At 42.1% G+C, this 103,817-nt stretch overlaps 2 protein-coding genes and 2 long non-coding RNA genes across 13 annotated transcripts; 2 read left to right on the top strand and 2 right to left on the bottom strand.

The window, feature by feature from the left end:
* Nucleotides 1-764: 764 nt before the first annotated feature.
* PCF11 (PCF11 cleavage and polyadenylation factor subunit) lies at nt 765-22,393 on the bottom strand. 3 transcript variants are annotated; one of them, XM_032678857.1, is made up of 17 exons: nt 21,926-22,393; nt 17,104-17,229; nt 14,644-14,832; nt 14,077-14,268; nt 11,840-12,948; nt 11,389-11,578; nt 10,680-11,313; nt 9,993-10,592; nt 9,115-9,911; nt 7,672-7,759; nt 6,872-6,991; nt 6,224-6,332; nt 4,860-5,043; nt 4,289-4,444; nt 3,080-3,172; nt 2,483-2,518; nt 765-1,892 (listed from the first exon to the last, which is right to left on the bottom strand). In XM_032678857.1, exons 1-17 carry the CDS (start codon nt 22,112-22,114, stop codon nt 1,683-1,685), a joined length of 5,022 nt encoding a protein of 1,673 aa, XP_032534748.1. In that variant the 5' UTR covers nt 22,115-22,393; the 3' UTR covers nt 765-1,682. The 3 variants fall into 3 exon arrangements, with proteins under 3 accessions (XP_032534748.1, XP_032534746.1, XP_032534747.1); XM_032678855.1 differs by having other exon boundaries at nt 9,115-10,592; XM_032678856.1 differs by having other exon boundaries at nt 6,224-6,329; nt 9,115-10,592.
* Nucleotides 22,394-22,426: 33 nt separating this feature from the next.
* LOC116782356 lies at nt 22,427-31,881 on the top strand. The gene is made up of 3 exons (XR_004355211.1): nt 22,427-22,764; nt 30,965-31,065; nt 31,499-31,881. It is a non-coding gene; the product is annotated as an uncharacterized LOC116782356 (long non-coding RNA).
* A 307-nt stretch (nt 31,882-32,188) lies between these two features.
* Nucleotides 32,189-49,994, bottom strand: LOC116782355. Of its 3 annotated transcripts, none has more exons than XR_004355209.1 (4): nt 41,138-49,994; nt 38,753-40,915; nt 33,894-34,095; nt 32,189-32,305 (listed from the first exon to the last, which is right to left on the bottom strand). It is a non-coding gene; the product is annotated as an uncharacterized LOC116782355 (long non-coding RNA). The 3 variants fall into 3 exon arrangements; XR_004355210.1 differs by lacking the exon at nt 38,753-40,915 and adding an exon at nt 36,129-36,212; XR_004355208.1 differs by lacking the exon at nt 38,753-40,915 and having other exon boundaries at nt 33,894-36,212.
* Nucleotides 49,995-50,663: 669 nt separating this feature from the next.
* RAB30 (RAB30, member RAS oncogene family) lies at nt 50,664-99,618 on the top strand. 6 transcript variants are annotated; one of them, XM_032678858.1, is made up of 7 exons: nt 50,760-51,252; nt 53,862-54,007; nt 54,469-54,505; nt 82,568-82,668; nt 84,072-84,155; nt 88,808-88,991; nt 91,080-99,618. In XM_032678858.1, the coding sequence occupies exons 4-7, from the start codon at nt 82,576-82,578 to the stop codon at nt 91,328-91,330; spliced, it is 612 nt and encodes a 203-aa protein (XP_032534749.1). In that variant the 5' UTR covers nt 50,760-51,252; nt 53,862-54,007; nt 54,469-54,505; nt 82,568-82,575; the 3' UTR covers nt 91,331-99,618. The 6 variants fall into 6 exon arrangements, with proteins under 6 accessions (XP_032534752.1, XP_032534749.1, XP_032534750.1 ...); XM_032678859.1 differs by lacking the exon at nt 54,469-54,505; XM_032678861.1 differs by lacking the exons at nt 53,862-54,007; nt 54,469-54,505 and having other exon boundaries at nt 50,664-51,252.
* The last annotated feature ends 4,199 nt before the right edge of the window (nt 99,619-103,817 follow it).

Raw genomic sequence — 103,817 nt, 5'->3', positions numbered from 1 at the left:
AGTTGTCATAAAGCCTCTTGCTGCAACGTATACATCTCTTTTTGTTTACTCTCTAGTAGACAGAATAATTTTTCCCTTTTTCTAACAGCCTTGTACATAAAGACATCACGTCTTTGCTCAGTCTCCTCCGAACTTCAATTGGTGTGACTGAGAAGTTTACAGTATTCCAGGACATAAAGCATCATTTCGGCCAGTGCGCCAGGCTACAACCCTGCTCCAGGAAGAACTTCCAACAAATAACACTGAGTAACTTCCCTGCAGCACAGCTAGCAGCCAGACACACCACCCTAAGGACTGACATAACCCTGATCTATCATGTACTTTTGTTCCTCTGGACTGTCTCTAATTGAATAGCACTTTTAAGGCTGGTATCTAGAACAGGGCACACTCACTACAACTACAACCTTAATACAAGAGCCAAAGTATTATTTACATCTTAAAAACTGCTTGAAGCCTGGGTGTGAACACGGGAAGAAGTTTTTGCAGCCAATAACATCACCTGCACTGCTGGTTATTTCTGCCTCCAAAGTAACCCTACTGCAAGAGTAACACACCAGGACTCGAGTAACACACTAGGACTTGTGACATTGCTCTCTTACTTTTAGTACTTCTGCCTTGCTCCCAGCAGCTTTAAAAATATGCACTATACACAGCAGAGTGAATGGAACAAATACATACTGTCCTAAAACACACACCTACGATTATTTCCAATCCCACAAATGTACCAGCCAATGGACCCATTATTGAAAAAAAGAGACTCACACTCAAATCTATGCTTAATTTTATTTATAACATTTAAGAAATATTAACATCTCAGGATATCTGGTTTACCATCTAAGTCCAGTCATAATAAGCAACAAAAAAGAAAACGTTAACCATGTTTCAAATGAGCATTCTTACATTCATTCCCCCCTGTAACGCAAAGAAAAGTGTTCAGCTTTCAGCTTTCTTAAATTTATGTGTTTGACTAATGGAAAAAAAAATCATTAAAAATGTCTTAACTACCAGGCATCCTGGTTTGTTAATTTTTTTTGTTGGCACTTGTGTTCACCACAATCAAGCACTCCAGTTGGTTTATTAAATTGTCCCTTTCTACTCAGAACTGTCTTTTTGTGACTTTTTAAAATTATTATTATTATTATTTTGATGACATTGTAATTGTTTTTTTAAACATCTGGATATGTAAGTTTGTTCAAATAAGTTTAAAAAGACAAGAAATCCAGGCTTGTCTGTCTGAGAAACTCCTTCCCTTGATAACCCACCTAATCAGATAACTGAAGGAAGAGACTTGCTTTCATTTTTTTGAATATTAAGCAAAAATTCATTTTAATTAATTTTAAACTGAAAAAAGTACAGAAACACACTCTTCATTTGATGGTGTGCATAAACATTACACTCCATATATAGCAAAAATATCTTTTATTTATAATTTACATTTCAACAAATGAAAATTTTACATTTTTACATATACCATTAAATTTTCACGCATCTACAGAACTTTCACACAATGACACCTGAAACTGTGCAGGCAGTAAGAAATTTCAAATACAAAAATGTATTTATTAACCAAACAGTACCTGAGGCCCTGCCTCAGTTGGACATTTTTATTCATATAAAAAGTATTTGTCTTCCAGAATTAATACAGCAGCTCTTCTGTAAAAAAAAATCATACCTCAGTTTATTTAAACAGATTCTTCAGGTTCTGTTTTTATATCTGTAGATGCAGGTGTGCTCTCTTCTGCACAGACAGGAGGGGTGTCATCAGGTTCTTCTTTAATTTTAGGTGAGTCACAGGACTCTTCTGTTTCTTGTTTAACAATGTTCAACATTATATTCAGTGGATTTTCTGAAGGAGTCTTGCTGGGAGATGGTGTGCAATCAAATGATGATGTCTGCAAAGTTAAAGTAGCATTAGCACATTAAAATGACAATTTTTAGCTTTTCATCCCTTTTGCCCTTTTTCAAAATGCAAACATGTTGATGGACAGGCACTCAAAAACCAAACTTCTGCTTTACTGAGTTCCTAAAAAACCAAATTTATATTTTGAATAGCATTGCTTTTTTTCCAATTCCTTTGAGAAGTTACCACCAAGCAGTGATGAAATGCTTAACACGTTACCATGAACTGTTCCCTTCTATGTGCCCTCAGGGCAACTGTAATTCCCAAAGCATTAAAAATATCACACACACCAACACCCAGCTACTTGATTTTTACAAATTCCTAAGATTACTCATGTTACTCAACAATAAATCCATCAAACCATGGCTTTGCTTTGTGGCACACAAGCTGTCATGGTACCTCACAAGCAAAAATGCATCTTAGCTAATTCTGTATTATAAACTTGCCGCACCCAAGGCCTCCAAGTCTTAGGCAAGAGAAATGGGCAGTACACTGAACACCTGTGCTCCCTGCAAAGTCAGAGATTAAGCAAACAAACTGAAAGCAAAATGCTTCAGAAAGTATGAAGAAGGATTCACTTACATTTTGATAATCTTCGTAACAAGACGGATGGTAAATCTGAAAAAAAATTGTTATATCTTTAAATACATAAAAATAAATTATAGCAGTACCAGTGGTAATGAACAGAACACTGTCAATTACACATTAACACACAATTCACCTAGAAAAACTATGGTCTGAGCAAGCCAAGTATGATGTCAAATATACCTGGGAAAAGATTCTGTGATGTTTATTTAGGAAAAGTTATCATACTGCCTGGTAAGTGCTGTGAATTAGAGAAGCCTGGTGAGTATTGGGAATTATTTGTGTACAGCTGCATACAGAAATAATTGAACCAATACCTATAACCATACATAAAGACATCCATCTTTCCTTTAGCTCTGCAGGATAAGGGAAGGCTAGTGAGCCCATACCAACACTACCAGGACTAGTGAGCCCATACCAGGACTTCAGGCACTTCTGAAGGCTGAGATACTTATGTACTTCAAAGCCAGGAAAACTATGAGGGGAATCCTTCAGAAGAAAAAGAGCATTTGACCCGCCTTTCTTTTTTTACCTGTATTTCTTTGGACTTTTTTTACTATAAATTAGTATCATATGTAAATAAGATCAGATTACCTTTTCATCTACTCTGATAGCATTCTTCAGGTGCCACTCTTCCTCTTCCTCATCCCAATACTGTTCAAATTGTTCCTGGCAAATTTCACAGCTCTGAAAAATTATTGGAATAGCAGAGATAAAATGAGGTTATTGCAATTTACTGAACATGTGGACTTCAAGAACCTAGTAAGAGTCAAATAAGGCTCTTTTTTAATTAAGATAAATACATTAAGATTAGAACATAATCTTTCCTCCACACTTTAAAGATCACTTTAGAAAACCTTAATTAAAAATTGAGTATGTTTTGCAGACAGAGGAACGATCACCATCTGGCCCCAAATACTCTTGTCACTTGAGAAAGGTAAGCTTTGCCCTTTTAGCCAGGAAGTCTGCAAAGCACTTTGTAACAATCTAATGCTGTGTTATTGTCATGTAAGACAATCCACTACAGAGATTTAATTCATTTTATTTACGGCATTATCTTCTCTCTTTCCCTTAATTCATTTTATTTACGGCATTATCTTCTCTCTTCCCCTTAACCTGCAACTCAAGTCAAAAAAGGCAGAACTTTTAGATGAAGTACTAACATTTTTAGTACTTCTTGAAAAATAATCAACTTGGAGAACAAAGCACAAAACGTACCTTTTAAAATTAAAACAAAGGCCTTCACGGCTTGAAAGCTAGTTTCTTAGAGACTCAGCATGTAAAACTGAATTGCAATTTTAACAGCATTTGTATGTGATTAGTACACCACTTCATCTACCAAAATAGAGCCAAAAAGCTCTACTGGTTACTTTATTATTGTGGTATTTCTTTCTCCTAATGCTCATCTTCTACCAAAGAAGGAACTTCCATGTAAAAGTATCAAAACTCCAGTAAACCCAGTAATTATTTGAATGATGAAGGACCATCAAAGGAAAAATCACTTGCTGTACTTATTCTTACCATAGAAACATTCAGCAAATTAACACGCTTTACCTGTTTCAGTTTTGCCAAAACCACAGAATGCCAATGGGTGTAGATTTATTTTTAACTACAGGTGATTTATAATACTATCTGCCCTCGGAAGCAACCATTACATACACAAATACATGACCTATGGAGTGGCAGCACAAAAGCCCAAGAACAAGATTTCAGTCTACATACAGTAAGAAGAATGCAGTACATCCCTTTGAAGAACCAGATGACTCTCGGTATCAGAACTGATAAAGGCAAGCTGAAACTTACCTCGACCGCTCCAGCTGGTCCAGCAGGGACACTCTGAAACTCCTTCTCTTTTGCAGCTTCTTGTGTCTTCAACACAACCTCTTCATGAGCTTTTTCAAAGAACTGGCTTTTAGCACGCTCCTCTAGATCTGCTATTTCTTCAAATTCAATCCAGTCCTAAGGAAAAAGTTTTCATTCACACTCAGACATCTCGAAGTATCATATTTAATCAATCTTATTTTGTTAAAACTGAAATGCTCCTAAACATGCGGCACTAGCACAGTGCACGCTTTCTAACAATGCTACACTTTAAAAAAGCTTTTTCCAAAAAATCCACTACCCTTTGAATTCCATTCCATTCTCAGTGGAATGAAAACAGTGCAATAAACAGCTTCAAACTGTTCACTGTTCATCATAAAACTGCCTTTTGTATTCTGACAGGGATTTGTGGACTACTTGAAGTATCTAAGACGTGATTGTTTACCATAGGCCAACTCCTGTGATGATGTAAATGTCAGCTGCAACCCTACACCACATACAAAGTAAAACATTACAGCCTGTAATTTATCAACAGGAATACTGCATTACTTACTGTTAAACTGTAGTACCATCTCCTGTGTGTAATTTTTCTGCTAACATCTTTTTCTGTCCTATTCTGGCGATAATGCCAATCCAAATGATCTGCATAAACATCTGTCTGTGACGTAGTGAATCTCATTCCACATGAGTAACACTGAATTCCAGTGTACAGTCGATTTATAACACTATCATAACGCCTACAAAAAAAGAGACAAAAAAGGGTCTTAACGTTTCTTTAAAAAGAGAAAGGTAAGAAGTTTCTCAGTAAGTTGCTTCGTCTACAACAGTAAGGAGAAAGCATGAATCTACTGCAAGGTTAAAGTACACAATATGACTACATTCTTCCTGAATTTCATAGCACCATCAACTTAAACATTCAAAAAACAAAACATGGGCTCATTAATGATTCAAGAGAAACACATTAGTGTTGTGTTTCATGCCTACTAGCTTTCCTAAGCTAATGGTGCATAAATAGTAATGCCTGCATTTGGTTCAGCTTTACAAGCTACCACAAAAGTGGTAAAATTAGAATCATAGAATGGTTTGGGTTGGAAGGGACCTAAAAGATCATCTAACTCCAAGCTCGCCCTGCCATGGGCATGCACACCTTCCACTAGACCAGACTGCTCAGGGCCCCAACCAACATAGCCTTAAACACTTCCAGGGATGAAGCAGCCACACTGCTTCTCTGGGCAATCTATTCCAGGATCTCACCACCCTCTCAGTAAAGAATTTCTTCCTAATATCTACTGTAAATCTGTTCTCCTTCAGCTTAAGGCCATTCCCCTTTGTCCTATCACTACATGCCCTTTTGAAAAGTCCCTCTCCAGCTTTTCTTGTAGCCCCCTTTAGGTACTGGAAGGCTGCAATAAGGTCTTCCCAGAGCCTTCTTTTCTCCAGGCTGAATAACCCCAACTCTCTCAAGCCTGTCTTCATAGCAGAGGTGCTCCAGCCCTTCTTATCATCTTGGTGGCCCTCCTCTGGGCTTGCTCACAATAGGTCCACGTCCTTATCCAGGGACCCCAGAGCTGGATGCAGCACTCCATGTGGGCTCTCACCAGAGCAGAGCAGAAGATGAGAATCCCCTCCCCTGACCTCCTTGTTACGCATCTTTAGATGCAGCCCAAGATATGGGCTTCAACACATGTAACCTGAAGTAACAACATGCACCTTTGTGTCAAGGTAAGTTTTCCCGTGTTAATTTTCCCTCTTTTTCCTTTTTTAATATTCTACAGGGCTGACATCAAACAATGCAGCCTAACACTGCTTAATCACAAAGTAACAGATAATCTTTTAAAAGCTTTCAACTGTCTTGATTAACTATCTAGATACTGCCAGGTTGTTATTCTTACTGTTAACTGATTCTACTATACGCACTGTCTAAGTTCTTCAACTACGAAGTTAGTGAGGTCTGGAACATTTTGATCTTCATTCTGATCATCTTCTTCTTCTTCAGCAGTTGGCTGGGCTGATGTTTCATTTGCTTCTAGAAAGCATAAAGATATTATTTTATCAAAACTTCTGTACATCATTAGAAAAAAATTATGTGCTCCAGAAAGTTATTTTTATTCAAATACTAATAAATACAATCTGACTATGTTAAAGCACAGGTGTGCAACAGCTAAATCAGTCATCTTCTAACATTATTTTAAAAAAGCATAGAAGAAACCAAGTCAGAGTTTCAATTTAGGAAAACAGTATTTCACCTCAGTCTTTGGCACTGAAATTCAGTTTTCAGAGACACAGAAATACTACAGAAGCTGAAAAGAACCTGATTATAATCAAGAACAAGTTACTAAGGCACAGCACCAAAGACAAAACTGACTGAAGTGTACAAATATATAGCTGAAGTGTACAAATTAAATAAGGTACTACATATTTACCCCATCACATGTATTAAATTCCTTCCCAAAAATAAAGTTCAGCTTAAAAAAACCCAGAGGAGTTTACAATATAATTTTGTATACTCAGATTTACACTTGAGCTGGATAAACTGAATAGTTAGAACATAATGAATCTACATACGTGCTGAAGTGGAATCAGTTTTTGATAATTTGAGGATCCCTGTTTTCAGCAGTTTAGCAAACAATTCATTGACATCAAGTTGTCCCAGATGGTTATCAGGATACGAATGAGGAAGGGCTCCTGGGGAAAAACACCAACGTTCAAGGAGGCAAAAGGTTAGCATCAGAAATTGACTTCACTGTTATCAGTGTATTTCACAACACAATTCTCCTGTTGCCATCATTTCTTCCATTTTTTTTTAATTCTTTATCAACTCCTTTTGCTTTATGTCTAGCATTTGGCTAATTTTTTCCCTTGCAACAGCTTCCTTTATAACCTGTTCTGAAGTGCTGTCTAAGCTGGTTATCCATACACAGATATCTACTGGCCAGTGTTTATTAAAATGCAATATTGTCCTCATTTTATGCTTAAATATTTCCCCAAAATCAATCCACTTCATCACCTAGTTTAACCATTTAGGACATTTTAGAAGCTTTTCATTACTAACCACACATACACTGGTAATGTTTGCACACCCCGGCAAATGCAGCCAGACCTACACAGACTGGTGCCTTCCAGAAAAATAGACCAAAAACGTGGGGGGGGGGGTTCCAGCAGAACTATATAGCAAAACTACATGGTTAATGAAAACTAACAAAAGCCTTCAGTGTTTGAGAGAAGTCCCTTAAGAGATGAAGGTACTACAGAAACCACACCTACAGCCACCAAGAGGAGGCTTTTCTTAGCCCACACAGACCTAACACAGCAGGACACCACCAAACAGAACAATCCAAGAGATATAAAGAATTATAATTACACACCTGCAGGATTCTGGACAAAACTTCCAGGATTTGGCAAATACTGTTGACCTTGGCCATAAGGTCCTGGTTGAGCAGACATGAGAGAAACCTGTGAAAGTAAACATGTAAGTATTCTTTGTACAATAATGCAATTATAAACTTACCTTTTACATTTTATTATTAACATCTACATGTTTCTCAATAATTTTACATATATTAAACTCCTTCAGGAGTGAACTGTGTCAGTTTGGTATTGAAAGGTCCACAAACTACTACATAATGTTTCCCACATTTTCATTTTCCACTAGGAAAATTTCAGAAACCCTCCTCATTTTGCCTAACATTGCAAAATCCCCACACACACCTTTTCTTCTACTTACTGAGCCTTCGATCACATTTTCAAAAAACAGCACTTCCTTTTAAATTGCTTTTCACCAAAACTCAAAGAAATTCAAGGAACCAGTAAATGTCTAATAACAAATGCCATGATTAATTCCCATCTAAGGACTGAACCAGCATCCACTAAAAACACACATCTTGAAAGCAAGATTTTTCAGCAAATGAGCTACAGTACACTTTAGATAGAAAAAGTTTTTATAACACACTTGTAATAAAAATGTTCGGGTTTTTTTTTTCCTAATCGTCTGTTTTCTCCACTTATGAACTGTTTAGAATTTTACCCCATTAAGAGTTCTGCAGGACATTATCTGCTTTTGTACAATCAATTAACTCTTCATGTTTAATTTTTATCCCCCAAATGAAAAAATACTCTTTAAAATCTCTAAACTACTGAAAAGAAATTACATCCTGTTCACCAATGTAAAGTATCATTTTCCCCTTTTGAAGAGAGCACTTCCAACAGGCAACAGCAAAGACAACTGAACTGATGAAGCAAACTGGTGCTGAGATAATTTTAAAAGACAACAATGAAGTTGAACAAAAATGTTCAACAATGCCTTTATCTCTCTCAATTCCCCCAAATTACAGGTATTTATTTAAAACTGGCTTGTCAACAGTACTAACAGCTGCAAAAAGACAACAGAATTATTTTGGTCCATTCTGATTTCACACCTCTTAGAAAAATTAATCAGGTATATTCACTAACATTATTTTTCATGGTTTATATAGAATTCATTTTTATTGAAGTCTAATGAAAACACCAAAGGCTTTCAATTACCTGGTTTTGTTTTCATGTCAAAATGAAATATGATAATTTCACTGTCATATTTTGAACTACAAAGTGATTGCAAACACCCATTATTTTGTTTAGTTCTTAAAAGAATATTCTTAAAACATAGCAATGCATGTCCTTCTTCAGTTATCTAATGACTTTTTTACCTTGATAATGGCTTCCAGCCTGCCAGCTCTTCAGAAAAATAATCAATTTTTAGAGGAAGAAAAACTGCTAATTGTCCACACAAAAGTACTTCTGCAAGCAAACTATTTAATGCAATCAATTCTTACCTGATTACTTCCCATTGGCATATTATTGAAATTTCCATATTGAGGACCTTGAAGACCTTTTTCATCAAAGTAATGTCCAGCTGCTCTCAGTGGGAAGTTCTGTGCTCCTGGGCCAGCTGGCCCATTGAAATTTGGTCCAGGTGAACCATCAAATATATCAGGTCTCTGGAACTGCATTCCATGAGTTGGTCCATTGTAGCCCTGGCCAGGATGTTCAACAAATGGACCACCTTGTCCATATGGTGACATTTCTAGTCTTGAGGCAGGATGGTTGGCTACATTTTCAAAACGTGCACCTTGAAGGCCAAGGGGCAAGTCAAATCTAGAGGCTGGCTGGTGAGGTCCATCAAATCTTTGAGGTATGGCTGTTTCAAATCTTGCTTGTGCCTGTTGACCAGGTCCCAATCTTGGACCAGGCTGTCCATGAATTCCATCAAATCTTTGTAGGAGAGACAGCTGTCCAGGCTGACCATCAAATCCAGCTGCATGACAGCCATCAAATCTCGGACCAGCCCGACCCAGAGGACCATCAAATCGAAGTCCACCAGCTCCCTGGTGTACCGGTCCATCAATCAACCTAGGACCTAGACCTGGCTGACCATGTGGTCCTTCCAATCTCAGCCCACCACCTGATGGCCCATGTGGCCCCTCAAATCTGAGCCCACCACCTGATGGTCCATGTGGCCCCATAGGCTGACCATGTGGACCCTCAAATCTGAGGCCACCTCCAGGTTGTCCATGGGGCCCCAATGGCTGTAAATGTGGCCCATCAAACCTGAGGCCACCCCCTGGTTGACCATGAGGCCCCAAGGGCTGACCATGGGGTCCCTCAAACCTGAGAGCACCCCCTGGCTGACCCCGAGGCCCCATAGGTTGACCATGAGGTCCCTCAAACCTGAGACCACCTGAAGGTTGACCACGGGGACCCTCAAACCTCAGACCAACTCCAGATCCTTCAAATCTAGGACCACCTACAGGCTGCCCTGCAGGCCCCTCGAACCGCAAAGGCCCAAGAGGTCCCTCAAACCTCAGTGGACCTCCTCCACCAACCTGTCCTGGGGGTCCTTCAAACCTCAGGGCCCCTGCCAGCTGCCCTGGTGGCCCATCAAATCTTAGGGCTCCAGCTCCTCCTGCTCCTGCCAGTGGTCCATCAAACTGAGATGCACCTGCCCCCACCAAAGGCCCCTCAAATCTCATAGCAGCCTGTCCAGGTGGCCCATCAATTCTGGAACTTGAACCAGCAGCGGGACCATCAACAAAAGGACTTCCTTGTCCATCTACTCCAACCCTTGCAGCAGCTGGTCTAGGTGAGCCATCAAAGAGAGGTCTGTCTTCCATTAGTGCACTTATCCTCTGCTTTGCTTCAATACCTCCAAATCTAGATCCTGGACTGTCTGGAAATGGTGCTTTCTCTGGATCTTCATACCTAGCTCTTTTGAAACGTTCACTGAATGGTGATCTTGGTTCCTCTCGAACACCTAAAATAACCCAGAACAAGTCAGATAGCCACACACTAAAATGTTGCCAATTACTTAACAAATACAAAATAAAGCAAAATCACATACCAGCTTGCCCAAGAAGTTGTCTTTCTTCACGATTATCAAACCTGCAGAGTGCATCTCCATCAATTTTCTGGAACTCTGTTGTGCCTTTCCCCTGTTGCCTGAGAGCATCTCTGAATTCATCCGATTCTGCCCAGCTGTCATAAGGATCGGAACCTCTTGCTCCTTTAGTAGCACGTTGTTCTTCAAGTCTTCGTCGACTCTCAAGTGGTGACAGGTTATCAGCAAAAGGCCTCGTAGTGCCACTTACAGGAGAGTGTCTCCTTGATCGTTCCGGAAATGGTTCTTTTCTGTCAAACTGTACTCCACGCTTGGCTTTTGCTTGCTCACATTCTATTCCAGAAAGCAATGCATCAGGTACATGATAATCCAAAATATCTTCAGGATCCAACAGATCAAGCCTTGACAGTGAATGCTGAACTTGTGTCCTTTTTAGTTTAGCTTTATGTTCATAATATGTTAATTCTGCATCTGATAGAAGAGGTTTCTTTTTCAAACCACATTTTTCCTCTGTAGGGCTATCCCAGACATTACATCTGTGCTTTCCTTCCTGATACTGGAACAGCTGTCGGATCTGATGAGCTACCATGAGGAACTCATCTTGTGTTATTTCACCGGATGTTAAGCGGTCATTGGCCTATAACATAAAGTTAAAGTTTAGACTTCCAAAACGAGAAGAAAAGAAAACCATACCTGGGATACTTCTACGTACCTTCTTAAGTAATTCTCTCTTGCTTGCAGATGTCAATTCTTTGGGAATCTGTAAATTGGCATCCACACTTAAACGGTGCTGCTGCTTTGGTGCTCGGGGTGATAAAATTCCTTTACCAGCAGGCCAGTTTTCCCTGTGTCTTTGGTGAGGGGATTTACCAAGTGCTTGGTGTTCATCATTCTGCTGTGAGCTGAAAGAAAGAACACAAAATACAGATTATGTCTTTATTCAGAACATAATTGTTACATTCCTACTAGAACTGATCATGGCAAAACATCACTATGGCCTCAGAATCTAAGTATGCATAATTTCCAGATTTCACTAGCAGAAACAAGTTAAACTTATCAGTTTTAACAATCTGAATACTGCCTTCCAAAGCCAACTATACTGAAGCCAACGGGAGAATTTCCACCGACTTCACACAGAAGTTGTTTAAAAGATAGTAACTTACTTTTTATTTTCTTCCCAACCAGATTTCCACCTCTTGCCTGATTTGGATCCTTGCCAGTTTTCTGCATTCTCCTTTGGATCTGGAGAAGCTTTTGTAGAATGCTGGGTGGCTGTTTCTTGGGGTCTTTCCTCTTGGGCTTTTTTCACTCTCCTTGGATCTCGCACCTCTTGTTTAACATTTCTCTTATTAGAACTTCTTTCATCTCTTGCTGCTTGTGTGCCTTCTTCAACATGAGACTGCTTAGTGCCTATCTGACGTATCTTGCCAATTTTAGGAGTTGATGAAGTAGGAGATAAACTCCTAAGTCTTCTTTTAGGTGATCTCCTCTCTCTTCTTTTTGGAGAATGCGTAGATGGTGACCGTGCCTTAGGGGAGCGTGATCGTGACCGTTTTCTACTACTTGATCTTCCCTGTTTTCCACCCTGTTTTTCTGACTCCTCTGTAGTTATGTCTTGTTTCTGAACTGCACCATTAATCACTTTATTTCTGCTCCCCACTGGTCTATGTTCACATATTTTATGCTCCTCTTTTTCCTTTTTCTCTGTACTTCTCCTCTTTTCTTTGACCTCCTCTTCTTTGCCCTCCGACTTATCTTGAAGATGTCTTTTCAGTCTTGGATCCCGCTTACTAATGTCAGACACTTTACTGCTTTCACATTCCTGGCTTTTACTGTCTTTAGTATCAGGTAGCTTATTTTTCAAAGGGGATGGTGACTTAGATTTTGCTTTAGACTGGTCAAGTTCTTTCTTCTGTGTTTTTTCACTTGCTCTCGATTTTTCTGACTTTGTAGAGTTCTGTTTTTCACCCTGTGTTGTTTTGTTTGCCTTAGTATCAGACTGGCTGGTCACATTCGGTGAAAATTCTTTCCTATGAGATTGATCTTTAGTATGTGAAGAATGTTGACCCATCCTATTAAGTCGAGGATCCCTGTTTACTATTTTGACATCATGAAGTGGAGGACTTGGGGATGGTTTGTTTTTTTCAGATTGCACAGCAGTCTGATGAGGCGGTTTAACTGTCATATGAGGTGTGGGAGACATATGTTGCTTGGAAGGTGCTGGAACTGAAGCTATAGTAGATGATCCCTGCTGAACACTAAGAGATACAGCCTGAAATAGGAAAAAATCCAGCATTAATATGCATGCCACAACTCCTACCCAGAGGTGCTCATATTCTGCCTCAAATACAAAACTGCAATAGCAATGTCTTCAAAGTTACGAGATCCAGCCATTTAACTGAAAATGACCCATTAACTGCTAATTAATGGATCATTATTATTCTGCATTAAATCACAGAGTCACAGAATATGCTGAGTTGAAAGGGACTCATCAGGATCCAACTCCTGGCTCTGCAAAGGAAACCCCAAGAATCACACCACGTGCCTCAGTGTTGTCCAAACGCTTCTCAAACTCAGACAGGCTTCGTGCTGTGACCACTTCCCTGTGGAGCCTGTTCCAGTGCTCAGGCACCCTTGGGTGAAAAACCTGTTCCCGATACCTAACTTAAAACTCCCCCAAGTTAGCTTCATGCCATTTCCTTGAGTCCTGTCACTGGTTGGGAGTGAAGATATCGCGCCAAAGAGAAACCATTAAAATAATGCAGTATCATTACAAAAGATCAAATTCAAATATAATGCAAGATCAGTACTACAAAAGCAATATTGCAAAATATGTAACTTAGGCACACATTCTAATTACAGCATTGGCTTTTCTATATAAACCACATGCTCTAGGCAACTCAGCTGCCAAGCATCCCTATTTTCAGACTTCTACACTTCAAACATGCTTTATTTTGGTATTGTCAACTGTCAGCACAGCAAGACTTTCAACTAAGAATTCTCTATACAGCAGCATCAACCAACCTGACCTAGTGAGGAAACTGACTTTATTTACAACAGGCTCTCTTGTTCTTTAAGAATAAATATATTTGAGAAAGCCAGGCTTGCTGTGAGACACAAGAAGAGGTGGAAGATGAGGACCACAGTCATCATTTTGAAGAAAAGTTAAAAACAAAATAAGAGGAATTTCACTTTTTTTTTTACCTGTAATTTTTAAGGGATTTAGGAAACAAAAACAGTTCAGGAACCCCAGATTTCCCTGCATTGCTCTTAGTAGTCCCAAAACAGCTACACCTGCCTAATATGAGGAAAAAACAATATGCTGTACTTACCAGTACAGCCAAGTGCTGTCCAAAAGAAACTGAGACCCAACTATGAAAGTTTCAACTATCCTACTCACCAACTGTGCTTTAGTCTGTTCCAGCTCCAGCTCTAGTTTTTTTTGCTGAAGTTCTAACAACTGCTTTTGCTTTGCAAGCAATTGCTGCCTGATCAGTTGCTCCTGTGTCAAATTCTTTTGTATTTCAGGAACAGCTGGAGGAGTAGAGGCACCAGAAGTGACAGCAGAGGTAGGTGCAGTAGATTCCTCTGGCTAAAAACAGAATTTAAAAAGTTACATTTAAAACCCTGATGGAATCAACTAAACCCATCTTCCTTCAGTGTTATGATCTGGGACTTAGTTTGCATAGCAGTTATAATTCGCGTTTTTTTTGCCCCACAACAATTTGCCTGCTGTGACAGGTGTACACCATTTAACATAAATTCATCAATGTTCCAAAACGTAGAATACAAAATTGTGAAATACAAAAATAAACCCTTCAAATATTCTGAATTCATAAATTTCTCTTACCTGTCTACAAAGGCCAGATACTTAATTCTTAATATACTAAACTGTCAAAAAGCAGTATACAAACAATGAAAACCACATGTATTACCATCTGTTCTTACAGCAGGCAGAAAAACTTACCGATTTATTTAAAAACTTAGGATTCACATGGATGCTAGAAGTATTCACATTTGGGGGCAGAGGTTTAATTGGCCAGGCAGGATCTAATGAGTTGACTCTGACATCAAGTGCATATAGTTTCTTCAAAGGAAAAATATCATCCCATGTGGAGCGTAATTTAAATAAACTTTTCCTAGTATTTTCATCCACCTAAAACAATAAAACAATTCTATGGCTTGTTAAGTTAATATAGAACAATTTCTTTAACTTTTCTGTAGAACTTAAGATTTCATTAATTTCCTATTTCTATCAACAGTTTGTCATTTTAACATATTGAACTTGCTACACAGAATTTATAATCAGTGCAGATCATACATTTCTACCAATGGGATCAGTAACAGACGCTCAAATGTGGAATTGTTGTTTCAAGGCCATTTGAAGGTTTTATTGTATTACCATTCTCTGAGAATTTTCTTTTCCATTAGCAAAATTCTCATTTTACTGGCCCAATTTCTGTGGAAAAAAAATACAGTAACAAAAATATTTAAAGGCAATAGCCTTTTGAGACATTACATTATTCAAGTGTTTGTGCTGAATGGAGTATGACAACGACAAACAAATCAAGAAAAAAACAAACTCTGAAGAGAAAAGGTGTTTTACTCAGTTGTTTAGTCACTGAAGGATTTTTTTTAATAAATGTAATAAAAGGGGTATTAGCTCAAATGAAGTTAATTATTATTTCAGTTCAACTGCAAAATTAGACCCATCTGTGAGTCACAGATGAAGCATACTTGTAGGACCAGAGGCCCATTTTATCTCTTCACAAATAACTAGGTTTGGATTATCTCATGACAGCTAATTGACAAATTTACAGTAAAGCAAAATTTAGTTAATCTCATAACTTGAGTAGTTCAATAAACAATAAATGAAAAACATTAGAGGACAAAATACATGCAGTTGTCCTAATGTCAAAATCCCAATTCAATCATTAAGTATTGCCTATGTAGATGATTTTTGCTGAAGTTTTATTCTTAAGATGTTACAGCAAGACGTAGAATAGTCTGGAAAGTTTGGAGATTCTTCTGGGGAAGAGCAGGAACTTCAATAAAAATAATTCATACTTAGCAACTGAAGTATGCCTGTATACAATTTTCAATAAGAGTACGAAGTTCACTGCAAAAAGGTGCAGAAATGACTGAGCACAAAGTTTCTGACTTTATGCAGCGTCTAAAGATACCTTAGTGACCATTTACTGATAAAACGAAATTTCTAACAATATCTGTGCTGCAATTCTACTTAAACCTTTTAACATGAACAACTAAGCTATTAGAAATGACTGCCACTTTACACATTCATTTAGTACACATTAAATAGCTCTAGTTAGCTTAATAGAGTGTTAACATATAAAACTCTGAAGATTAGTTATTATCCAGGGTGTCACTCAGCTGCAACGTTAAACGTAACTCAGGATAAGAGCATTCACAATTTAATACTGAAAAAACAAGTAAATCTACCTATCTGCTCTACACAAAGGAGTTTATATGTCTTCTACAGTCATGACAACAATCTATTCCTTACTTTATCATGCACTTTACATCTGAAAATCATATATAAAGCATACTGGGATCTCAGATCCTTGGTGATATGTAACAATAAATATGCAAAAGCTCCATTCATCTCACTCATACGAGATGCCACTTTCTTATAACACACAAGAAACCACAGAAGTCATCCCTTCTTTTCTGATCCAACTTAAACCCATTCAAGTCCAGCCTTTCAAAACTTGGACTTTGATTTTTCTCACAGAGGAATATGCACAATTACTTCACTGGGTTTAAAGATTAAGAGCCAAAATTAAAAGATATGGCAGCAGCTTTCAGTGTTGAATGAAATTAAAACACCTATGTATAATATAATATAGTCATGCATTCTAAGACCCTTTCCCTCCCACACTCCCAGCATTTTTTTCAGACGAATAAGAGAGAACCAGGTGTCAGTACTACTTCAGTTTAAGCACTCATCCTGCACAATGTGAATTATGTAAATCAGACAAATCTAACTATAGGAGAGAGAAGCTTTGAGAAATCCACAACAAACTGATTCTCAGTCTATTCCTGGCATAAAGACTATTAACTATCTTAAAAAAAATCCAACAATTCATAATTAATTGGTCTATACATTACAAAAAGTCCATCCAGGTAAGCAAGCGATAACCAAAATATTGCTAGTAAAATCTTGCCTGGATAGGAAAACTACAGATGTTTATAAACCAAATTAAGTAATACTTTGCATCTTTCAGCTAACGTGTAATTTACATGCTTGACAGCAAAAAGAAGCATTCATAGTATACAGCACTGAGATTTATAAAAACCAATCAAATTTAGTTTACCACCCAAGAAAACCCAAACCTGAAAGCATGTATTTATTTTACCAGGAACAAGTTTTGCTTAGAATACAGTACTTTTCTGAAAATGTATATACCTTTTCAAATACACAAATAAATGTTGCAACTAGGTTTTTAGTAAATGCAGTGAGATACTCTCTTCCCACATTCTTGACAATGGAATCCATTAGGTACATAACGGGGAGCTTCTCTGACGCAGGAGCCTGGAGTAATAAGAAGAAACTGAGAAGTTTAGTACAACAAAAACATATTTTAACCTTTTCAAATAAAGGGATTACCAATCCCAGAAATACACACCTCTCTTTCTGGTTGCCACTATAAACACCAAGGGATTTGGTGGGATTTTTTGTTTATACAAAAATTTAACCTGAAAAAGGGACACTCAGTTCAAAGTATAATGCAGTGGGTCTATCACAAAAAAAAAAAAAAAAGGAACACCTTAGGTCATTTTGTTTGCATAACAAAGCTTTGGAAAAAGGAAAAAAAATAGAGGAAAAAAGCAGCCCCCAAGACAGTATTGCCACTACTGTACCGAGTGTAACCTTCCACTTGAGAAAGTAACTAAGCAGGAAACCACTGCTAGCACTTCAAGGAACTTCTAAAAAATGGTTTATAATTAAAACCTCCTGGATGTGTTTTTCTGGATTTCAAAGAATACAAATTAGACTTCTGGCAAATAGCCCAAATTAGTGAACTTTTGTAGCTGTAGAGTATACGTAGAGCATCACAGCCTTTTCTTAAGCTACACGCAGAATAGGTTGCAACTATTTCACTGTAATCCAAATGGACAGAGCAAGGAGTCCCATTCTCTCTCGGTACTTGCAGGCGGTGACGGTTCAGATTTCCAGAATGCATGCAAAGATGCAGTCAGAACAGAGTTCAAAATCCAGGAAAAACTCAATCATGTAGTCGACCAGGTAAGTGCACAGACTAGCTCTGGAACTGCAATCACCATTTCCACAGACGGGAATCTTCCAACTCTGGACACATCTTTGTTACAAAAGGAGGCTCAGTTTTTGTTGCTGGGGTTTGGTTGGGGTTTTTTTAAATCCTTTTTCAAAACTCAAAGCAAGTTTGTGCGATAGAAGTGTGGTGACCCCGGACTGCTACAGCCACTTCTAATGTACAGAAAGCACTACTGGACCAATAAAGTGATTTTAATGCCTACCAGTGGCTTTCACAATGCAGAAGGCACAGCAAAGTTCCAGAAAACATCAGTAAGTACGCAGGTTTGCTGAAGAGGACAACATGGACGACAACACAAGCTGTGTGTGTTGACCATGATCCCCTTAGAAGAGCATCCACTTGTAATACTCTAAGTCCCATTCACCATCCAGTAAGGATAAAACCAGAACAGCTTCACATACTGCTCATTTTAAACAGGATAGGCTACTAGGTTAATTAACAACACCTTACTCTGCAGTCCCATTATCCAGACAATTGTGTAGAACAGCACTACTTTAGATTTAATTCCTTCCCTTTTGAGGTGGTTCACAGAAGGGTACCCACTCAACAAGATTTTACATGGGCAAATCACAGTGTTTCCTCACTCTTAAAGGTGTATTAATTTACCATAACCTGAAACTTATTATTGAAGAGGGCAGAACTCCTTGTTAATTGGGGGACAGAGGGGCGCACTGCCTTTGAGCAGATTGAAAAAAAGGTAGAAAGAGGTAGGTGGTGCATTTCATACATATAACAACAGAAAAATCAGCAAAGTTAGGTAAAACTAAGTGCAGCACATTGAAAGCCAATCTTACATTATGACATAATACTGATCTGTAAACAACCTAATATGCAAGTGTTAGAAAAAAAGGCATCGCTCTAGTCTCAGAAATCAAAGACTGTGGGTCTGGAGCTATTTAAAATGTCTGTGGAATACTGGTTTCTTCTTTGAAGTAGTCTGCACAATGGCACATTAAAAACACTACTCCAGTTCTGAATGCCTGCCTTTCTGAAAAAAATGACAGCAAACCATTTCTGACTTTTAGTCAGCTATGTTAGAGACACAAAGAGTTGTTTCAGAAGTACCTATGCCTGATGGCTACTCACACGGTATTTTATGTTCTTCCATTTCACCCATGTATAGGAGTAGCTCATAGTACTCAGCTAAGCTTCAAGTTTGAGATGCTGGGGAACCATTAGTAGCAAAAGCACTATAAAAAAGTTTAACTGCCCCTTTCATCCTACTTCAGACAGTTAAAAGCAATTATACACGGAAGCACCATAATCTACTAAGGAAGCCTACTTCAAACTATGGCGCAGATTTAAAAGCTTAGCAGTGTCCCCCGCTTCAAATGTAACCTATTCAGGCGTCAACATCATAAGAACTGTGACTTAAATATGGTTGGAATATTTAAGTCTTCTCTTCTGCAAATGTTTATTATGTCAAGGTATCTAGCATGTATTTCAACAGCCACAAAAGGGAATCCCAGACTGGAAAGCATTTTGTTTTCAGGAGGTCTATGCAATACCCTCTAACAAGACAGATCCCACAGGACACTAATCAAAAGGCAGGGAGGTGCCCCATAATCACCAGAACGAAGAAGAACGCTAACTCTGAGCTCATCAGCATAATATTAAAGACTTCATTATAAAACTCCCACTGTCCCTTCAAATAACGTAGGAAAGCTATTGTTGGAAATGTGTGGCTTTTTTTTATTAGTTTCCTAAAAGATTTCAAGTTTAAAATAATATCTGGCAATTGAACCCCGAGTCACAAGCTTGTGCAAAAATTTGTTTTAAAAAAAAAACAACTTTGTATACAAAATGGGTCTTGGAAACAAATTCTGCACTATACAGTGGTAAATAAAAAGACAAATACATATTTCACACTTTTTATTTACAAATTTTATAATACCAGTCACACATTTCAGAACCATTTATTTAATTGTAAAGCAGACCACTCAAGTTTTACACTAAACAAACTGTCTCCAGGCAACACTTTTTAAAAAGTGGCTTAGTAAAGGAGATCACTTTCCCAGAAACAACTAAAAACTTGCCTTGAATAAGCTACAGTCACAAACAGTAACTAGGCAAAACTAACCATTGATACAGGTTTTAAGACATCTTTTTAAAAACCCCCCACACTTCAGGGCAGGTTCTAAATCACCCAGAAATAAAAAAAAAAAATGACAGCATTGTTATTCACCACAAATCATTTCATACACATCCACTGCCCTTTAGGAGATATAATGGTGAGAGCTATTAGATTATGAGGTCACCTCCCCAAGGAATGGCAAAACTCAGCCACTGGCAGCATTTAAAACTAGACTGGAAGAGGTCTGTGGCATACTAAAAAGACATCCTGCATTGATAGAAAGATAGATTAAGTAACTTAGGAGATCCTTCCCTCCCCCATCATTAGGTAGTACAATTCTCACCATTATAAACCACGATTTAAAGCCAAAGGAAAAAAGCCTTTTAACACCTGAGACCAGAGGGAGCAAGGGAAACAACGAGGGAGGGGTGGCTGGCACCATGGGGGATTGAAAGAAAAACCCTTTTCTTACAAAATGCTCATTAGAAAGGTGCTGTAAACCCCTATCCATGTGTAGTGGCTGACTGATGTCAGCAACTGCCTGGGCTGGGCTCAGAGGGAGCCTCCTCTTTCCCTTTTTATATCATGTGCCTTTCAGACGCCATGTTAGGATCCTACAGGCTGCTGCAGTTTCTACAGTCAGGGACAATTTCTTCTTCCCCATCCTCAACCAATAAACTTCTCTAGCCAAAATATATTAAATATACACACAACACTAGCGTTACTCGGGGCACATATCATCTGAAAGCCAAAGAGATTATCCCAAGCCCCCAGAATTTTCTCTAATCAGTCAGAGCAAAACAACCCCACCACCACCACCACTTCTCTATCCGGAGAAGATGGCCCACAAACTTTTCTATACGATAAGGGTGCCCCCCACCCCCCAATTAATCTCTCACAGGGACCGCACTGGGTAAATGGCCTTAACTAATACTTAAAGATCACTATATTTAGCCCTTCAGAAACGGACAATTTGCGTTCTATAAACTTAATATTATTTCCCTTTAAACTACCACCCAAGAAAAACCCAACCCTCCACGAGACCTCCCGACTCAGGCCCTCTCTAATGATTGCAACATTCACCTACTGTCCAAATCGCCTAAATCCAAGGGTTTAGACACCAGATTCTGACACCGAATCCTGACTCCATATAGGGGGAAAACCCAGCTCCAAGGGCGCGGAGGTGCAGCTGCCCAGTCACTGCTGGGCCGCCATGTTGTGCCTGCTATTTACACGGGGCTCGCACCACGCTCCCCTCGCAGCTTCTCCTAGGATGAGTCCCAAACCCTTCCCTAATCCCAAAGGGTGGTGTGGGGGCTGCTCCCCTCCCTCGAGTCCCCTGCTCCCTATGCAATGGGGCAGTAGAAGCAGCAGCCTTAAGTTTAGCGATGGAATAAGGAGCCCTCCCCGCTCCCCGCCACCTCGCCCCGTACACCCTGATCCCAGTTGGGAGAGGCTTCCTTCTTCCGCCTGCTCCCCCCACGGCGACCCCTGCCTCCTGGACCCATCGGAGCCCCCGACACCCTCCAGCTCTGTCCAAATCCTCTCCCTACTCGCCCCCTCACTACCAGCACCCTCCCCGGCACTACCTTCAGAGCCCCCCTCGCCGCCTCAGCCCAGCCATACCCACCCCGTCGCCGGCCTCCTCACCCCGCCCGGCCTCCGCCCGAGCTTCTCCCTTTCTCTCTCGCTCCATTTCCCGGCCCTCGGGCCTTCTTGCCCACCCCTGGCTCCGCTGTGTCCCCCTGTCCTCCTCGCCCCCCTCTGCCGCTGATCTCCCCTAGGCCACCCTATCCCGCTGCCCCGGCCGGTCCCCCCAGCAGTATAGGTAGGAGTAGTAGTCGGTGGAATATAAAAACCTTGGCGATTTGCGCCTCGATCAGGGAGACGATGTCCTTGGCGAAGGGCACGTTCTCCTCGGCCAGGATGGTCAGCATGTTGATGTGCGGCTTGCTGTTGAACGTCAGGTCCTCCAGCGACGACTGGTAGTCGCGGCACGCGTCCTCCCGGGCCTCGCTGCTGCCAGCGCTGCTCTCCGGGGCCGACATGCTGCTCGGACCAGGACCCGACCCACCGACCGACAGCCCCCTCCCCGCGATTCCCCGCCGCCGAGCGATGCCGATGCCGCCCCCCCGCCGCTGCCGCCGCTGGGCTCCTCTACCGCATCCTCCGCGCCGCGACTCCCGCTGGTTGCGCTGCTGGTGCCGCCGCTCCTCCGGCCGCCGCCGGCTCAGTCTCGGCGCTCACAAAATGGCGGCGGCGGGCACGGCTCGCGAACCGCTTCCCGCAGCCGTTGCGTCATGTGAAATTGTGCTCGGGAGAGGGGCCAGGGCCTTGGAGGGCCCCTTTTGTTCGCCGGTCGCGCCCTGATTGGCTAACGCCCCGCCTGCGCGGCTCGCCATTGGCTCGCACGTCAGCACAGCGGTCTCCGATTGGCTGGCACCGCCCTTCCTCCCCGCTGACGGGCTCCTGCGCTCAGGTCCCGCTCTCGCACCCGCGTCCCGACTCGCCATTGGCGGCGTGTCTCGGCCCCGCCGCTCCCGTCCCGCCCTGCCTCTTCCTCCCGCCTTCCCGTGCCGCCCTCAGCGCTGCTTGGTGCTCCCGGCGCAGTCCCGCCTCCCTGGCCAGCACGGCCCCGCCCGCCGATGGCTCAGCCTCCATAACACTCTCCTCGCCGAAGCGGCCGCTTCCGGGGACAGTAGGTTTTGTTCGTTGAATGGAAGTGACAGGACTAGGAGTAGTGGCTGTGAACTAAAACACAAGGAGTTTTACGTCAACATGACGAGGAACTTTTTCAGTTGAGGTGGTAGAGCATTGGGCTGCCTATGGAGGTCGTGGAGTCTCCCTCTCTCCACGACATTCCAAACCCACCTGGACACTTTCTGTGTCACCTGCTCTAGGTGACCCTGCCTTGGCAGAGGTGTTGGACTAGATGATCTCCGGAGGTCTTTTCCAACCCGAACTATTGTGTGTTTCTGTAATCTGTTCGCCTCAGCAAGCGTCCCGGCCCTCCCTGTTTTTCTGATGCCCTTTCTGTCTTCCACCTTTTGAGTAGTCCCCCCTCGCACCGACTTTTTCGAGGTCTAAACAGAGCCAGGAGCCACAGGAGTGAGCTGCTAATAGGGGGGAGCTAGAGAGAAAAGTAACAAAACCTGCCCTTCCTTAGTCATGAGATTTGCCCAAAGGTCTCTCTTTTAAGTGAACTTGCTTGCAAAGCGTTTTCAGGTATAGCCATTCCTTCCTCCCCCCATTGCATATTCCTTAGTGACTGTGGGGAACTGTCAGCATTTGAAAGCAGGCAGTGGGTGAATGCTTCATTGAAATACACTGAAAAAACACATCGTGAGATTATGTTATAGTGTAAATTACATATTTATATGTGGATATACATATATATTCTGCAAATATAGTGGAAAGATAGCAAAACCGAAAACCTGACCAGCTTCTGGTAAAAGCTGCTGTTTGTCATTTTGTCCAGCTGCAAATATATTTTAGTTTCTGTCTTCATGTTTGTATTCCCTTTCTGAGAAACAGGGAAGGTGGGGACATGAAATGCAAAACCAGCTTTTATTTGCCTGTTGAATTGCATATTCATGTTTGTTCCTGTAAGCCTTGAAACACTGTACTTTGAACACACCACCTTTACAGTGTGTCACCACAAGATAAGAAAATAAAACTAAAGTTTCTGTGTCTGGCTGACCAAAGCTGGAACTGCAAGGCCTCTTCTCAGCATAAATATTAGCAGCTATTTGAAGACCCCCTGTCCATTAATAATATTAATTATATACTAGGAATCAAGCCATAATGTACATCCAGGTAATTTAGCAAAAACAGTACATACTGTTCTGCTCCTAGGGGAAAAACGTGGGGGCGGGGAAATGTTTCTCCTCCTCAAACCACTGTTTGTAAGTTAGAATGCTCGTTTGTACTAATTACAGGAGCAAAACCAACAATATAAGCAAAACTGCCTTGATGAAGATGTCATGTGGTCCAAGGCCACCCTCAAAATCAGATTTGCTGTTTACTGATCAGGAAAGGACTGATGTGATGCAAAACAGTTTGCTACCCTCCAGAACGCAGTCTTACTGAGACTGAGTACACCCAGTGTCCCTGAGCAGATCTAGTGTTTTAGTGTATTATTAGCTTGTCTTTACTAGTCTTCATGTGAAGCCAGTGGTACCTCAGCAAGGTCTACAGGTTGTTAGCAAGAAGTTGCCCGTGAGGTCTCCATGCTGATGAGTTGTGGGAATGCTCTGTGCTCTAAGCAATTTTTGAAACAACTCATTAGGAGTTGTACAGAAATGCCCATTGAGTCTATCCTTGGGCACTCTAATGAAAAGTTGTTTATTATTACAGGAGTTGTGTTATACCAGCAATGTGTGCAGAGTGTGAGTTTATCTATGCCTGCATAAGCATGCCTCATACATGTGTTCTTGAAACTACCTCCTACCAAAAGAAGAGCTTTGCTGAAAGCATCACTTAGAAATGCTTCTGGTACAGCTGTGTCCCATTGCTTCTTACAGCAGTTGACATAGCTGTCAGATAAAGTTTGGATATTTGGGTTTTGGTTTGTGGGTTGTTTTTTTTTTTAATAGATGCAGCTATGGGTTTTGCTGGTATAAAGCCCACTAAAAAGCATCCAGACTAGACTCACGTATAGCCCACATGACTTGAGTATCACCAGCAATTGGTAATTAAAAATGTTTTACTGAATAGTCATGAAATTATAGTACTATATAACAAAATATGCCAAGGAAAGATGCCTTTCAAGATTTTATTACATTCCAAAATATCTGTAGTTGAAAATACTCATACTTACTGTTTATGCTTGAGATTATTTTTCTTGGGAACTTTAATAAAATTACTTTAAGCTGCTTTATAGCTAGGCAAGGATAGAAAAAGAAAAGGATCTCTAGGCACCCAGAAATGTTCTTGCTGCTTTTCATTCTGGAAAAATAAAAAAAAAAACTAATTGAAAATGCATCTTTTTTGACATGTTAGGAAAAGGAAAACACAGACACTAAAGAAACAAACACAGTGTAGATTTTTAAATATTGGTTTAATGAGATGTAAATTACCCCTCTGTATATGAGCTGAAGTCCTTTGTTCTCCAGCCAAGATTCTCTTAAGGAAGTAGACAGTGTTTCTCGGTGGGCCTCCCAAGGGGTGGAAAGCTTTATACTCTCATCAAGCCTTCAAAGCAGCTCCACTGTCATCAGCCTCACACACTTCAGTAGCTGATTTGTAGAACAGCCTTAACTAGAAAGTTTGCCAAAATAGTTACAGTAGAAGACCTGGTAAACCCTCCTAGAGGCATGATCCAATTTAAATTGCTTTTCTAACTGTCTTTTGCTTATACCAGAACTGCAAAGGGTGTTTTGCCATTGAAACTACATCTGTGGATTTTTGCCAGCCAGCGTAGCTGTATTGATTGGTGAATGTTGTTACAGTCCTGGTATTGCTAAATCAGCAAAACTTTTAAAGATAAACCAAGCCTCCATCGTCTGCCAGCCAGATTATTCCTCGTCTAGGTTACACAGGTCTCACACAGCTTCCCTCACTTTTATTCACCTTTAGAGTTGTACCTTGGTGACCTCTGAACTAGTAACCACAAGCCTTTTATAACAGGATTATCTCCTGTTTAGAGCTAAGCACCTAGGTTGCTCTGAATGTGGAGAGCCTAGTTTTCTTCATAAGGTCAAAATGCAGGAAATGCTGGAATTGCAGATTTGTGGAAGCACAAAAAATTTCAGTTTATTTTTCCAGTGTCTGGTGGTGAATAGAGATGAATTGGAGATGCTTGATGAAGGAACCATCTACTAACATTTCAGTACTTAAAAAATTCTGGATATTGTAACTTTTCTAGTATAGATAGATAGGGTTTCACAACCTCAGAAATTCTCAAGGTGTGATAAATACATTTAGTAAAGGATCATTTGCTCAGTTGATAATTAGGAAAAATTCAAATACTGACATACTGAAAAATATGTTTAGTATGTCTAGACAAATGTACTAACCTATATTGCCCTTCAAAGCTTTGCAAGATGGTCCTGACATCTTGTAATCTCTGTAACATTTTCATTATGATGTGTTCATCTTTACAGTAAGGCTCAAACAGCAATGAGCCAAGATCAAAGGCTGAGAATAGATAGGAAAGGAACTGTTGAGTCTACACGTTCCTGCTTTGGTCAATCTACACTAAATACTGTGGGGGAAAATAAAAAAGGCAGTATCCTGGTTACAGGGGCCAGGACCAGTTTATCACTGTGTGGTTATAACCAAAACTATGTATTCTACACCCTCTATGTCATTTCTGATGGACTGTTAATAATGGATCATTTACAGCAGCTGCTCAGGGCACACCTGACACCTCAGCTTACAAACTGGGTGTTAAAGAATTCTGTGAGGAGTGTTTCTTTATTTTCACACCAATGACTCAGCTGTGATAACTCCCCTCCAGGGAGGCATTAGCACCTTCACACCCAGCCTGAGGGGGCAACTCTGCTTATGGGCCGCAAAGGACTGGCATAATAGGCAGCTGCAATGACCTAGTCTATCAAAGATTCCCAAATATCCCATGGCTCACAGAGTTAAATCACCCATTGTGAAACTCACAGTCCTGGAGGAGGTACTGGACATTCCCACCTGAACCCAACCAGATATAATCTTGGAGTTTTGGGAATTCCGGTACCACTTGTCGGATCCAGAGGAGGACCAGAACTTCAACAGGACTGCAACCATCATCCAGAGCAACAGGTTTTTCTTTCCTTTTACTTTGCACCCAGGGGAGCCATGTGGTGCTCAGCACAGGGGCTGACGAAGACTGTTCTGTTCTTGTCCCGGGGTGCTGGGTTATACATCTGTCTTTGTGGGTTAAAACCAGTTTCTCTGTATCACTGTATTTATTGTAATCTTTTGAGTAAATTGTAACTCTGACTTAAAATTTTTCTTGGGTTCATTTCTCCTGCTGGTTTACTTTTAAACCAGCACAGGCAGGTTTCAGAAACATTATGGATAGTATTATCAAACCTAGCATTTGGTATGTGGATATAGCACCCAAAGATGTGACAGTGAGCTTTTGTGAACCACATCCTTATTTATATTGATTCTAAATAGCTGGGTTACCAGTAAGAGCCTGACTGCGGCAGTGTCCTGGTTCTAAAGACTTGCTGAGTTCCTATGAAGACTTGTGTAATCTTTTGAAACCTTGTGTTGTCACAGCTAAATTGTTATGGGTACCTGGGTTGACATGCTACCAGCTCACCTTCTGAAATGACATCTTGGCGGGTCTTGGGAGACTGGAGGACTCAAAACCCAGATAATATTTTATTCTGGCACTTCTGTGTCATTCTCAGATACCCAGACAGATATTTATTACCATTCTCTTTTAGCTGTGACTGGATGACATTTTGCTGGGCAAGGTTCTGGGTTGCTACAGAAACTGTCCCTGCAGATCCATTCAATCAAGCAAGGCTCTAGTGACAAGACTCATGCTTTCAGCAGGAACATAAATAATTCACATTTTTACTGGCCAGCTCTCTGTGCCTTCCCTACAAGCAAGCTGGCAGCTCAAAGGAAAGCAGCTGTGATTAGTTAGAACTAATATCTAGAGAGTTAAAGGCATGTTAGAAAGTATATTATATTTTGGAAACATTTTGCTTCAGAGCCTATTTTTTTTTTTGAGAAGGGCAACACCAGCAAGACTGTCAACTGTTTTTCAGAGAGATAATGGAAAAGACTCTTCATTTAACTAAACCTGCTCCTATCACATCATATCACACTCCCCCAGTTATCCCTCAGTGCAGTACAGCAGCCAAAGAGGCAGCTGGCTTTCTTACTGATAAAGCACACAGTCACGTAACACCACAGAATTAACCTGGAAAGGATTCCCTGGTCTTTCAGATTTGTCTGGCTGTCCCTACCCACGGACAGCCATTGGCACAGATGCCACTGGGTAACCATAACAGTGAAGGACCTACAATGTTTAGGCTCTGTTTATGCAGGGTGCTGGAACTGCTCATTAAAATTTGGTGTGACTACTATAATACTTCTACATACAAATTCAAGAGGATTCCCTCCATGCAAGTTGTACACCCTTCTCACTCTTGACTTTTCCCACCTATGCAAACTATCCATCCATCCGGTATTTAATCCATCTCCTTCTCAACTATGCTTCTGCTGTTCAGTTCTGGGAGTTCAACTCTTCCTTCTGCAACAGCAACATCCCCTTTCACAACTATTTGCAATGAATATGGGATGAATGTCAACAAAAATAGGATGGATGTCAATAAGTATGGGATAAATGTCAATTAATATTGGAAGATGGCAGTCTGCAGCAGTGTTTGGATGAGCCAAGGTCTCATTCGCCTTTAGCAAGTGAATTGCCCAAGAATTTTGTGAGTAAATTCCATGTAATTAAATAATATTTAGGTTGTATTAGTGTTTAATGTGACTGCAGCTAGCCTACCCTCAGTCATGGACTGACCTTTTCTTTCTGTTATAGTGTGGCCTGACAAAACGTCCTTTAGCACTTACATGTGTACTGGTTTGGGCAGGGGTAGAGTTAATTTTCTTCACAGTGGCTGGTATGGGACTGTGTTTTGGATTTGTACTGGAAACAGTGCTGGTAACACAGGCATTGTTTCCTTGCTGCTGAGTAGTGCTTACAGAGTCAAGGCCTTTCCTGCTCCTCACCCCACCCCACCAGCAAGCGGGCTGGGGGTGCACAGGGAGGGGACACAGCCAGGACACCTGACTCCAACTGTCCCAAGGGATATTCCAGACCATATGGTGTCATGCTCAGCATATGGAGCTGAGAGAAGAAGGAAGGTAGGAGGGGATGTTTGGAGTGACGGCATTTGTCTTCCCAAGTCACCCTTATGCGTGATAGAGCCCTGCTCTCCTGGGAATGGCTGAACACCTGCCTGCTCATGGGAAGTGGGGAATGAATTCCTTGTTTCTATTTGCTTGCATGCACAGCTTTTACTTTACCTATTAAACTGTCTGTATTCCAACCCATGAGTTTTCTCACTTTTACCCTCCAGATTACCACTGGGGTAGGAACGTAAGAGAGGGGCTGCGTGGGGCTTAGTTGCCTTCTGGGGCTGAACCACAACAACATGTCACGTGTCTTTCTTTAGTGGTCACCTGCATGTGTTGGAGATTGTAGATGCCAGATCATTGTGCTGGGAGCTGCCACCTGAATTAACAGCCCCTCCTGCCTTTCCTTTTCTCATCACAGCTCTTTGTGGCTGCAGGACATTCTGGAGTTTTTGATGCTTCTGTGCATTGCATCCACTTACTAAATGTTTTGAAGTTGGTGTGGGAGAATGTATCTACTTTTCCTAGGTCCCTTTTTAGAAATACTTCTAGCCTGCCAGTTCTTTGGAATAAACTATAAAGAGACAGGAAAGCTCTAGACTTCTGGTTGTGGTTTCCGCTCCAAATAATGACAGCAAATGGATCCACATCAGAGTAAAGACCTAATCCAAGCGTATCCATGCAACTGATATTTCTGCCACAGGCAACAGTTGCAAAGCATGACAGGTGGTGGAAGGTGTGTTCTGATCCTTTTGGGAAAACCAACTACTCACCAGCTCTTTCTCAGCTGGTATCTGTGTGCCCAATCATTCACGACTTTGTGCTGCTCTCCATTGCATTTCAGTCCTCAAAATGTTGCTCTGCTTGTCAAGTTTATTTTGAATTTTAATCCCATCCTCCATTATAACCGCAATCTTCCCAGTTTTGCACTATCAGCAAATTTCACACATGTATTTTCTATTTCACCATGTGCATTGCTAGAATAACTTTGAAAAAAACTAGGATAAAAACATGTAGCCACCTTTCTGTGGTGAAAATATATGAAACCAGATTTGCGTTGACCCTGTAGGGGTTTTAGCTAGTTTGTTTATGAAAATGCACCACAAGACAAAAATTTCACTTTAGTCCACATATCTAATTATATCTACAGCTTTTTGGTTATGAGTCTTGTTAGCCTATCATAGAAAGAAATTTGATTGCGATTTCTACCAGATACATTTTCTACCTGATGCATTCATGGTAGCTGCTACTCATTTCCTTGTTGTTTTCCAAATGCTTACAAATAACCTTTTATCTGCTCCAAATTGAAGGAACTGAAGATGACTGGCCTTTATTTTGTTAGTTACAAAGACCAAACCCTTCAAATTCTACTTCTTATTGATGATATTAGAGTAACACACCTTAAATGAATCCACTAGAAATGCTGGAATCGATTTGCATAATGAATTTATAGCCTGCACTACTGCATGCTCACAGTGCATGCAGACCTGACTAGCAGAGAAGCATCTGATCTTTGCACTACCACTGTAAAAATCAATTGGGGGGGGGGGGGGCTGGAAAGGGAATGTAAACACCAAGCTCTGAAGAAGAGCAGTTCCCTGATGTCTTCATGGAAGCAGACCTGAGATGGGTACCTGCACGTGCACATTGCTCTGTTCTGATAGTGAATCACTGATAAATATTTTCTGAGGAGAGTTACACAACCAGTTTTGCACCCCTGTAGAAGTTGCAGCTGCTTGGCTTATGGGACTGTTATGTGAGACAAAAGCCCTACTGAAGTAGACATTTTCAGTGCTTTTTTTCCTCTCCAAGAATCTGCTTACCCGTACAATGATTTCTATTGGTTTGATAAGATTTTTTTCAGATAAATTGATGTTGCCAATTGCTAATGTCTTTGTTACCTATCATGGGGAATAAAAACATAACAAAGAAATTTAAATATTGGAAAAAATATATAAGATATTTTAAGAAATATACATTTGTTTGGGGTTTTTCTTTTTTGTTTGTTTGTGTTTGTGGTTGTTTTGTTTGTTTGTGTTTGGGGTTTTTTTGTTTGTTTTTTTTTTTTTAATTAAAAGCAAAGCTCAGATTCTCTTTCATCAGAAGAACCCTATCCATCAGAAAACGCATGGTTTGGCAGTGAGGTGTAAAGTAGTTTTCCCCCAAGTCAGTAGATAAGGTAAGAGGTGTCTTTCTTTCTAGCTCTTAGTTTAGATTAGAAGGAAGCTTGTGAACTGAATTTGGTTACTGCTCTTTGGGGCATTTTTCTGGGAAGAAATATTGTGATTCTTGGCTAAAAATCTCCTCTCATTGCCTGAAAGTGTCAAATTTTGGGGTTCAGCCTACACTACTAGCCCAACAACAGCTTAGTATTGTGGTGAAAAATCTTTCTGTCTGTATTGTATTGCAAAAGGTTTCCAGCATTTCTCTTGAGAAGAGCAAATGGTCTCAGGATGGTGTTTTAACTCTCCCTTAACACAGCTGTGGTTCCAGCAACATTAACACTCATGGGACCCTGAGTAGCAGGCAAAACAGACACTCTCTCTCACTCCCATGCTGGGTGGGTTGCACTGCTATGCATCTCCCTACCAACACATCTCTTCCTTCTCTAGGTTTCAGCGTGGACAAGAAAACCCAGGCATGGATCAGAAAACAAATTATTCTTGCAGTGACCTGAGTTTGTATGTTCATGAAATAACATTGTTGCTACCTCAACTGCAGAAGCACTTCCAAGAAACCCTTCTCTCCTTATCCCACCCTGTACAGCTGTCCTATATGAAATAATATAAAAAAAATGTTAAACCTCAGTGGGCTGGACTCTGCTGCTCGAGTAACCACACAGAGGGTGGGGGGACTGCAGCATTATCAGCACATTACCCCTTGTTATCCAGAATAGGCTATTCCCTGATTCTTCAAACAGGATTTTCCTGTTACTGTGTGTGGGCTGGGAGGTTTAACTACATTCTGCCTCTTCCTACTGCTATGATTATTATTGTCTCCTAGAAATCTTTACGGATATTGAGCAAGGAGGCATAAACCTGATCAGGGGAGTAGTATCAGTGCTTGGCAAACCCAATCTTTCTAAGGGACAGCTGTCATCCTCACAAGATGCCAAGTGAGCAACAACCCCCCTCAACCCTTTACATTAAGGAACAGTTTTTGACTTAAGCCTATTTTGTATCTTATAAGAAGATTAAAAGAATTAAAGAGAAACCAAGTGACCTTTTCAGTCCATTTAATATTAAGTATATGACACACAGCTTCATCTTATACAAGGCCAGAATAAGTAGAAGGACATAATGGTTATACATTGTTATGCTGCTCTTGGGGACTTCCAAGCTGGAATGCCCTGCCTGCATCCATCTCCAGAGGATATCCAAGGCTTCACAGTTGCATACACATGCTTTTAGCTACAGTTCCTGGAAAAAAAATCCTATTTTTGTTATAGCAGAGTAATTACTTCAGTATACTGAAGAGGAAAGCTCTCTTGGCTGTGCTGCAAAAGTTTTGAGGAGGTGGGAAGTGGCTGACGGTGGGTGGGAAGGGCCACATAAAGCCATGGCACCCCTGCAGACCCTGCCCAAGGGGTCCTGCACAAGGTCCTCATGAATCAGCACTTCTTTCATCGATGGTCTGAGTAGACCCTGCTCATCAGTCACATCAGTACAATAGTGGCACACTGGTGTGGGAGACATGGAAGGGACAGAGAATGTGGCCTTGAAAGAGGTACCCTACAGCAGATCTGTGCCTGACAGCCTGTTCCCCAAGCTGGAAGACAAAGTGATATGAGCATGATGACTTCTTCCGTACTGGTGGTGCCTAAAGCCCTTGCCTTTCCCTCAGTAAATGCCAATCTTTTTGAGGACTCCATAGACACTACCGTAAAACAACTCACTGGCTGACCTAAATGGGAATGATTACAGAAGTATTCAGAATGTTCTTTTCCACAACCATCATAAAAGTCCTAGGCTAATACCCAAGTGCTTTTACAATCCATTTGCCTGAGTTCCTAGTAGGAAAATAGCTCCAACTACAGTTTATCTGCATAGTATAGGAACATATAGCTGCCTAATATCCCTGTCTGCTTGCAGCACTGTGTTAGTTCAAAATGTACATACAGTAAATATTGTCGATCATAAACAATCCATAATGAACTAACAAACTGTTCTCTGGTATATTGGGATATACTGTGAGAATCATTTGGAGATGTGCCAAGTAAGATAGAATTGGGACATGTTACTGGCCTGGTCACAGCCCGTTCTTGCTTTGAGCTGGCTTTATATATGACAATACCATGTTTGGGTATCTTGACATAATTTTAAACATAGACAAAGAGTAAAAGTCACGTATTTCTGTGTCTAATGCTTTGAAATTCAATGCTGTGAAAGGAGAGAGAATCTAGCCCCATAATAAAACTGACCCATGATAATCCAAATATATATATATATATCCTTTGTATTTTATATGATTTAGGTTGCAATTTCGGTTAAGTCAATAAATTTGCAGGTTTAAATTATCCAGTCACCAACTAAATACAGCAGATAAGCAGAATATATATGTATTGATGAGCTGGTAAGCTGCAGCAGAACTCAGAAGCAAGCAGGCACATTAATAGGTTGCTCAAATAAAATCTTTTTAGATTCTCTCTATCTGCATTTTCTTCCTGATAGCAGAAATTCTGGCTTCTTCTTTTGCCTTTTCCCCCTCGCTGCTTCCATCACAGGTACAAGGAAGTATAAAGGTATCTATTTGTTTCACCCATATTATGTGAACCACTGCAAAATGCATGCACTAGCTCATGAACAGGTAGAGAAGCAGCAAATATGCTTTGTTGAAGCTCTGCATCTGTTAGAAAAGGCTCCATGCTGCAAATTGTGCAAAGATACAAGCATTTAAAAATGTGAAAATCACAGTGACTAATTAGCCCAACAGATTAGCTCTGCTGAGGTGCTTTAGAGTCCTTCTCCTTTGTCTTGGCCTTTTATTGCTCCTTACCTCTGTACTCACCTTCTGTAAATGTGAATGATCAGAAGAACAACTTGATGCTTCCAGGTCAAAGTTTAGCAATGGGTTTACATTCAGATCTCTATGTTCTGCAATTTGCTTTTGTCTTGTAAACATGCAAATCAGTGCACTAAGCATAAGGCAGGGGAACAGCAGCGTCTTCAGCAATTAACTAAGGAATTCACATTATAATCCTGCAAGACACCTAAAGGCAGGCACATCCTCATTTCAGAGGTAATAAACATTTATAATTATATTAACAGCTGAGTCAGCAGATCTTTGAGGTGGACTTACTTCCAGTTTTCACTCGAAACAATTGTTGCAAAACACAAAGCTCTTAACTTCAGAAATCAGATTTTGTTAAACGTAAAGGAATACTTAAAACAAACAAAAACCACCAAAAACCCCCCAGCTATAGAGAACACTTCAAGTTAGGCAGAACAGAAAGTTTCTAAATTAACTCCTTGCAGGGCAGGTTCTTTCTTTCAAATGCTTCTCTCTGTCCCATCCTATCTTTAAGATGTTTCACCCAACTCATGATGCTTAACTGCACCAAAGAAAAGTATGTTGCACCCTTTCCAAGGGTCCAGCCATGGCTGCAGCATCTTCAAGACAGAGGCAGCATCTTCCCTGGCACCAAAACAACACCCTGTATGTTTTATTATAAACCATGTTCCAGGGGACAGAATAGATAGTAAACATGAAGAGAGCAAGTACTACCCCTGCAAGTTGCAGGAGGCCCTATGGCTGCAGCTGCTTTGCCCTGCAGCAGCTGGTTGGATGCTCTGTAATTGCTTTCTTTGTCCTGTTTCAAACCTGCTGTGTATCTAGGTAGATGTTCATTAGAGGTGAATATATTTGGCAATTTTATGTCTTGTGTTGACTTACGCAGGTAAACGAAGGCATGCTAGCAATTCCATAGCACATAAGCATATTTGTAATCTATAAACAGCTACGTTCTCAGTATTGGAAGATAAGTATCTATTGTGGTCACTTTATTGGGGATGCTAGAGCCTGTGTAATGTACGGGGTGTAGGCAGTCACTTTGGAGATAGATGCAAGAGGCTGGTGATTTCACCCCAGAGCTGTATGCCCTCACAGACTGTGACCCAGGTTGTGGTCTGATGAAGTAAATACATCTTGTGTCCCATGTGTGGGTTGCATAAGAAGGGTGAATGCACACACATGAATCTCCCAAAGCACATTTGCCTAATGTACTTAAAATTTCACCAGACTGATTAAAAACAAAGCAATGATCTATATTTTATATGATTTAGGCTCCATTTTCAGTTAAATCAATAAATTAGCAGATTCGGATTATCTGGTCACAAAGTTACCACAGCAGATAACCAGATCACATAATGAAAAAAGTAATTTTTTTTAAGCTTATCTTGGAATGAAATGAAGGCCTAGTTTTCTTATAACCTGAAAAACCCAGCTACTGTTTAGCTAATGTTTCATTGACACAGTTAACATGTCACTGGAGGACTCTGTCATTACTGGGCATAGGTGGCTGTGGAATATTAAGTGTATATTTTGGTCTTTGGCCAGTTAAATGATCCAAGCAAACAAGAACTGTACCCACGCTCAGTTCAACAAATGCAGTTAAACAAATGCTTGTGTGATATCTTTAAATCTCCACGTTAGTACATGTTTTATGTTGTTCTTTGCCATCTCTATGCAGTTACACAGAGTATTTTGAAGATTTAACATGTAGACAGATGATGGTTGAATCATCTCCAACAGCAATTTTCAAATAGCACTGGCTTTTTCACTGAGGAATGTAGCAGTGGCAGAGTGCTTTCGTTTTTAAAAACTGTAAAAGACAGTTCACTCTCCTCCTCTCTGACCATGGCTTAATGATACAATAAATCCAATACTAGGGCCCTTAGTATCAGACCATAACCCGCTACCCAAGGTCTAGATCAACTTTCACTCATGCTGTCAGTTAAAATTTCTTTAAAATTTTGCTAATTTCTTATTGACACACTTAATGTGATTACAACTACCGCTCTCTGTGTGTCATTGTTACTTTATGTCAGATCAGATATCAGCTACCAGCTGTTATAAAACTCATATGAACTCCAATAATAAGAATGATGGAAACAGCTTCACACATGCACTGGACGCACTAAAATTAAGACATGCTTTCACTGAGAAAAAGTTAAAACATAAGTGGTTCAAGCAGCTGTTTAATTTGTTAGGCTTTTTCTCCTTAAAGTCACTCTGGGATTTTACCAAATTAGGTGTTCTTTCATAAGGGTGCAAGGCAGAGTGTGTAAGGGTCTTGGTTGAGAAAACAGCCCTGGCTCCTGGCTGACACTGCAAATGCAAGAACCTCTATCAGTATGAATTTTGCTTTACAGAAATAATTAAAATAATTAAAATTTCTTCAGCACAGTATCTCCGTACATGCCTTCTTTTCTTGTCAATCACTGTCATGTTCTCAACATTTTTAAAGCACTCTGTATTTTTACTGTGGATGAACAGAAAAGTAATAAGAGCTCACAGTTCATCTTGTTAGCTTTTGACCTGAAAAACACAAGACTGTTTGGCATTTTATGAGAGGACATTCCAATAATAGTTAACAGTTTTCTTGTACCAGTTCTCAGGGGGATTTTAAAAAGCCTCCCATGTTCTCCTCTATGTGTGAGTGAATATTGAGGCTTGGGAAGATGTGGTGTGCTGTCAGTTTTGGTTGTAGTGTTTCAGGGAAGAGCGAGGAGAAGAACGGAGAGAGAAGTGGTATCATTGCTGCTTTAAGTTAGTACATGGACTCCTGGCTACTTGTGTTCAGTTAGATTTCTGAAAGATACAACTGCTCTGTGCACTGCCTCACATCTCTGTTGCAAAGTTTGATTTTTGTGTATTAAAAAATGGCATTTTTCAATGACTGAAGTTTTGCCCTATTGACTTGCCTTGGGAGACTGACATGTCTTTCCCCATGACCACAGAGCGGGGTAGTATTTTCCTGTGCTGTACAGCTGTTTAATTACCTAGGTAGCCTCATCTCCTCGGATGGTAAGATTGACAGAGAGATAGACAACAGGTTAGCAAAGGCATATAGTGCTTTCGGAAAGCTTCATAAAAGAGTTTGGTGAAATAAACACCTGAAGAAAAGTACAAAGATCAGTGTTTACAGAGCCATTGTGCTGTCCACTCTCTTATATGGATCTGAATCATGGGTCATTTACCGCCACCACCTGCGACTCCTAGAACGCTTCCATCAACGCTGCCTTTGTACAATCCTAAACATCCACTGATCAGATTATGTGACCAATACATCTGTTCTAGAACAAGCAGCAGTCACAAGTATTGAGGCCATGTTGCTGAGAACACAGCTGTGCTGGGCAGGGCACGTCTCGAGGATGAAGGATCACCGCCTCCCTAAGATCTTGTCCCATGGTGAACTTGCCACCGGCTGCCGCAAGAGAGGAGCCCCGAAGAGAAGATACAAGGACTCCCTGAAACAACATCTCAGCCTTGGCCATATTGATCATCATAACTGGTCTACTCTGGCCTCCAATTGGGAGGCCTGGAGACACACCATCTATAACGCTGCTGATGCTTTTGAGAAAGCACACAGGATCACTCTCAAGGAGAAAAGACAACGCAAAAAGAATCGTGCCTTGCGGAATATACCACCTAAGGAGTCTTTCTGCTGTGCCCTTTGCAACTGGACGTGTCTATCTCATATTGGCCTTTTTAGCCACCAACGCGCTTGCAACAAACCTGGGTAGAGCCCTTCCCAAATCTTCGTTTGCGAAGCCCAGCCACGATGACAGAATGTACTTCTTCCCTTTGTCATAGAAGCTGCAGGATGTGTTGATTCAGTAGAAGAACAGACCCTGTAGTAACTGCAAAGACTTCAAATCCTTACAGTCACAGCTGGTTTTAGTGCTTGTCTTAGCTGAATTCAATAGAATGACTGGAGTTGCAATAGCATGTGCAAAGTTGTTCTGCCTTTAGTAAATCGCTTTCCCTTGGCTTCCCACAACATGAAACATCTTCTCAGCATTGCTGCAAGGCAGAGACAAGACACATACAGGAAAGAGTAGAGCTTGTTTTGCTGATAAGAATCCGCTTTTTGAAACAGAAGTAGACCCTCCTCTGAGCATGCGTTCTCTTCAAACATGTCACAACGTCCTTGTTTCTAAAGTCCGTCCTGTCAATTCCTTCCTTGTTGATTTTGGCAGAAAGTTCAGACAAATCAAGTAACTGGTGACTCTCTGCTCTAAGAAAGTAAGATCTCACTGGGAAAGCTGAGCATATCCATTAAAATGTTCCACAAGAAAATTCATCATGTTGCATCTGTATTTTCCTTGTCAAATACTGTGAAAAATTCTGTGCCTTGATGAAGCAACTGTCAGTTGTCAATATCTAAAGTCATTGCATTTCAAATCTTTTACCCCACCAATGTAATTTGGCTTGTTCAATGTTCTTTTCTCCTTCTTTATAGGATAATAGCCAAATTGAGTTGGTTCTAGGAAGGCACGATGGCTACTCACATACACACTATGCCTGAGTTCACGCCATATCAGCTGTGTCCAGGGACAGGCAAGACCAATAAGTAACTTACGACACTGTCCAAGAGATGAACAGGAATGTCTCAATGGCAGAAAGGAATTAACAACATAGTGCTGCAGTCCCCAGCTATTTGGCAGGACACCCAGCACACTGCACAGCCACTAGAAATGCAGCTCTTCAGCCAAGATATTATGTTTTCAGAGTCAAACTAAATTAACCCCCTGTGAATTAGGACCATCCAGCCTGCTTTACCTAAGCCCCTACTATATGCTGTAGAAAAAGGATAAAATACCCAACTGTGCAAACCTGATGAAAGATCTTATGTTTTCACTTACTCTATTTCATCCCTTGAAGGGCCAGGTGTCATATTGCTGAGATTTCACTGGCATTAGGGGCTCTCTCCAAAAGACAGGGAAATATAATCTGGTGGAACACTGCAGTATGTACTTTCCATCTGCATCCAGAACTTCTTGGCCTCTGGACTCATTACTCTATGGAAGGAGAGTTAGGTGCATATGGGAAATGCAATTAATCCCTAAAATCAAGAATTCATTATTTCAACCCAAACTACACACAGGTAATTTTTTAGCAATTTCTTATAATTCAAATCAGCGGTGATGTGGATCAAACCTTTTTCCTAGGAAAGTGCAATAATTCATCCAAAGCTGGTAAAACTGGGACTAGTTCAAGTAAAAACTGCTGTCTGGTATCATCAATCCAAATCTCAAGGGCCAGGTCGCAAACAACAAAGAGCTTGTACAGGGAAGGGTAAAAGGTTAGAGATGACTCAATATTGCACTGCATCATTGCAAACAGGAAGAGGCTATTTCATAAACCATGGGTCATTTCCATAAGTTGAAAGCCTATCTGTATACAAACAGGTCGTTACAGCGAGGAATCACAAGATTTTCCATGTTTTTAACCTTAAGCAGAGCACAAGTACTGGGCACATTAAATCCTGCAAAAGGCTCTCTACAGTCTGTTGTAGACTGGAAACTTCTGGAAGAGCCACAGAGTATGATGGTGTCATGCATACGCCCTTGTGTTTGCAATAACCTTCTCTTATCCTCCTGAACCTTTTCCTCTAATCCCTTAATAATTGTTGAGGCATTTCTCTGTCTTTAAATACCTCAAACACATTTCTTGCATGTGGCTTTGGAAACAGGTTCATAAAGCTTAATCCCTGCAGATGAGGAAGATGTGAATCCTAGTCATGTTTGGTATTGCCTGTGTTTTGTGGAAGGGAAAACAAGATGTTATCTGCAGTTTGTAGCCACTGGGAAGATGCCTCTTTGATCTTTTGCTTGAGTTGGTCACTAGGTTGCTCTATTTCTGCAAACAGAGAGGAATTTTACCTACTCTAGGAAATACTAAGGCCTCATCTGCGCTATACTTCTGCAATAGTTCAAAAGATTGCTGGTACTCACTTTTTTTTTTTTTAATTAAAGACCTTTAGATAGGAATTCCATTTTGAAAATAGTTTCCAAGTGGTAAATAAATGGAAATCAAGGACAGAAATTGCTGAATTTTTGTTCAAACCTTTTAAAACTACTTAAAAATGTGTAGGAAAATTCTCAACAGAACATCTAATTCAGAATATAAATCACTATATATTAGAACATGATACATTTTTCATCATCACTTACTACTACCTTTTATTATGTACAGCTTCCCAACAGGTCTCCAGTCAACGACAGTCTGAACTACTTGTACATGTGCAATTGGTCCCATGGGGGAATTCTACTGATTTCAGAAAAGTTAATGACTATCTACTACTTACATGGCTTTAACTGTCACACTTTATTCCCTTGGATGTGAAATCAGATCCATAAAATCTATTAAGTGTGTACAGACCTTCAAAGATGAGGCAGAGTATTACCCAATGGTAGTAGCAGCAGCCTGCAGGCACAGTGGGTGAGATGTACCTCAGCTAGATGTGTAGGTCAGATGTCAATGTTGAGCTATCCTAACCTCTGCTCCCTCTGTAGTCAACAGAAAGGAAAAGACATCTCAAGAGACAAATTTGCCTTCCTGCAACACTGGCGCAAGAATTGAGCCCATTCCTATATAAGTTACTCCCATAATTAACTATCTAGTCAATAACTGTCGCGCGAAGTGTGACTCCACATGATAATAATACAGGCACAAATACTGTTTGGGATCAGGCTTCTGCTGGCTTGTGTTCTGTAAACTTAAGACTCTTGAATTAGCATAAGAGGTGTTGAAATCAACCTTGATATGTGTGCAGTCCTCTCTGCAGAGTGCAAGGAAAGCCCACACTGAGACCAGGCACCTGCTGGGTGTCTGAAGTTCAGCGAGATGACTTCCATTCACTGTTAGTGGCTTATGTTTCAATCCCTAATAAATGCTAGAACACCAACAACTTATTCAATTATTTATTTCAAGTACTTTGGTCCTAGGCTAAAGTAGTTCTAAACCATCACCAACATTATTTCAAACCTGTCTTCCTAAATTTAGTTATTTTTGGTTATTCTCACCTGGAAGAATGATGCCAGAGGAAAAAAAAAAACAAACAAAAACAACAGAAAAAAAATGAGAAAAATCTTTTCTAGATTCTTCTTACAATTACTAAAGATGAAGTATTAAGAAACAAAGGAAGCAGTAAGGTCATCATGCTCAATATTCAGCCTATACAGTGTTTAAACATTAAAGCAATACATAAACAGTCTTAAAACCACCCTCTGCTGGCGGAGACTCACCAGTACAGTGGGCCAGCAGCTACAGCTGCCTCTCCAGTGTCAGAACCAGCAGAGATCCGCATCTCTGACGTGCATTTTGCAGCACCACGTAGTATTTGGCTACACTGAAGACTTCAGAGGTGTGACCCGACTGGTGGGGAGCTGGGGAGATAGAAGGCCGAGGGACACCCTCTCTGTGCCCATTAGTGTTATAGGTTCTGCCATTCCCTCAGTCCTCTCACAGCTGCATCCAGCCCAGGTTCCAGCTCACAGCCATGGCCTACGAGTGTCTGCCACAGGGGAGAAGATTGCTAACACAGTCCACGTTCTCCTTGCTGCTCTGTAGATAAAACTGGTGAGCTAAGAAACCACAAACCCTGCCTGAATACTGACTTGTGTAACCACCGGCATGCACTCACTTTACCTAAAATCAGGGCTCCTTTTATGATTTTTAGTGTCTTCTAAATAACTAACACAAAGCCACCTTTTATTTTGGCCTCAGAAATGTGAACCTATCTGATGATGTCACAAATGGGCTATATGAAAATGGCTCAGTAGTTTAAGCTGTCTCAGGAAGTTACATTTATCTACAGATGGCTTCCAATATAATCTTTCTATGATTATGAATGTATTAAAATTAGGAGAACCCTACAGAGGCACTTTGATTCTTCTCATTAAAATGTGTCAGCTAGTTTTCCAAGGGATAATAGTTTTTAGACAGAACACTGTAGAAGTAACACGTAAGAAGGGCTGGGTTTGCTCAGCCTTCTGATGGCTTTTTGCATTATTGTATTTTAGCTGTGACAGGTTGGTTTCCAGCAATACACTGGGTCTGCACTTACAGGGCATGTGCAAAATGTCACTTGTGTCTTTGCAGTATTTGAGGCAATTGGCTGTAAAGATCTGTTTTTCCTCAGGTGTCATCAGTTTAGCAAATGGAAAGTGCTACTTTGAAATTTTAAAATGCAAAGGTTAAAAATATGAAACTCAGCACAGGAAAAGCACTTTTTGTCTACTTTTAAAGTGTTATTAATCTATCCCCTCTCCCTCCCCACACCGCCCCAAGATTCAAGAAGGAAAGCAGGGCTCTTTCCTCCAAGCTTTCTTTTTTCTTCTTAATAATGATGGGATGCAATAGCTGGAATTCTGCAGCCATCAGAACTACCACCTTCACACAGTTAACAAATGATAATTATCCTAGGGCTTCTGACACACTAAATACTGAGTGTGATGTACTATGTGTGGGTGACAAGGAGATAGAAAAAGAGAAAAAAAAGGAAGCATGGAAAACCTGTGTGTTGGCACACACCTAGATAGAAACAAAATGATGACAAAAACCAAATCCCATTTGTCAATGGTGGACATGAACAAAATAATGCTTTGCTTTTCCTGCTATGTGACTGACTGCAGAGCAGTAAATTCAGGGAAGACTGGAGTAGCCATCCCTTTGCATTGCACAGAGGTGAACGTTACCTGGAGACTGCACACATAAAGCACTACCATAGCAGAGGGAAAGCTCAGGGAGCACATTTCCTTTGGGAGGAATAAGATTGGTACATCAACAGTACCCAAGAGTGGTACTCATACCACAGAATGAAGCAGGCATCTTCCAAACCTAGTATCTTCCAAACCCAGCATCTTGGCTGACATGATTTGTACCTAAACTTACCTTCAGATAATGGAGAACTGCCTATAGCAAAGGGCTGGGATACCCGAGATACCATCAAACCTGTGCAAATGAAGCTGCAACACCACTCAGAATGAATGGCAGCAATGTTATCCATCCCAGAGAGCCACAACACTCAAGTGTTGACAGAAACTTGTGAGAGACCCCACACATACCTGGTTCCCTAGCCAAGCATGTCAATACTCCTGACAAGGTTAATCCACAACCAAACAACCTTCTCAAGGATGAGAGCTTAAAAGACAGATGTGATTGGATATTTTAATAAAATAATTAACACAAACTGTATTTGTTGGGGACCAGATATTCACGTTTGATTTGCGCTCAAGAGGGAACAGCTTCTCTATCCCAGGAGTCTGTCAGCAAGACAAAACTACACTACTTTTCCATGATTCTCCCAACTGACTCATTTATATTTTATGAAGTGTTAAATTATGAATTATTATACAATAATGTATACAAATGTATTTAAATATATATCTTTTGTATACATATATGCACATATTTCCAGGTATGTATATATAAATGTATTTACACTACAAAAATACTTATAAATTACTGTATAAATGTATTATTTATAATGAAAAGAAAATCCATTTATTTTCACTGGGCCTACTAAAACTCCAATTCATCACCTCCTTTTTTCCAGGACGCAGCACTGGGACAGCAGTTGCTCCAGTCACAATCTACCCTGGAGGTCAGAGGAGCTTTCAATGGGCAGGAATTTGAAAGAGGCCAAATGGACCTCAGTGATATGAACTAGTAAAGCTCATCCCTGCCATTCCTCCCTGGTGAGACACAGTATCCACTTGGCTGTGCAACACCCTCTTGCCAATTCACCCGAGGATTGCACCTGCCTATACTTTGCATGTTTCTCTACAAAGGTTAACAACAGCAACAATCTAACTCGGGGGATGCAACTGCTGTTTTAGCTGACATCCGCTGAAGCAGAGCATGTTCAGCAAAGCCGCTGCTCATCACTCTGAAACAGCTGCCACCACATTGTCCTCACCAAAGAGCAACATTCACCATTATCACAGTGGAGCAGTAAATCATATTAGCATAGCAAAAGTTTATGGCAGAGCAGCCAATTTCATTGGTAGCAGGAGGAAACTCAGATTAGCTTTTCATCTATTATACGTGGAACATTTTAATACCTAATTCTCTCTTTTGCAGGCCTACTCTGCCATTAAAATTATATTTGGCTATGTGTGCAGGGGTAACATACAACTCCCCAAATGTAAGAATTAGTTGCATAAGAGGAAAATATATTTGCAGTCTTGGTAAGGAAAAAAAACCCCAAACTTAAAACTGTTCCACATCTTACTCCAGCTCTCTGTTCATGCTGGGATTCATCTCAACTACACTGAGCTATCACTAGTCCTGCTTACAGAAGTGAATTCAAGAAGCAGGAGACTTGTGCAAACCTGACCTATGCAGACTGCAGTCAAGACATGAACGTTAGCTACTCACTAGCAGTCCACTAAATTATATCCTTAGGACTTTGTATGTAAATAACAAAATAGAGCAAGTGAAACCATGTGAGCAGAAACTTGCCCCGGAACTGTGATACTCACTGTGGTAGTCAGTTTTTCAGGAAGAGGCACTTGGAAAAGAAATAGCAAAAAAAAGCCCCAAAAATAATGAGGTGGTAGAAAAGAGTCAGGTGGTGATAATGTACAGAAAAGCTAAAAGTCTGGGTGAAGAGACCAAGGAAAAGAGCAAACCCAGGGAATTCTGGTATAGATACTATCAAATGCTGCTGTCCCAGAAGTTGTGTGCTTTTTCACAGCGCAGCATTAACTTACCCAAAGGAAATGGTTTGTGTGCACTAAGGAGCGCTCTGACTGCAATACTGTTGTTTAAGTACTCACCTGCCCAAGCTAGTATTTTAAGCTGAATCATACAGGAAGCAACACAAAATTTTGCACCACTGCACCCAAATAGCTGGAGAACCTGAGAACACTTGCATGCATAATGAGAGACTCCAGCCTATCAATTTAGTTGTAGGATTTTCTAAGAAAATAAATAATGGTGCATCATTTGACTTAAACTATGGTTGCTAAAATTAAATTTTAACCTCTGGTTATGGCTTTCACTCTCCCTGTGTTCACTTTTCACCCACACCTCACAAAAACAGGGACAAAGAACAGCATTGGAGGCTTGCCATAACTAAAGGCTCATTTTGCTCTCGTCACAGGCATCATCATTTCCTAAAATGTATTCTTTCCACAAAGATATTTTTAGTGAGCTTTTCATTTCAGTAGAACTTATGTGACCCTTAAAAAAATCCTCTGCTGCCCCTCGCCCCCCCTTTTTATTATTTTGAAAGTATTAAGAGCTAGTACCATGGTCAAAGATTTGTCAGCTCATGGACTGCTCACCTGGCACAGACACACACATCAGCTGAGCAGTATCAGTTACCAACTCAGGTTTACCCCTACACAACAAAAACAGATCTTTCCATGATCAGTGGCAACTGAGTGAGGTCCATCCCAAGCACTATCTCAGCCGGATACCTCCACCTGCTTTATGCAATACAGGGCTTGATCAAGCTCTGTGCTGCAGAGGGCAGTGCAAACACAAAGTACATCTAAACACGCAGCCTGAGTGTTTCTTGTTCCACATGGAAGCACTCGTGCATCTTAAAGCTACAACAGTGTGAGCCAAAAGATTTATGCTCAGCTCTGGAGCCCGTCTGAGTAATCTTCTGTGCAAGTCTTCAGCAACTCGTGGGTGTGGAAGGCGTATCTTCACGGCAGTGCTGCCATGAGCCAGCTGGCTTTGCAGGAGTGAGGTGGACTAAGAAAAGCTATTGTTCCAGGAAATACTATTATGTGACAAAACCTGAAGCTTTGGGGGTGCTTCTGAACTGGTTAGTGGCACACATGCTCGTAAGAGAAAAGTGGTCTGCTTACAGCCCTATGGTCTTCAGTGGTCATATCACACCATCCCACCTTAAGAGATATATCCATGTGTAGCTGAGACAGCCGCAGAACATTTTGAGTCTCCTTGTGTTTAGCAAGTTTTCCCCAATGTTAGTGTGCCTTCTGAAGAGGGAACTTCCCACAACTGGAGCCCTGGAGTCTCTTGTACTCAAACTACCTGCAGTTTTTAAGTGTCCTAACGCTTTGAAGTCCTGCATATTGTGATGACCATCTCCAGTATCTACAATAAAATCAATTTTATTGTAGAGAGCAGTATTAGCTCTCTTTTCAACTCAAGATAGAAGTTGTGGAAAAAACCACATTCTTCTCTCTAGTGAGTTCTTTCAGATACCAGATCTTATGAACCCAGGGACTTGCAGTAGCCTGCACACCCTTTCCTGTTGTGTAACTGCTATTGAACTGCTGCCACATTTTGGTTGAAGAACATGTTCATGCTAACTGAAAAGGTTCTTGACTGCTCTTAGAGCACTCTTCTTGTGCTGAAAGACACACACACAAAAAAAAGTTACACTTCATAATTAGTCACTAGAATTATTTCCAGAGCAGCTTTACAGACTCCTTTTGCTATGCAGGAATACTAGGCTCTTCCAGATACTGGTTTAACAGCTTCCTCCCCACAATTTCATTGAAAACATTTAAAAAAGGCACAGAAGTCTTCCACTCTCTCCTGTTTTTCCAAGCTTTCCCTGTCAAAGAACCAAGACAACACAATGTATTCTTCTGTGCTATGACTAATATACTTGGAAACAGTAACATGATATAGAAATACTTACCTATTCTACCCAGCTAAATTCACCCTCTCACCTTTCTCTTTGCAGCTCCATAACTTTTTGGGAAACAGCTCCATGGGAGACAATTGCAACCAACCAGCCAAGCAACCAAACTTCATTGCAGCTTCTTCATCCTCCATCATCTGAGCAGTAACTTTGATGTGAAAGAGTTAACACCCTTCCACCAGAGGCTTTGAAATAAGCAGCTGGGACTGTAGACAACCAAGTTTTACAGCTGGGATAGTTAAGAAAATTGGATTTTAAAACACAACTCACATTCCAAGAGTAGCATAGAAGTACTCTTGTAAGGTATCAATAATCCTTACAAACTATATTCCACTAATGCTAATGTGCATACCAGGAATTATGTTAGGCCTGACAGTGAGTTTGCAAGAACCAAGACAACCCCTGACAGTTCTCTGTGCTGCGCTGCCATGGATGCTGACACTGTGGCATTATAACACCGGACACCTTAAAAATTACGTAATAATCTATTTGTACACTTCATCTCAAAATCTGCGTATCTCATGCAGACTGCAGAGCTGGCTTAGTACAGTATCCAGTGACTGCTCAATTTACAGCATCCAAATCCTCGACATTTTCATTTAGAGGAAACTTGTCAGAAGGAAAGCTGAGACACAAAGACAGGTTTCTACATATGAACTTAAATTAAACTTTGATTACGCAATTTCTTCTTTAAGTCATCACATATTCCTATTATCCTTATCTTCCTCAGATCTCCTGCAGGATCTTCCAACTCTTTCTCCAGGCCTTCAGGAAACTGGGTGGTTGCTTACCTGAGTCCACAGTGACAAAAATCACTTCAGATAATCCATAGTTTTTGCAGTGTCAGCATAGTAGTTCAAGTACAGACAAACACATCAGCTTCATAGGCTGAGGACCAGACACACACCAGAGTAAGTTTCCACTAACAGCATTAAAGTAGAGCATACCTTTGTGTTTAAGAAAAGCCAAAGGCAGGCTTTCAATTCTATCATCACCTTGCATATTATCATATGAAACGCCAAGAAAATGCTTATTTCTGCAATAGGACTGTAAGCTTCTTGTGGATCTTGCAACTAAGATCTGTTCGGTCAGGAGAGACTTGTGCATTAGCGCTTTCAGGTGGACATGCTATCCGAGTTTGACACACAGAAAACAGGTTTTGTCATTAACAGTTCTAACAAGTTGTCACCGATGAGTAAAATCCATACACTGACAAGTATCAGACACCCCCAAACTGACTGAAGTGAACTACACACACACAGAGAAAACAGTGTTTTACTTGTCTCTTGTATCAGGCATTCACTTGGGTAGTTTCTGAAGTCATTTCCTTTTTCCTACATTTTGATATGCTATAGCAACTCTCTGCTGAGACATCAGGGCTTCTACAGATAAAGAAATAAGGTATAAACAATGGTAAAAACAATGAAGAAAAACTATCTGCAAAGTGAGGTGCACTGCAACTTTCTCAGAGCAGCAGCACTGACTCCAGTGGGATGGGGAGGGAGAGAGGGAAACCACTGCAGGTAAAACCAATTGTTTCTAAACCAGTTTAAGTAACAAAACATACTGTCATTAGACCAGCAGATCATCCTGGATGCAGATTTCACATACACTTCTGCTGCCAGTTATAGAAAAGACAGTCGAGTCTACCCTAGAATTCCACTGCAATACTTACCATCAGTACCAGGAATCAGCTGCACAGATAAAACATAGGGCTAAAGTCTACTGTGGAACACTGTTGTAACTGTGAAGTCATCATGCCACTGCCCCTTTATTTCACCCACAGTTCACCTAATCTAAAGGTATCTGCAAAGAGAAGAAAAAGAAGTAGAAAAGAAATAAAAAGGGCTGTACTTGTAATCCAGAATTCTTCAGATGTATGGAACTATTAATGAAAGGTACAGCAGCAAGAGAGCATTCCACCCTCTCTTTTTCTTTACTTGTGAATATGGCAAAATGGGACAACCTGGACATGAGGAGAAGCACTTACAGGACACTAGACTTTTTACAGGATGGCAAGCAACTGGTTCTGATTCTTTAGCTGAAGAGAGCTGCATATAAAGCCACAGAAGAATGGTACACATTGCTGTAATACCAGCAGATTTTGAAAGGCTGCAATGTTCAGGTGAAGCAAATGCATCACAGAACATCTCATGACATCCTCCCTCCCGCCCTCGAGTGTCTCCTGGGGCAAACACACTATCTATGTAGTTATTGTGAGGCAATATCCTGAGCAAATACATCCTACTTACCTCCGAGAGGAACCAAAGTACAAAATAAACCCCACAGCCCCATTTGTCCTGAGCTGTACCACTACTGGACTTTAGCTAACACATCAAGCAAGCCTGTAAAACTCTTCACAACTCCTTTCAATTGAGTACCTTCTTGAGATAATAAAGTGCTTTATTTCACAGGAATCACTTGTAGCTAGAAAGGGTATTATTTCACAAGCCATGCAATACCTTGAGCATCCTCCCTTCGAGTTTACATTAAAAGTCTTCTATACATTGTTTCAGGGAACTTCAGTCCCCTTAAGCCTAAGGGAGCTTTGATTACTCTCTCTTTTGGTGAGCAGATCATTTCCCAATCCCCAACACAAAAGCCTAGCAAAAGCAGGGATGACGTTCAGTACAATAAAGTCTAAAACCTGCTGGTCAAAATTCTAGCCTACCTCCTAGATGCCAGCCAGAAGTATGCTGAAACTAAGACAGCACCCAGTCATCTGGCTAAGCCACACCAACACCAGACAGCAAGCACACCTAAGATAATGGGCAAGCAAGTTAGGTGAACTGCTGAGATGCTTTACATCTCATCCATTCTCTCAGCTTTTTCAAGGCTGATATATGACTCTATGGACACAGAGTCATAGGTTGGGTTGGAAGGGACCTTAAAGACCACCTAGTTGCAACCCCCCTGCCGTGGGCAGCGACACCTTCCACTAGACTAGGTTGCTCAGAGCCCCATCCAGCCTGGCTTTGGGATGAGGCAGCCACAACTTCACCAGGCAGCCTGTTTCTATGCATCACCATCCTTGAAAAAAAATGTCTTCCTTATATCTAATCTAATCCTACCCTTTTCCAGACATACTGAGGGCAGCTGCCTCTAGGAGGAAACAAAGCTCCTCCTGCTGGTCACGCTAAGCCCTACGTCTATGACAACCAAACACCACTAGTGCAATTATCAGACAGAAGCTACAACCCTGAAAAAAAGCCTCAAAACAGCCAACGCAGCCTGTCACCTGGTATGCGACAAGGGCATGACCCAGCCTGCTCCCTTTTGACGGCCTCTCCCACCAAGGCCAGCGCTACTCTTTAATCCCCAGCCCGTACTTGGTCCCACAGCTAAGTGCCGCGGCTGCTACAGCCCCGCACGGACCCCTCTCCCCGGACAGCTCAAGAGGCACAGCCCCAAGAGTCACCGGAGCCGCCCCGGCTCCTGCACCACACAGAGCAACCTCCCCCTACCCGCCCAGCACCGCCCCCGGCCGTGACCCGCAGCAGCCTCACCACGACCCCCGCCCGCTCCCGCCGCACACCCACCGCAGCCCGCCCGGCACAGGGCCCGCTACCGGGGCGTACGGGCCTCGCCGAGTCCCGGGACAGACCCCCTAACCCCGCCCCTCTCCCACCTTGGAGAGAGGCGCTGCGCCACCCAGAACCGGCGGGCACGGAGAGACACCCAGCCATGTCCTTCAGGGCCCGCCACCGCGCCCCTCCAGCCACTCCTCAGCCTCAACCTCAGCCTCCCCTTCTTCCTCACCCCCTCGCACACAAACTCTTGCTTACCCCTCAAACCAAGACCTAGCTCCCACCCTCCGCCCTTTTCCGACATCTTAACCCGGCTCCCCGGCCGCTCCTCCCGAGCCAAAAGTGTCCCACGCCACCAACATGGCGGCCGCCACATCCTCCTTCCCCACCCCTCCCACTCCCCACCGCGGCCGCGCGGCACGGGGCCTGCCGGGAAATCGAGTCCTCACCCTGTATGCGGCCGCGCTATGGATCCTCCAGATAAACTACAGACCCCAGAAACCCCCGCGCCCCGAGGGCGCCAGCCAATGGCTAGGCGGCATGTCGGCCGGTGGCCCCGCCCCGGCGGGCTCTGGGGTGATGTCATTGCCCAGCGGGGCCGCGGGGGCGCGCCGCGCGCCGCCGCTCATTGTGCTCCGCTGGTGCCGCCTCCGCTGGACACGGCGGGGAGGACCTGCTCCCGCTACATTCCCGACCGGGGCCGCCCTGCTCTTACTCCTGCACCGCCCGGGGCGCGCTGCCCTGCTCTTGCACCGCCCGGAGGGGGCTGCCCTGCACAGCACCGTGGGCGGCCCTGCCCTTATCCCCGGAGAGGGCTGATTTGAGCCGAGCCCCGCTGCTCCTCTCCCGGGGATCCTGGCCCGAGGGTGGCTCGGCATCATCCCGAGGGGCTGGCGCTGCTCGGGGAGTGAGCACCCATTCCCGAGGGGGACTGCCTTGCGCCTAAGCCCGCTGCGCCCATCCCGGAGAGCTGCCCTGCGCCGGGTGGGTGGCTAGCACCTATCCCAGAGGGAGCGGGCTGCCGTGCGCCCATCCCCGGGGTCAGCACCTACCACGGGAGTGCGGGGACTGCAGCGCGCCCAGCTCCGCTATCCCCGCCGCGGGGCGGCCCCGGGCTGCCGCTTCTCCCGTCGCCGGTGACCGGCTCCTGGCTCCCACCTCGTTTCATGTTTGTGGATAGGGAGGAAAAATCCCAAACCAGGTTAGTTCTGCGCTCCTCTTCTCTTTTTTGTGTGTGTTTTTCCTTCTCCTTTTACCCCTTCCCTGCCAGGCCCCTGTCTCCCTATGCGCTTCCTCGCACTGTGTGTTCCCCAGCGGGGAGCAGCGCTGCCGAGCGGGGCTGCACTGTCTGTCCCTGGCTCTGCTGGTAAAGGAGGAACGGGGGAGAAGGAAGGGGAAGGACCCCTAGCCCCCTAAATAGGGTCATCCATGGGAGATGAGTGCCCCTCGCCGCCTTTCGGGCCCGGTGGCAGCCCCCGGGAAACTCCCGCAACTCAATGCTCCAGGCACCCCGAAGCTGCGCGGTCCCGAACCGGGGGCACCGGCGGGGAGCCCTGTCTTATTTGTCTCCTGCACTGGATAACAGCGGAAAATAAGATAGATTTTGAATTGCTATCGCTAAGTCCTGCTAAGTATGAGAAACCCGGGGCTCCTGGGGATAAAATAAGTACGGGGTGCATTTTGGGATGGTTTTGGGGGCCCTGCTGTCGTGTGGCTTTAGTGTTTTGACACCTCTATGCCTCCCCTCTTTCAGGGAAATGGGGGAGATTTGAATCCAACTGGCTCTCAATCCTGGCTGTTTGCAATTGGCCCAGCTTTCTTTTCCAAGTCACATAATGAGTTTGTGTCTTAAAAATTGTCGATTGGACAGCCTGATGGTATATCTCAACTTCCAAACTACTAGTCTGACCTTTTTCACTTTTATCGTATATACAAGAAATGCCTGTATTTTAAACTTTGTAAAGAGTCTGTGGTCCAACAGAGCTTTGTTTTACTGTACCTTTTTGGTTTTTTTCCCTTTTTTGTTTCTGAGGTGCAGTTCAGATCTTTACTTGAACATTGCGAAGATATTAGAGTAATATACTGGATATTTTTTTGTTAATACGTAACATCAGAAGGTTTTATCCCCTTTTATTGCTACATTACTCCTGCAGTTGCTAGTGGACCCCAGATATCCCATTTTGCAGTGGTGGCAGGGAAATGTATGCACACAGAGGGGTCCTGCTGGCCTCAAATCTGTCAGTGTTTCTCAGTGCCCTTTAAAGTTAATCCACCCCAAAGCCCACTTGGAGGCTGTTCTAAGAGTAGGAAGAGAGTGTGCAGCTGAGCTGATATTTTTAATTCCCCCCCCCCACCACTGCATATTTGCTTCTGCGCTTCTCTTGTGTAACTGGCACTATGTGTCCTCTGGCAGGGCTCTCCCTGGAATCGCAGTGCTGGGGAGAGGGTGACATGAGTGCAGTGGGGACAATGAAACTCCCTGTTTGATTTGCTTGAAGTGTTTGTAAACACTGAGGCAGTGTTGGGGTGTCCGTATGCAATGGATGGCATTTTACAGCTTTCCCTCCTTAAGTGAGATAAACATGCTGCATCCACATCTCCTTGCATTTATTTTAACTGTGTTTTTTCTTTCCTTCCTCTTTATTATTGACTCAGAGGGAAAGAACAACAGCGCATGCAGGCGTTGCCTTTGGTTGGTCTTTTTTAAACATTTTTATTTCCTGGAATGGTGTTTTCCTCTTTATTTTACAAGAGAGGGAACAGATAATCTAATAGAGGGTTTCCCATCTTGGCTGTAAAAGGAGCAGTTTTATAGCAGTGATTTTGTTAGCCTGGGATAGAAGGCACTGGATATGAAGCGATAATTTGAAAGTGTAGACTGGGAATTGTTCTGGGAAATACTGATACAGAAATTGATGAGAACAAGCAAGGAACCCATGGCCAGGAATTTTGTATTTAAGTAATACAGTCTTATATTCTGTTTTCATCTTTCCATGTGTATGTATCTTTACAAATATGTATTGCTATTTATGCTCATTTGGGGTGTTTTTTTCAAAAATTATTACATTTGTTGGATTTAGAAAGATTTGTGACAATGTGTGCTAGCATTTTAAAGTTCTATTATACTATAACACGAGGTGGATTAAAAATGTACCTCAGAAATCTACACTATTATTCAGGTGAAACTTTGCCTTGCAGCAACTGAAATATAGCACATAAAAAGAGACCAAAAGCTGAAAATCACTCCGTAGATAAATGATTGCTGTGAAAAAGTAGAGATGAGCTAAGGGGCCCTTTTCTTGTCCTGCAAAGACCTAAATGCAATGAACGTGTTACTGTGATTCAAGAAATCCTCAAGATGCCAGTTACTGAAATTGAAGAAAATATCCCAGAAAGACAGCACTAAATATTTCCTCAAGTCTTTTACTCTTTCCCTAATTTCTTACTAGTGTCCAGTTTCTGAAGGGAGATTCAGGGCAAGGTGGTCTCATGGTCATACTCTGTAGAGTTTTCTTATATTTTAGTCCTGTTCTTAATGAAACTGAGTATGATGCCAATGATTGACTTCTTAGTAAAGCCAGAAGTTACATCTTTGCAAATTGGTTTTATCGGCATCATATATTTGCCATGTACTGCATTAAATTGCCCAAAACTGTTGCAGAAAGAGATTTAAGCTGCCCTGGGATGTTGGGTGTCACCCAACCTGATGTACAGAGAGACCCAAAGACTGATGAGATGAGGGGAACTGGGAAGAGCCAGAGCTGGGCCAGACTTGCTGACTTTTAAGCTTAATTTTCTTCTTTGCTCCAGAGGTGAGCTATGAGAGGACAGTGATTTCTGTAGCCTGGAGTTGGGATCTGGCAAGGCAGCTGAAGTTCCTGAAGCAAGAGGTGGATGGCTGAAGGTGGCTCTTCGGCGAGGAACTGAACAGTCCCAAACAGGCATGGGGAGGGAAGGTGAGAATGGGGCAGTGGGAGAAGGGTGTCTGCAAGCAAACGACCTCTGTTTGTCACTTTACTGTGAGAGAGCTTTCCTCTGTTGGCAGATCTATGCTGTGTGCTTCCTGTCTTCCCAGCCCCAGCTACAGGTGGTAGGTATTGCTCACTGCTTGAGCTGCGGTGTTGTGGCTCTCTGATTGAAGCTGTAGAGAGCTCTTGGTTTCATCTCTGGAGCTGCTCTTGTTTTGTCCTCAGTGGGATGGCCAAGCTGGCATCCATCAACTGGCAAATTGAGGTGCTTGCTCGAAGTTTTGTGGTGTGTCCCAGATGGGTGTATCTGCAGCTGATTTTTTGTGGGAGTGATAGATTTGTTGGCATTTTCTTATGGTTACATAAAATGTAGTCAACAAAGAGATTATAGTACCTGGGAACTAGATCAATTCCTTTTCTAATTTTAAAGCATATTATCTTTTTTTTAGGACAGGATCAGCAGTTTGAGTGCAAGCCTTGTTCTTGGTGAGTACAGAAGGAGGAGTGGTGAATGTGCTAGGAGCTAATTCATGCATATTGTCAAATAACCACCCAGGCAGTGTGAAAATTCAAGAGATTCATTGCAACTATGTGGCTGGCATGACAGGAGTGTGGAAAGTAGCACAGGATGGGCATACCTTGCAGTGACAAAGCTGTTTAGCTTGTATGGATGTTTGTCAAACTTTGTAACAGAAGATTTAGGAGACAGTAAAATCATCACCTGTATTATGAATAGGTTTCTGACACCAAAAACATCAGCTCGGTTGGAGAGACCTTGGGGCAGAGATGCTCAGCAACAGCCCTGCTTTGGCTGGAGGACAGATGAGATGACCTAAGGCAGTGTTTTGATTGACTCTCTAGTTTCTGCGATTTCATTTTGCAGCAAATGAATCACTCTGCTCCCCCCCAGAGTGATTCTGTCACTAACTAACTAAATTCTCATTTTAGTTTTAATGGCTCTCTTAGAGTAGGAAAGAAGTGATCTGTCATGTTTGCCATGTAATTCTGGTTGGTCTGTGCATAAACTGTGAATTTAAAGGGGGGGGGCAGGGTGAGGTGAGTCAAATATTCCTCAGGTGCTAATATGTTGAAATAATTAGGGCAGAACAAGGATAAACTTGTCCCTTAAAGTCATTGTCAGGATTTAAACAGAGTCAAGACCACATTGAAGTCTGTTACTATTACAGTAGTTTTATAACTAATCTGTGCTATTAAACATTGTCCCTGCATAAGGTATTAGTGAGATTTGTGTTATAATGTCATTTGATTTCACCTTGCATAGATAAAAATAATTAGGGAGCTTTGTTGCTTTGAGCCGAGGATAGATATTTAGGTTGTGAACAGCTTGAGACTCAATTGCTATTTGTCATCTCGCCTCGCCTGGAGTAACTAACTGCCTCTTGCTACACTGCAGAGGTGTGCACTCTTCCCTAATATACTTAAGGCAAAATTTAAACCTATTTAAACTAACCTAGCTATTAGTTTCCTGAGATAATTAGGGAATACTTGTACAAACAGAGGAGAAAATCTTCAGTAAAGTCTAACGGAAATCTACTTCTGTCCTTTTAAACATCACAGGATATCTTGTTTATATTCTTTCCTTTTAGCAGAAATGCTTTCTTTTAGGTTCTGCTGAACTACACGTTAACTGTAACCTTTAAGTATCTGAATAGTGTTTTCCTTTAGACCTTGAAAAGAGTAATGAGAAAAGGAAAGAGAGAAGAGGAAGTGGAGGAAAAGCTATGCTGGCATGAAAAAAGATGAGCTTGCACATGGTTTCTCAAAAGCGTGTATCCTGCAGGCTGAATTTAAAGGGAAAAAACAAAAAAGGTGTTAGAGATGCCAAAGTGTACAGAAGTCAAGCAATGCTTGGGTTACTCTGTCCTACTAAAGATGCTGTCCATGGAGGGAGGGACTTCATGCAGGGCCCTGGCAGCCCAACCCACTGCTGCACTGTTCTGCTTCTCCTCTGCAACGAAGGTACTGAAAATCTGCTTTTTTTGATTAAGCAAAAAACCAGTTACTCAAAGGACAGCGTGTGTGCATTTAAAGTGGGAGTATTTCTTCATATAAATCCAGGCTGTTGTTTGCAAAAGAGAATTGTCAAGGAACTACCATCCTGTAGGCTGGTGCTGAGCCTTGATGCCAGTTTGTTGGAAACAGTGCAGAAAATTAATCTGTGTATGAGAGTCTCGCATCCCACAGTAGCAATCATTTGCATGTGCTTTCTGGAGTATTTTGGACAGAACCCCTCACACTCAAAAATAGGAGCTTTCATTGCTTTGGCAGGGGGGATCACCCCCTTACTGGGCTGTGGAAGGATGGGATCCCTCTCCAGAGTAATCAAGTAGTTAGGATATTTTTAGTTGAAAGGAACCTAAAAAGATCATCTTGTCCAACTATGTCTTGAATATTTACAGGCTTGAGCTATTGCCTGCCTCTCTAAGAAGTCTGCTGCAGTGTTTTACCACTCTCTTGGTAAAGAAATGCTTCCTTCTGTTCAGTCTGAATCTCCTTTGGTGCAGCTTTGAACCATTCCCACATGTCCTATCACTGAATCCCAGGATAAAGAGATCAGCACCTCCCTCTCCACTTCCTCTCCTCAGGATGCTGCAAGGAACAATGAGTTCACCCCTTTTCTTCAAACCAGACAAATCCAAAACCTTAGCTGCTCCTCACAGGGCCTGTCTTCCAGCCCTGACAAAGATGTATGGGGTTATATGGAATGTCTCACTACTCAGTGGGATGTTGCCACTGAGATAGCACCAGCTCAAGGGAAACTGCTGATGTCCTTATTCCCACCCACCTTCTCCCTTCTTGTTTCCCGTCTGCCTAAGCCTCTCCTTGCTCCAGTGCAACCACTCCACCTCCCCTTCCTCCTCTGTTCTTCTTCTGTCTAGTGATGTTCAGCAGTAACCTTTAAGAGCTTGAATAGCCCCAGACTACAAATGAATCTGAGAAATGAGTATAAAGGGAGACTTAGCTGAAGAAGATATGATGCCAATAGGAAACAGGTTATTAAAGATACTGAGTAGAATAATGTATCTGGTTAGTAGATCACCCCACCTATGCTCGCTCTTCCCTGAGACAGATGAAACTTAAGGCACAGGAACTTGTCAAACCCTCCTGTCTTTTCAGTGGTCATTCTTTTGCTATAAATACCCATTCATCCATAAACACAAAAGTGACGGGAGATCTAGAAAAATCTATCCTCCAGAAAAATCCCAGATCTGCGTTCAGAATGTAGATCATGAGTTGAGACATCCATTCAGATTTACGGCCAATCAAAGAACAACTGAAAGGGATTGCCAGGGTTAGAAAAGAGATTTGGAGTTTGCTATGTTGCAAAGAGTACTTTCAGTAATGAAAAGCTGACTTGAAAAATTATCATTAGCACTTCTCTGTGATTTAAATTTCATTGCCTGAACTCAGAGAAATGGAGGATAGGTCAGTCAAGGCTTTTTATCTAACAAGGTTCTAAAGGAAGCCAGATTCATGTCTAATTAGTGAGAAGTTCTTCATGGTGCCATCTCTTAAGCTTCTAGGGGCTAACATGTGGTGTTTTCATGACAGTCGTGGTTACAGCATGGGAATATTTACCTAAAATAACACCCTTAATTAAAAACATGGTAACACAACCTTGTATAACCTGAATTATTGACCTCAAGAAATCCCGTAAAGGGTGTTCATGCTCTGTGGTCCTGTTGCTTTCTGATGGTGGAAGAAGTTTTAAATTCTATCTTCTCCAACATTGGAAATTCAAGCTTTATTATAATGGTTACTGAACTTGATTAACTGAGAGAGGGGACAACTGCCAATTGAAAAAATAATCATTTTTTAATTGTTCTTTCTTTATAGCTATTTATACAAATACCTGAAAAGCAAATGGAGGCTTGAAAAAGCTATTCTGGCTCATTTGGTCTCCCTGCTAGTCCTCTGGAGACATCAGATTATTCCATCCTGAGACAAGTAATCTTTAGATGTGAGAATCAGGTAACCTGAAATTGCTCTGGGGCTGTCAGTTCATTTTTGCATATGGGGAAGAAGATTAAGAGAAGTAACATTAGCCTTTTTATTCTTGCATCTCCCTCAAAGTTCATGGTGCAGTGTGTCCTGTGGAGAAAAGGTATTAACTCGGATAAACCTACAGTAATGAGTTTAATTAAACCCCAGCAAAGATTGAAGAAATCTCTAGCTCTCACAAAAGGGTAAGGGCATATTTTGGATTTCTATATGTCTCTTGGCTGCTGAGGACCTTGAAATGGCTGATTTCAGGATCAGGTTCTGCATGTGGTTGACTGCAGATGTAGAGGTAACTTCAGCCTGTGTGATGATAGGTTTGGGCTCTGCTCTTCTCTGTAATCCTGCTTTCTGTGGCATAATTACAGAAAGTGCTTTCACTCTGAAGGAAATGTTTTAACATAGTTTGCAACTAATTCCGTGTTTTCGATCTAAAATACAGTCAAGTGCAGCGAGTGTCTGCAGCATTGCAATTACTCCAGCCTTTTGAGCAAGAGGTGTTCTCCTGTCTGTAGCCACCAGAAGATAGAAGACTGTAGCACTCTCTAATTTCTCACATATCTGAAAATATAAAAATCCTCACAGTAGATATTTGCTCTTGAGAACATTAGATAGTTGTGGGGGGATCCTTGAACAATGTTGGCTCTATTAAAAAAAAAAATTGTGTAAAGACTGTATCCATGTACCAGCAGCTTGAAACTGCAGAAACAGAGTTGGTGCCTGATTTCTCTATTGCATTTATCCTTGTTCTGAACAATTTGTTCCTTCTAAAAAGGGAACTGTGCACATTTTCTTCAACTCAGCAGTATTCACATTTCTAAAATGTGGTAGTAGCATTTTGCTTGAATTGATGTGTTTGTGTGCACATAGAAGATCCCAAATAAATGCAGGTTTCTGTTAACTCTTTACTTTCAGCAGGCAAATGGGAAATCTGAAGTTCAGCTTTTAACTCCATGTTGACAGATTCCTGCTCGATCTGTTTAGGAGAGGGAGGCATGAGTGTGTGACACTGCTGGAAACTGGTTTGTGGGATCTGTAGGAATGAAGTCTCCTCTTGTGTTGTGACCTGCTGTTGGTATGCTCTGAATATCTCATGTAGGGATATAGTGTATGTTCAAACAAAGAAACGAAGTGTCTTTTAGCAGTCACTAACCCCAAATTCTGCAGTATTTTGCTTCCCCCTCCCCCCTGAATTGGAAAACAAACTTAAATATATCCATATTGTTATCCTGAGGTACTTCTCAGTATTTCTATTATGTTTGTAAATCATTTTTGCTAATGTAGAGTGTTTCCCTCTACTAGGAAATCTTTCTTTCAAGTAGCACTTCTGTTTCCACAGTTCTGCAGGAAACCTGTGTCTTGGTGCACTTGCAGATGACTGTGCAGGTCACTGGTCTCTATGTATCACTAGGAAACACTGACATAATGGTCTTCAAAAGTATGGCCTGTGAGAAATGTCTGCTGGGTCACGTTGGACATCGCTGTGCTGGAGATACTTGAGATTTCTCTGTCCTGTGCCATTATACATGGTTATTATGGACCATTCCTAAGCTTTCTACTGCAGATGTGAATGTAATATGGGTGATCTTTAAAGCTCCTTCTCAAGCTGATGCATGGCCAGAGATGTGTGCTTCCATCATTAGTAACTTCACACTGGTCATTGTGAATGTTCAGACTTTTGTCAAGGGCCATCTCACTTATATCAGGGTTGTCGCTAATCTGTTGTGCCTCTGGGTTGGAAAACTGCTTAGATAAGTCAGTCTTAAAATTAATTTTTTTGCTAGGTTAACTTTTTGGGATAGTGCCCCTAGGCTGATTCAATGTGGGTGGTTAGCTGGTATTTAATAATAATAAATAAAGGCATCTTTAAAACAAATCCACTGTAGTTAGAAATTCACAACTGAAGAAATTCAAAATAAATTGAGTATTGATTTGCACAATGAAATAACCAAAGAAGACATTCATTGTGGGCTGAGGCTAATTCTGTTAGAATAAAGGAAGCTTATTCTGTAATAAATGCTAAATCAAGTATCCCATTAAAATCTGCAGTTTTACAAAAGCTGTTGCCACAGGAAGGAAGACCCTAGTGTGAATTATTGTTTTATTGCAGCTGTCAGTCATTGCAGCGTGAACATATTGCACCAGTTTGTAAAGTAGCCACTAGTAACCAGGTCATCCTGCTTAAATGTCAAACTTCTTGCTGGCAAATGTGTGAAACTACATAAAAACTCTTTCCATATTGTTAGCACATCTTTCACAGTATTTCTCATTTTGCTTGATGACATCAGTTCTTGAAGATACAGAGGAAGGTTTTAAAAATATCTCCTGGGCAATGCTGGGTGATGCTTAGCTAATGAATTTATTGATGTTTGTCTGATATTCTGGAGGGTTAGTCCACTTCCTCTGATGCAGTTTTTGAGTCATCACTCTCTTTATAACTGTTCCTGTATTTTATGTATAGATTGGATTTCATTATCCTTGATAAAGTCTTTGAGATAGAACTTCTGTTAGTCCCTACTTTCTCCAGTGAGAATCTGCAGTTCTCTGCAGTCTGTAGGTGTTACTGTAATGTGAGTAACCAGTGCTGTAACTTGGGTAGGAATAGCCATTAGTGATTTTGGGGAATGACAGTCTCCTTAATTTCACTGCAAATCCATCTATATAATTTGCAATTTCGTCTAGAATTACATATTTTGTATTTTGAAGGCAAGACAACTGAATTCTGCATCTGTTTTGTGTTTACAGGCAAACCCTTTCTAAACTTTGTTTCTTGGTTGCCTCCATCTGTAAAATGGAGATAACCTCAGAGGGATGCCTTGAATATTCATCAGTGATTTATTGTATGCTACTGAAGAGAAGTGTTACCAGCAATGCTAATGAAGTTTATTACTCAGCCCCTCTGCTGCACATTGATTGATATTTCAAAGATCTGCAGTCTCCACAGTGAATGCTAGCAAATTCTTAACTGGACTTATCTTGTAGATGACACTAATAACTTCGATTTACATGAGGCTCTTCCTTTGGAAGAACTCCAAAGAATTTTATAAATTGTAATGCAAGCCATAGTGTAAATATTACCTTAGCAGCCACCAGCTATCAGGGAGTTGCTGTGTGATGGATATTGCAGTGCAGCTGGCAGCTGAACGTGAGAGGATAGCAAGGAAGAAAAGCAGTTCTGCAAGTGGTGGAGGTGACACAGGGAGGGAAATAAGAAAACAAACAGACACTACCTGAATTGTGATGTTTGGTTTTTTGTTGGTTTTTTTTTTTTCTTAACCATTGATGTGATTGATTCTTATAGATCAAGTGACGCTCTTGTGAAACATGGCATTTTTGTTGTAGTCTCATGGTGTTGTGATATTGGTTCAATTCCAGTCAAGCAGAAAGAGCTGTGCTCGCAACAGGGTGTTTTTTCTTGCAGAGCTTGTTTGTTTCTGGATGTCTTAATTCAAATGCTGGGATGCAACAGTGTGATTTCAGTGGTTCCTCAGGCTGGTATAGCTGGCTGTGTAATGTCTTCCTCTAATGGAGGCAAGAGGCGCAGTTGCTTGGAGTTTGCCCTGTACATCAAAAAGACTGGAAGGCATACCCTAGATAACTTACTCTGAAGCTGAAGTCCCATTAACCCTAAATTCTCTCAGAAAGTGTAAATAGCTTTGCAAAGATGTTGGCTTAGAATTTGTTCTGTTTGGTTGGGTTTGTTCACTGAATGGTGGAGCCTTGGCTTCTACCCTGAATCATAGGCACCTAAGTTGCATTGTCTAAATAACATTGTTGTTATTTTAGGTCCCAGACACCATCACTGGAGGGAGATGGCAGATTCAGAAGTGCTCAGAGATGTTTGTCTCAGATGTTTGGTAGGGAAGCCAGACCTTGTATAAGACTAACTTGGACATTTTGGTGAATCCCTCAAAGGTAGGTAAGACAAATCAGTGCCACTGGGTACAGTGTAATCTACCAGAGCAGTTAGTGCTTTAATAGGCTAGACACAGGTGTCAGGGTGTCAGATCACTTAGTAATAAAGAGAATCATCAGTTTTTGTGTCCCATGGAGGAGCATCTGTTTTGGAAAGGTTTTGAGCACTTTCAACTCTGATTGCTGAGTGCTGAATCTTCAAGGGCTCAGAAGCACTAGACAGAGAGGTTCAGAAACTGGATAATGTAAAATACATAGTTACAATTGGAAGCTATGATAGGAATATCTGGATAAGAAATGCATGGCTGCTAAGTGTGCTCTTGGTTGATGGGCAGCACTGTCCTGAAGAACCCGCCAGTTGCAGCCAAATAAAAAATGTCAAGGGCAGAGGTCAGCCCACTCAGAGGTCAGTGACCATGTGGATTCTGATTTTGGGCTCATCGCAGCTGCCTGGTGATCAAAAGAATTGTAGAAATTTTGTTGTCTTTGTAATTTTGCTGAAACACTGTTTCCTTTGGTAACTTTTGAGCCTGTTGGTCAGGCTAGATGATTGCAAAAGCTTGTTTTCCTAAGAAAACAGAGTTAAAGTGTGTATAATGTTTTAAGGGGCAGGGAGCTTGTTGAATTCAGATGCTTGTTTGGCAATGCTCATCCAACGCTTGCCTGGCATGGAGAAGAGGTTTCACTGCATCATCTTTAGGCTTGGTCTGGGCAAATGAGTATTTCTGTTTGTAGCACCTAATGGAGACCTCAGCAGTCAATAGGGCACAGTTTGTGGCTTGGCTTCCTGCCTGGCTGTGTGCTCACACTAATCTTACAATAAAAACAAAATGCAAAGTGTAATTATAGCCTGGTGGATGAATTTATATTTTTGGTATGTTCTGTTGCTGGGAGTATTTTAAAGCCTCTGTGTCCGTGATTCTGGTCTTTCTAGATATTTAGAACCCTGTCAGCTCTGTATTTTGCTAGGCCATACCATCCATTAAATATATCTATTGATAACAGTCAATGAGTGCATTAATGTTCAATTCAGTACATTTTTCAGGTTTAGGATCCCACTCATCCATATTGTTGTAATCGATTCCTCCTAGAAATACTGTGGTAATTAGAGGAGAGACTGATTTGCAAGCATTACTGTGACATGTGTAACCAACCTGTCTTGTTTTGAGCCTTTCATTACCTTTACTTATGACTACAATTGTATGCCATCTCAAGGAGAAGTATGAACTTTTCATTTGCATGTTAATGACACTTTGTCTGGGAAGGTGTTACAGGGATTCAAGCAGTGCTATGCAGAAAAAATGTGTCCAGTAAGTAAACAATTTTGACTGTTAGTGGTTCAGACATTGCTAATAATAAAGGTCTTTTTTTTCTTCTGATGTAGCAAATGCAACCTTTCAAACGGGCAAGGCAATCGGTATGATTTAGGAAGAGAATTGTTACAGATAACTGCTTCCTGTAATCAGCATCTGTCTCCTCCTAGAAAGGAAGGAAGGGCTTGTAACTTGTGTGCCTTTTTAAAGGCGGGATGTGTTAATTGAGTCTTAATATGTGTTGTGATACATAGAGATACATTGAAAAAAGCTGTACCCTGAAACGCGCTGGATTTCTCATGTGCAAGAGCTGTATGTTGCTGGGAGTGTGGGCTGTTCTTAGGAGCTGAAAGATTGATGTACTGGTTATTTTGTGAAGCTTGTTTGGCATTTGAGGGATTTGTGCAAAGCTCTGACATTTCACTCTCAAACTTCTAGTTTTAGAAAGGAACATTTGTGATTTCAGCCTAACCTTGAAGTGGGTCCCAGTGTGCCTTAGTGTGTGATTGAGGTCGTTTGTCCTCTTGCTCTGAGTGGCTATTTTGGCTGTTCCTGGGAAAGTGAAAAAGACTCCATCACACTTCTGCTTTTGCACAGGAAGGGCTCCCTCCGAACAGTCACAAAAATCCTTGTAAATATTAAAAATACGTTCTGTGTCACACTTATAATCCTTCTTCATAATTCCCTACTGTTCTACTGTTTACAAGAAACCTGAGCCACATGCTTTCATCTCACCGTCAGCTCTCAGTCTGATGGATCCAGGAGGAATTGCCATTCTCTGTAGATCAGACCTGGAGGAAGATGAGTGGCATGGGCATAACAGCCTAACATTTCCATTTAGGACAGTAGGATAAGCCTCAGGAGAAGAGACCTGCTGCTTTAAATTAAGAGCGGCCATTCAAGCAAGATTCATTCTGCCTTGTGTCACTGTGTCTTGCTGCAGCATTCCGTAGCCCATCCTCGTATCCTGAATAACTGTGCAATGGCAAAAGAGTTTCTACCTAGTAGAGCTCAGCACTTTCTGGTGAGTGACAACAGGTTACGGTCACTAACAGGCAGGGAAATTTTTGAGTGGGCGGAGGCTTAGTGGGTGTTTGTTGGGAGATCTGACCAGGTATGAGGAAGAGCATGGTTGACAGGCTTGCTTTTGCATTAAGGATGATTAGTGGGATGTAGCCTAGTCTGTAAGATGAGTGTGAAAAGGAACGACAAGGAGTTGGGGAGCCATAGAAAGAGAAAAAGTGGGAAACCTTGAAGATACAAATGGGGAAAATTGGGAGAATTGTGCTTTAACAGTATTTTTTTTTTTTTGAATGCGAATGCCAATGATCCAGGTTGAGGTCTGTTGAGGCTAGAGAGGGACAACTGCAATAACTGAGATGTGAGAGGATGCTGGACTTTTTTAGAAAGCTTCACCGCTGTACTTCCTCAGGAAATAATTCTCTCGCCAACTGAGATTAAACCAGTTCTTTGCATGAATGACCTGTGTGAACAGCAAAGGTGTCAGTTGGCCAAGCTTTGGTTGGGAAGGGAAGGGCGGTTCTGTGAGCCAAGGGAGGAGAGGGTTTAAGAGGAGGTGGATGATGTCTGTTTTAAGCTAGAAATCTGAAATCTTCTTAGATGAGTATCAGCTACCTGATATCTGCATCGACCAGTTCAGTTGCTGCATGTTAAATGCAGAATGTTAAATTAGGGTAGAAGACATTTCTATTGGAGTCTGGGAGTGGAGCTGGCACTAAGGCATTAATGGATAAGGGAGAATTTGGGCAGTTGCAGAGCAGTGGATGCGGCCTGTCTGCATGGGGAAATGGTTGTGTCATCATGGGTGACTTCTCCTCCAGCACCTTAGGAGAGAGTGGGAAGAGAAGCTAGAAGAAAAGATTATATTCTGTTTTGGTAGCTCTAGCTTTTATACAAAACTTATTAATTAAAAGGGGAAATTTCCTGAATACAGCCCAAAAATAGTTCCCAGAGAAAAATACCAACCCTATTACACCTTTGATGTAGTTAAGTCAGAATAACAGAATATTCTGAGTCAGAAGGGACCCACAAGGATCACTGAGCCCAACTCTTAAGTGAAAGGCCTGCATGGGGATCAAACCCACAACCTTGATGTTATTAGCACCATGCTCTAACCGAGATAATCTCAGCGCTTTCTTGGCAGACAAAGACAAAAATGTATATGGCATGATACCAGAGCAGAGGAAGTGGATATTGAGACTGCAGAATTATAAGATAATCATCAATGATAGTAAAGAAAAGCAGAGCAGAGTTTGGGATATCAGTGGAAAAGAGGCTGAAGAGATGAAATAGTCCAACAAAGAGAGTTTAAGGCTTAGGTCTGGTTTCCATGGGGGCTACTCCCAAATTTCTATCCTTGGGCAAGTCACTTGTCTGTTACTTTTCCCTGACTTGCTTGTGTGTATAGAGTGCTCAGAGATGGACAATAATGCTTAGTAAGTGATTTTTCTTAGCATAGAGTACTGTGTGGCCATCAGCCTGCCTTGAATTTAAGTGTTATCATGGTATAGACTTGAAGTTACTCTTAATAATGAAGAAAGGGGGGAAATGTACATACTGTTTATGCACAGCTTACTCTCCCTTTAAAATTTAAAGGATGTACATGTGGGCATGCATGTGGTGGAAAGTGTGCAATAGTTACATGTTGAGTGAAGCCTTTGAGTTGTAACTCCACTCTTTAAAAAATGCCAAAGGCTGCTTTCAGTGTGACAGACCAAAAAAAATTGTAATATATTCTGTCAAAGCACAACTCGTTTATATTGTTGGAGTCCATACAACCTTCTGTACAACCTGGTATAAAGAAAACTTGTATTGTGCACACTGAGGTACCAACAAGTAGCAAATAACAAAAGGGAGAAGAACAGTCTAAAAAGTGCGCAAAGCAGAGGTGCCACACATACAGAGTCTGTAACCTCTGGTGCTTTTAAATAACCAGCTGATGTTTGAGTTAGTTTTACATTTGAAGTGTTGGTTGTTGTAAAAGCATGATGAAGGACTAATTTAATTTCATTTTATATTACGTATTTAATCATGGCTTCCTAATTCCTACATGCTTATCACAACCAGGTTCTGGATCTGTCCAAGTGTGCATTTGTGTTGAGGGTGAAGGGGATGATGTTTGTGACCATGCGCAGACCTTATTTTGCTGGCTTTGGGACAGAGATGAGAGGACACAGACCTGCTCCAAAGAGCATGTGCTATCTTCACTGACTGCTTAAGTGTAATAAATGTACAAAAAAATGCAATCGTGGTGCTTTCCATGTGACCCTCATCTGCAACTATTGTACCTGGGAAGTCTCGCTTGGTGCTTGCTCAGTCTAGTGGGAGAGGGGAAGAGGGGTTATTAGTTGCTAAGAAAAGAAACTCAAATCAATTTAAGTGAGCACTTGGAGGTGCCAGCTGTAACCCCAGGCAGTATGTGAGGCTACTGCAGAGCAGCAGCAATAGAGCCTTGAACCAAAGCATCAGATTAGTGAGCCCACAGTGAAAACTTTTATTTCTCCACTGGAGGTGAAGTTCTTCACTCCAAAGGCTTTTTTGGACGTGGAGCACTTTTCTGTGCCACAAGCCAAACTACATTTCTATGCCAAAACAATACTTAAAACCTGTCCACTTGCATTTCACCACAAATAGGATACTTGACCTTTAATACCTAATGTTTCCCTGATTGCCTTGGGTTCTTTTACGCTTTTGACAGTGAACGAAAAGTCTATTTGTGACTTACAAATGCATGTTCTGTTACAGATGGATGTGTTAGCTGGGCTGTAGTGACTGTTGTTCAGGCTGGCACTGGGATTTGCACTGAAACCTGATTTGTGCTCAGGGTTTGAATTCAGATTCCCAGATCCAATGCATAGTCTTGCCAGGATATGCATCTCCTTTGCAAATTTAAAAATGAAGGATTTTCTAACTTTTGGCAGAGACAACCCCACAGCTTTTGAGTTTATCTCTGTAGGTAGCTGTAGGTGTCAGTCCAGCGTTAGGGATTGTTTTTTTTGCTGTGCTGCACAGGGATGCTCCTCTCCAGAGTGTGGCTGGCTGGACTCATGCCTTCGTGCTCCAGCAGCATCTGCCCAGACATCCCAGATTCATGCCATATCCTTCTGTTCTTCCTGTTTTCCCTGCCTTTTCAGTCTATAAATTTTATTTCTTCTTTTTATAATCTTAACCTGAAATTGCCTCACAGTTTCTTTAAACCATCTTTTTTTTTCCTTTTAAACCTAGATCTTTACAGCTATTATTTGTTTCCTTTCACCATCACCTCTAGAAATCCGTAGTACTGCCAGCTAAGCAAATACCTCAGTCCAGATGAAGGCAGTTTACAAGCCTTGTTACCCTGCCTGCATTCTTTACCATCACAGCAGCTTCTCTTTTGCTTTTGATCGTCCATGTATCCAGTTGTTCAAGTTGTCTCAGTTTAAGTTGTTCTGCACGTGACTGTTGCAGAGACACTGAGGTGCTTATGCTACAAGAGAGCAGCAGTGCACATTAAGAGTGAAGTTTTCCACTGGAAAGAAGCTAAATATGTTGGAGAACAGAGGAGTTTGAAAAGGTGGTTCAAAGCTGGAATTCACGTGTTCTTGCTTGAGTTAGCTGACTGCAATAACATTGTGCAAGTCGTTGCAAACCCTGTGTTTTCAGAGAGAAAACAAGTGACTTTTTATAAATCTGCTTTTAAAGTTAAGAGTTAAGATAATGCTTCTGCACAAGTTCCTTGCACAGAGCTTTGCAGGATGGGTGGATCTGGGCTTGCAGTGCCACTTCAGGGCAATGCTGATGACTGTTAGGTAGGAAAGAACAAAATCTCAAGTACCACGTAAGACCTGTCCTGCAAGCTATCAAAAGCAGAGCCAAAAATCTTATATTCTGACTTCTGGTCTTGGTCTTTACCTATTTTCTCTGCTAAGAGGATAAATATGCAGACACACACACAAAAATCTGTTCTGTTCTCTGATCTATGGTACAGTCCTGGATATCCAATCTGAAGTCACATGTAGTATAGAAATACATTTAGAAAGGACTGGAAATAAATGTAGAACTTCTACGGAACTCTTGTCTTTGCTTTAGATGGACTCCATTAAACATGACATCTCTTTATATCTAATGACAATTAGCTGTGCACTTATGTTGTTTGTATGTTGCTTTATACTTGATGGGAGTGTGCTGTGCTGGGGGGCAGCAAGGCTGCGCTTGCGCATGGTGGAATAAATGGGAAACTGAAACATGAAGAGGGAATTCTGTATTTTACTAAATGAAAATGCCTTGAGTTTTGAATTACAAGTTATGTTTTTGGGTAGTCAGTTCATTTTGTAAAAAAAAAAAAAACCAAATGGTGTCGGTCCAAATAGTTTTGTGCAAAATTGGGAAAATGCAAGGAATGAACAAATGTGAGATCTGCCTTACCCCAATAAGCGCAGTCTGTCTGGCTCATACCATCTCCTTTGACAAACTCTATCCTAAAGAAAAATATTTAAGTATATATGTATTTAGGAAGCTGGTAATGCAGTCTTTTTTTGTGACTGAAACACTTTCTTCCAGGATTGTGTGTCAGGATCTTAAACATGTGAGTGTAGCCAGCTGGCGTTAGCCTTGGGACTAAGTCTCCTAGTTGGGATGAAAAATATCTTCTCTGTCATATCCCTTCGACTTAAAGCAGTAAAACTGTGTGGTGTCCAACAGTACCAGCCCACTCTGCTGTAATACCTAAAGATAATTATTCTTGCTTGGTTTTCGTTTTCTATCTGTTTTCCTTCCTCTCTCAGCATGCCTTTTATTCGCCTTTGGCTTGTGCTTTTTCCCTTGCCCATCCCTCCCCACATCCACCCATGTGTGCAGCAATCCAGAAACTTTAGGCTCTAAACCGAGCCAGCAACCATTGCATGGAGGGGATGCTGCAGGATCAGCATGCTGAGGGGGTACTCTGACAGGAGTCCTCCATGGAAAAGTCCTGTTTTCTGCATAGTTGGCTTACTGCCTGGGTGAAAGAGCAGAGTTCCTTTGTAACATGGGTTGTGATTGCATTTCCAGTAACTTCAGCAACCTCAATGTTTCATCTTTGCGTTGTGGGTAAGGGTTAATGTGTGAAGCTTGTGACACAATTCACAGTGTTGCAGCTGAAAAGTTATTGTGGAAATTTGTTTCTCTCGTGCTCGATACACAGTGACCTCCTTTTGGTATGTGCAGGCTGTAAATGAGAAAGTGGGTGTCTCACCTACTGTCCTGCAGGGACAGCCTGACCAGGGAGGATGATGATGAATCTCCTTCCTTCTGCCTCATATCCAAAAGATAAAGGATCCAAACTAGTTATCCATGTGTTATCCCATTGCCTTTAGTTAATTTGCTTGGGCATCCCTGATTGTGGGTCAGTTTTGTGGGTGAAGTTTGGGGAGGAGCATGGTTCAGTTTGCTGTCACAGTGAAGGCTCTGCAGTGCAAGTGGACTGAGGCCAGGGACTTTGGTAGGATGTGGCCCTTGGTGTATGTACACAGCCAGTGTTGGAGTGCAGTGGTGCAGTTTGATACATAGCTGCTTTTTGGGGGAAGTAAGGAAAGGAGCTTGTAGCTTTCATTACAGAAGGGGCTGCTTTCCAGCCAGCCACACATCTGAGATTGTGCAACTTCTGATCTCCCCCATGGAATCATGGTGGATGGGGGTGCCAGAAAAAACCTACCCCACAGAGGAACATCGCTTGCAACATTGTGCAATAAACATTATTCCTTAGGGTCCTGTTGCTCCTTCTAGACAAACAGTCTGGCATTGAAGCCCAGGAGTGGAGAGAGATTTGCAGGAGGGGAAGGGCTGGAGACAAACCAACAAACTAAGACCTAGTGGTGAAATGAGTGATGTAACTGTGCTGTGTGGATATCCTCAACTTCCCAGATTTTTAGCATGCATCCAAAACCAAAAGGCAGTGTGGCTGGAAAGAGCAGCCTCTCTGGGGACCTGTTGTTGAAGTTACAGCCAAATAAATCTCCCACCTATATTTAGAAAATCTACTGTAACAAATGTGTGATGCTGGTCATTCAGGCAAGTTGCTTTGGATTGCCTGGGTTGGAGTGAACACAGTGGTGTCTTTGCTGCTTTTACCTGTCTGACAGATTAAAACTCACCCAAATATCCATGGATTTGGCTTGCTTTGAGAACACATGAAAAAAACAGGCATTGTTGGACATGAGGCAAGAAATGGCACAATGATGCTGAGTGTGGGAGCAGGGGAGGGGACTCATGCTGCTGCCAGGTTCTCCTGGCCATGCTGTGCCAGCAGCCTCCCCTGGGAGCTGGTGGCAGAGCTGTCACGGAACTGAGACCCCCCTCGTGGCTAGTTCAGGCTCTCTTTGGCAGGCAAGAAGTCACCACATGTAAGAGCACATGATTCTCATTACCCACGCCTGAATGTCTGCTGGGACTGAATTGCCTCGATCTCCAAGAGTTGCTCAGTAAGAAACAGCAAACATTTTTCCTGGGAAGGAGCAGCTGTTTATATATAGTGTGCTGTGGGTTCATGAGTGATTATTAGGAAAACATTCCTTTCTAGTCATAAAAAGGGCATTTTTGTTGTCTCCTTTCCTCTAAAACACACAAGTTGGAGAGTCAGGGATTTTCGTTTGCCATGACAACCGATGAAACCGCCAAGCCATGTGATATCTTTGTCCTTCCCGTGATTAAATCTTTTCTTTAAATTTTTTTAAGGCCATGTTGCTGACAGAGTTGGGAAACATCAGGTGTTATTTGCTTTTCTCATGTAACTACTCAGGATTTAATTTGCATGTTTACTTGGGAGCTGTAGAGAGCTGGGAGACATTGATAATTCCATGATTTATGGTAAGGACAGTATCCTAGTTCAGAATTGCTGTACTGTAGTGATGTCTTTGCCCCCCCCACTCCCTCCCTCTTTGAGCCAGTGCTATTGCTGAGAGGTCCTGTCTCCCACAGGACAAAAACTATCGTGGGACCCATCAGTGCTGCTGAACAGTGAAGTTCAGAGCCTTGGAGATGTTGGTTTACAATAACCAATTTATTGACCCAATAAATCTTTTCCTGTTCTTATGCCAGGGCAAGGTTTTGCAAAGGCAGAAAGTGTGATGTCTGTGACTCTTGGCCTGGTCCTTGTGAGGGTTTCCCTTGGTTGCAGGTCTGAGCACTTCACACTAACCAAGAACTGGTGCATGGTGTTGCTGTCAGCAAAGCTTGAGTGCTAGCATTTATTCTCTTTTAAAAATTGCTATCTTCTGCTCAGGAATTTCCCCAGGGTGCCAAATAAAGATTGAACATAAAAAAACCCCCACAAACCCAAACTCAAAGCCCAACCTCAAAAGCTGCTCTGTTGCTAAGGAATAAAAATAGATGGTCACAAACACAGTGCTGACATGCCAAGTCGTGCCCCCATGACCATGCAGCTTTGAGTGTGAAGGTTCTTGTCCCAGTGACAGCACTGCTCAGGCTGCACACATCATGTTGGCATCAGTGTCTATGAAGACTGGCTACTGTTTGTTTTAAGTAAACAAGAAGAAATAACTTTCTGCTTCCTAGTCTTACTCCCCAAGAGGTCAAAACTTCAGTAGGCTGCTGCCAGGAGATCAGTAGTAGTACAGGAATATCTCTGTATCCCTATCTGCTATTATCTATAATACAGGAATGTCCATACAGGAAAAGCCCTGAGAAATTGTGTTTGTGATGGGAACATATATTTGAGCGAAAGCACCATGCTTCAGGAGGTCCTGGGCTGTGTCACAGAGTTGTTGATCATTGACAATATCAAAAGGGTAAATATTGGTGCTGCATAAGCTGTGGTTGTGCCTTCACCTTCCCTCCAAATGCAAATCTCTCTCTGCAGATCTCTGCAGTAATATATTAACCCATATGGCAGAAGATGGGGAGTAGCTGAGGTGGGAGTGGAGGTGTGCAGAGGTGAAGACATGATTTATCTGTACTAGGGAGCTGCTGTGACCAATGCTGTCTTTTAATGGGTGTGTGTGTGCATGCACATGCAGTACTTGGTTTTGTGGGGACCTTCCTGCTTAGTCCTCAATGTACCATTTCCTTCATCAGTTCTAACCAATAAATCTCAAAGACATTTTTGGAACACATTTTTTTAAAATTATTTTTTCAGATTTTCAACTATTAGGTAAGCTGTCTGAGTAATGTCCCTGCACTGGTAGGAGACTTAGGGCACAAAGCTTCCACTAAGTGCTGGTTTTTTGTGTTTCAGGATTTGTTTCAGTGCCAAATTTAACCCATGCAGTGCCTTGAATTGCAGCTGGGCCAAAGCTGAGATGAGGTTTTCTAACAGCAGATAGCTGCCCTAGAACAGTAACTGTACTTTTGCCATGGTTTAGGACAAATAAAAAGTACCATAACCACCTGAAACTATAAGGGGAACTGAAAATAGACTACTCATTAGCATGTGAGCTAAAATTTAACCAGAATATGAATACTGTTACTTACTTTCTGAAGAGACTTGTGATATCCTTCTGAAGATCTTACTCAGGAGCCATGATATGAAATTACTGTTGAAGAGATACTAAAGATAGTAAACGTACTTCCAAACAAAATTACAGTCTGTGACCAGGGCTGTAAAAATCTAATTCTGCTGTCCCACCCTCAAATTTTTTTCACATCTGGATTGAGTCCCTCCTGCAGCTGGTGGGGTGCAGGCAGGGCTGGGAACCTTCCCATTGGAGGCATCAGCTTAAACCAGCCCTAAAGCTATGCCCAAGTCTCTATTGTTTCTACTTTCTTCCCTCTCTGAACAATTTGTTTTTTGTGAAACATCTGCTGCTCTGGCAGATACCCACAGTTAAAGCTGTACTGCAGTGTTTCTTTGCAGAAATGCAAAGAATATTTGCTGTGAGCTCAGCCACTTGCCAGATGGGGTGGTTGATCCCAGCTGAGAGGTTTCCATTAGATGAGGCCATTTTTAGAGGGGAAAGCTTCTTACGTAGTACAATGCTTGTGCTGGTGGTGGAGTTTCATTAGGAAGCTGAAGCATATATGCTCGGGTGCATCAGCATGAATGTTACAGGTGAAATGTGCTTCCCGTCTGGAAATAGGAGGTGATAAATTGGGGAGCACTGGGGCAATAATCAGCTTAGAACCCATTAGCCCAAACTTGATTTTAGTGGCAGACAAAGTCCTCTAATTTGGGATTCTAAGCTCGTCTTTGGAGCGAATGGGGATCCGGTAGATGAGCTTCCCTGAACCTCAAGCTGTGGGGTGCCAAGCACAGCCCTGATCTCAGATGCCTGAAAGTAAGGTTAGATGAGGTTTAATTACTTATTACTTCTACTAGGTTTGATAGAGAAGTGATGTAAATCCCAGTAAATCACAAGCTTAAGCAGAAATAAAGAGGTGGAAATAATGGCTTATTTTTTTCAATTAAAAAGCATTCTTAGGAAACAAAACCTTATTAGTTTTGTTTTAATTTTGTTCACACCACAGTCTGACACAATCAAAACAAACTGGTCAACAGTAGTAAGACATGTCACTGTAGTTAGAAGTTGAGAAAACTTTCTTGGATATATTTCTATAACCCAGACTAACGTATTCGTATTTTACAGTACATTTTTGGTTCTTATGTCATTCGTTAGTGGCATAGTTACACTTGTGCTGCTTCTGCATTTGCAACCTCATCTGAGTCATGATGTTCTTGTAAATACTTTATTGAAATTTTTTAGTTATGATAGCTTGTCTTGTATATTTTCAAAAATGGTGGAGTCAAACTGTCTAATCTTGCAAGTGTTTTAGCAGAGCCCTATCACCCAGTGTTAAAACTTCTCCATGTATGGCCATGATGCCAGCCCAGCAAACTAATGAAATGAGAGAGTTCTTTGCGTTTTACCCACTTGACATGCACAAACCTTTCTTCTAGTTTGAGGATGAATTGTTTCGCCACCAGCTTTGCCTCCTTGCAAGATGGGCAACCTGCACTTCACTGCATACTGTCCCCACAAACCTTGCTCAGCTCGTGGGAGACACCTGGGGTTCAGCCTGATCCTGCACCTGGTTTCTAAAACCAGAAATTCTCACCTAAGTTCCTGATGGGTTTAGTGGGTTGAGTCTTGGTGTGGGAGCTTTATTTCCCATTGTAGAGAGCTGGACTTAGGCAGCTTTCCTGGCTGTTCCATACAAGATGTGTTTCAGTTATCATTTGGCTGTAGTTTAAAAAAATAATTTTGTTGGGATTTTTTTTCCCCCTTTGGGAAGAGGCTGTTATTTTTGAGTGGATAAAACAGCATTTTTGGCTGGATTTCTGGCAATGCAGTTTTCCACACTTGGAAGTCAGCCTGTCTGCTGTGCTGGCTGAGTCTGTAACTGCTTCAACACACAAAAATGTGTTGCTGCAGAGCATACAGCTTGGTGGTCCCATGATGTGCTAAAACGCAGCCAAGACCCATGGAGTGTTGTTTTGAGCATGCAGTATTGTGTCTCCATCTCCAGGCATGTCTTAAAAGATGTTTATAAAAGCATGTGTTAAGGTTGCATGAACTTTTTTTGCAGTCAAAAACCCGAGTTCTGACAATAAATGGAGTGTGAGGCTGTTCTTATGCTTGGAACTAGTTTTCTGATGATGGTGTGTACTCTGGGTGTGCTGGTGTGTGGGTTGGTCAGACACTGTTGAGGCATCGTGGCTGTGCATGTCAGCAGTTTTTTTTAATCCTAAAGAAATTTAATTTTCTATTTGTCATTTTGCAAATAGTGTGTCTGTATCATTATTCCTAAGTAACACAGAAATCTGATTAGTTTGTTCAAGGAGAATCATCATTGATTAACAGTTGAATCCTCAGATGTATTTGAGGAAATATAACTTGCTGTGTGTATGTGATATTTAGCACTTTCATAGACAATCCCAACACAGAAATGCATAAATTTCACTGAGTCTCCCTTCCCTCTAAGAGGTGGGAAAATTAGATGAGAATGCTGGACCAGGCAAGCTGTGACTTGGCTGGTCTCTCATGAAGAGCTTTTGGTGGCACTGAGATCCTCAAGGATGTGTCCAACCTAAACACCACCCATCCTTCCACCATACAACCAAAAAGGATTAATGATGTGTATTAATGCTGCTCTTGACACCAGTTTTAATGTCGCACCTAGCTGAGAGCATAGATCCCTTGTGCTTGTGGTTTTTCTACCAGCAGCACAGAGACATGGGTGATCCAGGCTTTCTTGGGAATTAAGTCTCTTAATTTTTCTAATGTGAATGGAAGTGAAATTAAACATTGTGGAGATGAGGAGTGAGGAAGACAGGCAAAGAAGCAGAAGGAAATCCAGGCTGCTTGTTTGTAGAGGGCATGAGCTGGGCTTCTGCTTGCCAAGTGCAGGAGCCTGCTTGAGTTGGCAGATGCTTTGGAAATGAAAATATTTTATCCTGAGTTATGTAATGCAGCAGCATGTCCAGACCTGAATTCCCTGCAATTTTCTGGCCTGTGAGGAATAATTCTCTGCTTGAAATACTAGCCTTAGCTTTGAATTTTGTGGTTCATATGGCATGTGTGATCAATGTAATATCTGTATACATAACTGCTGCTGTTTGAACTTGAGATGTTTAAGTAAATTTATTTTAGTTTATAACTGAAGAACAGAAAATACTTGTTTATTAAGAACTATATTAATACATCAAAACCTGCCCTGACCTACTGGTTAGTTTCAACAGGTGGAAGAGGCTGCAGATCCTTTTCGGTGTCTAATTGAAGCAGTAGGTTGTGAGAGGGATTTCAGTGGGATAGAGCTGAGATGCAAATTATTGACATTCCTGGCTTGATATAGTTTCAGTCTTTATTCCTAAATGTGGAGAAACCTTTGCAGTTCAGGATAGTTTGCTTTTTTCTTCTTGTTTATTATCCAGCTCTTCACTGGGGAAAAAAGTAGTTGGATGCCTGAACCCAGAGAGTCATGGTGAATGAAGTTGCATCCAGCTGGCAGCTGGTCCCAACTGGTGTTCCCCAGACCTCAGTTTTGGGGCCAATCCTGTTTAATATCTTTGTCAATGATCAGGAGAGGGGAGCAAGGGCACCCTCAGTTTGCAGATGACACCAAATTGGTTGAGTGTTGATCTGCTGGAGGGTAGGAGGGCTCTGCAGAGGGATCTGGGTGGACTGGATCAATGGGTGAGGCCAGTGGTGTGAGGCCTAACAAGGCAAAGTTCTGGGTTCTGCGCTTGAGTCACAACAACCCCAGGCAGTGCTACAGGCTGGTGGAAGAGTGGCTGGAAAGCTGCCCAGGAAAAAGGACCTGAGGGTATTGATTGACAGTGGCTGACCACGATCCAACAGTGTGCCCAGGTGGCCAAGAAGGCCAGTGGCATCCTGGCCTGTGTCAGCGATAGTGTGGCCAGCAGGACCAGGGCAGTCATTGTTCCTCTGTACTCGGCACTGGTGAGGCTGCACCTCAAATCCTGTATTCAGTTCTGGACCCCTCACTACAAGAGAGACGTTGAGGTGCTGGAGCAAGTCCAGAGAAGGGCAACAGAGCTGGTGAAGGGTCTGGAGCACAAGTCTGATGAGGAACAGCTGAGGGAGCTGGGGGGGGTTAGCCTGGAGAAGACAAGGCTCAGGAGAGACTTTCTCACTCTTTACAACTACTTGGAAGGAGGCTGTAGTCAGGTGGGGGTCTATCTCCTCTCCCACATAGGAAGTGTTAAGACAAGTGGAAACATGCCCCTGGGCAAGATTTAGGCTGGATTTTAGGAGAAAATTCTGCACTACAAGGGTAGTCAAGCACTAGAACAGGCTGCCCAGGGAAGTGATTAAGTCACCATCCCTACACATTAAAACATGTGTGCTTAGTGGCATGGTTTAGTTGTGAACTTGGCCATGCTGGGTTTACAGTTGGACTCAATGCTCTGATTTGACCTGTTCTGTTTAGGGGATATTGGTCCCTTAACTATGGCTTGTAATCAGCATTTGCCTACAAAGTCTTCTAATAGTTTTTCAGGCTACAGGAAATGAGACTATTGGGGAGAGAGGGTGATGCCATGATACACAATGCACTCCCAGTTCCAGTTGTAACCTGGCTCTGCAGAGATGTGAACTGTTCCTCCTCTAACTGCTGCACGTCTAACTCAGGAGTTCTTCCTGCACTCAGAAGAGGACTGAGATACCATGGAGGTTTAGAAACACCAGCTTATTTCTGTTTTGTTCTCCTAAAATGAAGGTGTCAAAACATTCTTTTAAACATTAAAGGTTTTTAACTTCAGATGAGGGCTGTCCACAGTGTTTCCTGAGCATGCATTATCTTGTGATCTTTGGAGAGGTTAAAAGACAAGCAGAGGTTGGCATATCTTGCAGCTGACTGAGAAAAGTTTGTTCTTTTGAAGTATTCCACTCTAGCTCTGGCTTCATAAGCAAAAACAATTGGAGTAAAATCATCATTATAGACTGTACTCTGATTATGCCTAGAGGTGGAAATCTTCCTTGAGCAAAGGAGTCAAGAGAGAAGTGCTAGAGATTTCTTTATTAGCTGAAAACCTCACTAATACTTGGTGGTTGTTTGTGCAAACACTGGTACTGATGTAAAAGATGATGGGGGACAGGCAGAGTAGTGATTTCATCCACATGAAGGAGAATTTGATCACTCCAAAGTCATTCACGCCTCAAGGTAGTATTTGAACCTTTGCATTGTAATTCTGCCACTTAGCTGGTAGCCAAAGAGGCTGAGCAAGATATGGTCAAAGCAGGTCAGGGGTGAAGAGGGACTCTGTGACCATCCAAACCAATGGGTAAAAAAACACTGCAAAAAGAAAATCCTTAGTTCAGATGATAAACACTGCCAAGTAAATGAAAATGGATCAGGCAGAATTAAGAGGTAAATGGAGCAAATGTGTAGAGGACATCACATAAGGGAATAAGCAGAAACATACCTGGATATCTCATTCCCTGAAGCATATATTTACTGTGGATAAACTCCTTGCATTGCAGTGTATGGTGAACATAAAAAGCAGGAGGGAGTGTGTCTTTCTCCTCCCTCAAATGTACTGCTGTCCCACATTTACATACAGTGAAGAGCCCACAGCAGGGTGAAACAGGACTAAGTCCTGCTAACCAGGCTATGGGAGAGTTTCTAGCAAGAAACACGGGGAGAAGTGGGAGGGACTGGTGTGCATTTACCTTTGCAGCAGTGCTTGCTGCATGGGGAAAGCAGCTCATGACTTCTGCATTCCTTTTTCAGGTGTCTCCATGGGAGCTGGAGCTTGCTTGGACAGGGAGAAGAAGAGGTGAAAGCCCCTGTCCCCTGTGCTTTTAGTTTGGGTGTATCACACCAGTCTTTTCATTGAATTGGAATTAATAACTGAAAAATACCAAGAGCATTTATTGCACTGTCTTGCCCAAATGAAGAAACATTGAGATGCTGGAGCACATCCTGAGAAGGGCAGTGGAGCTGGTGAAGGATTTGGAGTACAAGTCCTATGAGGAGCAGCTGAGGGAGCTGGGGGTGTTTAGCCTGGAGAAAAGGAAGCTCAGGGGGGACCTTCTTGCTCTCCACAGCTACCCAAAAGGAAGTAGTAGCAAAGTGGAGGTCAGTCTCTTTTCCCAAATAACAAGTGATAGAATGAGAGGAAGCATCCTTAAATTGTGTCAGGGGAGATTTATATTGGGCATTAGGAAAAATTTCTTAACTAAAAGGGAAGTGGTAGAGTCACCATCCCCTGGAAGTGTTAAGAACATGTCACTTAGGGAAATGGTTTAGTGGTGGACCTGGTAGTGCTGGACTGTATCTTAGAGGTCTTGTCCAACCTTAATGATTCTATGAAAGCCAGCTAAGTCTAAAACAGCTAAGTCCTGCTGTCCTTCAACTGCATTCCCAGTGATGGACCACTTCTCCGGGTGGTCTCCCTGCCTCGATTTACCCCTCCTGGCCTCTTGTTCTGCTCAGAGTGACTGTGTGTGGGGTCATGTGAGGAAGTGGAGCAGAGCAACAACACAAATTAAATAAAATCCTGCAAAACTGATTCCCACGAAGTCAGTTGGGAACAACCCATGGAGGCAGTTGGGTTGTGAGCTGCATAAACTGCCTCTGGGAAAAACAGCTACAAAACCAAATTTTCTACCCTGCTACCAGTCTCAGGCTCTACTCCTGCTTCATCTCATGATAGGGCATGTCTCTGTGCTGTAGCCAGCCCTGTTTATGACTTAAATTAATGTGGTGAGGGGTGGCTGAGGCATGGACTGGCATCCTATCCCCTGCCTTCTTGTCTCTGCCAGAGGGTGGGAAAGGCAGCTACATCCTAAACACTTTAAACCACCACAGGGATGTGAGGCAGAGCACTGTGCCTGTGAACACAAGAAGAGAGAAGATGGTGGGAGGGAAAAACCCACACCAAAAAAACCCAAGGAAAAAAAACCCAAAAACAAATAGCAAAGTTGTGCAAGTTGTGCTCCATGTATTATAATTTTTTTAAGCATATAATTCAGTGTGCTGTATTGCTGAGATGCACATTCCCGAGCGGGGCAGAGGTTGAGACACATCTTGTCTGGGGACAGGGAGGGTAGCATGAGCAGAGTCAGCAGCAAAGGTCACTTGGCTGAGAGGCTCGGGTGCAGGAGGAGAGGATTGCATAATGTAACTGATGCAATGTTTGTGTCCAGCACTGACAGCGTGCTGGGGTAGCATGTGTGCACTTAGAGGGAGAAACACCAGTTTGGGTAATAGGGTGGTGGTGGTCAACTTCACCTGCCCAAATCACTTCTCGCTCTTCCTTGCTGCTTCCTTTGCTTTCTCTCTTCCCATGCCCCCATTTCTTGTATCTCTTCCGTTCTGACATTTAATCTCATCCTTGCATGGTTTGTTTTATGGTCTTGGTTCACTTTTCAGTTCCCATTTGGGGTCATTATCACATATGATTAGTCCTAGAGCCTAATGAAGGGGATCAGACATAACTCTAGTGTATTTCTGAGCCATTTAGCATTTCTGAGCTCAAAGATCTGCAGAGGAAGTTTATTTTTAAGCTTCCTAAGAAGATAAATTTTAATTTTGGATTGTTTAGGGTACAAGTAATCGAAGTGAGATCTTTCTGTGGGGAGCATACCCTCTGGGGTATGAAGAATCCCAGGAATAATTATGCAGTGCTGAGTGAGTATCGTTAGTCTTGAAATAGATTTTAGTGGATGATCACATTTTTCTTCATGTTTGCTAGTGTGAAAGCTTGAAACCTTATATTAATATTTTAACCTTCATTGTAAGAGCACTGTCAACATGTTTTTAATACTGCTGTTTTTATCCAGTCCCACTCTGGGAAAGAAAATCATGGAGATATGAAGCAATTACACAAAATAAGAGCCCCAGAAAATAAAAAGGGCACCTTTGAGGTTGTTCTTTAAGGTTCCACTCTTTCACTGTGCTAAGAGATACTAAGGAGCTGCAAGGTCTTGCATGTTAGAGCATCCTCAGGACGCCTCCGGTAGCTGTTGTTTGGTGGCACTTTGATGGCCCAGGCGAAGTGACATGTCTGTGTAGTGACTCAGTGTGTTCCTGCTAACCATCTGCTGATGTGATGCAGCTCATTAGTCACTAATTGGCATGGTTACCCTTTTTTTAGGCTGTTGGAATGGTCAAGGGCCACACAGATGTGAAGCAGCTGAATCAGTCTTCCACCTCTTTTGCCCCCAGGTCCACTGTCCATCAGACTCTTGGTGGTGCTTGGAGAGCTGTTGCCATGCACTCTGCCAGGCAGATCCAGACTGACTCAGTTCTATCTTGTGTTCTCTGGCTGTTTGACTATAAGCCTATCACAACTGTTTGGTGGTACCAGGGTATGTAGCTGGAGCCTTCTGGTGTGTGGCAGTGAACCCTCCAGAGGAAGGACCTTTGGAGGCAGTGGGAGAGGGCACTCTGACTTTGGGCTGAGCATGAAAAGCTGTTTTCACCCAGGCTGCATTTGCTCCCTTCGTCAGCTCTGTAAAGATCCTCTAAGCAATCTGTGGCTTTACTAAGGATAGCACTTTCATAATACATTTTTTTTCTCCATTCCCCACCTACCTGCTTTATCCTTCTCCCGTACTTACCATCTTTGGCTCTATCTCCTCATTCATTACCTGATCTATAGGTATTGGTGTGTTAGGTACTGATGCTTAGGTTTTGTTCTATCTGGTATCTGAACTGATGGCTTGTAAATCTATCTCTTCACTCAAGTCTTTTATGCCATTACCCCAGACCAGTCTTGAGGACAAGTCTTTGCCACATATAATACCTGGATCCTCCTGAACATAATGGAGTTTGGACACTGCCCTTCTGCTCCCTTGTCTCTGGGTTTTTGTCTGCCTAAAATCTCCAACTGAATCTATTCTGGCTGTTGTTGCTTTTCTTGAAGGTTACAGACCCCTTTTCTGGTCATAGTGTTGGCAGCACCCTCAAATGCACTAGAGATGGAGGTGTGCATGCTCATTCCTCATGACTTGCTCAGTTGCAGCAAACTACATTTGTCTGTTTGGTCCTCCCCACACTCTGAGTGGCCTAAGGAAGCCCTGTATAGAGGTCTTCCATGTAGGCAATCCTGCCCATCTCCTGTGATTTGCCAAAATCATCCTGCTAAGAAGATTTGACTTGTGGGGGGTGGGGGTATGCTAGATACACCACAAGCTCCTCTCTGTTCGATTCCCATTTGAGCAATCTATCCTCACAAAACTCAGAAAATTATCATACTAGTAATATTGCTATTAGCATCTATTATTCCTTCTTTTTAAAAATGTCTTTTAATGTTTTCAGCTAAACTGTTACCTCAGTCCCCACTACAGTTTCAGCATATGAGCTCTTTCTGTCTTTAAGGTAAACACTGCTGCATTTGTTTTAAAATTAAGTTCCCCATCTGTTCTGCACCAGCCCTGCTCTGTGTGTATCCAGTGCCCTCTCAGAGGAGCTCATGTGAGGTTTTTGGGTATTGCCCTCACAGAAATAAATTACATGATCTCCTTGGACAATGTGACAAAGTCCACACTGTCCTTTGGAGCTGATGTAGTTAAAATCAAAACAAACCTTTGGGGACATCTAGGAATCAATGTCTCAGGTTTGTGAAGAACTGCTTCGAAAGCTGAAAACCAGCATCTCTAATTTGTGGGCAGCCGGGTGAGAGCACATGAGAACTGAAATATGGCCAAAGTTTCACAGCAACTGATTTTTGACTACGTGGATGCCCCGGCTCAGAGTGGGAAGTGTTCTTCTCCCTTATCTCAGGAGCCACGTGTGTGCCAGGAGACCTTTGAATGTTTGGAGTAATAAAGTTCAGCGGGGATAAAAGGTCATGTCCCCTCTGGTTTCATTCACATAGTATTGTGCTTTCTCTCTCTCGCAGCTGCGTAAATGAGTATGGAAGATTATGATTTCCTCTTCAAAATTGTTTTAATTGGCAACGCCGGTGTGGGGAAGACCTGCCTAGTCCGTCGCTTCACTCAGGTAAGTAAAGTTGGCTACCTCTTGGATGTGAGACTTTGAGATGGGGGATAGGGACAGCACTGGAATGGAGCACGGAGCCTGTGACTGTACGCTAAGGGCTCTGCCAGCATTACAGCTCCAAAGTATTTTGGTTTTCACACTCCTGGTGCAGGTATCACCTATAGTGACACATTGGCACAAGCAGCACATTTTTATCTAATGTTGCACTTGGCCCTGTTCTGGATTTTGCGTTGGAGAAAGCTCATTCCTCTGTGAAGGTGGAAATTCCCCTCTGAAAGCCACTGGGATAACTCCTATTTTGGTGGTGGTCTGGGCTGGTTATAAGGATCAGCACATCTCCTGGTCTCTTTCCCATCTTTTGCTGCACAAAGCTCTCTCTGTTATTTGTCATTAATAGATAAATAATCTGGGTCCTGAGCTGTCAGTCCAATGTCTTCTGGACCTTTTTTTGTGGCAGAATAACAGGGAAAGGACCATGCTTCTGTGATCTGGGGCAAGAGAAGGCTTTGCATGATGCACTTAAAACATTGTGGAGTTTTGGTTGCACTCTTGACTAGATATTGTCAGCAATTTTCTTCTTCACTGTTAATTTCAGTTTTAAAGCCATGGTGATGTTAGAAAGTCTCCAAAAACATGTGACAGCCAGTGGTAATAAAGCTAGTCAACTCCAAAAGGTTAACAGCAAGAATGTCTGGCCCCTTCTGCAAAAGCTGCTGTAGGGAAGGGATGTGCCACAAAATCAACATGACTTGGTAGACCAGAAATCAAAAAGCTATTGGTTTGTTTTTGTTTGTTGTTGCTCCTTTCTGATTGTGCTGCAATCAAATACCACAAGCATCAGTCTGTCCCTTGCCATTGTTGTAGCACCAGTGATGGCTGGCTCTGTGCTTCACTTCTGAAGTGCTGTGCAGAAATGTGACCCCGTTGCTGAGAGCTGCCAGAAATGGGGTGTGGTGGTGGGAAAAGGAAAGGCACAAGGCTGCAGAAGCAAAAGGTATTGTCCAAGCCCACGCAGATGCTCACACCTCTTTCAATGCATTGGGAAGTACAATGGAAAGTCCTCACCCTTCCCCTGCCTCTTCCAACTGCACAGAAGTAGAAGGGCTTTCCCCCTCTCTTTTTTCCCTATATGTGTCCTCCTTTTCTTTTCCTGTTTCCCTACCTCTGAACTCAATGACTTGTTACACAACTAGAGATGCATACACAGGGAGAAAACAGTAGGGTTGAATTATGGCAGCCTTCGTGCTGGGGAAATGTCACACTCTAAATGTGACAGAAATAAGTGTCCAGGGAAGGGGACAAGGGATGAATAGTTTTGAAGATGAAACAGAGAGGATTAGTACCCAGTGAGAGTTTTGTCTTGCTACAGATATATGCTTAATAAAACTCTTGTTTTCTTCCAGGGGCTTTTCCCACCAGGGCAAGGAGCCACGATTGGGGTTGACTTTATGATTAAAACTGTGGAGATAAACGGTGAAAAAGTAAAGGTAGGAGCCTTGATGATTTTAAGTGTAAGTTCATGTCTCAGTACCATAGCTGAGGTTTCTTGCTGCAGCCCTCCCACTGCTGGGAGGCACTTGGCGAAGTGCAGGGCTGTCTGCCATGACTTGGGCAATCAGGGTCTAAAAATCTGTATGCTCCTCTCCACAATTACCATCAGGATTGCAACAGATTCCCCTACTGCAAGGGAGGAAATGGAACAGGGAGATTTCGCAAAACTCTGTTCTTGCTTAGGAGATGGTAGGATTCTGCCTGGCTGGGGTTGAGGAAGCACAAAGTGTTTCAGTGCAGCCTCGGCTCACAGCGTTTCTGGTAAGCAGAAATCTCTTGTACTCCCTGGGATGTGCTTGATGAAAGTCTTCTCCTGTGAGCTCCCAAGACAGCCATTGGGTAGAGCAGGCTTCTGGACTTGTTGAGTTCTGCACAACAAAGGCTCATCTTCCACTTCTGCCAAGTTACAGATTTGGGAGAAGCAGAGATGACCACAGTACTAGTGTTTGAGCCAACAGATTTAACTGCAAAGGGCACAGGTCTCCATATTATTGTCTTTCACCCTCTAAAACAGGGTGATTGCAACCAAACCTCTGCTGGGAAACTGTCCTTGTTCTGTGCTAACTCCCAAACTGAGCCTGAGCATCACTTGGCAGAGACCTACTTTGCCTGGGCCAAGGCAGACTGGGGACCAAACTCATGCTTTAATGGGATCTATGGTTGGGTTCCAGAGCCCAGAGATGTTGGCTGGTGCCACTTTGTTCATTAGTAGAGGTTTCACTACAGCTACTCTGGTGTCTAAGAGATGAGAGAAGAGTATGGTTATCTGAGCCTCTAATGTCAAGATGTCCAGGGTCCCTGAGCCGCTCCTGGATTTACTCTGCCAGCATGAAATTCAGGGGTGCATGAAATTCCGGTGGTGGGATGGAAGCAGTGGATTTGGGCAGACTTTCAGCCCTGGGCTTTTTTTAGCCTGTATTTCACCACAGAGGTTTTTTTTAAGAAGAACATTGTGTGGTGTGTTCCAAAGTTCAGGACAGATTTTAAAAGCCATGATCATGTCAGCAGCCTGCCACCCTGCTGCATGAGGAGCTGTGCAAACCAATGGCAAGTGATGGTGCTTGACCAGGAGACCTTCCTGCCTGAGCAGGTGGAGGACAAGAGGTATAAATACCTTCACCTGCTAAAGACTGAGTTAATATTCAGCACATGGCTGTGCAAGTGGGACAGAGCAGCAGGCAGAGGCACAGAGTGGATGACGTGTAGCCCCTGTGGTGTTAGTGCTCAGCCCAGCTCAGTGCTCATTAGTGGGCAGTAGCAACGTTGGCCAGGACATGGATGCTGTTTGTCCAAGCTCCTCAGACTGCAGAGATGCTTCTTTTAGCCAAAATAGGCTTCAGTGAAGCAGCGCAGAGGATCTGAGCTGGTAAATGGCTTAATCACTGCCCTGGAGGTGGAATTCATTTTTTCCCATTATATATCTGGCTTAAACCAGAAGCCTCAAGATTGTCCTGGTCGCTGGAGGGAGAAGAGCAATCCTGGGGAAGATGAATCGCATCCACCTCAGACACCTCTCCTTTTCAAGCATCTGGTTCTCTGTCAAGTACTGATAGAGCCTTAAGAACATCCACTTATATCTGAAGTCTGGCTTTTGTATAGATAAACTCACCCTAAGGATTTGTCTGTTTCACTTGTTGCTCCTGTGATACAATCCTGTTTTAAGACTAACTTGGGCTGACGGTGCAAACTCCTTAAGTGAATATTGGGAGCAGTCATGCCAGCATGGACTGTCTCAGGGCAAGGATGGTTATGGGGTGCTCTACAAGCTAAATGAGAAGTCCCTGCTGCTCTGCAAATGTGTGATGAATGCACAAGTGTCCCTCCAAGCAACTGCCTGAATCACCCCGAGGCAGGATTGTGTGTCACAGAGCCTTAGTAAGTGGTAGCTGACATACCAGCTGTGTTTCACATAGCAAATGAGTTCTTAAAGTCCCTCTCCTGACACCACCAATGCAGTAGATTGGAGTTGCTGGAGCTCAGCCTCGGTGACTAAGCTTTGGAGGGCTAAGCTTTAGTAGGATATTTGGGTATTTGAATGAGCCTTCTGGAGCCTGAAAGGCAAACAGATCTCTTTCAGGGGGTGATATTGTAGCCGAAACTTTTTGAGTAAGCAGTGCTTGTGAGAATAAACATTTAATGAGCAGGAAAAGCAGGAATGAGTCAGAGCAAAGAGCAATAAAAATGACATCTTGGTCAAACAAGACACTGCTCTGACTGTTAGATCATTTAGCAGTGCCTGAACCATGACTGCCTCTGTACTGGGCAGCCTTTCCTGCACATCTGCTGGGATCCAGAGCTGTTTACCAAAAAAGTTTTTAGTCTTGAAAATAGAATAGAGATTTCTGGGGAAAAGTACTTTTCAACTTTCAAAACTGTCATTAGAAAGTCAGTGAAGAGGGACTTGCTGGTATGAAAGCTGTATGCAAGCTCTTTCAGATATGAGCAGCTACTAGAGCTCACTGGCCAATAAGCTGAGAGAGCACTGTGCAGTTGAGGGGGATTTTTATCTGGCTTTTTCTAATAAACCCCAAAATTATGTGCAACACTGGTACCAAGAGGGTCCACAAATTTGAACCAGCAGTTACTGTGCTGGTCAGAGCTAAGCATCATTAGTGCTACATGGACCTGTGTCTCATTATACTTGGTGGAAAGCTAAGTGTGTGTGCAAACATTGGGAGAGCGGGAAGCTCCAAGAAAATAAACGTCTAGATTTTCCACAGGCTGAATCAGACACAGTCCTTTGGTTATTTTGAAAAAAAAAAAAAAAAAGTAAAATGGTTGCTATGAAATATTTTATTTGGCAGAAATAACCAATGAGGGGAAGTGTGAGATGTGCATTTTGTGTGCAGGAAGAGTTTTTCAGTGGCTGTAAGATCAGGGGCACCCAGCTCAGAGAGACTCATAACTGCAGCCAGTGAGAAACCCTCTCCCCAGCACAATCCCCTTCTGTTTTCAATGTCTGTTAGATTAAAGCAGTGGAAGAACATATGCACAGCAAGTTTTTATGTTCTCAATAAATGCAGAACCTATATAAGCTGGAGTTAACCAGTAGACAGTCAGTAAATGTTTTTCCTGGGTAACAGCTGAGGAAGAACAGAATTATCTGTATCTTTCCATATGCCAGAGTTTGGAGGCTGGTTTGTTTTAACGAGGACTCATTTATTATCTGATTTTCACGTTCAAGTAATTTCATTTATGGTTTTGTGTATCACTTTACAGGTGCCAGGTTCAGCCATCTAAATACAACTATGCCAAGAGATTAAAGCACAAAGGTGCCCAGGGGCTGTGAGCCAGCCACAAATTACTTTCTCTGCAAAAAATGTATTTTTTTCAAAATCATACCCCATGTCTGAAAGCTGCTACTGGGAGCTCTCATTTCAAACTAACATATTTATGATGAGTGGCTGATGTGGCTTGACTTTGGAACTGGGCAAGAATAAGATTTTCTCTGTTACAGGCTGCTGAATATATGGAAAAACTCTGAAACACCTTTTTCTTCCCAAAGTACACAGGATTTTGGCTGGAAATCATCCTTTCACATATTTGCTTCCAGAAAGAGGTGCTTTAAAAAAAGAAAAGCTGAAAAGAAATACTCTTTTATCTTGAAATGTGTTAATTTTGGATGTTTGTTCTTAGACTTCCTTTTTGAAGGATTAAGGTTTTGATGGCCCACCAAAAACTATCACATGGTCAAAATATAAAACCAGTATAAGTTTAGTTTATATGGGGAACTGTATGTTGTCTTCCTGGATCCAGAGGGTTTGGCAAACACTCATGACTTCTTTGATGGTGGTGAGACATGGGAACAGGCTACCCAGAGAAGTCATGGATGCCTGACCCCTGGCAGTGTTCAAGGCCAGGTTGGATGGGGCTTTGAGCAACCTGGTCTAGTGGAAGGTGTCCCTGCCCATGGCAGGGGGGTTGGAACTAGGTGGTTTTTAAGGTGCTTTTGAACCCAAAGCATTCTGTGATTCTATGATATAGTTAAGGCCATGTCAACCAACTCTACATGTTAGGAAGGCAAACTATGAGATGGCTGGAGTTGTAGAGAGGAAGTACATTAGAATCCCTAGATCAGCCTTCAGAGCCTTCAGCTGAGCTCCTTGTTCGTTCCTTTGCTTTCCACTCATCAGTGCATCATCTCAGAGTAACTGTAACTAGCTTTGGGAGCTAGAAGAGAGGCATTCTTATTTGTTCTTGGGAATGAGTGCTGCTGTTGTTGAACTTCAGGGGCAGGAGAAGTGACTCTCCCTCGAGCACTTGCGTTGTAACTCCAGGCCAGCAGCTCTGTCCGCAGTAGAGGGAGATGCTGGAAGTCACATGAAAGCACTGAGACCGGCAGCTTCCAGGGGCCGTTGACCGCAGTGCCAGCTGACTTTGTGCCTTGCATTTCAATCCACAAGTGCAAGAATCGAAACAAATAATGCTGGGGGAAGGGAAGCCAAAGGGAGAAGAGCTAAGTGCTTTCCTAGCATTGCTTTACTCTGGAGGGTCTTTTTTTTCTTAGGTCAAAACAGCGCTGCCATCAAATAAAAAAGTTCAATAACTTTTTTTTTCCTTTTACCACCCTTCCTTGTTATGTCAAAAGCTGCAGATCTGGGACACAGCAGGACAGGAGCGATTCCGATCCATCACGCAGAGTTACTATCGCAGTGCTAACGCGTTGATCTTGACCTACGACATCACCTGTGAGGAATCCTTCCGGTGCCTCCCCGAGTGGCTGCGGGAGATTGAGCAGTATGCCAGCAATAAGGTCATAACGGTGCTAGTGGGTAAGTGACAATCATCCCTCACGGGGTGCTGTGAGGAGGGGGTAAGCTGTGAGTATCGAGGGGCAGATGGAGGTGTTAGCAGGAGGAAAACATGACATCTGTGTGAACTGCTGGTGCAGGATGCTTGAACTGGTCCGGTGGATCTTGTTGCCAACCAGTTGTAACTGTAGGTGGGCACAGGGTCCAGCTGGTGCCTTAAACCCAGTGCTTGAACCATTCCTTCTGCAAATAACCCCAAGACAATGATAATGGTGTTAAAGATGCTATGGCCACCTTTGAAGTGTGGTCCTGTTTCAGGCCTAAGGCTATTGCATGCAGAGGGGGATGCTTTCCACCCCATGGTCCCATAAAGGACCATGGGATGGGGCAGCTACCAACTGAGCTAAGAATAGAGCAGTTCTCCTTGTGACTTCAAGCTACAAATATGTGAGGATCTGCTCAAGCTGGTGATGACTGCAGGTTGCTGTACCCCATAGGAATGGGACAACCAGTCTTGTCTTAAATGGTCAGGATCTGGGAACCACATCAGGATGGGATGGTTGCGTGGGTCGTAGCATTCATAGGTGGGGCAGAGCTGGAAAACTGGATAATTTTGCATGGATTTTAGGGAAACCAAAAATAAATAACTGAATGTAATATTAATCTGTAGAGCTTCAACTCAAGACAAAACAGACCTCAGGCCATCTGTCTGCTATAAGCAAGGGGAAGGTTATTTTGCCTATCCATGCTTTTCCATACTCTGCTTTCAGCATTTGATAGTCTGGATTTGGCTTTTAAGAGTCCAAGAATATATAAAGAACAATGGAAAAATAACTTGGGGAAAGCCAAAAAGTTTCATGCTGCAGTGTTGATATCACCTTTAATAGTTTGTTGTCTAAACGAAAAAGTCTAGGTAATTGTAAAGACTGTTTAACGTGTATTTGAAAAAAAACAATTCTTTTGAGTTTTACATGTCCCAATGGTATTTCAAGTGAGCTGTTCATAGAGCTTCCATACAAGAAACTCCTACTCCTTGAGTATGGCCTGGGTACAAATGGGCAGAAATAATTATTACATGACTAACAAATGTACACATTAATTTTTTAGTGAATATTAAGTTAATTGCCAGCATCTACAGCACAACATATAAAACATATTTTAGTCATAATTGACATGTTGAAGATGGTGACACCCCCAAATGATGGATGGTAATCTGTTTAGAAAGGTAACTTCATTGAATGTAGTGGGTCTAAGAAACTGCATTCTTGGGAAAGAAGGCTATCTCAGAGGAGAGGAGGGCAATGAGACAGGGCTTGCTAGTGGTAACACCATCTCTTCCTCCCACTAGTTCTCACAAAATTGCTGGTAGGAGTGAGGCCAGGAGATGTTTCCTCCTGAACCTACTGAGTCTGTGGACACAGCTGCCTGTTATTGCAGGTCCTGGTCTGTTATCTTCGTTGTAAGATTAATTCATGGTAGAAACATCATGTTTGAAGTGAAGTGACCAGTAATAGTGTATAATCATATCAGATACTTGCTCGAGGCTGTAATCAACTCTCTGCTCAACTGATCTCTCTGAAGCAGAGGGTTGGTTTCTCGCCTCACCTCACTCTGTAAGTGCCCCCCAATCCTGTCCCTCTTCCAGCCTCTACAGCCAAATCCTATATGGGAATATTGAAATAGGAAAGCTGTCTTCCATGCCAGGCTTTTTTTAAAAGCTTGTAACATGATAAATATCACATTTAGTGTCTCATATGCTATAATTGACATTTTAAGTGCTCCTCAGAGCAAGGATAGGAGAATTTTCAATAGATATTAAAATGGAAATCCTTTAATGTTAGTTGATAGCAGCAAACAGATGCACTGGTGCTAAATTAGAGCTAACTGACTTGAATGTTCACAAGGCATATTTTATTAAATGCCCTGATATTAAATGAACTTGAGTGTATTGGGGAATCTGTTATTTGGAGGGGAGAGCAAGCGCTAAGAGTTACATATCAAAACCACTTTACATACAACTACAAACTCTTGTTTATTCCTTTTAAACCTCAGTTTGTCTTGGTTTTGAAGTCAAACTAATTCCTTTTCTAAAATATTTTATCAATACAGGTAATAAGATTGATTTAGCTGATAAGAGGGAAGTCTCCCAGCAAAGAGCTGCAGAGTTTTCCGAAGCACAGGACATGTACTATCTGGAAACGTCAGCAAAAGAGTCGGATAATGTGGAAAAACTCTTCCTGGACTTGGCCTGCCGGTTGATCAGCGAGGCACGACAGAACACCCTTGTGAACAATGTCTCATCCCCCCTACCAGGAGAGGGGAAAAGTATCAGCTACTTGACTTGCTGTAATTTTAATTAAAGAGCTGACATGTGGGCCATGGGCCAAGAGGATTTTTTTTTTTTGGTGGGATTTATCTGCTTGAAAGAATTCCTGCCAATCTGACCCATGTGACTTACCCTGAGTCAGGTTGCAGTCCTGGAAACATGGCAGGCTGATGGCTCCAACTACATGGCAAGGTAGCAGGGTTTAAATTTCATTTTTCTCAAAGTCTGTGGAGCAGGTCAGGAAAGGAGGAGTTGCACAAGTCCTTCATGTAATGCAGAACATGAGCTGTTTTGTTTCCTTCTATGGGAAAGTAGACCAGCCTCTCTTGAAGATATTGAAGAGATCAAAATCTGTCTTACAGAACAATGTGTTTGATCGTTTTTAAAGTTAAAAAAATAATAAGAAAAACCCCAACAATGAATGCTGACTTTGGACTGCACTGGCAATCTTCCAGGCTGTCAGTGAGTGAGCTCTTAGGACATGTACATAATGTCTGCCCATCTGTCTTCATGGAGGACTCTGGTGTTTGAAATAGTGTTATGTGTCTCATCTACAGGCACTTTCATGAACGTGGGGAAAAAAAAAGTTACGTATATCAACGTTTTCAAGACTGAAGAAGACATGGATACAGCTCAGTTGCTCCCTTTGGTGCTAGCAGTTCAGCAGATATTCCATAGACCAAACATAGTCTTACTACATTACTGTTCTCTGAATGTGTAACTTAGACTGGTTAAGAAAAAAACACTAATAAGCACTGTTCATAAAAATAAAAAAATCTCATTACCTCTTTTTCTAGGCCTGAACATAGTGGGAGAGGACTGTGCTTTTCTTTGATATCCAGTGTAGGATGACAAGAGTTTCCAGAAATAAAAATAAATAAATAAATAAACAAACCATTAGTCATGTCCTACTGTAAAAAATTAACCTTAGGAAAGATTGTTGGTGAACTTGGAAAAAGTGCACCAGACATGACCAAAGTCTTGTGCACACATGGATCGTGTATAAGGGTTCAAAGAAAGCACAGTTTGAAGTGATGGTCTGCAATATGTCCATCTTAAAAATAAAGCTTGTAGATACAGTTGTTGTTGAAAGGCAAGAGTACAATTTTGTAGAGGTTTTTGTTTGTTTGTTTGTTTTTAATGCTAAGTGGAAATAGCAGTGGGTTGCAAGTGGTATCATTCCATGTCTAAGTCATCCAGCTCTCACCTTGTGGAACTGCTCTCAAAGATGCTCTTGAAGGTATCTTCTTGGCATCCAGTCTCCCTACTAGAATAGCTTTCAGGTTCAGGGATGTAAAATCTTTTTATTTCCTTGATACTTTGTGCTCTTAATCCCAAACTCCAGTGTACATGTAACTGTTTAGGCAATTTCTTCTTACAAAATACCTGAAGTCAAAGCACTATGGAGTTTGTGGTGTTATTCCACCTCTACTGCCATACAATGCATCACAAATTTACAAGTTGCATTAAAGTGCAAAATCGAAAGATGGTGAATGTGCACATAATTATATTTAAAAGTTTGACTTCAGTTTAGCTAATTGGGGTAAATCTCTTCTGGCAATTACATGGCTGTCATATGCTACAGTTTAGAGTTACTGAATTTAATATTATTTGGCTTTTACTGAAGATTATAACGGGGCTTCTGTATTGACATAAAAAGCTGCCAGTAAGTACTTCTTGAAAAAAACAACAATGACAACAAAAGGCATTTTAAAATGCGCTTTTTTTGTTTCCTGGAAAGGCTTCTTTGGGCTTTATCATGTTGTGCCTTTGATACATAATGGGGAGTTGACTCTGGGGGGGGAATTGATGTGTCATATGGCCATTTTTAATATTTTCTTGTTATTTTTAGGCCACTTTTATGACTAGTGGTAAAAAGGAAGATGTAGAAGTTGTGGTATGAAGCTTGTTTGTCATTTAGGTAACACTTAGCCAAGATCTTCTGTAAGTGTGAGGAGATGGGGAACACATCATCTGCTGCTCTGGCCTGGTCCTTTTCAGTCTCTGCTCATGTTGTAATGTGGAACATTTAGAAATGTGTGGGATTTGATGGCTTCTGCTGTGTTGGACCCCGTGATACAGCCTGTGCTGAAAGACAAAGTCTTCTTGAGCATTCCCCAAAATGCCAAATGCAACCTTGTTTGAGCTTGTGAAGAGCACCCAACTCAGAGACAGCTGCTTCTGCACAGCTGTTAGGTAGTTCCTTATAGCAAGGCTGAAGGTTCTATGTCAGGTAACACTCAAGTTAAAAATCAATACTATGTGCATTTAATTTGTAGTTGTTCTTGCTCCCCTGATGCTGGACCTATCAGCATGTAATTGATAACAAATGGGACAGGGCTCTTTGATCAATTTAATCAAGGAGGAAGGACAGTGCTCACTAAAACACCCACGGGTTTCTCAGCCTGATTTCCAAAAGGATCAAAGCTGGGCAGGTACTCTTCATCCTTACTAAGTACCATTATAAATGCATTTTAAAGTGCTCCTTGCATCACTTCTGGAGGTGGAATTCCAATGCATTAACATGACTGAACAAGCTGAACTGTTCGAATAGCAAAAACTGCTAACTTTATTCTCTTGGATATTTATTTTGAGGTTTCTAGAAGCCTAAATCTCTTTTTCTAGTGCTTTCCTAATCTGTAGGTGACTATTTGGAGACTAGCCTACTACCAACCTCAAAGCATTGTTTCTTTTTATTGCTAGCTAATCTTCATGTAAGGACTCGATCTTCAAACAGTGATGTTCTTTTGGGGTGGGGTGGAGTGCTGCAGTTGGCCTAATGTTCTCCAGTCAAATCTGAGCTGATTCCTTTCAATGTTTATTCTGTGTATACTTAAAAACTTGAAAGGAAACAGTGGTGGTATGTGCAACATTTTACAAGGTCATAAGCCAAAACTGTAGTTTGAGACTCACCTCTTTTTCTGACTTTTGCAAACACACCTCTTGTTGAAGAAGTGGTATTTTATTGTAGTAACTCCTTTGCTGGAGTTACTTTTGTACACCTTTGAGTATCTCTTGAGTGCATACAATCCGCCTTTCCTTGTAGCACTCAGGGCTTATCTTCTCTTCTACAGTGTGATCCACTGCTGAAGGCTTCCCAACTGGAAGAGGAGCTTTATTGGCTGCTAATGACAACTTAGTGTTGTGGCATAGTGATCAAAGTCTTGAAAAATAAAAGAACATAAAATAAATACAAATCCCAATTATGTGATAATCAGCTCACCAACTAAACAACTTGCTGGGTTTTTGAGAGAACTGTCAGTAAAAGCCTTGTGATGCTTGCTGGATCAAGTGTCCAAAAGTCATGCAGAATTGATATAATGGGTCCAAATTTGACTGGGCATGTTCTCTGCTATCAAGAGAGCCAAGCATTACTTTTATTGTCATTGCTGGATTTTAATGTATTTTCAGAGCAATATATTTACAGCCATGAAGTAATCTTATTTCTGGGTGAATGTTAATTTTTATAGTAGTCTTATGACAAGACCCTTTCTTGACGTTTTTTAGCACAATGATTATCTCCAAGCAAAAGCCAATATTGGATGGTCAACAGGTATTTGCTTAGTCTAGCAAGCCTGTTTGCAGAGATTAGTAGAAACATCTCTGAAACCTGGATGGTCTAAACTCTGATTTCCAGTGCAGCCACTGATTCAGTCAAGCCGATCTCAAGTAAACCAGCAAACATTCTGTGCTTCAGATCACTGAGTGTGAAGTGCTTGCTGGTATTTTGCATTGGATATTTACAGCTAAAGTTTGCTAAGACAAGCCATGACTCCCTTCTATTCCTATTTGTGTTTCCTATGAAAGTGCTAGGGGAAAAAAAAAGCCCTTCGGGTCAAAGAGATAAGATGGAAAAAGTGAAATTATGAACTCTGTAAAGAAGGGGAACGCTGGGTGCCTCCTCCTACCTCAAACACTGAAGTCTTGATTTGACCTAGAGATAAGCTGTTTGAGCGTGCAGTTCAGATATGTGTTTGTGCTGAATGCTAAATGGCTTTGTGATCATTATTTAATGAAAACCACAGATGACAAATTGTCGGGTGAGATACTTTGTTCTTTGCTGTGGAACACATGAAACAGCCCTTAAAATCTGTCAGCCTGCTGGTGCTGTTTGTCTTTTTTTGAAATGGCTGAATTGGTAACAGTTGGCTCCTTCTAGTCTAGGTTCAGCAGTTAATGGCTATTGAATTCCTTCAGCATCAGTAATAACAGCAGCAGACTGAGGTTGACACAGGAGACAGTGATTTGAAAAGAAAGAAAGTCGAAATTAGTGATGCAGAAGCACGGTAGGTGCACACATGTGGGACAACAGGCTTTCCTGAGCTTTTGCTGACAAGGGATGCAATTAGTTATAGTAAAACCCACTGGGTTTTGCCTTGTTCATTATCCCTAAGGACTGCTGTTTGTCCAGCTGCTTTTCCACTTGTCTTCTCTTTTCAGTATGAAGAACTGTCTATAAATCAGGCTGAAATGTTGAGCTGGCATGATTCCTGCAGTCAGCGACTGAATTCAGTTGGAAAATAGGTGAAATTCTCCAGCTGTTAAAATAGGCTGAGCAAACATGCAGGATAGGCTGCCCTTTGGGGACCTGTGGTGCTATTGGGGTTGGATATGGCTGGAAACACTGTCACAAAAACCCTCTCCTGGCTGTGGGGCAGAACAAGTGCTACAGCCCATTGCGCAAGGGGAAGATGACTCTGTGGAGCAACAAATGCAAAGTAAAGAGACGATTCTGCTTGCTCAGGATTTTCTCCATCCCCTCCACTTTTAAAATTGCGTCCATGGATTAGATTTTGATTGGACTTTCATTAGGGATGCTCTGAAATTGAGTATAGTCTGAAATTCTGCATTCTTTTACTTTTAATGTTAAAGCACCCAATATCCTTATGTGGGTGGCTCCTACCAACAAAGTTCTTTTTGAGTTAATTCAGTTAGAAAAAGATGTTTCTAGAGGAAACTTTGTGAATTCCAAGTGAGCAAGTATGGAAACTCTCTGTCCTTAAATGTCTCTGTATGTAAGGGCTCACCAGAAAACCCTGAGGAGACAAAGGAAATACTCTAATCAATTCTGGTAGTGAAAACCGCATGAAACATGTTATATCAAAATGTTTTCTTCCTCTGTTTATAAACTTTATTTTTTATCTGAACAAATTTGGATTTTGAAATCACCCTTTTTCCTTGCATCAAGTCTGTTCTGTTTTTGCTGTGGCTAATAATTGTTGTAGTTACTGTTCACAAGCAGCAAAGGATCACTATGATGAGTGGTGGGGAAACACCAGCTTGATCTCTTACAAGAAAGTAGTGCATCCTAAGCAAAGCAGCCTAAACTACAGCTGGTCATGTCTTTGAAATGCAATCATCCACTTGAGTTGTAGTTAAATGTACCATAAATGTTACTGATCTCACATCTGCCTCAGTTTAGGATTTATGTTGGCTAGGAAAGACAACAGGGTAATCGTGCTGACCGTGATGCAAGGCTCCCAAAGCTCGCTGCCTTGCTCTGACTTACCTCGCTAATCACCACCTCTCTCTACTGACCCAAAGTCGCCTTTGCTGTACTGTACTGTATCCAGCTGGGGTAGATCACTGGCTGTCATCACTCATGGATGCCATTACACCCTTTCCCCTCATGTGAACGAGCTGTAACTTAAATCAGAAGTAAAACCTATGCTGTGTGAGTTGAGGATCTTTGTTTCTTTCCAAGTGGGAGACACACATCCAGAAAGAAAGCCTAATCTCTAAAGCTTGCTCCTCCAAATACAATCAAAAGGTAACTGGGGAAAGATAACCCAGATACAGCAGAAATGAGATGGCAATGAGTAATTTAGGCTGTAAATGTTGTCAGTGAAACATTAGACTGGTTTTAAGAGCATAGTCAGGGTTAACAGCTCAGTTTCTCTGTCTGGATAAACAGGAGCTGGCTTTACAATACTCAGAGATTGTTCACATTAATAACTTGCAATTAGCACTTTGCAGATGTGACCACATTTGTTGAACCAGTTATCCTTTTCCAGTAACCTCGGAAGGTAATTTTAGCTCTGGTTAGTGCTATAATTAAACTCAAGAAGCAGATGCCACCGTTACATTTGCACCTTTGCTTTTTCCTCTACTGCTTATCTTGGGATAACATGCCAAGGACATGCACTTGTGAGTACATTGTGGTGGTGTCCCTGCTGAGCACCTTCTGAAGTCCAGTTCCCTGGTCCACAGGGAAAAAAATGACATGGCCAAAACCTGTGTCGGTCATGGTTTTAGCTGTGCATGGTTCCCTGGAGCCTAGGGGATATTAAAAGTACTCTTATGCTTTCACAGGCAGCAATCAAAGGCTCTGGTGTGTCTGGTGTCATGAGAATGCTAATCTTGGCACTTTTCAAAGCTTTATTCCTCTTGTACCTCTCATCAGTGACTGTTCTTTCACAATACTGCTCATGCCTCAAGCACTGTGAAGGGAGATCTCAGACTGGGTTGCATGGTGTCCTGGTTGCATGAACCACTGGCTCTCACTCCTGCTTTGGTTAGAAGGAAGAGCATCAGTGGCTCATCTTTTGTGCCACCTCAAGCTCTTTGCTATGGACATAAAGTTAATAATTCAGTAAGCCCATTCCAGCTAGGGCACCCTGTAAGGAATATGTCCTTTCTTATGGGGCCAATGTAAGAGATTCAGATGTTAAGAATGAGGGGGAGGGATTGGTACAAGTGAGCAGGTGGATGCTGCTCTCCAGCCAGTGAGACTTAGAGCTACGTGGAGGAGAGTCATTCTGAGCTGTCATGGGAGCAGTGGTGTGAAAATCTCCGAGGGGCTCACTGGCATGAGCTTTAGTAAATGTAGTGGCCACAGTGTCCCCCAGCAGCCAAATCTTTACAGAGGGGCAGGCGGAGGAGAGGGAATAGTTTTTACATTTTAATGGAGTGAGAATAAAATACTTGGTCTGTGGTGGGGACAGCTGCCATGCTTTCAGGCATTGCAATTGCCTCAACTCCTGCAGACTGTTTGGAAGAAAGGGTTACCACTCACCCCCACATACAGCCAGCACTGAAGGGGAAAAACTAACTTCTGAAGCCAACATTTTGGTGGAGAAAAGGCCATGTAATGAGAGTATGGAGCAAGCCCAGTGCTTGTTGCTATGCTGATTTGGAGTGACAACTATATCTCTGGATATTAGGGAAGTAGTTTAAAATATGCCATGGTTTTTAGCATAATAAGATGCACTGCAGATATGCCACATCCATTTTATTCTCCACAGCTGTTTACAAAAGGAAAAAAAAAACCAAACAAAACCCATGAGATTGGAGCAGCTGCAGTCACTCAGCTGTCAATATGGGACACGGCTCTTTCTGCTTTTTTATTTCCACTTCACTCTGTTCTGCTGCACATATTTGGCTGTTCTGTGAATTTGCAGATCATGAGTTTTTTTCCAAACTGCCTTTGATCTATACAAGAAGACTCACCCAGCTCTCATATGCATTCATTAATACTTTGAGTAGGCATTTTAATTTTATGTTTACTGGCTTGTTTCCCTTTGTAATGTCATCTAACTGACAAGTTTGTCATGCTCTGCATTACCTTTAGGTTTTTGAATCTAAAACATTTCCTCTTTCCTGAAAGCTATGATAATTTTTAGAGAAGCTACAGAAGCATCTTCATTTCCTCAGGAGAAAATCTGAATTACCCTCAGCTTTGATTACTATCAAATCAACATTGAAGCATGTAATTTTTTTTACAGCATGAACAAAGTATATTTTATACCATCAACTGTAGTTTGAATTGTACTTTAAAAATCTGCTTAAGAACTAACAACAGCATTTTGTTTGCGATTCCCATGCCGGGGAAGTCACAGCATTAAAGGAAATTCTGGGTTGGAGTTTTTTCCACAAAGCTCTGTTGTCTTTTCCCCAACAATTGTGAATTTAGCACAATATACGGAATTTCAGCAAGAACCCTGATTCTCAAACATGTAGCCAGAAGGATGAGGAGGGAATGTGTTTCTTGTTGATCAAGCACAACCATTTCAGTGGAAAAAATGCACTACAGCTGGTCAGACCATTGATCTCGCTGTTGGGGTAGTGCTGTCTTTAGGGAGGGTATAGGTGTTAGCAAATCACCAAACTGTGAATCATTGATTGTCAGAAGCATTTGGCTTGTCTCTTTAAGTTCTTGTGGTCAAGTGTGGTACAGTGGGCTTGAGAAAGGAATGTATTTTGGATGACCAGAATGATGAATGTATGATGCTTCATGTTTATTTGTAATGTCCTTTTTTATACTTAGAAATTGCTTACATGTGTATCTGTATGTAAATAAATGTTTAATCCTTTCCACTTGGTGTTTGAAGTGTTTGATTTGTTTGGTTTTTGATTTAAAGTGCAAAGCAAAGTTGCCTTAAATACAAGGTATTCACTTGACATGATGTAGCATCAGACCAACAAATGAATGGCTGCTGAGGGTTTTCTGCTTGGGTTGAGCGTACCAAGGCTCTTGCAGCATTGATGCCTCACAAGAAGAGCAGATGTAAAGCTGCTGCCCATGGGAGTGATGTCCTTTTCACTAGAAGAGAAAAAAATAATTATTTAAAGCAGGAGAGATCATAGCCAAAGAAATGCCAGTATCAGTCACTAGAGGGTGGTCTTCGACAGAGGCACCATCCCACTCACTGTCGTTGCAAACCTGTAGCAGGCTAAAAACTCTTGTCCTAAGCACGGTGTTAGGTTTGTGTTGGATAAAGATGATGGTTGGATGCTTCAGTTGTCTTTGATTCTTTGTCCCAGTGACTTTTTTCTCCTCAGTCTTCAACTTGCTCTTTTTGTGCCCATTGAACTCCACTGGTGTTCCCCAATGACCTGCCCTCCTGAAGGCCTAGAATTCTTTTGCGCAAGATCTCTCATTTTAAGCCTTTAGTCTTTTGGTAAATATTTATAAAATTTGTGCTCTGACTCATTCTGGGGATCAAGTTTCCTCCCCTGTGCTCTGCTCCACTTCAAAGATGACTTGTGCTAACACTTATGCTGAGGAACAAGCTGTGAAGCTTGAAGAAACCATGTGTCTTTTATTGCCTCTTCCGTTGACCTTGAAGCTCCTTCCTTGGTCAATGTCTGTCATGAGTGCTGGGCCATCTGCTCTGTGTTCCCCAGGAAGCTGGCAATTTTAGGCACTGAGAGAACAGAGAGATATTTGGATAGTGAAAAGTCCCTGCATGCTTCTAGGAAGGAATGGAACAATAGGAAGGAATGGAACAAAGGGAGGAGAAGGAAATATCCTTAATACTCAGACAGCTCGGGAGGTGAGCAGAGGGATGGAGTGTGTTGCCTGTGGGGGTGAAGGCTGGAGAAGGGAGACTAATCTCTTTCTGGGGAAAAGTTAAGGGCAGGTGAACAGTAGCAGCCCTTCCTTGCAAGGAGCCTCTAACCAGTGGGATGTGCAACCTTCTTCTGGTTCATCAGGTGTAGCAACAAGGGCCAGCCTGTGCCAGGCTTTGCTGTGGGTGAAAGGATTGTGAGCACACAAAGGCTCCCTGTAAAAAGCAAACAAGCTGCCCAGGGGAAAAAAATGCAAGACTGACAGACTACAGGAGAAAAACCAAGAGAACTTTTACTGCCTCTCTTCCACCCTCTCATGGTCAATCTCCCTACAAAGCACATGAGGAGCTCTGTCCAGAAGATGTCACCTTGCTGACAGGGGCCTGTCACACAACAGTACTTTTTCCTCTCACTCTGTGTGCAGTCCTCTTGCACAAAGCACTGGAGATCTGACTGCCCCGCATTAATTTCAATGGTATGCCACAGAAAGTCCTACCTAATTTAAAATCTAGTCTTGATTTATGGATTTTTATGCAAAGAGATTCAATCACAAAGTCAGTACGCATTTCCAGGAGTTTTATTACCTTCAGAATTAAACATGCTGAGCTCTAGTCTTTTTGTACAAGCTTATAATTATAATCACACCAGCTTGCACCAAAGCTATCACTTACCATAGTATGTGAATGAATTGTCTGCTGAGAAAAATCACTCATGCTGGACCAAACATTTCATGTCAAGATGCTGTCAGGTATATGATGTAGAAGCTCTGGCAGTGTTTCATAGCTGCATCAAGTCTCTGGTGTATCACTTGGATCAGGCCTAACCACTGTGATAAAGTGGGTGTCTGTCTAGTTCATCACAAGGGAGTGCTTAGAGAGCCAATGATAACTGCGGTTTCCTACTATGTGCTGTACTAGAAACAACTAGTTTTCAAGTTTTATGATGTCTTAAAACCTTTTCTGTATTGCCTTCCCTGTGCTCAGTGATTTGAGTATGAGTAATGTTGTCTTTCCCTTTATTTCTTCTACATAAGCTATAAATGCAGATTTACCAAGGCAGAAAACATCTTACTCCTTTTCCACTTGCCCCAAGGATTCATCAAGTAGGATTTTATTTGCAATAAATAAAATCTTTTCAACAGGCATAGCATTGGTAAATACAGGTGCAGGCACAGGCCTTCTCACTTGGCCTCACCCCAGAGCCCTGCCCTATCCTGACTGAAGCAACCATGGTGCAGCTCTGGTGCACTTGATTTGCTGTCAAATGTAGAGCTAAAGCTCTGCTGGGTAAGTCATCAACAGTTTGCAAAGTCCATATGGCTTCTGCTGTTACCCTCACGTCCCTTTGGCTGTGCCAAGAAGCTTTGATTATGGAGCTGTTTGTCCCTTACAGTGCAGCATTGCTGTGTTGGGCAGCAGTGGTGTCACTGGTACCACACTTAAAAAGTGACTCCGTTTGCAGGCATGATGTTTGTGGTTAGTTTGGTCAGTGAATCACAGAATGGTTTGAGTTGAAATGATCTTACAGATCATCTTGTTCCAACCACCCCTGCCATGGGCAGGGACACCTTCTACCAGACCAGGTTACTCAGAGCCCCATCCAGCCTGGCTTTGAACACACTGCCAGGGATGGGGCAACCACAACTTCTCTGGGCAACCTGTGCCAGTATCTCACCATCCGCATAGTGAAGGATTTCTTCTGCATATCTAAAGTAAATTTTCCCTCTCTCACTTAAAAACATAATCAATTTATCAATTAAACATCATCAAATTGTGATGTCTAATTCTGCTCCTTTTTGCCTCTTTCTTTGCTATAACTAGATTTTCCTTGCTCTTTTATTTAATGTTCAGGGACTGTGGGGATCTAGGCTTGGACTCGTAAGAAGAAATCTTGAGCCTCTTTCCACTGCCATCTGCTGTTGCAGCATCCTTAAACACTGGGAAGAACTTTTGGGGTGTGCTTTAGTAACTTGCAGGGTAGGACAGTGAAAAGATGGTAATTTAGGGTCTCCAGAGCTGGGCTCCCTGCTCTTACATCAGGCATTGAATCTGTGCCTAGGTTTCCTCAACTGTAAGTAGTGAAAAAACACAAACCAACAAACCAATGCTGAGTTGAAAAATCTTCTTTGTAAAAGCTTCTTTGTAAAGGGAATTTACCTGTACAGACTTGCTGCTTGCTGTTTTCGTTGGTCAGCCTGCAGTCTGAGCACACCTGTACCCTTGCAGGAGAGCCTGTACCTCATTTATACCCTGCTCAGCTGCAGAAGCAGCTTGTTTGATTTCAAATACTCTTCTCCTTCCCATACCTCAAAGGGAAATGCATTTGATTAGAAGGTACAGAACTTAGGGTAGAGACTGAGAAACTAAAATGGTTTACCTATATGCTTTGTAATGGTGATCCATGCTAAAAATAGTAGGTACGGGACAAGGTGGCAAAAGTAAATGCCCTCATACTTCCCCAAGTTTCCTGAAATTAATGAGCAGGTACATAATTATTTCGTAGAAGAGATATGAAGGCACACAAAGATTACAGCTCAAATTCCAAAGGTGTTTTTTCCATCTATCCCAAACATGGTTTCTGTTGGCTGCCTTACGAAGGTCCTGCCCGAATTTGGTGGTCTGTGTGGATGCCCCACTGAGGTACCTATTGTGAGACTAGGGGACTGTGAAGTTAGAGAAGCCTTTCAGTCACACGTGAAACCCTTCTAGCCTTGAATCCAACAATGATCAACAACACATAGTGAGTAAAATACATAGGAACAAAATGAGCACAAAATGATACATTCCCACAATACTCTTCTAACTTCCAGCAACATCTGCCTCTCAGGTTTCCTAAGGCAGAAGTGCTGTCTTTATAACCTGAAAGTGCTTTAAATACTAGTATTGATACAATTTGTTCCTTGCATGCTGAGACACAAAACTCTTCTGAACAAACACTGAGTCTGGGGCTTAAGTAGGTGCAATAGAAATGAGGTGAGGTCTCAAACACAGGAATGCAAAAATGTCCACCTTGCAGCTGAGAATGAACCAAGTAACACCTCCCTGTCACCAGTCACAATGTGCACATTCATTTTATGCCGCAAAAGAAAAAAATAAAAAGTCACAGCAGGTACTTTTAGGTCTGCTTCTGGTTCTACAAGTGTGATGGTGCATCCTCTCCGGCCCCTTTGAGCTGCACTATGACCTTAAAAACACTCATTTGCAACAAAATGTCAGTTTTTCAGGCTGATG

The sequence above is a fragment of the Chiroxiphia lanceolata genome, chromosome 2, assembly GCF_009829145.1.
Source record: "Chiroxiphia lanceolata isolate bChiLan1 chromosome 2, bChiLan1.pri, whole genome shotgun sequence".
Lineage (NCBI taxonomy): Eukaryota > Metazoa > Chordata > Aves > Passeriformes > Pipridae > Chiroxiphia > Chiroxiphia lanceolata.
Note: the sequence above shows the minus strand (reverse complement) of the source record. Positions and strands in the feature narration are given on the sequence as shown.

Bases quoted from the DNA above. Each gene is read 5' to 3' on its own strand.
- PCF11 (XM_032678855.1), bottom strand. From the start codon at position 22,114: ATGTCGGCCCCGGAGAGCAGCGCTGGCAGCAGCGAGGCCCGGGAGGAC. The intron at 5,044-6,223 runs GTGCGTATAGTA...CTTTTTTTGTAG, and splicing joins GTAGTTGAAGAACTTAGACA to GCGTTATGATAGTGTTATAA. The intron at 4,445-4,859 runs GTAAGTAATGCA...CTTTTTCCTTAG, and splicing joins GATGGTACTACAGTTTAACA to GACTGGATTGAATTTGAAGA.
- RAB30 (XM_032678861.1), top strand. From the start codon at position 82,576: ATGAGTATGGAAGATTATGATTTCCTCTTCAAAATTGTTTTAATTGGC. The intron at 82,669-84,071 runs GTAAGTAAAGTT...GTTTTCTTCCAG, and splicing joins TAGTCCGTCGCTTCACTCAG to GGGCTTTTCCCACCAGGGCA. The intron at 88,992-91,079 runs GTAAGTGACAAT...TTATCAATACAG, and splicing joins GGTCATAACGGTGCTAGTGG to GTAATAAGATTGATTTAGCT.